The following is a 144,179-nucleotide window of genomic DNA, read 5'->3' as shown; positions in this document are numbered from 1 at the left end:
TCTAGTGCAATAATCCCATCCTCCTCTTTACTGTCAGCTTCTCCTGCACAGTGTGGCCGACAATGGTGTTCTAAAAGTGCTCCCAGAATGGATTATCTGAGCCTTGATGTACTGATCCTAAAACAGAGGTATTTTACACTGCCATGCTCATCTCATGGGGTTGAGATTTAAAATAAGGGGGACAAAGTGACAGAGCTTGTCACTCCTGAATGTGTGGCCCTGTAGTGTGTCTCTAAACTTTGCATACGATGCTCTCTCTGGCCTGAAAACTCCTCCCAAATCCCTTTCCCTTGACCCACTCTGCTCTTCCTCACAATTTAGCTCCTGGGAAGCCCTCCGGGCACCTCTGTGTTGAATCTGGAGTCCATCCTTCATGCCATTCCTTCTGGCCTCTTGACCACATTGTTTGTGCTTATGTGTCCTTACTGTCTCCTGAGATCCACCAACACATTCTGCAGTGCTGTTTGTTGAAAAAAGTGGGAAGAGAAAGGAATGTAACAGTCCTTTATAAATGGCCATGAGAATTTACCAATGTGAGGCTGGTATTGATGAGGGAGCAGGAGGCTGGCTGAGGACAAAGCAAAAGCTGGCACCTTGCACCCCTCTCCACCCGCTCCCCTCAGTAATACGTGTCACATTCCTCAGGCACCCCTGACTACCCTAGAAGGAAAACAAATAGTTAACTTGCAGAGATCACAATCCTGCAAGGCAGGAGTCTCCCTTGGTTTACAAATGTCCTTGAGATTTACAACAAAGAAGTTACCTTATCAATAGCCCAATTTCCAAAGGCACATAACTCAGTTCCTCAAGCCCTAATGTCACCCTCCCCTCCATAAATAAATAAATAAATTTCTTCTAAACCTAAATCTCACTAACAAGGATGCTTGATAGCAGGAGTGTAACATTCCACCAGGAGACTCCCAATTGTCTTTATGTTAGTGCCTCATTAGAGGGAAAGTGGCCTTGGCTTGATAGTAACCAGGTCTTCAATATCCTGACAGTCTTTTTTACCCCAATAGCCCTTCTGAACACCCCCTTGTCCTCACCTACCCAACTCCTATGTATATAACTAGCCACTCCTCACATGCCTGGCGCAGTAGCATCTCCATCTGCCCACGGGTCCTGTCCCCGTGCTCTAATAAACCACCTTTTTGCACCAAAGACGTCTAGAGAATTCTTTCTTAGGTGTCGGCTCTGAACCTAACCCCATTGAACCTCACCTAGGTTCAAGAACTTCATTGTTTGGTGACCACAAAGGGACTGTGAGTCTTTACATTTGGACTCTGAGCTTCGGTGCAAAATTGGTGAGTTCTTCCTCTTTTCTTCCTTTACTCTCATTTCAGGGGCTTTTCAAGGAGTATGGTCTTATTGGAACACTTGCATGTCAATTGCTCAGGCTGAAATCCTCTAGCCCAGTGGCTACTCTACGGGGAGGAGAGCACCTGTCTCTTGGCTGTAAGTTAGTACCCTGGCCGGAATGGCAATAAACCCAGAAACTTGATACCCTCTCCTTATTCCTGTTCTTATATAAAATTGTCTCTCTTGGGCACAGGACAGCCACCTAAGTCACCAGGACGGCTGCCAATCTTAAGACTCCCTGTGAGGTTTCCTCCTGATTGATCTAATGTGATCCCCTCCACATCCCTGGTCTAGCCACTTCTGGCCGAGGGACCTCCACTGGGAGCCGGCCGAAACCGGTACCCGATTGAATTAAAATGCAACCGGGGACCGTTTCCTAGGGAAGTTGGCTGTAAGGCCCGCATGTGTTGGAATGTCACATAGACTATGATGGATTTCAGTCTTTACTGTTTCTTGTCAGTGTCTTCTGCTAACTACTTAAAGCTACGAAATTGGGTAGTTTCCCCTTGCCAAACTTTTCTAGTATTTCCATGGGTTAAAACGGCAAAACAGTATGCAGTCTTCAGGACAGAAGATGGCATGGCATGGTAGAGTGTTTCGGTCTATTCACCAGGCACCCATCAGCAGCCTAGGATGTGATGGGGAAGTGGAGGGACGCTGGCACCCCTCCAGGGCCTTTTATGGCAGGAATGCCTTCTAAGGGAAGGCAGGATGGTGATCAGTAGCGATTTTTGTTGAGGGACGCCTCTGGTCACTTTTGACACATGGGAACCTCTGACATATCCTGTGTGGGATGCCACCCAGGAGTCGGGGGGGATTTTGGTAATGGACTTTTCTGGGAGCATGGCCTCAGTAGGCTTCATCGGTTCCCAAGGACTCTACCTTAGGGTGCCTTTTAACCCACTGGAAATAATTTGGATTGCAAAACTTAGAGAAGGACTGAGCATGGCAGTGGGATCTCTCAGTTAGATCTCCTCTGCAGGAAACAGGGCAAATGGACCTAGGATACCTGCATTGCTCATACCTAGGCCTTCATTGCTCTACACCAGGACCCCAAACTAAGGGGCTTTTGCAGAATGTGTTTGCCTGAATGAGTCAGCTAGTAAACTTCCTCCTGACATACTGGGTGATAATTATGTAAATAAGCCTTCTAGTAAACCCAGGTTGCTGGGCCATCCCTGGCAAGGGGGACTCTGACTTTATTTTTCTCTGTTTTCTCCTAATAGATGTGGGGGCTTCTCCCTCACTCACTTCCTGTGTTAATGGCTATAACTGGAGCCAACGGGGGTTAGTCTAACTTGAGACGGAGACTGTAAGGAATATTCCCAAGCAGCTGCCGAAACTCTCTTTGTTTCGGGGAAGTTTCCCTGTCTTCTCTGGCCTGACATGGACTGCTTAACCCCTCCCCCCATTGCTGGTGGGAAAGCTTGGCGTCTGCTCCTTTGTTGGGGCTTATGAGCTCTAAAACCGGGAATCCTTTCTCTGCCTCCTGGCAGCACTTTGTTTCCTCTGTTTCCCCCTTCTCCTGTTTCTGCACCAACGTGTGTGCAGCCTGCATGACTAGCCTCTAGATCATGCACCATGGCTCCTTCTCTCTTCGCTGTCAAGGAGCAAGAAGAGCAGCCCCTGGACCTAACACCCCCCACTCCAGATCTTTGCACCCATGTCTCAGGTAAACATTCAAAGTGGAGTGGCCCAGGTGGAAAGTAAATCAGTATTGGAATTAAGTTAAGTTTGTTGGTTTAATTAAGATAGACATGTCTTTTAAGTTATCAGCAGTAAATGTGAAACTTCAAAATTTACTGAAGGTCAAATAAGCTCGTGTTATTTTTAAAATCTGTGAGCAAAGAGATGACTAAACTGATGGTTAATTATCTGTCTCAAAGTTTTAATGTATAATTGTTAAAATAGCTTTCAAAGTCTTTGGTAACCTGAAATTTTAAAGTTTTGGTTGGATGACAAATGGAATTAAATTATGGACATCTAGGTCTTAACCAAGCAGGATAAAATGCTAGATCATTAATTACTGGGTGTAGGTTTGTGCTTTTGACTTCTTACTGCAAAGAAACTAAGAGTATTTAAATCTGTTGGTAAACATGTTTTACGCTTAACTGATTCATAAATTGGCATCTAAAGAATTCTGTTGTAACAGTTCACAATTGGTTAATAACTGATTAAGGTGTTTCTAAGAGTACAAATTCTGCTAAATGTAACTAAGACTGATGGAAATAAGGGAAACAACTCTGTATGTAGGAAAGTAGATAATATGTAAGAAAGATTTAAGGAATGGAAATGCATTTTATTAAAGATAAAAGAAGGTAATTTTGTCCTAAATGAGATGGTGGTTTGGAAGGAAATGACTTGGGATAAAACCTGAATGCAAAGGAAAGTTGCAAAAGATTTGTGAAGGAAAATCTTCATAACAGGAATTTTAGATATGGTCAGGACAGACTAAAAAAGAAAGAAAAACAGCCTCCAAGGTGATTTAGCACTCTCCTGACCTGCCTCCACATAGATTATACTTCCAAGTATAAGGGCCATTTGGCCTTGAGAGATTAAGGAAGCAGCCCAACCTTGAGGGACTGCGAAACACCCTGTTACCATCCTCCATTGCCTGTAACCATAGACACTCTAATCTGTAAAGAGTGAAAGGGGAGACTGATCACCTCCCATTAGCCAGAGATGCCCAGAAGGGGAGGGTATCCAACCTGTTTGAATCTGAAGAGTGCCTGACTGTGTGAATGTGTCTGTATGGCTCCAACGCTTTGGCTACGGAGTCTGAGTGGGCTGCACCCTGAGTCTTGCGGGGCGTCATATAGCATAACGGTCATCTACTCCACGGAGTAGCCTGGTCCGGGGTTTATATGGATAGGCCTTAGCTAAGATGCTCCTAAGTTCCCGTGAGGGACGCGAACAGGACAGCAGGGGAAAGATCCCCCTCCCTTGTCTGCGACATCATTCATGATGGGAGGGAAACCCAGAAAACTCCTATCTTAAGATTGCGCACTTAGAAACAAAATAAAAAAGGGAAAGACACTGGTATAAAAAGCTGGTTTTCTTTCTGTTTAAAAGGGCGAAGTTTTCTTAGCTAATTGATCTGTTAAAAAGTGTAAATGGTTTTCTCTTTGCCTGCCCGGAAAATTCAGTTCCTATGTTTTGTTTTATCAGGTGTTTAATCCCTAATTATATTTAGGCATGTGTTTTAAAACTTTCTAAGGTTTTAGCAATTGTTGACAAGATTTAAACCAATGATAAACCTTGGGTTACATTTGGGAAAATGCTATAATTATTCTAGAGATTCTATGCATTTCCTAAAGTTTTAATGTTTTGAGAGATCATCACTTGATATTGTAATTATGAAAATGTTGTGTGTCACAGAAAAAACCTGATTTCCTTGCCAGCTAAATTATAAACTCTTGTCTCATCAGCTCTAACCATATCCATTCCGAGTTTTGTCATTTGTAATTGTTTTAATTCTCTTGTAAAATGAGTTTTATCTTAAAGAAGATTCATATAAAGGACTTTCAGGACAAATAGATATTTGATATACTTGAAAATCCTAAAACTGAAATGGGTAAGAATTTCCAGAACTAACTAAAGCTGCATTCACCAGATTTAGTAACACGGGACTAAATGAACTACAAGATTATAGTGTTGTGTCTCTTAATGTTTTGTCTTGTTGTAGACATTGCTGGTTCTCTAATGTTTGCTCTTCCAGACGAGGGATACTTTTTCTTAAGTTATCTGTAACTTACAGAGATGTAAAAGTGCTCAAGGCATTCAAATTTTCTCTCTATCTGAACCATCTGAAACCAAAAGGTCTCAGTAAGTATTCTTTCTTCCATGGCAATCAGTCATTTGCATAAGTTCAATAAGAATCTGTTCTCCTTGCAACAGGACACCATTGGAAACATGGGTTAGTTTACCAAGGCTTTGACTGGAATGTCATATTTGAGAAAGACATGCATAGACTCAGATATGACCAGACAGCTTTAAGGAACTAAGGTTGACTTTATGAAACCTGAAGCCATAAAGCCCCTTGGGACTGTTGGCCTGATACCTTGCTTACAGAGTTCCCAGCAGCCTCACCATGTGAGTAAAGAATGTCACCCCTTGGTAGGTGCAGAGTCTCATGAAGAGGCATTCGCCCAAATCGACAGGTATTGCAGGCATGCCTGATGGCAAGTACGTGGCTTGGCTTCTGGCCTGGAGAGGCTACTAAACGTTCAACCTAGAGATTCCTTATAAAAAGTTCCAGCAGAGCAGATTCTAAAAGATCTATATGATTATGCACTGTTCTTGCTGAGCTTATGTAAATAATTAGGCCAAGTTTGTTAAAACTGGACTTGTTTTTCAAATAAATTAGTCCTAAATTGGCTATCTCTAGAAATTAGGGTTATTTTAGAGAGAAAAATTATGTTTAGTAACACACCGCTACGGATATTAAATTCTAGATTTGATTGTCTTTAAATGTTTGTTTACCTAAGCTAAACAATTTGAGGTAAACTTCAGAAAAGTTACACAATAGCTCATTTAGACGATCTTCTTGCTTTTTATTTCATGGGGATAATAACAAGACCCCATGGCACGTGATTAAACAACTGGAAAATAGGATTGATTCCCCTATGGTTAGATTGGATGATGCATGTAGGACTCCCCTTATCTCTTGACAAGCTTTCTCCCACTTGCCAGTGATCCTCTGTATTCAGGATATTGTTAAGGCTGGACCACTCAAAGAGCTACTTAATGGTTTCATCCCTTAGTCATATATATATATCCTAGAAGCTACCTCTGTTGAGGTGCAATTGCAAACAGATGCTTTAGCTAAGCATAAAACAGCCCTCCTCATAAAAAGAGCCTCAAAGCTCACCACGGAACAGTCCCTGACTTTAATGACTTCACATCAGGTCCAGATTTGTCTTAGAAACCAAAGGCCACCAATGGATAATGGAGGCCGACTTATTAAATACTAGGCTACACTTACAGATATGCCAGAAATAATACTTAAAAGTTGTCAAACTTTAAACCTAGTTACCTGTATGCCTAAACCTGACCACTGTACTTCTTTCTCTATAGAGCAAAACTGTTCAGAGGTTATTGATCTTGCTTACTCTATTTGGCCAGATTTAAGATGCCTCTGTTAAAAATACAAATGACAGTTGGTTTACTGATGACAGTAGTTTTTATTTAAAAAAAAATAAGAAAAGCTAGGTATACTGTAGTGCTCACTAGCACCTTGCAGTTGCCAAAGCCTAAAAATAAACATTAACACTGACTCCAAATATGCCTTCCCCGTACTACATGCCCATGGAGCTATTTGGAAGGAAAGGGATTGCTGTCAAGCCATAACTTCCTAATCAAATATGGGTCTAAGTTCCAAAACCCTCTTTATCGCTATACTAAGGATGGCATATATCAAATCTGGGATACGTATTTGTGACTCACACCCATGATTGGACAGCTCAGTCAAAAGGCAGTTTTATGCTGGGAACAAAGAAATCATATGTATGATACTTGGGCAAATAACACATGATCTCTAGGATGGCTATCACTAGAAATGTGTTCCCAAGTAATAGTACTCCAGGCTACTGATGGGTTTGCTACTGACTAGGTAAGACGACCTGGCATTAGAAGGTCAGCTCCAAACGGAACCTACTGGATATGTGGAACTTAACCTATGGCCCTGCCTTCCTCCAGGGTGCTTAGGTCGCTATACCTTAGGATTTGCCTGGATTCATGGACATTACTAAAACCATCACCACCCCAACTAATCTCCCTAACTTAAAGCAAAATTGGACACAATCTGTTTTTAAATGTTATAATCACTTAGCATCCATTTTTGTTCCATCTGTGGGAGTAGAGGATGTCATGTGGCATGTAGAAGCCCTTAATAAATATACTACAAAGGCACTCAATGATTCACTAAATAGCATCTCCCTACTTAATATTGAAATCTCACAGATACTCAAGGCCGTCCTACAAAATGGAATGGCCTTAGATGTCCTCACAGCAGCACAGGGTGACACATGCGCAATTATCAAAACAGAATGTTGTGTGTACATCCCAGACTATTGCAAAAATGTCACAGGACTAATAAAAGATATGAATACCCAGATTAAGGTTCTACAAGATTCCTCTCTCTCTCTCAGTGAATGGTTAAGTTCCTGGTTTGGAGGAGGACTATGGTCAACAATTAAAAATCTCTTTCTTGGGGTTCTCATTTTTATCACCTTATTAAACTTAATGTGTTGCTCTGTTCAATGTTTCTCTACTTGGTGCCGAGACTCCATTGCTGCAATGACTTCGCAATGACAGATGATGCTTACCACGCGCAAAGACACCTCTACACTGTCAGCGCTGGATTCAGCAGCCTCTGCCTTTCCTAACTCCCCTATACATTCCTCAACTGATCAATGTTGACCCGAGTAGGTAAGGACAACTCTACGCCCCTATTCAGCAGGAAGACGTTACAGAAGATGAGACTGTCCATCTTCAACTACCTTAAAGATTTAAGGATCAAAATTGTTCAGGGGGGAATGATGAGGGAGCAGGAGGCTGGCTGAGGAAAAAGCAAAAGCTGGCACCTTGCACCCCTCTCCCACCCGCTCCCCTCAGTAATAGTGTCACATTCCTCAGGCACCCCTGACTACCCTAGAAGGAAAACAAATAGTTAACTTGCAGAGATCACAATCCTTCAAGGCAGGAGTCTCCCTTGGTTTACAAATGTCCTTGAGATTTACAACAAAGAAGTTACCTTATCAATAGCCCAATTTCCAAAGGCACATAACTCAATTCCTCAAGCCCTAATGTCACCCTCCCCTCCATAAATAAATAAATAAATAAATTTCTTGTAAACCTAAATCTCACTAACAAGGATGCTTGATAGCAGGAATGTAACATTCCACCAGGAGACTCCCAATTGTCTTTATGTTAGTGCCTCATTAGAGGGACAGTGGCCTTGGCTCGATAGTAACCAGGCCTTCAATATCCTGACAGTCTTTTTTACCCCAATAGCTCTTCTGAACACCCCCTTGTCCTCACCTACCCAACTCCTGTTATATAACCAGCCACTTTTCACATGCCTGGCGCAGTAGCATCTCCATCTGCCCACGGGTCCTGTCCCCGTGCTCTAATAAACCACCTTTTTGCACCAAAGGCGTCTAAAGAATTCTTTCTTAGCTGTTGGCTTCGAACCTCACCCCATTGAACCTCACCTAGGTTCAAGAACTTCATCAGCATTATCTGCAGTAATTAAGAGAGGGGAAAGGCAAGGAATGCAAGTGGGAAATGGAAGAGGTGGGGTGGGAAAGAGAGGGAGAGTGGAGCCTGGAGACAGAGCAGGTGTGTGGAGGACAGAAGGTAAAGGGCAAGCTCCCCAGATCCATAACCATCCCAAGAGCAAATGCAAAGGAGAGTGGCTGAGGGGCTGCGGCTTCCCGGGCCTCCTACTGACAGTAGGAAGAAAAAAGAGGGAGTAGGGTTAGAAGGCTGCTCAGTTTCTCTTTCTCTACTCCTCAGTCTTCCTCTTGGACACTGTGGCCCCAGTCCTTCTAGTGCTGGCCTGTAGGCAAGTGGGTTAGGATTCTGAATAAGATTATCTCCAAAGAAGCTCTCTCAAATGCTTTCTTCCTTTTTCTTCCCTCATATTCTTGAAATGGAACACTCCCTACACATTTTCTTTATAAACTCTTCATTCCTCGTTTTGCTAGGAATCTGTCTACCACAGCAATGATTTGCTCAAATGAGCAAGAGGAGCCTCATTTTAACACTGACCACACTAGTTTAAAAATGGCAAAAGGAAGTAAAAATCACAGCACTAATAAGCATGGGAGAGGGGGCCACCATAAGAGTTTGAATAAAATCAGATGGAACTATCCTGATGGGCCAAGAGGAACAGAGGAAGTAGCCATGGAAGTAGATGCCTAGGAGGTGAGAGCCACTGCTTATGGGGGGTCTGGGGAGACTTTGTGATTGGAAGGTACAGGCACAGAGGGCAAGAGATGGTAGAGAGCAGAAATGAGGGAGAGTCCTAGGTCTTTCTAGAAAGAGCTGTGTCCAAGAGCACAACTACCATATGCTTGCCTGCTTTGTATAAATAGGCTAAGATGGTTTCTACCCAAGGCTAGATCAGAGGGTACTCTCGGAAAGAAATTAGACAGGATCTCTGGGAAGGCTGAGACTCCTAGTGCCTTTGCTGGCATCACAAGAAAAGGCTTTCTCATTTTACCAGGACAAGGGGTAGATGGTATCCCGGCCATGACCCCTAAATGGCATCCTGCCTAAGGCTCCCACTTGGGAGAGAGAGTTGAATAAACAGAGCCACAAGATGGTACTGAAGACTAGCACCAACTATTTATGTTAAACTACAAATACTTCACAGATATAAATAGGTAGCCAATGATTCCTAGATCTTTAAGTAAAACAGCACACAAAGGAATCAAGATAAACAGAACAATAAACCCAGAAGAGAGAGTTTCAAGAGTAGGAAATAACTTAGAAAAAAAAAAAATCTACTTAGTATCCTCAGAGAGATTCTAGGAAGTTTTTCTTCTATAGACAAAAAAAAAAAAAAAAAAAAAAAAAAAAAAAAAAAAGTCACTAGAAAGGAGAAAATAGAAAATGTTAAGAAATGTAAATGTCAAGCAAAAAAGATGCATACAAATGAAAGAAATAGCTGAGAACTCAAAATGTAATCCCCAACCAGCAACATTAGCATTCCTGGGAACTTTTTAAAGTGAGAATTTCTGGGTTCCAGCCTGAAATTACTAAATCTTAAATTGGGGATGGGGCCCAGCAACCTGCATTTTCATGAGCCTTTGATTTGGATGCACCTCAAGTGTGAGAACCACTGACTTAAACTAAAACAGAAATACAAAGAGGTAAGAAACGTGAGAGAAAAATGTAAGGACCTAGAGAACCAGCTGAGGAAGAGTGATGAAAAAGGAAGACAGAGACTTCTGGGGAGTACACAATCAAATATGTCATTTCCGAAAAATGTCCTTCAACTTAAGAAAACTTTAGATTGAGGAGCCTGTTTTATCCTCTCGGAATTGCCAGGCAGACTCAAGTTAATAGATGTAAAAAAAATCTGTAACCTTTCATAGCCCAAGGCAAATACACAGTAACTGTTATTACCCTCATCACTGTTCTGTGCTTGGCATGTATCCTTCCAGAACTTTCTCTACACCTGGATCAACATAATCTTGTGTTTTGTTTTGTTTTCACAAAGTTCATCTAACTGTACACAGTATTATGCAACTTAGTTTTTGTATTTAACAGGAAGTTCTCATCATTTCCTCTAGATTTGCTTTAATTACTACATAGTATCTGTACTTCACCTGCTTCTTGTTCATAGTTTTAAAATTATAAATAATGCTATACTAAGTTGCAGTCCTACCAAGAATGTGTGAAGTTACCAGTTTCCCTCATCAACATTTGATATTGTAATGAGTTTAATTCTCAATAAATGTTAATAAAAATAAAAGAGACTTTTTGCTACATTTCACTGCATCTGACTTCAGATGGGGCAACTTCTTTCTTGTGTTTGTTGACCATTTATATGTTCTCTTCTGTAAGTTTTCTGTTTATAACTTTGGACATTTTGGTTATTTAGCTTATTGGAAGGCTAGTGATTTTGGTGTTTTTCTGTACTAGTTCTCTTTCCTTTGTTTTTTGCTTGTTTTTGCTTTTTTATTAATTCTAAGTTTGTCTATGAGTTTTATTATGTCATTGAATCTCCTGTACTTTTTAGGTATGTTATGATATCATCTGTAAACAATTATAATCTTGACCCCCAATATTATTTCTTGTTCATGTCTTACTGTCCCATGGGATTTTGACAAAGAAGGCCAAGCAGAACATGAGGTCACAACTCAAACTTACAGACCATATGAAAATAGAAGACATGGTAAATGAGTCAGTAAAGGACCAGCAGCTTTAGACTGCCACGAACTTCAAGAAATGGAGCTAATGGTCTAGATTACTAAAAAGACATGTGTACAATGGCTAAAGAAACAAAAGATACAATAAAAAATATAAGCAACTGCTTAGGTTAAAAGAGATATATTCTTTTTATAAAAAAATTTTTTTAGAAATAAAAAAATACATCCATTTAACTTTAAAACCCAAATCCATTAAACAGCAGAACCACAACTTAAAAAAGGGTTAGTGAATCAGAAGGGAGGTTAAAAAAATTACCCAGAATGCAGTACAGAAAATTAAAATAAGTGAAAAAAGTAAAAGAGATTAAGAGACATGGAAGAGGCAACATTAGCCTTCAAAAAGACCATTTTTCAGCATGCCTGGTGGTGCAGTTGGCTAAGTGTCTGACTCTTGATTTTGGCTCAGGTCATGATCTCAGGGTTATGAGACCAAGCTCTGTGTCAGGCTTCATGCTCAGTAGAGTCTGCTTAGGACTCTCTCCCTTTCCCTCTGTGCTCCCTCACCTCACACACTCTCTCTCAAATAAATAAATAAATCTTAACAAAAAAAAAAAAAAAGGACTTTTTCTCCCTCTTATCTTAGAGTTTAATTAATCCAACTACAAACCCTAGTCCTATACCTATCACTTGGCATTTTTCTCCCAGACAACAGGAAGCTAATCAAATACTTACTATATAGCAGGTATACTTTTTATAAAAAATACATTTTTCCTTAGATTTTCAAAAATAATTTCAAGGCCACTTGCGAGTATCCTGTGCCTAAATGAGAAAGTATATTTGTAACAAAAGTACTGTGTACTTTCTAATTCCACTGCATAACAATGTAAAAAACAGACCGAGGAACTTAATTCCTGGGGCAGGAGGGAGTGAGGGAAGGCCGTTTGTCAGGGCAGTTGTCAGGGCCTCCCTTTCATGGTAGGTTGGCCAACAGCGTCAGCTCTTCAGAATGAGGTTCTAGGTGATGTTTGTGCTGGTGAATTAGAGCAGAGAGTTGGTGATGTCTAGGTCATAGGGCATTTCCTCAGTGGCTCATAGGCACAGATTACAGCTCAACCCCAGTCGGCACCCTATGGTCTCAGGACTGGGTCTAGTGGTCAGGTCTATTGGGCCAAAGTTGTTACCACTGCTGAAAGCAACTCCAGGGACTTTAGCTGAATCATGTACATGCATAAATTTATGCTGACTGTATAGAGGAACATATGAGCTAGACACTAAGTAATATCATGGGGACATAGCTGTGGAAAAGGCAGCCCATCAGTGAGGTCCATGTAAAAACTCCCTACACGTGGCCATTTTACCCTAAAGACCGACATGAACAATTAAGTCCACCTCTCTCTGTTTCTTTCAGGAATGTCTGTCTTAGAAAGTAACCTTGTTTTTGACATAACTTTCTCCAACCCTTTTTCTGAATATATTTAGGTTTTTTCTGCCAGGAGGAACTCTTAGAATAATGAATTCCATATGTGTACATTTTTCAGTGGGAAATGGAAGGATTACCTTTTTCAGTAAAATTATTCTTTGCTCTAAGAAATCATTATATTTAATAAACCCTAAGTGCTATAAGAAGTTGCAAAAGAAGGGGTGGACGGTCCTTTTTTTGCTTGGGGGGCTTAAAATGGAACAGATAAAAAAAATATGCATCTTTCATATTCACATGATTCTGTGCTTCCAAACATGTTGAAGGAAAGAATTTCTCCTAACAATTCTTCAGTGTCTGGCAATAAAAACTTGAGTGATTTTCAAAAAACGTATTTCTGGCAGTCAGGGTTATCACTGGGAAGAAAATGGGGGCAGGAGGCCCAAACAGGATGTTATTGCCAAAGTCTGAGGGACAGCATAGAGGGGATAGAAGTCTGGTCCAGGGGGTGCCTGGGTGGCTCAGTGGGTTAAAGCCTCTGCCTTCGGCTCAGGTCATGATCCCAGGGTCCTGGGATCGAGCCCCACACCGGGCTCTCTGCTCTGTAGGGAACCTGCTTCCTCCTCCCTCTCTGCCTGCCTCTCTGCCTACTTGTGATCTCTGTCTGTCAAATAGATAAATAAAATATTTAAAAAAAAAAAAAAGAAGAAGAAGAAGAAGAAGAAGTCTGATCCAGGCTACCCTGCAGACATTCTCAGGATAGGAGACTGGAGAAGCCTTATCAGACAACCAAATTTCTTCCCCTAGATAACTCAGTAAGAATCACAACAGGAGGAGAGAAGGTGGCTCTCTGGGGAGGCCCTGGAAGAAGGCTGAGAAGTGATGAGTTTTGTGTTGGTTATGTTGGGGTTGAGATGGCTATAAGATATGTTGGTGGGGATATCCAGAAATTATTCAAAAAGGCCTGGACCAGAGATCTAGGTGTGTGGGTGCTGGGCACAGATCAGTTATCTGAGCATAGTTTGAAGGTCCTCATTTTACTCTCAGTGAGTCGAAACCACAATTTTGGGGCATCATCACAGCACTCTGAGCATAGTTTGAATCACTGAGGGGCAAGATGGAGAAAAAAGACTGGGAATAGGAACCTTAGGAGCCCCCCATACTTGGGGGAATGGGAGAGAGATGTACACCTGTGTACAAGGTAAGAGCAAGAAAAGGCCCAGGAGAGAAGTGTTGGTAGTAGAGTCTTTCAAGCAGGGTGATGTGACTGGTATGGTCAGGAGAATAAGGGCTCAGAAAAGGCCACTGAATCTGGCAGCCATGGGAGTCTTAGAACCTGCAGAGGGAGCAGCCCCAGAAAGTAAACACATGAAGTACAGAAAGGACACTGGTCTGGGGCTGGGGGTTGCTAACACCCTGGGCAAGCCAAGAGATGGACCAGGGGAGGTCGAACCATCAGCTCTTCCAGACAGTATGATGGCACCAGGCAGGGGAGAAAGTGAATGGAGAGAAAAGGGAAGTCATGGTCCAGTTCACATAGACAGAGGAGGAAGCCACCAAAGATGGGAAAATCAGGGAGAGGGCCATAAATAGAACACAGCCTAGGGGATCCAGGGTGGGAAGGGACAGTAGTGTTGGCAAAAGGGCAAGTAAGATGAGAAAGCTCCTCTGAAAGAGGGGAGGATTGTTCCAAGAGCCCAGAATGCACTTGAGAAAGAAAGAAGAGCTGCTGAATAGGGCTGAATCAGGAGAGGGCTAAAGACAAAGATGAAGGGGACAGGAGGGTCAGAGTGAGAGCAAGGACAGTGAAGACAGTCTGTGGGATACCAACTGGCCAGGCCACAGCACAGAGTGAACCTGGGACAAGCAAACCGTGTTGCTTCTGAGAGGGTGCCTGGCCTAGTCTGCTGCAGAAAAAATAAGCCCAAGTTATGTTGGGTCAGCCCTCCTTTTTCCTGAGCTCCAGGGACCTCAAGGTCTATAGGTGATCACCCCAGAGCGATGGCTTCTCTTCTGGGAACATTTTCCACACCCCTAGCCTAGGAAGTCCTTCCGTTAGTATAACCATCATGGCCTTGGTCTGTTTCTAGAGGTTCTTCCCCTCACCCACATCTTCCATGGGAGGAAAGTGATGTTTCCTGTGTAATTCCTTCTGAAATTCCTGTCCAGGATTATAGGGTTTCCAGCTGTTCTGGAGAATCAATCCGTGCCATACCTGCCACTATGAGGATGCAGACAGGCCCTTGGTTGGGAGGATTTCCCCATCACAGGATGGCTCAGGCAGCTGTGAGAATGGACTGGGAAGGCTAGAAGGAAGCCCCATTAGGAAGGGGTCACAGTTATCCAGGAGGAATGATGGGGGCCTGGACGAGAGGGGCAGTGATGGAGGAAAGTGAAGTTGGGGGGGATGAAGGGACACATTTAGAAGGAGTGGGTGGAGGATGGGGGTGAGGAACAGAGGAACCAAGGCTGGTCTCATATTGAGCAGCACTGAATGTTCTCATCTGAACAGCAGGCTTCCAAGTATACCACTTCCTGAGAAGTGTACCATTTTCCTGAGAGGGGGTGGAGGGTGGGCAGAGCCTCTGGATGGGGAGCATGAGGGCCACTTCTCATGGCCTGCATCTACAATGACTTCCTTAAAAGATCCAGGGCCAAAGACTCTGAACTAGATCTGGGAAGGAGTGGGAGGTCCAGTCTGGTAGGACCACCTCAGATCTGAACCCCCAACCTCTCTCACCTCCTAGCCTGGGTACAATCATGGCAGTCTGGGCTGGTACAATCATGGCAGTCTCTGGCCAGACTCTTCAAAAACCTGAGAAGAGGAACTGGTGCTTGGATATACAATGATGTAGCTTTCCACAAGATGGGCACTTTTGGTTTTTACCTCTGGGAAATGGAGTATTTGTTTTACAAAAAACAGATTATTGGGTAGAAAGAAGGTGTGTAGGGGAGAGAGACCTAGGGTCCAGATGGTAAAGGGTACCATGTGCTAAGATGGGAAGTCTGAGTACTGTGCAGGGACATACTCTGTGAACCCTCCATCTCACTCTGTCAATCTCCCAAACCCCTGGCTCTACCACAGGTCCTATCATCTCCAAGAACTAAGTCACCTTTAGACCGAAACCCAGATCCCATTCTAACCAGACCACGAACTCCTATTTTCTAGTTTCACTCTTTTAGTTTCACATCTATCCTGCAACCTCCTAGACTCAAGGACTCCAGGCCCTCAATATACTGGTCTAACTACAACCTCGTCAGAGCTCAAATGACCACCCGAACTACATCTCATCAACACCCTAAAGTCTCTTGTACTGCTGTTCTCCCACCTATCCAGAAAAACTCCAATTCTCTTATCAAATTCCCATTCAGCCATCTCTTATCAGGGCCCCTAAATCTGTCCTTTTCTTCCATAGTAACTGAGTTTTAGTTGGGAACATGGCTACCCAGCTAGACCCACTTCTCTTTCACTTACCTAAAAAGAAATTACTGCTTTCCACTTCTGCTCTTAACCCCTTTCAGGTGCTGGAACACTAAAGTGACAAAGACCTAGCCTTGGCCGTATACCATATGAGCACAGCCTATTGAATGGCAGAACAAGGGCACCTGGGTGGCTCAGTTGGTGAAGCGACTGCCTTCGGCTCACTGGGATCAAGTCCTGCATCAGCTCCCAGCTTTGCAGGGAGTCTGTTTCTCCTTCTGATCTCCTCCCTCTCATGTGCTCTTTCAAATAAATAAATAAAATCTTAAAAAAAAAAAAAAAGGAATGTCATAACAAGGGGCACCTGGGTGGCTCAGCTGGTTAAGCATCCACCTTCGGCTTAGGTCAAGATCCTAAGATCCTGGGTGCCTGGGTGGCTCAGTGGGTTAAGCCGCTGCCTTCGGCTCAGGTCATGATCTCAGAGTCCTGGGATCGAGTCCCACATTGGGCTCTCTGCTCAGCGGGGTGCCTGCTTCCTCCTCTCTCTCTGCCTGCCTCTCTGCCTACTTGTGATCTCTCTCGGTCAAATAAATAAATAAAATCTTTAATAAAAAAAAAAAAAAAAAAAAAAAAAAAAAAAAAAAAAAAAAAAAGATCCTAAGATCCTGGGATCAAGTCCCACATCCGGCTCCTTGCTCATCAGGGAGCCTGCTTCTCCCTCTGCCTGCTGCTCCTCCTGCTTGTGCTCTCTCTCTCCCTCTGATTAAAAAAAAAAAAAAGAATGGCGGAATAAGATAGAAGGATCTAGAACACTGAGTGGATCAAGAAGATGAGCCACCACTCCACTAGCCTAGGCCACTTCCCTCCCTTTGGACTGTAATATAAGAGAGAAACAAACATTTATTTAATCGATTCCTTGTTACAGCAGATTCTTTTTTTTTTTTTAAAGATTTTATTTATTTATTTGACAGACAGAGATCACAAGTAGGCAGAGAGGCAGGCAGAGAGAGAGGGGGAAGCAGGCTCCCCGCTGAGCAGAGAGCCCGATGTGGGACTCAATCCCAGGACCCTGAGATCATGACCTGAGCCGGAAGGCAGCAGCTTAACCCACTGAGCCACCCAGGCATCCCTACAGCAGATTCTATTACAGTCAAATACGTGGAGAAAAATGCCATCACCAATCAGGACAGTACCACCATAAATCCTTTGTCTCCCAACCTCAGCGGAGTTCTACTTTCACTTGTTATTGGTCAGCAATCTTGCAAATTCACCCACTGAAGGCTACAAACTCTCGGGATATTTACCAGGGCTCTGTCCAACCTCTCACTTTATCAATAATACTGTCTCTTAGGGCACTATAGACACTAAGACCACCAAACAGGGTCTCCCACTATCTCCCAGCCATCCCTGCAATCCTCTACTGTTCCCCAGTGGTAAAGGTGTCCTCTCTATGCTCTGGTCAGACTCCCTGGATTAAAATCACAGCTCCATTATATACTATCTCAGTTTCCCTTTCCTCAGCAGTAAAATGGAGATGATGACAACACTACCTGACAGGATGGTGAAGAGCAAATTAAATAATGCACATAAAGGAACCAGTACAATACCTGGTATACAGTAAGCAATGGCCACCTGCTCCTAATCCTGCTAAAAAAAGGTGATCACATCACTACCTCAGGGAAGCCATTCACTCAAAACAAAATCCAAACCTCTCAATGTGAGGCCCTTCATGCAACATCAGCCATTTACCCCTTGAATATTCTCTTGCCTCTCTTTTTTGTTTTTTAGAGAGTGAGCGAGCAGGGGGTGGGGGAGTGGCTGAAAGAGAGAATCTCAAGCAGATGTCACATTCAGCATGAAGCCCAATGCAGGGTTCGACCTCAAGACCCAGAGATCATGACCTGAGCTGAAATCAAGACCCAGACCCTCAACCAACTGAGCCACCCAGGTGCCCCTACTCTGTCTTGAACACTGTGCTCCAATACCAAACTGCCCAGAGGTCTAAAAAATAAGTAAAATAAAATAAATGTTTACTGTTTGACAGATATCTAAATTAAAATGCCCACCTTTGCATTTAATGACTACTCTAATTAAAGTAAATCCCCTTCCTGAAAAAGAACACTCACCTCCCTAAAAATCACTAACATGAAAAAGAGTCTATTTTTCATCTTGTGGCTGGGAAATGATACTGAATTCAGTTTTCTTCCTTGTAAAATAATATAGTTAGGTTACCCTCTTTTTAGCTCTAAAATGTGATGCTATCCTAAAATGGCTGTGGTGAAAAAAGCAATCTTTGTATCTATTTTTAAATCTTATATTGTTTAAATGCACTTGAAATGTTGCATCCTGTGGAAAGGGAATGAGGCTCTTTTGAGAGGGACAAATGATACATGAGCCAGATGGTGAGGCTGGCAACAAAGGGATGCTGAAAATGGAAAAGGTCCAAACTGGCCAGAAAGGACAGTGGAGACGGGGAAGGTCCTCAGGGAGGAGCCAATCCCAGGTTTGCACAAAGCCTGGCAGCACCAGGTTGCAGCCTCCTGTCTTTTCCTTTTCCTGCCTTCCCAGAAGAACAAGAAGAACTCTAGGGAATCCTTATCACAAGACAGGAGTCTGCTTAGCTGACCAAGAATGCTTGTTAGGTCAAATAAAGCTGCCCTTCCTTCAGCTAAGTCATCTGTAGGTATTTCTGGGGGAATAGGAAGAGCAAAGGCCAGAGGGGCACTGCCTGGAGATTCCAACACAAAACCTAAAACACAGCTCTATCAAGACACTGCATTTCCTCGTGAAGAGATTATGGTCAAGTCAAGCCCATTCCGAGCAAAGTCAGAGTTAAAGGAACTTTATTCAGAATACTAATTCTGGAGCTCTTCTGCAGCCAGGACCCAAGACCAATTTCTTAAGTCCATCAGAGTATACAGAGTATCCTGTTCCCGGACTTATACAGACAACTTCTAAGGCATTCTTTAGGTGTGTACTAAGTAATGCCGTGGCCAAATAGTTTAACTTCAAAAATTAATAAGCCTTATATGGATGCAAATGCGCTAAATAAAGTTCAATAGATTCAGGTGATATAGCATTAAATAAATAAATGCTTATTTAAGCTCTTTTAGTGAGATTTTTTGGGAAACATATAGCTAATCTCTGGCTTATTTCCAAAGGCCCTAGGTAATCAGACCATGAAACTAGAGGAAAGGCACTTGGTAGGAGATACTGCAGGCCAAATACTGAGAAGAAATAAATATCCTTGCAAGCTCAAATCTATAAAGCGGTGGCAGAATTATGGACTGGTGGAAAACAGCAGGGCCAGAGACCAAAGTAACAGCAAACACCAGGGAACAGTAGGTTTTCGGGACAAAGTCTTAGAGGCTGAAAGTTTAGGTAAGAAGTCCTATGAGGCTTTCTCCTCAAACACGGTGGTCCTCGCCAATCTTAAAAGAAGCTGACTGGGCATTCCCTCCATTCATTAAAACTTCACAATCACTGCACTTCCTCTCATACTTGAAAACTTCTGAAGCATTAACTATATTGCTACTGGAGACCAGATTGCAGTCCATTACTCCATTTCTGTGCAGAGAGAGACACTGCTAGCTGCCCATCAACAAACAGCTAGATGATACTTCCTTAGTAACGCAAACCCAGTTTTACTCAGGGTAAGAAAATGCTCAACTAAAAAAAAATGCCCTCAAATATGCATATACTCACAAGTGAATAGTATATATCCATACAATGATGAATAGAAAATATCCATACAATGGAATATTATTTGGCAATAAAAAGGAATGAAGTACTGATACATGCTGAGACATGAATCTCAAAAACACTATGTTAAGTTAAAGCTGCTATACACAAAAGGCCACATATTTTAAGATTCCATTTAGATAAGAGGTGAGACTAGGCAAATGTAGAGAAAAAAGTAAATTAGTAGTTGCCTAGGGCTGAGAGTGGGAAATGCTAATGGAAACGGGTTTCTGTTTGGAATGGTAAAAAATAGATGACACGTGAATTATATCTCAATAAAGCCGTTGATAAAAAACCCAATAAAATCTAATTTCCCACAATGCCCTAACAGCTGTCCATGTGCTCTGGCCAGTAAAATGTTGGTGGAAATACACTATGGGAAAGTTAAGAGTCTCATAAAAAGGACTCAGTTAACTCATGCCTTGTCTTTCATCCTTTTCCCCTATTCCTAGGTCTAGGCCTTGGGGTCAGGGATGAGGGGAGGGGGGTGACGGTCGCTGAGAGCAAAAAGGTGCTAAAAATGGCAGAGCAGCAAAAATGAAGGAAGCCAGGTAATGGATGATACCCTGGAATCACTGTATGAGCCCCAGTTTACCTCTCTCTGGATTTGTAATGGGAAAGAAATAAACCTGTTATTTGGTTAAGTGATTAAAACTAGATTTCTATCAGTTCTATCCAAATGCTATCCCTCATGACGCATGCCCATCTAATATTATTAGCCTGTGCTTATCTGGAAGCCAAGAAGGCAAAAGGCAAAAAAGTAGACTCAGAAAGATGCAAAAAAAGTTGATTCCAAATATAACATTCAGGCACCAGGAAGTCAGCTTTCTTTCTTTCTTTCTTTTTTTAAAAGGTAAATAGTTAGTTATTTTAGAACTATACATGGTTTCCTCAAGCTTGATATATCCCCGCAGGAGTACTTACCCCTCTCTAAAAAGAAATCATTAAGAAATGCTTTAGTTTTGAAATGTGGGATAAACCAAGTATGAACAAATGGCATACTATTATTTGTTCAAAGAATAATTTCAAATATCAGTTCTCATTTCTTTTTTTAAAAAATAAGTTTCTAACAAGAGGTGTTGGTGAGGATGCAGAGAAAGGGGAACCCTCCTACATTGTTGGTGGGAATGCAAGCTGGTGCAGCCATTCTGGAAAAACAGTATGGAGGCTCCTCAGAAAGATGAAAATAGAGCTATCCTCTGACCCACCTAGCAATTGCACTACTGGGTATTTACCCCCAAAATACAAATGTAGTGATCTGAAGGGGCACATGCACACAAATGTTTATAGCAGCAATGTCCACAATAGCCAAACTATGGAAAGAGCCTAGATGTCCATTAATAGATGAATGGATAAAGAAGATGTGGTAAATATATACAAAGACATACTCTGCGGCCATCAAAACCACCCCCCCCCAAAAAAACCCCAACAAAATCTTGCCATTTGCAATGACGTGGATGGAAATAGAGGGTATTATGCTAAGCAAAATAAGTCAATCAGAGCATGACAATTATCATATGATCTCACTGTTACGAAGAATTTGAGAAACAAGACAGAAGATCATAGGAGAAGGGAGGGAAAAAAGAAACAAGATGTAACTGGTGAGGGAGACAGACTATAAGAGACTCTTAATCTCAGGACACAAATTGAGGGTTGCTGGAGGGGAGGGGGGTAAGGGATGGTGTGGTTGGGTGATGGACACTGGGGAGGGTATGTGCTATGTATGGTGACTGCTGTAAATTGTGTAACACTGATGATTCACAGACCTGTATCCCTGAAGCAAATAATACATTATATGTTAATAAAAATAGAGTTTGGGGGAAATTTTTTTTTCTAACATCTGTTCTTTGAAGGGTTGAGACATTTCCCATTAGGCCCTTAAAGAATAGCACTCAGAGAGCAAAGGGGCCTGTAGATTCAGTTTACTTATATATAAAATGTATATATTCAATACATTAATGTAGGATGTTCTTGTGTCCCAAAAAATAAAGTTCAATATTACTCTAAAATGTTATTCTAAGCTTAAAAATGAATGTAGAAAAAAAATGATTAACTTAATAAGCAACTGTATTTTTCCTTTCTAGCCCCATAAATAATATCACCTCCTTTGTACTGTATGAGGTGGTAAGGGACACACCTGGAAAACATTCTCCCACTAAACTCAACGAATTACTTCACTTGGGGTAATTATTCATATACAACTCCAAATAAAGCTGACCTTATGGAAGCATGAAACAATATGCCATTGGGCTAATTATCCCTGTGACCAAAGAAAAAGCAGGGAAAATGAAAAGGTGGCCAAGGGATTGGGGAGGACGATGCTTTTAAGCAACCACTGGGGTGGGATATGGTCTTCCCTACTAATCTGCTTCTTGATTTTATGCTGTATTGGTTTATATTATACAAAACTTGATCTCTTCAAAGTTGAATATAAACATCACATTGATAACATAACAATATTTTAAATAAGAGATAATGCTTTTTAAGAACTAGCAGACTTTTTTTTAAGCCAAATCGCTCTCATGCAAATAGATCATTTTTACTTAATTCATTCAATATTCAACCCTGCCATGTGTCAAGCACTAAGCAAACGAGATTCAGATGTGCGTGACATACAAATTGCTATCCTCAAGAATGCACAGCCAAGTGGTAAAAATTAGCCTGCAACTTACCTCTATCAGAGTGCAAATCTGCGAACAAGGCTGAAAAGCAACTACAAAGCCTGAAGGAACAGGTTTAAGGTGTCAGAGCCGTCTCCTGGGTGCCTGGGTGATTTGAAATGAAGTGTGGCACTCTAAGAGGAGCAGCATATGCAAAGGAAAGGCCGCATGAAATGACAAAATGCATTTAGACTGGAAGCAGTGAGTTGGTGAAGAAGCAAGAGGTGAGCTGCCGAGAAGAGTGGTTGACTTTGTGTACCTGGGACTTGGGAACTCTATCCCGAAGGCTTTGGGGAAGTGCTGAAGGGTTTAAGCAGGGACAGCAGCTCTATGCTAGAAGTACTACTCTAGCAGAGACTGACTGGCTGGGTGGGTTAAGGGCCAAGGCCTGTCCAGAAGTTATGGAGGCGATGGGGCAAAAGATGATGGCAACAAGCAAGATGACCAAGTTGGGTCTGAAGTCCTAAGGAAGTGAACTCAACAGAAGCTGATTTTCATATAATGAAAACATTTCAAGTTCTGTTTTCAAGTTCATTTCAAGTGCTACTTCACCATCCCTTCACATTTTTTCCCCACTAAAACCACAGCCTTTACCACAACCAAAGGGATTGGGGGCTGGACTAGATAGTCTTTCATGCTTGTAGACCAAATGACAAAAAAAAAGAGTGTCCCATACCGCAGAGGGATTTCTTCCCTTTATTGGATCATTCCCATTAGCCTATGGAACATCTCGCAGTACTGTATCTTCACCTGGAAAAAACATGCTCTCCTCCCAGTCCTCCAACCTGCACCCCAAACACTTCTTTGGTCTCCTGTAGTTAACTGTTCCATTTTCCTTCACAGCAGACCTCTCCAAGAGTGTTGACTACAGCAGGGTCTCCACCTTCCCACACTGTATTCATACTTCAGCTTGCTCTAATCCCTACTGCTTTTGTCAATAGCCTCCATGATGCCAAATCCCATAGAGGCTTCTTTCTCCATTTTGAAATACTGACTTTCCTGGGCTTCCATGACACCTCATTTTCCTGTTATTGTTGTTGCTGTTTTCAACTACAGTGGCTTCTGGTTAGTCCTTTTTTTGATATCTCTTCTTCCTTCACTAGAGTGTTAAATGTTGAGAGAGTGTAAGAGTTAGTCCTAAAACCTCCTCCCATCTAAACTCTCTCCAGAGGTTAAGTTTATCCAGTACCATGACTCTAAATATAGTCTACATGTCACACTCCTAAATTAGTATGTTCAATGAGAACTCTTCCTTGAGCAGCAGACTCTCATCTGTCTACTTAGATAGACAATTGGCACCTTAAACATGGCCTACAACAGATAACTGATTCATTCCATCTGCCAAAACAAAATCCTGTTCCTTCTAAAGGTTTTCCATCTCAGTATATAGTCTGGCCACACAACCAGATGCCCAAGCCCCAAACCAAAAAGTCATCCCTGATTACTCTCTTTCATTCTCTACCTGACCCTCCAACATGCAAAGGATGTAGGTTCTGTTACCTTCAAAACATGTCTCCAATCTGCCCCTTCCAAACACCCATACTACCCAAATTGCTCCAAAACCTGAACTATGGAGCAGTTTCTTAAAGACTCTTAATACTTTTCCCCTTTGCCTCCCTACAATTTAATCTTTACAAAAGACCTGGCATAATATTTTTTAAATGACAAGTCAAATCATGTCACTCCCTTATTTAAAAAAAATCCTTGAATGAAAAATTCCATTTTATTTAGAATAAAATATGTGCCCCATGGCTTACAAGGCCCTGCTACTCTCTGTTACTGTATCTCCCAGACCTCATCTGATACCCTCCCATCCCTAACTACATTCTAGTCACATGGGCCTCTGTCCACTTCTTCCAGCAGTAGCATCTGGAAGATGAACAGTAGGGCCAAATCTAGAGGGCAGCTTGTTCCTGCTTTTGGGCCTCTTCAATTATGTCACTTCAGCCTGGATCTTTTCATAGCTGGTGTTCTGTCATTCAGATCTCAGCTCAAATGCTACCTGCTCAGAGAAGCCTGGCTAAATATTATACCTCAAGTTCTTCTCTATGATACTGTTCTTTTTATTTTTCATAAACACTTACCAAAATCTTACTTATGTTCATTATCTGCTTCTCCCAACCAGAATGTAAAATCTAGAAAAGGAGGAACCTCATCTGTCCTATTCCCTGCATAGCTTGAGAGCCAGACATACAGTGGGCACTCAATAAATACACATGTATTGAATGAATAACCCAATCCTCCTTGATTCTACAAATAAAATTTTCTTACAATGGGGTGTTATAAGAAAGGAGCTCTAGGTCATTAGAGCCAGCTTATAATATCACATCAGCACTTTGTTAATTTGCTGCTTTCCTAAAAAAAGTATATTTTCTGCAAAATGTCTTCAATAAATATTCACATCCCAGAACAAAAAACAATTGGAAAATGACCAGCCACAGAAATCTTGTAACTGCTCTTTTCATCAAAGTCAAGTAGCTCAGCAAGAAAAATCTATTTGAAGTCTTAAACCACCTACCAAAAAAAATGCACATACATAAAATAAAACAGCTTACAAACACAAAAAGATAAGGTTAAAGGCATCACACATCCCAGCAAACTGAGAGCACCTCTGAGAGCACCTGCTAATTTGGGATAAAAGTCAGATGTCGGCACTTTTTCTTTTGGACCAATCTTGTATAAAGAACTGTGATTGCTAAACAATGCAATAATCTGAACACAAAACGCACTGAATGCTGAGAGGGATGCTAAAGCTGAACCATTCTGTGTGCATAATACATATAAGAACTAAAAAAGTATTTGTTGACTGAATGCTCTCTAAGATTACAGGTTGTGAACAAAAACATTTGTAACTTTGAAGACTTCAAAGAGCTTTCAGAAAACTGGACTTTCAGGGGGCTGAGTATTTCCTAACACAAAAGAAACAGTGTTATTAATAAATGGTACTCAGAAAAATCATGCTCTTAGGTTGCTTTTGGCAGAGCATGTGTTGTGCGAGCTATTTTTCCAGATGTGCTGATTCATAAAACTTCAACAATGGCAAGAACCTCCAACTGCTATACATTCTTCCTAATATACCTATGAGGACAGGAGTAGAGGCAGGCACCCATAGGCCTAACTATTTAGGACTCTCGTTCAACTCTGCCTTAGGTCAACTACAACCAAGCATAAATACATATATATCCCTCATTTAATGGCTCTGGAGAAAAGTGTCAATGTTGTAATACTTCCTTGTGATAATGATCCCAAGTTATTAGAACTAGGAGATTGAGTACAGTCAGCTGTTAGGGCTTAGGAGCCTGATTATGTGGGTTTTATCTATCTAGTTGGTAGATGTTCAAAGACTTACCAAACACAACCAATCATTCATTAGGAACAATATTTTCAATACTATTATAATATAAAACAAATCTTTTTAATTTTTCAAGTGTTTTAAGAAACAACTTTATACTTAAACCAGCCTTGAAGCACAAAATTCACCAGTTTACTTTCTTGTTTTTTACACTATCCAGAACAACTGAAACACCCCCTCTGTGCACAGCACTAGTCTAGGTGCAATAAAAGGGATTCTTAACCTTAGAAACACGATTTCACTTTCTGGAATAGTATCATCTCCTTTTCCAGAGAGTAAAAAAATAAATAAAATCACCATTGTTTACTACTGACTGACCTGCCCCCAGCCTACTTCTGGCTGATGGAAATTTAAGTGTTTCAATGAATTCACCTTCTACTTTCCCCAAAATAAGAAAGCAGAAATAATTTTCATTAAAACAATAAAAAAGAAACAGTTTCCCACAAAAGGACAATTTCTAAGGTTTTTTTTTTTATTTTTTTTACCCTAGCTTTTAAGTTTTCTTCCTCCAATATTGCCTTTTCCTATACAAGGCAAACCAGACATCTTTTTGTGTTGTTTTCCTTTTCCTAAGAAAAAGTAATATATCTTGAAGACAAACCATTCCCAGGACTAGTGATAAATATTGAAAAAGAAAAACCAAACTTTAAAGGTGAATCACCTACATTACCTTGATGAAGTAAAAAAGTGAAAAAGCAGTTGGCACTAAGACAGCTATTCCAAGTATCTGTGTTTAAACAATTTTAAAAACTGTTTATTTATTTTGTAAGAATGTACCCCTAGTCCAAAGTAACTATGTTTTAAAAAATTGGGGGCCAAAAAATTTATAAAAAACCCTTTCAGTTCAACCTAATAAAAATGATATCTAGAAAATATTCCACATTATTAAGTCTGTCTTTCAAAGTTCCGATCCTAAAGCATTCCTAAGGCACAGTGTTCCGGAAGGCATATGTGCTTCTGCTGGTGGTGCATGACGTACAAAGCATCCATGACTGGTTCCAAGGGAGTCCCAAAAGGCACCATGCTCCTGATGCCGTGGGACTGTGAGAGGAGAGTCAGACATAGGCCCCCAGGGCTGCGTGGAACTCCGTGAGACACTGTACCAGCTGCTGGAACTTGGGCCTCTCCTCTGGATCTAAGGCCCAGCAACAAGCCATCACAGCAAATCTGCAATGACAAAAATGGAAAATTGGGCTAATGATGCAACAGTACTCCTAATCTTTTGGTCAATTTGATGCCAGTTGTTTTCTGTCTAAAGGTGGGCATGGGAAGAATGACATACTAAACATCAATGAATATTACTCAATGTTAGCAGTTCTAAAATGAAAAGAAACTAAAATGAGTTATCTGGATTTTATGTGTGGATTTCAACTCTTCATAACATTATAGCAAAATACATCAGCAAATATAGAGAGTTCATGTAAATCCCTAAAACACAGACAAAATAATAACCTATATTTTCTGAGAGAAAGAACTTGGAAGAAGAGGAAGATGAAACTCTAAGCACCCTGGATCTACAGTAAAATCAGTACAAAAGCTGCCACCTCACCATGGTATAGAAACTTTCAGGGTATTCAGGAAGCAAGACCACAGTCATCTGTGCACTCAGTCACCCCTGAATAGCCTCCTACCTACCCTACTCCCTTTATATGGGAACATCACCTACATGACGAAGGCAATAAACAGGAATATCGCAGGCTGGGACATTTTCCTTAAGTATCAGTTGACACCAAATGGCAAGCAAGATGACAATGAGAGAGGTTTTCTGTAACTAAGGCTGTATAAATAAAACTCGGATACTCACTCTACACAAAATAACTGACACAGTATTTCCTTACCATGTACATTATTGGTCTCTCAGATTAGACCAAGCACTACAAGTAAAAGAACTATAAAACGTTCTAATGTCCAAGGCTGACTGTGGTTTTCTATGAGTCTAATTCAAGTCCAAAGAGTCATTACTCTCCAGAGGGAAGTCTCTGTATGAAAATGGACACCTGCTCTTCTTCTTTTATCCCAGTATCATAAATGGAATGAAACCCACGTCTTCAAGCTCAGAGAAACTCACAGCTCATCAGGACAGTTGATTGGCTGGGCTATTCGATAACCATCTTTCAGGTATGCGGCCATCTCAAAGGGATCAATGTCCACATAGGGCGTCTGGCCCAGAGTCATGAGCTCCCACAGTGTCACTCCGAAGGCCCACTGAGGAAAGAAGGAGAAACACAATGAAGGAAATGTAAAACACTTGTCAGAGTGCTGTTGCCTGTGACCAGGTATGGACCAAAAATAGCACCTGATTCATAAGGAAAGCAAAATATTATCTACAAAAAGAAGTCTACCATAGCTAGTTTCTCCTACTGGGAGAAAAAAGCATTTTAATGAATGCACCCTTTAATAGGAATATTATTATTACATATTATAATATATTATATATTCTAAGGTGATTAGATCCCTTGGAAAGAACGGTTTTTACTGCTAATTACAAAACCAACCACCCCAAACTGTTAATTATGTCTAAAATTTTCTTAATATGAAAAATGTTACATTGAATAAGTATAGTTAATCTATATAATTGAGAAGTGGAAAATAAATTTAACTTTAGCCTAACTGGAGGGAAGAGAATTCTGAATAAGTTAACTATGTAAACTATGTAAAAATATAAAATGTCATGGATTTTCACTATACTTAAATGATTGAAATTAACAGATGAAGGTATCCTGAAAAAAGATTTTCTAATCTTGCCTGAGTAAAAGATCAGATTTATTTAAAATCAACATGTGAACTACTGGTAAAAACAGAAATCAAAAGCAGTGACAAGCATGGTCCAACCAGAGCTCCCCATTTTGGCTCAGCTATGGTTACAGTGGCTCATAGAGATTATGCAGAGGGCAGGTAACATGTCTACACAGAGTTACTGCCATACAGCCAGAAAGGACTCAGAGCAGGGACTCCTGCTATCTGCTGCCACCTACGAACCCTGAGATGAGAACAGCTAAACTGGATGAGGAGGAAGATAACATTTTTATGAGTCCCTTCTGTTCTAGACATTTTGAATCCTTTATCTCCATCTAATTTTCACAACAAACTTGTGAGAAGAACTGGTAACCCAATTTTACAGGTAAGAAAACTGAGGATCAGAGAAGTAATTGGTCCCCAAACCAAATTTTTTTAATGAGTGAAGGGGAAAGAAATAGAGAAAAGGAAAAAACACAAGTTAAAAACAAGTCTGTTTGCAAGATCTGAGCATAGTGCATTACATTTTAAGTAATTATTTTTCAATAGTAACAAAATCCAGAAATACTTCCTAAAATATACAGGTTTTTAAAAAACCCTGTATTAGGGAACAATAATTTTATTTCTTATTATAATCTATGAAAACAAAACAAAACAAAAACCCAGTGGACAGATATCTTTTAGGGTATTTAAAAAATATCAGTGGAGAATTCTATAGCAAACCAAAATATACTTCAAAAATGAAGGCAAAGGGGCGCCTGGGTGGCTCAGTGGGTTAAAGCCGCTGCCTTCGGCTCAGGTCATGATCCCAGGGTCCTGGGATCGAGCCCCGCATCGGGCTGTCTGCTCTGCAGGGAGCCTGCTTCCTCTCCTCCTCTCTCTCTACCTGCCTCTCTGCCTACTTGTGATCTCTGTCTGTCAAATAAATAAATAAAATCTTTAAAAAAAGAAAATGAAGGCAAAAATACACTTTTTAGACAAACAGAAGCTGAGATGGAAATGTGGATCTACAAAGAAAATGCACAGTATTAAAAATATGAGTAACAATTAGATTTTTTTTCTTATTTTCAAGTTTAGTGGGTTGTTTAAAGCAAAAACAGTAACAATGTATTGTGCGGTTTATAATGTGTACAGTAGCAAAATGTATGCCCACAGTAGCATAATGGGTAGAAGAAGGTGACAAATGGAAATATTAAGTGCTTGTTAAACACAAATGATACAATATTATTTGAATGTAGAGGGGTACATCATAAATTCTAGGACAGGTTTCTCAACCTCAGCACTATGTATACTGTGGGCTGCACAGTTCTTTGTTGTACCTTGTGGGATGTTTAGCAATATCCCTGATCTCTACTCACTTGATGCCCCAAGTGTGATAACTGAAAATACTTCCAAATGTCCCCTGATGGGGACGACAAAACTGCCCCTGTTGAGAACAACAAAACTGTCCCAAGTTGAGAACCACTAAGCTATACTAATCAAAGAAAATAAAGAACACAAATTACTGATAATCAGAAATGAAAGAGGGAGCATCATTATATCAAAAAATATAAACACAACAACAGTTAAGTTCAGTAACTTAGATGAAACGAACAAATTCCTCAAAAGACACAAATTACCAATAGATGTAAGAATAAACAGAAAACCTGGGTGCCTGGGTGGCTCAGTGGGTTAAGCCACTGCCTTCGGCTCAGGTCATGATCTCAGGGTCCTGGGATCGAGTCCCACATCGGGCTCTCTGCTCAGCAGGGAGCCTGCTTCCCTCTCTCTGCCTGCCTCTCTGTCTACTTGTGATCTCGCTCTCTCTTTCTGTAAAATAAATAAATAAATAAAATCTTAAAAAAAAAAAAAAAGAATAAACAGAAAACTTATGTAGCTTATATCTATTAAAGAATTGAATTTGGGTTGCCTGGCTCAGAGGATTGAGCGACTGCCTTTGGTTCAGGTCATGATTTCGGGGTCCTGGGATGGAGCCCTGCTCAGCATGGGAGCCTGTTTTTCCTTTCTCTCTTTTCCTCTGCCCCTCCACTGGTTCTCTCTCTCTCTCTCAAATTAATAAATAAAGTCTTAGGGAAAAAAAGGAAAGAAAAAAAAAGAAATTGAACCGTAGTTAAAAATCTTTTCACGAAGAAAACTGCATCTCATTTCACTGGGTGAATCCCATCAAAGTTGAAAGAAGAAAACAGGACGAATTTGTTCGTTCCCTACAGATGCCATAATGAAGTACCATAAACTAGATGGCTTAAACAACTCTATGTGCTATTCCACAGTTCTGGAGTCTAGAAGTTCAAAATCAAGATGTACCAGGGCTTTGCTCCCTCTAAAACTCATGGGGATCTTTCCCTGCTCACGCCCAGCATCAGGTGGTGGCCACAAGTCCTTGGTGCTCCTTGGCTTACAGACACAGCCCTTCACGGACATTCTCTCCTCACATGTCTGTATCTCTTCTTACATGGATACTAGTCATGCTGGATTAAGGTCCACCCTAATTGGGTAGGACCTCATCTTAATATGATTATCTGCAATGACCTTATTTCCAAATAATGTCACATTCTAAGGTGAATTCAAACTTCTACAGAGGAGCACAATTCAACCTACATCACAATCCTATGCAAACCCTCTCAAAAAACAGAGGAAGGTGAGTATTTCCCAATTCATTTTGAAGCCAGCATTCCCTTAAATACCATAACCATAAAGTTAAGTCTTTGGAACTTAGTATCATTTTCACTGACAGATCATCAGGGTGGAGCAATGCCCATCCCAGAAGTCTGTGTTCTTGAAGGGGGTAAGGGGAGAGGAAGGGAGGAACAGATGCAAATGCATGTGTAGTTTTAAAATCTCTATAGAGGGGTGCCCAAGTTGTTTAAGCATCTGACTCTTCATTTTGGCTCAGGCAGTGCTCTCAAGGTCATGGGAGGCCCACAGTGGGCTCTGCATTCTGCATGGAATCTGCTTAAGGTTCTCTCTTCCTATGCCCCTCCTGCTTATACACTCTCTCTGAAATAAATCAATCTTAAAAAAAAAAAAAAATCTCCATAGAGACAGAACCTACTAGAACGTTCCTTAAAATTACTAGCTTAAGGAATGCCTGGGTGCCTCAGTCGGTTAAGCGTCTGCCTTTAGCTTAGATCATGATCCCAGGGTCCTGGGATGGAGCCCCGTGTTGGGCTCCCTGCTCAGCGGGGAGTCTGTTTCTCCCTTTTCCTCTGCGGCAACCCCTGCTTCTGCTCTCTCTGTCAAATAAATTAAAACAAAAACAAAAAACTAATGCTTTAAAAATGGAAAAATGATTTCAAATTAATAAAAGTTAAAGGAAGGTGCCTACATACAATCAGGTATCTGTCTATCTTAAATCTGTCTATCTTAAAAGTGTACTCTAGGTAAACTTTTTAAAATAATGACGATGATTAGTAATGCTTATTTCGCATTTTAGTAATTTTTAGTAACTAGTAATTAAAATGATTTTAAAAATCATGTCTCATTTCCATATGGAAGGTAGTTCACTACTCTGATGGAACAGAGCCCAAAGAAGTAAAACTGGTTGGGTGTTCCCATCCCTTCTTCATGAAATGAGATGGATCTGTTCTTATTCACCAATTGTGGCAGCAGCTGTAGAAAAGGAATAATCAATCCAAACTAGACTTAGGAGGAAGAAACAATGGGAATGAGTAATAAGTGATACTCCCATTTTGTACACAGGGACTAACCCATCCAATGACAAGGGAGGTACACTCTAACAACTTCGACTGTAAGAGGGCTTCACAGTAATGCTGCTGATATGTGAGGTATGGAAGGTACCCAGGTATGAAAACAGTATAATCTGTGTAAGCTGACTTTAAAAAACTACTTCTTTCACATAATTTTATCTACATTATTAACAATAAGCATCCAAATAAGGTTCTCATATTACATATTGGAACACTAAAAAACACCAAAACGAAGAACAATAAAGCCAAAGGGTACACTGCTGTTTCATTTCCTTAAAAGTCAACAAAAGTGATTAATTACATGTTGGCTCACCAACTCTTTAAAAAAAAAATCAAGACCAAATAGTATGAGGATGATTTGTGGAAAAATTGCCCTCTAAAGTCTTCTGATAAATAAGCCATTTAAAATTTCGACAGACTTATTCTATAATTTCCTTTTGTTTGACGTTGTTGAAAAGGGGGCAATAAGGTTAAGCTGTTTTTTCCAGAGTTTTATGAAAGGCTGCTGTTACATCCGTTTAAAGAACATTTCGAGAATAACAAGGTTCTTTTATTAATCTTACTTTTTCTTCCAATTTGTGTTATTTTATAGGTTCTAAATATATAGGATATGAAACTTTTTTCACTAACAACAAACACTGATGTCAGCTGTCAAAGTATATAAATAAGATTCTTTTCTACTCTTTAATGTAATATTAACTAATGCTGGGGTTGTAAGAGATTTCCATTCTGTTTCTTCAGGAATTTATCAGGCAAGGCTGACCTCAGTGTACTTACTACACACTGCTGAGAAAAGAATTCTGTCCATTTCTAAAAGGTCTCATCTGACCACAATAAAAGCAGCACAATCAGATGTTTTATGATTGGCCTTTCTGTTAATACTAGAAACCTAACATCCCCTACTCACATATGAAATGGGATTCAGATGACCAAAGTACAGTTAATTTAATCTGGGTCAAGTGTTTTCCAAGCTTGAAAGATGAGAAGAATCATCTAGAGTATCTGTTACAAGTATAGATTCCTCAGTCCTATCCTAGTAATTCTGAAGCCTGGAACTCAATATTTAAACAAAGTCTTTGTTTAGTCTTAAGAGCTAGCAAATTTAGAAATTAATCTTAGATATGTTAGCAGTACTGGTCAGAAAACAAAGATAGTTTTTATTTCTATTTTAGTATGGCTGATACTCAATAAAATGCCATAAAGTGCTCAATTTGATAAGACCTGATATATATATATCAAATATATATATTTGATAAGACCTGCAACCACTGCCACAATCAAAATAATGAACATATCCATCACCTCCAAAAGATTTTCCTATTCTAGAATAATTTCCTCCAGCTCCTCCCCACTGCCATCTCTACCATCCCCAAGTAACCATGAATCTGCTTTCTGTTACTAGTTGGCATTTTCTAGAATTTTATATAACTGGACTCACTCAAACAGTACACTTCTTTGCCTAGCTTCTTTCAACTGAGAATAATGATTCTGTCATTCATCTATGACACAGCACGCATTGAGAGTTCGTCCCTTTCATTGTTGAATAGTAGTCCATTATATGAATACAGCAGCTCGTTTATCCATTTACCGGTTGATGGACATTTGATTATCTCCAGGTTTAGTTACTGAAAGCTGTTATAAACACCTGTGTACAAGTATTGGTAAGAGTATATACTTTCATTTATCTAGGAGCAAAATAACTGGATATGGCAGATATAACTTCTGGGGGGAGGAAGGGCTGAGGAGAAGGGAGAGAGAAAATCTTAAGTAGGCTCCATGCTGGGCCTCACAACCCTGAGATCATGACCCTAGCAGAAATCAAGAGTTGGATGCTTGACTGTCTGAGTCACCCAGGTGCTCCAGATATGCTTAACTTTTTAAGAAACTGTCAAACTGTTTTTCCAAAGTGAACATACCATATATATTACCCAGAAGCAGCGTAGGAAAGCTACAGTTCCTCCATATCCTTGGGAATGTCAGTCTTTAATTTTAGCCAAAAAAATGGGTGTATATTTTCTCACCGTGGTTTTACTTTGCATTCTCCTAATGACTAATGAACTTGGTATTTTCATATGCTTATTTGCCACCTGTATATCCTCACTGGTGAAGATCTTTTCAAATATGTTGTCCATTTTTGTTACTGAGTTTTAAAAATTCCTTATATATTTTGCATGTTATTTCCTTTATCGGATGTATATGATTTGCAGATATTTTCCTGAATGTGACTTGTCTTTTCATTCTCTGAATACTATATTTCAAAGAGCACAAGTTTTAAATTTTGATAGCCTGATTTGTTCTTCCAGGGATCTTGACTAGATGGCCCAAGAAATCTTTGCTTAACACAAACTTCCAAAGGATTTTCTTCTTTGTTATCTTCTAAAAGTGCTATAGTTTTAGATTTTATATTCGAATCTCTGATCTATTTTGAGTTAATTTTTGTATATATGGAGCAAGGTTTGGATCAAAGGTCATTTTTTTGTAGCTGGATATTGAAGTGCTCCAGGGCTGTTTAAAAGATAATCCTTTCTCCACCAAACTGCCTTTGCACTTTTTTGCAAATTAACTGTCCATACATATGTGGGTCAACCTTTAGGTATTCTGTTCTGTTTAACTGATCTACCTTCATGCCAACATTACACTGTCTTGATTAGTGGAATTTTAAATCAGACCTCCAACTTTTTTCCTCAAAGCTCTTCTGGCTATTACAGGTCCTCTGTATTTCCATATCAATTTTAGAATCAATCTGTCAATCAATTTCTACCTCCAAAATTAAAAGCCTGCAAAACTATTCTTTGGGACTGTGTTAAAAACTATAGATCAACTTGGAGAAAACTAACATCTTAATATTGAGATTTCTGACCAATAAATAATGGTATAGTTCTCCATTTATACAGATTTTTAATTTCTCTCAATAATGCTTTATAGTTTTGTATAGATACTTCATATTTTTGTCAAATATATTCCTAAGAAATAGTTTTAGATACTTTAATGTTTTTAAAAAACTTAGGGAAAGAAAACAATATGGAGAGTCCTCAAAAAATTAAAAATAGATCTATGTATGATCTGGTAATTTCACGACTAGGAATACCTAAAAGAAATAAAAATAGTATTTTGAAGATATAAATGCACCCCTATGTTGACTGCAGCATTAGTCACAACCGTCAAGATATGGAAATAACCTAAATGCCCTTCGACTGATAAATGCATACAAAGATGTGGTATATACACAACAGAATATTATTCAGCCATGAGGAAGGATATCCTGCCATTTACAACAGTAAGGATGAATCCTGAATATATTATGCTAAGTGAGATGTCAGACAGAGGAAGACAAGTAATATATGATATCACTTGCATGTGGAATCTAAAAAAGTCAAACTCATGAAAAATAGAGAGTAAAATGGTTGCTACTGGGGGATGAGGAATACGAGGATAAAACTGATGTTGTTTAAGGGTACAAACTTGCAATGAGTTGTAAATAAGCCACAGTGATCTAATGCATAATATAATATACACAAAAATACTGTACTATAATTATAGTGTGTATCACTACAACAAGCATTATAATATTTAAATGTATCCAACATGCTGTAACCTTAAATTTAGTGTTATATGTCAAATATATGCAATAAGAATGATCTAAAAAAACCTTTTAATTTCTGACTCTTCATTATTTGTATATAGAAATAAAACTGATTTTTAAAAATTGATCTTGTATCCTATAATCTTTTTAAACACTATTAGTTTTAGTAACTATTTTGTATATCACACTGGATTTTCTTCATAGATGATCCTGTTGTCCACAAATACTTTTTCCTATCTAATCTTTTCTGTTGGGTTCCCCCCCGCCCTTTTCTTGCCTTAGCATACTGCCTAGAACTGCAATACAACACTGAAGAGAAGTGATAGAGAGTGGGCATTCTTGTCTTGTTCCTGTTATTAGGTAAAATAATTCAGTCTTCCAGCATTAAGTATAATGTTAGCAATAGGTGGTTTTGGTTTTGGTAGATGCCCTTTATCAGACTGAGAAAGCTCTCTTCTATTCCTACACTGCTGAGAATTTCTATCAGGAATGAACTGAGGATTTTTTCCCAATACTTCTTCTGCATCTCCTGAGATGATCATATAGCTTTTCTTTTTTAGTATATTAATGCGGTAAACTGCACTGCTTGATTTTCAAAAGGTAAAACAAACTTGCATTCTCAGGATAAAGCCTACGTGGCCAAAATACAATTTTAAAAATAAACTTTGGATTCTATTTGCTAAATTTTTGTTTGAATTTTTGCATCTATGATCATAAGTTATGATGATATATAGTTTTCTTCTTCTCTCTGTCTGGTGCTATTTCAAAGTAGTGGTGACCTCACAGAATCAATCAGAAAGTATTCTCTCCTCAGTTTTCTGAAGGAGAGTGTACAGAATTTATATTATTTCTTCCTTAAATGTTTGGAATGCCAGTGCCCTAAAAGTTTTCTCTTTCAGGAAGGTTTTTAACTAAACATTCCATTTCTTTAATAAAGGGCTATTCAGATCATCTACTTCTTAAATGAGCTCTGAAAGTTATTTTCTAAAGAATTTGTCCATTTCAGCTAAGTGTGTGAATTTACTGGGAAAAAGTTGTTCATAATCTTCTTACTACCAAATACCTGTGAAGATCTGTAATGCTATCAACTATCTCATTTACTACACTGTTAATTTGCAATGTATTTTTCTCCTGCTTAGTCTGGTGAGAGATTTATCATCAATAGTACTCTCACAAGCACTGGTTTCATTGATTTTCTCTACTGTTTTTCTATTTCATATTTCACTGACTTCTATCTATATTATTTCTTTTCATCTACCTACTTGTGGATTAATTTGCTTTTTCCAGTTTCTTAAGGTAAAAATTAAGGTCACTGATTTGAGACTTTTCTAATATTGGATGTTTAATAGTATATTTCCCTTTGAGCAACATTCCCCCAAACTTTGAAATATAGTATTTTTTTCATTCAAGTCTAAATACTTGGTAATTTCTCTTTTGATTTCTTCTTTGATACACGGGTTATTTGGAAGTGTATTATTTAGTTTCTAAATATTTGGGTATTTTCTAGATTCCTATTTTTATTTCTAATTTAATTCTACTGTGTTCACAAAACCCTATTTGTATGAATTGAATCTTTTTATATTCACTGACTAGTTTTATGGCCCAGAATACGATCTTAGTAAATATTCCATGTACCCTTGAAAAGAATACGGATTCCCTTGTTGTTGGGTGTTCTGTAGTTGTCATTTAGATTAAGTTGGTTGATACTATCAACCAACTCCAAATCTAAATCCTTAAGTATTTTCTATTTTATTAATGGGGGGACACTGAAATGTATTCAATTATCTTTTCAAGAGATTTAAACAATAAGACATATATTTATGCATATAGTTAACATTTCTGGTGCTCTCTGTTCCTTTGTGTAGATCTGTATTTCCATCTGGTATCATTGGTTCCTAAAGGACTTTTTAAACATTTTTTGTAATATGGGTTTGCTGATGGCAATTATTTCAGCTTTGGTATTTCTAAGAAGTCTTTATTTCCCCCTCACTTTTGAAAGATATTTTCACTGGATACAGAATTCTATGTTCGTAGGGTTTTTTCTGAAAAGTACTTTTAAAATGTTTAACTGTCTTCTCCCTTGCACTGCTTCCAATTTTCTTGGTTCCTTTGCCATCCTTTTCTTGGTTCCTTTGTGTAGTAACTTGTTTTGGTTTTGGGGTTTTTTTTCTGGCTGCTTTTAAGATTTTCTCTTTATCACTAGTTTTGAGCAATTTGATTATAATGCACTATGGTTTAGTTTCTTCTCGCGTCTTGGATTTGGGGTTTGTTCAGTTCTTAGATCTGTGTGGATTTATAGTTTTCACCAAATGTGGAAACTTTTCAGTCCTTCTTACTCTTTCTGTCCCTAGTGAAGTTACCCCAATGAGAGATCCTTCTTCAAGAATTTCCTGTATCTTTTCTCTCCTTCTATTTCTTGCTTTACTCCCATCCCAGAAGAAAGGTACTCCCCTTCCCATGCCGAGACCTGTATACCTCTAACTGGGGCCTCCTGAGCCCATTCACCAATCATCTCTTGGACCTCCCCCAAAAAACCACATGTCCAATCTTTCTCCCTGGCCTAAAATGAACCAAAAAAAGCCTCTCTTTATCCTGCCATCCCATCAAATCAAGATCATTTCACTCTCTTTCATAGCTGTACTCCTTCTATGTATAATCTACATATTGCCCCCGCTTTAACATCTCCCACAGAGCCCAAAGCAATCACATCTATCTTTAATGATTTACTAAACCCACTCATTCAAATGCCCTCAATGATTTCCTAATCCTTTCTGACCACTGCAGGTATATTTATAAATGAAAGTCTCCCTGAAACTATTTCTTTCCTTGGCTTCTATGACACAGCATTCAATTACTGTTTTAATTCTTTGTTCATCTTTCTTTTCTCGCTAACTGAAACTACATATTCCCTATATTCTTCCTTTGGCTTTCTACTATCTATTCACTACCTCTGGGATCAAACCCTCCTGTTCATTCAATCTTCACTTTAATGAAGCTCATGTCCAATTTCTAATATCCTGCTTCTATGTTTTTCAGAATTCCAGACCCATATCCCATCCATTAGCATCCTGAATTCAACATGACTCATAGCAAATCAATCATGTTTTCCCCAAACCAGATATTCTACTTGTCGTCTTCAACTGTGTTGTATCTTCACATTGACTTAAGATTTACTCCAACAGCAGAACTAAAGAAAAGTACAGATCAAAGATTGCACTGAAGCTTTCAGAAACATGGGCCCCAGGTAGGCAAGGAGAGTAGACATATATGGAATGTATCTGACAGTTAAGAGCGGAGTCTCTGTGCACAAAGGTCAATTAATAAATGTACTCATAAATAACAACTGTAGTCAAAAGAGATGAAATCTTTGAAGCAAAGTCTTTGAGAGTGAGACAAGGAGAAATGTGAGATTCAGCATGAAAATAAAGATGGTAAGAAGTCTGTATGAGCCATTCAGGATTCTTTAACACATTCAAGTACACAGCTCTCCGGAGATAAGATTAACATAGCCGGCCATGAATGTTCTTAAAATAAGTGACCCAAAAGGTACACATATGTACATCAATTTCAATTCTATAACTATGGAACACCTGCTAAAGGAAAATAAGTAAAGCAAAATTTCCATTGCCCATTTTGGGAAGAATGACTTATGCATAAAAATATAAGGCAGCAGTGGTAGGTGCCATCAGGTAAGTACAAAATTCTCTGGGGATCCAAAGAAGACCACATCAAAGGGCATTAAAATACCTTATGTCTTTGGACCCAAGAGGAATTCCAGATTGGATGAAATGCAGGACATTAGGAAACGTACAATGGAAAATATAAAACTAAGAAGGGAAGATAAGGCAGGAAACAGAAGGCTCTGAAAACCAGGGGAAGGAGTGTGGATCTTTCTTTACCAATTCCCTGTGATTAAGAGTTGATTTTGGGGCACCTGGGTGGCTCAGTGGGTTAAAGCCTCTGCCTTCGGCTCAGGTCATGATCCCAGGGTCCTGGGATCAAGTCCCACATCAGTCTCTCTGCTCAGCAGGGAGCCTGCTCCCCCCCCCCCTCTGCCTGTCTCTCTGCCTACTTGTAATAGCTGTCAAACAAATAAATAAAATCTTAAAAAAAAAAAAAAGAGTTGGTTTTAAAAATTAACAACTTAGGAAACAACAGATGTCGGCGAGGATGCAGAGAAAGGGGAACGCTCTTACACTGTTGGTGGGAATGCAAGCTGGTACAGCCACTCTGGAAAACAGTATGGTGGTTCCTCAAAAAGTTAAAAATAGAGCTACCCTATGACCCAGCAGTTGTACTACTAGGTATTTTTATCCAAAGGATACAAACATAGTGATTTGAAGGGGCACATGCACCCAATGTTTATAGCAACAATGTCCACAATAGCAAAATATGGAGAGAACCCAGATGTCCACTGACAGATGAATGGATAAAGAAGATGTGGTATGTACACACACACACACACACACACAATGGGATATTATTCAGCCATCAAAAGGAATGAAATCTTGCCATTTGCAATAATATGGATATAACTACAGAGTACTATGCTAAATGAAATAAATCAGCCAGAGAAAGAAAAATATCATATGATTTCATTCTTATGTGAATTTAAGAAAAAAAAAAACAGATGAACTAGGAGAAGGGAAGAATAAAATAAGATGAAAACAGAGAAAAAGACAAGTCATAAGAGACTCTTAACTACAGAAACAAACTGAGAGTTGCTGGAAGTGGGTAGGTGAGGGGATAGGGTAACTGGGTGATGGGCATTAAGGAAGGCACGTGATATAATGAGCACTGGGTATTGTATGTATTTAATGATCACTGAACTCTACCTCTGAGCCTAATAATACAGCATATGTTAATTAAATTGAAAATTTTTTAAAGATTTTATTTGAGAGAGACAGTGAGCAAGCAAGCGAGTGGGAGCATGCACTTCTGCTATGAATCTGCCCTAGAATCCATAAGCAGGAATACTGGATACCTACCAGGCTATCACACATATCTGCTATTGATGAGACTTTCCTCTAGTGTACTAGATGCTTAGATACTTCTCCATCAGAACACAGGCTATGTAAAGGTAAATGTTAAACTGAATGGTAAGGACAAGGAAGGAAAGGGAAAAGGATGTTCACAAGATCTCTTGAGGAAAATATCTATTCTTAGGTAGAGCCTAATACAGAAAATACATTAAGGGCAATACTTGATCACAAGACAACAACCGGTCACCTCTGAAAATACAACTGTTCCTAAAGTAAATCCATTTATTATTCCTCTTTTTCAGAAAATACCAGGACTATTAATATATTATTAAATACAACTAAATAATATATTCTTAATGTTAATAATATTAAACTTTAAATCTTTATTTCCTAAAATATGAATGATCCTTTCACCTCTCCAGCTTTTCCTTAATGTCTTTATATCTGTCTTATATCAATTCCACTTAATGCTAGTTTTTATTTATTTAGGTTTTTCTTACTTAAGTATAGTTGCCACACAAAATTACATTCCTTTCAGGTATACAACACAGTGATTCAACAAGTTTATACGTTATGCTAACAAGTGTTAGCTACAATCTGTCAACCTGTAATGCTATTCCTCTTAAATTGTGAATTTCATGTTTGAATAATAAGTCTAAGGTTGTTGATGTATAAAATCTGCAACCATAATGGAAATGAATAAATACTGGGAATCTAAGCATTATTCTAAAATTAGCAGTAAAAAAATATAAAACAGAAAGTTTTCCATACTTCTAAAAATGGTAAGCATTCTCTGAAAACTGTAGCTTTCTATTCGATACCACAGTAGTTCAGAAGGCCACTCTTCATGGGTATATTATGAATTTGAGTTTCTCCTGCTCAAACCTGCTCAGGGTGTGGCAATGACTTTCCCTTACACTGGGCAAACAAGAGCAGTAAGAAGCACTCTGCTGTAGATACAGTATCTAGATAACTCTGCAGATTTCTCTCCTTCTTCTAGGTCATCTTTAAAGTTCACAAAATAAATACTGTAAAGGCACAGGAACTCATTTTAATTTACTCTACACCCTAAAAACTGTTCAGATACCTTAAAGAGTCTCCTCATTGCTATAAGTCACACTGATAAGATTAGCATGGAAGTCATTTCCTTGACTTGTTTTTCCTCTAGAAAATGTTTTTTAAACACAATGTAATACTGTAAAGACAAAAAAAGCACCAAGAAAGAAACTTAATTGTGCACTTCTGATTGCATTTAGTCTCTTAGTAGGATGTAGTATCTTAACAGCAAAATTATGTTAGCTATTATAATTACCTAAATAATTGAAAGAAGATATAAATCAAGAAATCTACTTTCAAATAAAGGAAAAGAAAGTTACAGAAAAAAAAATCTATGGTGATATCTACATCTGATGAAAACAGAATAAAAACAATATCCAGAAATTCTTAAGAATGCCTAAGATGATGTCATATCTTGAAAATAATAAAAGAGATTTATAACTAGTCAAAATCTATTTGTGCATATTTCCTAAGTTTAACAGTTAAAGGCTGACATTAACATTATAAGAATCCTGACATACTGAAGTATTGAATCCTTCCAGTAAAAACTGAAAACACAAGCAAGAGATGCAATGTATTATTTTTAAGATAAAAACATTAATGTATTTCCAAACAAATCACATAGAACTTTAAGCTATAAGAAAAATGCAAAATGTTAAGGATCTTTTAAAGGACAAAGAGAATGCCCTCTCCAAGGCAGAAATAGGTGTTAACATTTATACCTGAAATATGTATTTTACATGTTCAGAGACTCTGGTGAGAGTGGGGTTACATTACTTATTCTGTATATGACTATGTATAAAGTTTCTCAGCCCCAAAGTACCATATTAAATGTAGCTTTTGAACCCCCAACTCCATCTATAAAGGAAAAACAGGAACAGAGGATGATTATATGTACATATTTTCAATACAAATATTAAAAAGCACTCTTTAACATTTGTGTTTTAATATAAGAATTAAAAAAGCAGGGGCGCCCCTATATTGTATAAATACATTAAATTAAGCAAAGTGTGTTCTGGGGGCGTCCATGTGCAAGCAAACCGCACTACTGGCCATCTTGTACAACCCCTTGAAGTATTACCTGTCAATTAATTAATAGCTATCAATCAATACTCCTTTTTCTAAGAGAATAATCAAACAATCCCCAATCTCTTGAAGATACATGGCGTATCTGTCATTTAAGAAACATCCATTTCCTGCCCATTAGACTAGTTTTATCACCACCACTGCCCCTTCATTTCTGCTAAGGCAATTATGCTATATTTCAATGAGTAACAAAATCATAAATTCCAAAAATCAACCATTGGAAAAATAAAAAGATCTCAAACAGATGGGTGACTTAATACTTCAAATTAACAACAGAGTAAGATTTTTTTTTAATTTTTTATTTTATTATTCTTATTTTTAAAGATTTTATTTGACAGACAGAGATCACAAGTAGGCAGAGAGGCAGGCAGAGAAAGAGGAGAAAGCAGGCTCCCTGCCAAGCAGAGAGCCCGATGTGGGGCTCAATCCCAGGACCCCGGGATCATGACCTGAGCCGAAGGCAGAGGCTTTAACCCACTGAGCCACCCAGGCGCCCCCAGAGTAAGATTTTCAAAGAAAATATTCAACAAAGTTTCTTTTACTTTTTTGCTTTCAAAAATGTTCAGATACAAGCTTTTCTATTAAAGGGGTAGATTTGAAAACCATACAGTACTAAGTTTAACTGATACTATGTTTTAAAGCTATGTGCTAAAACCAAAGTTAAACTCATCTATACCCTTGTGAAAACAATTTTGCTTAATGTAAAAGCTGTTAAAGAATTCCAGCTATAATTCAGAACTTCTAAATAAATATCTAGCAACCCCCCAAAACTAATACCATATCAGTAAGAATATAATTGGTCCCTAATGATATTCAATACAGCAGCAGTGGGCTAGCTTAAAATCAAACTCTGCTTTCTCTTTTCATATTATTTGAGAAAAAGCAAAATCAAAAACAAAAATGCAACCCTTCCCTCCCCTCAAAAGTTTATCCTGAATTATACGGGCAGGTCCTAAATGCAAGCATATGTATCTCCATAAGAGAGAGGCAGGAGTTTTAAGAGACAGACATACACAGAGGAGAAGATGATACGAACATGAAGCAGAGTGATCCAGCCAAGAAGGATGCCAACAGCCACCTGAAGCCGAAGAAGCAAGGAAAGTTTCTCCTTTAGCGCCTCTGGAGGGAGCATGGTCTGTCTATACCTTGACATCAGACCTTTGGCCTCCAGAACTCAATTGTGAGAATAAATCTCTGTTGCTTTATCACCAAGGCTGCAATAATTTGTTATAGCATCCAGAGGATACTAATACACTGAGGAAATGACTGTATTAAGAGAGTGATCCTTAGAGCATCCAAACTTAGAAGTAAAAGGGTAACCCCATACTGTAAGTAAAATATATTGATGAGACACAAAATACAATGATACAGTAAGCCCAATTTTTACAGTTGAAACTTTGAAGCAGACAATTCTATAAGATTTTATGTGATGACGCTAACATTGTTGAGTGGCCACAGAGGGGGACCGTATAAGCAGAAATTTTTTTATTTTTTTCGTATTTCTTTTTTTTATAATTTTTAATTTTTTAAAAATTTCTTTTCAGTGTACCAGAATTGTTTATGCACCACACCCAGTGCTCCATGCAAAATACGTGCCCTCCATAATACCCACCACCAGGCTCACCCAACTTCCCAACCCCCACCCCTTTAAAACCCTCAGATTGTTTTTCAGAGTCCATACTCTATCATCTCTCATCTTCCCCTCCAATTTCCTCAACTCCCTCTTCTCCCCATCTCCCCATGTCCTCCATGTTATTTCTTATGCTCCACAAATAAGTGAAACCATATGATAACTGACTCTGATAAGCAGAAATTTTACCTAATCTCTACCTGTTCAGCTACAATAATAAACTGCAATAAGCAAGAGAAAGGAAAATAATCCATCTTTCAAATCAGACTAAAGAGTGAGAAGTTAAAAGAAACTTAAAATATCTGCAAATTACCTACAAGTAAACATTGCTTCTGAAACTATTCATCACTAAGTATAAAGGATCCAGTCTATGATGTGCTTTGGTGGGCAGAACTACTCAGAAACTGACTAAAGGGAAGAGAGTGACATCTGCGGAATTATAAATAACACAGGTCATAATGTTGAAAAAGGCTGTTTGAAAAGAAGAAAACAATAAATCTTTATCATCTGGCAACAAGTTGGTCATTCTGAGACTTAAATAAGAAAAGAAAAATAATCAGCTCTGGAAACCTCTCTAAGCCTTAGTAGCCACCTTTCAAACTGGGGTAGTAGTACCCAGCTACTTCTTAGTGTTCACAGCTCCTCACACGGCCGTTCTGAGGATGAACTGTGATTACACACAGTAAAAGATCATGGTACGGGTCACAGCTTCTTTCCATAAACTGGCTGAATGGAGCTAATGACATTAGCTTTCTCAATGAAACGTGTCAGGGAACAATTACCAGATTAAAAAAAAAAAATTAAAACATAAAACCTGTTGATGTCCAGGAGTCCCAGCACTTACCACATCACTAGCACTGGAGAACTCATTATTAACCAGACTTTCCAGAGCCATCCACCGAACTGGCCTGTTTTCGTTGTCCCCCAGACAGTGATAATCCATGGGAAACAAGTCTCTGGAGAGGGCATTGTCTGTGATCTTAACTTGGAGTGTGTCATCAATGCTGAAAATTAAAGACATGAACATTAAATACAATTGGCGTATTTAAAACATATGGATCACAGTTACTCTAAAATACCATATAATGCCCACTGTGGCTCCTGGACAGAACCCCAAATCCAGAGAAAACTAAACATGAAATGATAGTGACAAGCTCATGGCACCCACACACAGTTCCTGGCAGCCAGGTCTTTGTGGATAACTTCCCGTCTGGCCAGATAGCTCATTCCACAGGCAATCTGAATAGCCATGTGTACCAGGTCTTGTTGAGAAATTGCCTGTTGGGGGGGAAAAAAAAGATGTTTGGAGGTAGCACAAAAATGATGATGGCAGTCAGCTACTTATTTTATCCCAAAATCCTTCTTTATCCCAAAAGACAGAATACTTCTTAATCCCAAAATACTTCTTTATGCCTATACTGGAGTTTTAAAAAGCTACTTCTTGACCAAGAATATGTTCCCATAGCTCTCTAATATCTGTATCTACTACAGTCTTACCATTCTGTAATGTAACTTACCATTTACTTCACTGCCCCTCTCATCTGTCAGGTATAGCTCCCCAACATCCAGCACATAAAGAACTGCTCAATAAATATCTGTTTCATGAATGCCGGACTCTCAAGGTAAAATTTCAAATGCTTATCACTCAATAGCCTGTTCTTTTCTTAAAAACTCAAAAAAAAAATAGTTTTTATTAGATGTCCTCTGAGGAGCATTTTCAAGCTAATGGAAGTCTACAGCTCTTGCTACTGATGTGCTCCTGTAGAGCCAGGATGCCAGTCTTGTGAGCTGAGGAATGAAATTCTTCCTCAGGTGATACTGATGGGCTACAGCCTCCAACAACTTGTTGGAACCCTGGCTTTAATCCTGACATATTAAGTAAAACACCCAATGCAGCCTTTGAATCCACTTTCTCCTGGCAACTGTAGTAAGTACATTATTATAAACCCTAAAACAGGGCACCTGGGTGCCTCAGTGGGTTAAAGCCTCTGCCTTCGGCTCAGGTCATGGTCTCAGGGTCCTGGGATCGAGCCCCACATCGGGCTCTCTGCTCAGCGGGGAGCCTGCTTCCCCTTCTCTCTCTCCCTGCCTTTCTGCCTACTTGTGATCTCTGTCTATTAAATAAATAAATAGAATCTTTAAAAAAAACAACAACCCTAAAACAAACTTAATGTGGCTACAATTTACAGTAAAACAAAACACCAGCTAGACTTTAGGACAACTACCATCATGCATCTGGAATGTAGCCAAATGCTTCACAGCTATGTACACAAGCAGTGAAGAGAAGGAAACTCTTAAGTGACTGACATCTTAAGCCAAGCATATTAAAAATAAGTGAATTATCTCCAAAATCCAGACTTCCAGTCACCACCAGGTTTTGATACAATATGGACCAAATGACTCAGTTAAATCTGTTTCCATTCCTAGAAGGGAGATCTAGTACTGGTACCTTCAAAGAGTTATCAGGAAAATGACTGAGATGGTGTTAGAGTTGAGGTGATTATAAATAAACACACAATGGATGAAAAGGAAGAACTTTAGCATCAGTAAAGTGCAATCTTCAAGACTGGAATCATAAACCATCTTCCTCTAAATCAACAGATTATAAATATCTTCTGGTACATTTTGAGTTTCTTTTTGCAGGCTTTTACACAGTTTATATTAAGAAGGTTAACATCTACTTTCAAAAATACAATCAGAAGTTCCTGGTAAATAATTGGTATAAGGGAAAATTTTTCTCACCTGTGGATTATTGGCCTCTACTAATTTACACTGACGTAAAAACAATTTAAGATTCCCCCAATTCATGTAAGGCAATATCACCATGGGCTTTTCTCCTTCTTCTATACACACATGCGTAATAGGAAGAAGATTTCTACAAAATAATAAGAAATCAGGAGAACAAGTGAAATCTAAATCCTCAAGGGCTTATTTTTAATAAAAAGTAATAAAGATAACCTAAAACAAGAAAATCTCAAACATACTTAAAAACATGATTACCATTAAAAATGTAGTAAAATTAACAAATGCCCTTTGAAACTAGACATAAGTATTTTCCACATACGCACTTTCTTGATAGGAAAAGCAGTAAATTCGAAGTTGCTTCCTGTGAACTGGATTCTCTGAAGACACACTCTAACATTACATACATACACTAAATCTTTACTCTTAAGGGGTAATCAGAGACATTTAAAAAATGACTTGATGCATTATGAGTGTATTATGAGATCCCCTTAAGTCCATCAAAACATTAAAAAAAAAAAGGCAGATTATGAACGAGAATATGATAATCAAGAAGACCTCAAAGAGGATGGAACTGCCACAACAGCCAAGATGTCCTTAGCTGGTCACATGGGACTTAGAACTGATTTCTAAATACTAAATTTGCCATTTATGGATAGTCTGTGCAACTCTCTCTCCTGACCTTAGTTTCCATATCTCTAACATGGCATCACACCAACCACAAAATGCTGTTATAAATAAAGCCAAAGCACATAGTAACAGTCTTGTTTCTCTTTAAATTTCCATGGCACACATAAATACTTTTATCCTATTGCCTAATGATACCTCTTTCCACTGGTATCTGGTATCTGGAAATTATTTTTCTTCAAGGTTATGTAACTTTTTACTTAATTATCTCATTGATAAAATCGTTAAAATCTCTCCAGAAGAGGTAACAAGCTGCATGGACACGTTTTAAAGTACAAACGGCTGGTTTTCATTCTGCCCTTTTATAAAGGAAAGGATAAAGAGGAAGATCTGGGACCTAGAGGAAGAGTGGATGAGAGAAGAAACTGGTTCTGTAGACAAGAAAAAGGCAGACGAAGGGAAGGTTTTGTGGGGACCTAAGACAAGAACGCATCCAATTCTCAGTCTTGCCCAGTGTGCTCGCAGAGTGAGAGCTCGGAGTACTCAGTGTTTAGACGGTCGCCAACGGGCAACTTGGGCCAATGGAAAGCCAAACTACAAGCAAAAGAAGAATTCAAGAGCACTCTGTCAGGAAGTACTTCTGATATAATTAAAGTAAGTTGTTATTAAAATAAATAAATTTTATTTCTACAGCTATTTTAACCTACAGTAAAAATTATTCTCACAAAGTCCAGTGGAAAAAATAATAAAAAGACTTTCAAAATGTTTAAAAATATTTCAATGCTTTATAATTCTTACTCAAGGAATGTTAAGACATAAAGAAAACAACATGTTTTGCATGTGGAATTATACACCACAACCAGTTTAACTTTTAGAAAAAGTTAAATTCTGGCTAAAAGAAACAAGTCAGGAAATGACAGATGCTGGCGAGGATGTGGAGAAAGGGGAACCCTCCTACACTGTTGGTGGGAATGCAAGCTGGTGCAGCCACTCTGGAAAACAGCATGGAGGTTCCTCAAAATGTTGAAAATAGAACTGCCCTATGACCCAGCAATTGCACTATTGGGTATTTACCCTAAAGATACAAACGTAGTGATCCAAAGGGGCACATGCACCCGAATGTTTATAGCAGCAATGTCCACAATAGCCAAACTATGGAAAGAACCTAGATGTCCATCAACAGATGAATGGATCAAGAAGATGTGGTATATATACACAATGGAATACTATGCAGCCATCAAAAGAAATGAAATCTTGCCATTTGCAACAACATGGATGGAACTAGAGCGTATCATGCTTAGTGAAATAAGTCAAGCAGAGAAAGACAACTATCATATGATCTCCCTGATATGAGGAAGTGGTGATGCAACATGGGGGCTTAAGTGGGTAGGAGAAGATGGGATTGGGAGGGAGACAAACCATAAGTGACTATTAATCTCAAAAAACAAACTAAGGGTTGCTGGGGGGAGGGGGTTTGGGAGAAGGGGGTGGGATTATGGACATTGGGGAGGGTATGTGCTTTGGTGAGTGCTGTGAAGTGTGTAAACCTGGTGATTCACAGACCTGTACCCCTGGGGATAAAAATATGTTTATAAAAAATAAAAAATTAAAAAAAAAAAAAAGAAAAAGTTAAATTCTAAAACAAGGCATCATTTCTTACTGAGTGTATTTTGTTTGCTTGATAAGTTCTGTAATATGAATACTGAAACTCATTAGTTCATTTTTATTCCTCAGGCCTAGCAGAGTTGCAAATGCAAAACTGGCACTTCATGAATGAGAATAAGAGAATGAACAAAGAAACGCAGAGACACCCATGACACCAGGGATCAAAAAAAAAAAGCATGGTGGGCCCTAATCCCCTTAAAAATGAAACAAACTGGGACGCCTCGGTGGCTCAGTTGGTTAAGCCGCTGCTTTTGGCTCAGGTCATGATCCCAGAGTCCTGGGATGGAATCCCACATCAGGCTCCTTGCTCAGCAGGGAGTCTGTTTCTCCCTCTGCCTCTGCCTGCCACTCTGCCTGCTTGTGCTCTCTTTCTCTAACAAATAAATAAATAAAATAAAATAAAAAATCTTAAAAAAAAAATGAAACAAACTGCTACAATGAGTGGAAAGAACAATAATGTACTTTCTACATATTAACAATGTGTTTTGCTCATTAAAAATTAGGAGTCCTGGGGCTCCTAGGTGGCTCATCGGTTAAGCATACAACTCTTGATTTCAGTTCCTGTCTTGATCTCAGGGCTGTGAGTTCAAGCCCAGCACTGGGCTCCATGCTGGCTGTGGCACCTACCTAAAAACAAACAAACAAACAAACAAGAACACAAAAACACAAAAAACCAAGGAGTCCTAGTATTACTGTATAGCCAGAAAGAACAATTAACTATGACCAAACTGTACAATCTGCTTCTAGAAGACTTTCCCCAAACACTGAGTGTCCAGTATCAACCCTATTCAGCATGTGGAATTCTATCACCTAAGGGTGTCCTGGGGCTGCTAATTCATCCTGACAGGATGCTTGCTGGAAAACCCTATAGCTGAAAGCCACATGGGAAATACTGCAAATACTTGCTCTGAACATTTTTCTGCAAAAGCATATTTGGGCTACACAGGATATAAAAGTACTTCTTAGAAAATCCTAGCTTTGTCTCCCACTTCTGTGCTGAAGTGGTGCAGATCTTCTACCTAAGAATACAAGGTAGGCACCAAAGTACTAGATTAACATTACATACTAGTATTAAACACTTTTGACTCTTCCCTCTAGAGTCAGCATAAGAGAACATCAAGCACTTCCAATACTGCCAAGAAGGACATTTCCAAATGACCATTACCCAATTCTTGTTTTATTACTCAGAGGAAACACAATGTGTTTCTTAGAAAATACAGTCTCAGGAATGAGTTATCCATCCATTCCTCTGTAAGTAAGTAAGTTTTACACTTGGACTCAATTAGGTCGATGGAAAATAACATTCTTCAACCACTTGACTTTAACCCTTCAGTCCCTCAGTATTGTATGTCAAAGGTCCCTGGGATTTTTTTATACTTAGTGAAACTAAACAGTTTATCTGTTCATTATATTAATCAATGCCCCAAGTATATGATAAGCTTAATGAGGCAGCTGCCTCAGAATTTGAAACTAGAAAATATTTTTTCTCCCCCAAGGAACATTTATGTTTCTTTCTCTTCTAACATTGAGATTTATGAACTTTTAATGGTTCCTTAGCTTGGCTGCCCAGAAGCTAAGAGATGTTTTAGGTTCATTCACAGCAAAAATATTTATATCTTTATTGTGGGATTATTTGTTTTTTCTTCCACCATTACAATGCCATAAAACTCAGTTTGATTTTCATCATTTTCTTGATCTTACTACTGAGGCCTTATTTTTAGGTTCTCAAATTTTTTCCAATATGAACCAAAGTATAAATGATATTTAAAAATAAAACTATGCATAGTCATCTTATTTTATGGCAGAACCCAAGTAACTGCTTGAAGTACCCAGAAATTAAAATGCATGCTGCCTTTTGCATGCATCACTTTCATGTGTTTTTTCCCCCAGAAGTTCATAAATATCTTCCAACAGGGATGGTCACTGTCCCATTTTGGTAAACATACACAACCAAATCTGCAAGAGGCATACAAATGAAGTTGACCTTACATGCTGTTAAAAAAAAAAAAAAAAAATCCTTCAACCCAATATTGATACTACAGCACAGTGCAATACAATATAGAAGCTCTTTTTGTCTGAGAACGTAGAAGCTTTCCTTATAGCTCTGTGAAAAAGACTGATAATCGGGTTTTTAAGAAAGAGTTCTTTATACAGAACTCTAAGTATTTTTTTAAAACCATACTATGACCTAACAACAAGATACTGGTTAGATAAAACACAGTACATCCATTCAATGAACTGCTACATATCCTTTTAAAATATGGAAATAAATTCATGGTTACTTATACGAAGAGTTAGGTACATTTTGTTATCTTAAAAAACCTGTTAACCTTATCAAAGATAGTAATAGTGTTACGATTATTTAAGAAAACATCCTCTTGTTGGGGGCGGTGGAACTGCATGCTGGAAATGAACTGGAAGTGCTGAGGTATCTAGTTTACTTTAAAATATTTCTACACTCATAAATATCTACTTATCATCTGGATAGATAACAGACATAAACAAAAAAGGCAAAATGTTCACTGGTGTTAATTACGCTTGTCTTTGGTATTCTTTGTTTAAAAATTTCTTAGCAAATATTTTTTAGCACATATATATATAGAGAGAGAGAATAGTGATATGGAATAGTGATATATATATATATAGAATAGTGATATAGAATAGAATAGTGATATTTATATATCACTATTTTTTAAAGGAAAATATGCATAAAAGTATGTAAAGCCTCTTGAAAGCTTAGCTATGTTTATCCAGATGTGGACTTACATGCTCTGCTTCATTTTCTTTATACTTTACTGCATTTTAAAATTTTGTACACTAAGCATGCATTTCACTTCGATATTCTAAAAAAAATAAACTATTCCAAAAAGCTTTCAGTTCAGAACATATCACAACATTCTTAAAATAAAAATGTAGCATACAATATTACTATGCTTAACCCTTAAATGCTGGGTGGTTTCTTCTCTCACCTGTGATGAAGACCTCGTAGCTTACAACTTTCAGTGAGCATCATTGTCACCTGAATTTCAGAAGCTTGATCTATATAAAGAAAAAGACTAATTTGTATATCAACAATAAAAATAGTCATAATAACTTATAAAGCTTCTAATCAATGCAACAAGAGAGAGAAAGAGAAAGATTGGTAAAGCCAAGATCCCACATCTGAGCTCTACCCAGTAAAATACTGAACCAAGAGCAAAATCCAGAACACTGAAGTCAGGCACTATGAGTCTGTGTCACATTCGCTCCTTAAAAGTAGAGCTGTCGAAGCAAAACCAAGCAGAATCACTCCCTCTTCCACCCTTGCTAGTTGTGTCCATATTTCCAGACAGCTTCATGTAGTTTAAAACCTTTGTAGGCATGTAAAATGGGTAGACAAAGAGAGCCAAAAACTTGAAACACTTCGTATTTCTTTGGAAAAAGGTGCTTCACACCAATGGAATAAACTCCTTGTCTAAAAACTGCTCAAAATTTAGGATCATTTAGGAATGGCAGACTGTGCCTTTATTTCTTTCTGTAATCTAAATAAATTTTAATTAAATTATGGCCAGGATGATTTGGGGACCAGTAGTGTATTTTTCAGACTGCGAACTAGTAACAGTTGGAGTTCTGCACCGAGTTAATAACTGTTTACTTTCCTGTCAAGGGTATGAAGATCTAAGTAAAAATATTTAAGGCGTGTCATTTTATGCATAATTTTTCAAATTCTTAACTTTAATAAGCATACTCTATTAAGCAAGGGACACTTGAACTGGATAATGATTTAAGAAAACTTTGAGTTGGGGAAAAAATAATTTTATCCATTTAGTAAGAAAAAATCATTTTCCTGGAAAAAAAATCTTTTAAAATACTTACATTCCAAAAAATTACAAGAAAAAAAGATAAAAAATATTTATTTCAAAATTACAAAATATTAGCAGCTATAAAACAAGACCCTAACACCAGTAACCTCAAAATAATTAATTCTATGAAATTCAATTTTATAATGTTCATTGTGTGAAATTCAGATTCCTAATTTTAATTTCTGTAAATTTATATCAGAATATCCATTAAGTCTCTGTGCAAATTTATGAAATTTTTAAGAAGCCAAACTGCAATTTCTTGCTTACGCCTAAAGGCAAAGGACAAAATCTTTTAAAAACTTACTTCTTGCAGTTTAAGAAGTACTTCTAATTGTGTGGCATGTAACAAAGCATATGGATTTGTGAAAGAATTTGGTTAGCCCTACATATCTTCAATTTAAAAAATCATAACATTCCAAAAGAGTAAATCTCAGAGATACCCAATCGTGTGGAGTTATCTAATAATTTAGAGGCAAGGACTGTGGTCAGTGGATTTCCTCTTCGTTTCTCATGCAAACCATGACCACATCTTGGCTAAGGACTCACTGTGCTTTCACTTATTTCCGGCTAGCGCAGAAGGAACATTATAATTACAGTGGTAAGGCATAGAAACAACCAAGTGCCTACAACTTCAAGTGTGTCCGGAAGGAGAAATCTTATCTTGTGAAACAGCCCCAGTATCCACATTGTGTTTTCTTATCACTATTATTTCCCTTCCCCCTGCTTCCAACCCCTAAATCAATCCAATTCTGTATAGAAAGCTCTTTTGCTAATTAAAGATTCATTCAGAATAAATTAGTAACAACCCAGTTGTAAACTGCCCACAGATTATGTATAAACCTCAGAAAAATATGAAAATTAGAGAAATATTTCCTTAAAAATGGGGGAAATGGAGGTGGCTGGCTAGCTCAGTGGGTTTAGCCTCTGCCTTCAGCTCAGGTATGACCTCAGGGTCTTCAGATAGAGCCTCCCTGCATCAGGTTACCTGCTCAGCTGGGGGCCTGCTTCCCCCAACTCCCCACCGCCTGCCTCTGCCTGCATGTGATCTCTGTCCGTCAAATAAATAAATAAATCTTTTAAAAAAAAATGGGGAAAATGTAACAAATCTCAATAGTTACCAAACTTAGGGTTCAAATTTTACATTTACAAAGAGTAATATGTAAAATATCCTTCAAAACTAGTCAGGAAATCTAATGGACCTAACGTAAATATTACCCTTTAAAAGTGCTTTGGGGGGGCGCCTGGGTGGCTCAGTGGGTTAAGCTGCTGCCTTCAGCTCAGGTCATGATCTCAGGGTCCTGGGATCGAGTCCCGCATCGGGCTCTCTGCTCAGCAGGGAGCCTGCTTCCCTCTCTCTCTCTGCCTGCCTCTCCGTCTACTTGTGATTTCTCTCTGTCACATAAATAAAATCTTTAAAAAAAAAAAAAAGTGCTTTGGGGCTAGCAGAGGTAGGTAGATAAAATACATACTGAACAATAGAGTAAGTTAAAGCACTTTTTTAGAAAACATAAAATGTGTATGTATGTCTGTGTGTGTGCATGTATTTGAAGGATCCTTAAGCAAGCAATCTTGCTAAATTAAGAGAAATCAAATTCTACATTTTTTTGTTAGGTTAGTACAGCTTTTTAGAAAAATAAACATAAATCCTTCATACTCTCTACGAATTCACTTAAGAAGACTGAGAAACATAAGTTCTTATAACTTCAACAACTTCATAAAACTGCCACCTCCTACCTATAAAACTGAATTTAATTTTCCCCTCTATTTCTGCATCAAAATGCTAACTTTGTTTTTTTCAAAATTAACACCCTGTCATCTCAGTCTATATCAGACACTGTCAGATATTAGGTACCCTATAAATTACCACTTTTTTCTTTCTCTTAAAATGAGCAAATAGATTTAACATATAAGCTTTTATATATATGAACTATAAACTAAAAAATTCAGCATTAAATTTCTCCAAAATATTATGTGAATATAGGTATTCTGTTCATGATAACATAAACTTAGTGCTACTCTTTAGCAAACAATCAGACAATATCTATCAAAATTTTAAATGTAAACACTTCTTATGGCAGCAATGCCAACTACAGCTGTACCTACAAAACTAAGCCAAGAAGTAGACACACACACATGGATATTTTCTGCAGCATTATAGCAAGGGGAGTGTGAGGAAAGTGACTAAGGCTATTCACATAAAGTACTTTGAGTCTGGGGGTCAATTTTTTATTCATTATAGACTGCAGAACTGGGAGTGGGAAGGAGGAAAGGAGGGAAAACTAGTAACAATGTTTTTAAGAGGAAAACCCCAAAATTTTTACCTAGGAAAAACACAGTATTAGATATAGCAACAATGAAGTTAAATGGATGTAGTTTAACTACAAACCTGGGTAATACCTAGTGTTTTAATATCTTAAACTATTAAATCTCTATTTTCTATACCTTATGAGAACAAACACATATTTCCTCAGAAGTTAGTTTCATATGAGCTAAATTAACATGGACTGACTGAAAGGTCTGGCACAGACTAAGAATTTGAGACAGAATTTCACTGGCATGATCCACCTTAGGAAAGCATTCTGAAAATAGTATGGAAAAAAAAAATCCTACCTTTAACTGTTTTTACAAATGCTTGCTTTTCTTTATTTGGGTCTTTTTCATCTACTAAAATCCCATGGAAAATACGCCCAAAAGTACCTAAAAGAAAAACAGTAATTAAGGAGATCACTAATCATCCCCTGAAGTGGGCTCCCTGCTCAGCAGTGAGTCTACTTGTCTCCTTCCCTCTGCTCCTCCCTCCTGCTCATGCTTTGCCCTCTCTCTTCTGCTCTCTCTCAAATAAATAAAAATCCTTAAAAAAATAATATATTTTTAAAAGCAAAGAAATTTTTAAACAGCTTTTAGAAATGCCATATTTAAAATAAGTACATGAGAATTCTTTCTGAATTATCCTAAGTAAACTAATGATATAGCCTGGAATACTAGAACTCCATAATGAGGCATTTATGAATTTCTAGGCTTAGCTCTGGAATAATAACAAAGGAGAAAAATGGACTCCCCGCATACACTCAAAAACAGACCTAAAATACTTGCTTCTTCTCATTACTATTTGTCACTGGGGGCAGTTCAAGCCCCTCTCTTAGCTGTGATTAACCTATAAGCACCTCAACCAAGAGATGAATTCAGAATGACTCATATGTATTTAAAACATTCCAAGCTAGGGGCGCCTGGGTGGCTCAGTGGGTTAAGCCGCTGCCTTCGGCTCAGGTCATGATCTCAGGGTCCTGGAATCGAGTCCCGCATCGGGCTCTCTGCTCAGCAGGGAGCCTGCTTCCTCCTCTCTCTCTCTCTGCCTACTTGTAATCTCTCTCTGTCAAATAAATAAATAAAATCTTAAAAAAAATAAATAAATAAATAAATAAATAAATAAAACATTCCAAGCTAGACTGTGGAAAGGGGGAAGAAAAACATAATTCTCTTTTGAACAACTTGAGGGGCTCAATGAAGTACTACTTTATTATTAATTTCTATACTCCTCCATCAGCATTTCCCCAATTAATATCCTATAACTCAAGAAAGAGAATAAGGACCAACAAGCAGGGAAGGCATGGGTAATAACATCTATAAAATATCTATTTTGTGTCAGTTCACTTAATGTACATCATTTTATTTGATCTCCACAGCTAGTTCAAGAACAGACAATGTAGTCCCAATTTACAGAAGAGGCAATTGGACGTGGAAGACAGTAAATGACTTCTCCAAGGTCACACAGGTGATGTGAGACTGGGATTAGAAGTTGGGTGTATCTCCAAAGCCCATGCTTGCTCTGTCTGCTGGAGTCCCTATACTATCTGTCACAGCAAACTGGCTTGCTAGGTGAGGATATCATCTTTAAACAAAAACGAAAATATATTTAAAGGTAACAAATGCTAATATAAAATATATGCTTTAGTATATTTGAAAATTAATAATTACACCAAAGCTGTATCAAGGCAAATTAAAGACCTAAAGAAAGAGAAAATAAAAATCAGTTTTATAAAGGAAATAAATTGTGCACTTCTATCTATCCTTAGACACAAAGAGATGAAATTTTTAAAATTTGAATTAAAAAAAATTTTTTTATAGTGCTAAAATACTAAATCTCCTTTGAGAAACTGGTTTTGAGATAATAAATACCTTCTTGGAGTACATCTTTTAAAGTTATCCTCTCCCTGGATATTGCTATATCCTTCACCTTAGCTTTGGCCTCCAAAAGAGTGACACTTCTCAGGTCGTTCTTCTCTATCCGCAAGGTAGGATAACCTGAGGAGCCAACAAAGCCAAACCAAGAAATATAAATACCCTTATTATGCCATCAGGGCCAACTAATTCAGTCAAAACCTCAGGACTCAAGTCACAGGAATACATAAATGGAAGAATCATACAAGGAAAAAGGCACACACATGAACAGGGAAAATTACTTGTAAAAGACACACTAAATTTGAAAGAAAACACTTTTCATCTACCCTAAAATCTTAAAATGAGTAATTAAAATAGGAAACACTAAAATGAGTATTCCCATTACCACCACTTCAATTGCCTTTCAGCCAAATGAAACAAGCTTTAACTCACAGTGTTTAATTTAATCCCTTCTATGGACTGGTTTTTTCCCCCAAATTTTCTAATGCAGTCTCCTAACAAAAAAACTTTCCAAATGAAGAGATGTCATAAAACTACCTTTTCTAACAAAATATCTAATCAATGTCATTTTATACAGCCTAGTCCTATCACTGTGAGACACATGTTATTCAGTTCCCATATTTACCATTCTTATGATGGCAGCAAAAACAAAATTTAGCCATAACTTAAACTTTCATTCCAAGAAAAAAATGTTAGAATAAAAGAAGGATTCAGTGTCAGCAAGTAAAAATTAGAATGGTATCTCTAAGATTTATGCACTTTGATAAACACATGGAAGAAAACTCCCTGAAGACAGTTAGCAGATCTGGATGGCAGTCACCAAAGGCTGCTGTAAGATCTAGATGATAGGCCTGGGAGCTTTGTGACCAACGGATTAGGCTGACATCTGATCCCACTCATCAGCAGTCCAAACAGGATATATGCAGGTGTGTGTCTATGTTTGTATATGCTTAATCCTACCTGGAGTTCTTGGGAATTTCTTGGATCTGTTGTGTTTCATTATTTTAGAAAATTCTTGGCCATTATGTCTTCAAATATTTTTTACTCCTCTCTGTCTTCTTTTATTTATACTCAAATGAATTCCCATTGTTTTAAAAAGTGTTTGTTTTTGCCATACATAATAATCCATCTATTTCCTTAAGATAATGTCCATAAAAATAAATACATTTCTTATCGATAGTAACTAAAAATATTTTTAATACATAATTTCAATGAACTTTTAAAAAGTATTTTCCTTTTGACATATAATAATCGAATCTCTACTTCTTCAAGGTTACAATCACAATAAAAAATTGATAATGAGCAAAGCTTGTCATCTAAACATTAAAAGCTATGATGTGTTTCTTCTGAATAGTCTGAACTACTTTCATAATTGTCATCATATCTTCTGAAGGACATATAATCCTTTCTTTTATTGGTAGTGATGATAACTACTGTCATTTCCTTTAAATTTCACTTAATCTTGAGAATTCCCTCTTCCTCCTTTTCTTTCTCTTGCCATTCTTGTTAAAGAAACAAGTTCAGGGGGTGCCTGGGTGGCTGAGTGGGTTAAAGCCACTGCCTTCGGCTCATGTCATGATCCCAGGCTCCTGGGATCGAACCCAGCATCGGGCTCTCTGCTCCACGGGGAGCCTGCTTCCTCCTCTCTCTCTCTCTCTGCCTGCCTCTCTGCCTACTTGTGATCTCCGTCTGTCAAATAAATAAATAAAATCTTTAAAAATAAATAAATAAATAAACTTAAAAAAAAAAAAAAAGAGGAACCAGTTCAGTTATCCTAGAGAATGTCCAGCATCTGCTATTTCCAGTATCATTTAACTTGTTCCTCTATCCCTATATTTCTTGTAAACCTCCAGTCAGTTCCACAGCTGTAATTAGATCCAGGTTAACTCTTGGGGTAGGGAGAGGAGACAAAAATACAGCATGGGTGGTGTATCACATGTGGGAGTACAAAATATCTAGCTGTCCTACAGTTAGTGATGTAAAGTTTCATTAATGGAGTCAGGCTGTGACAGTCTGATCCCTCAAATGATCCCATTTCCCTTTGTTGACAACATTTTATGCACTGATGATCTTTTCCTGAATCAAGTATTTTAATTGAGGTTGCAAATATGATTTTCTAATTCCATCACTCCTTTCACATTTATTAGTCAGGATTCTTCTGTAAAGAAGCATTTTCTCTCACCAACCAATACTACCTGGTTACTCTGGAACTGCTGAAATATGAAATACATTTCATACAGCCAGTGATCAGAATGAGGCATTATTGGTACCTCACAAGTACCTAACGCCTAATGAGGCATTATTGGTACCATCATGAGAGAGTTACCTCTTGTGATGATCAACTTTTTCAAACATATTAAAACCCATAAATTTTTACATATTCAATGCCTCAGTTCACTAAAGTCATTCTTTTTGAAGCTCAATGCCCCATCTCAACCTGTCCATCCTGACAGTCCTGAAATCAGCCACTTCCCTAAAGAATTCTACTTCTTTTGAATGGGAAACAGTAGTGAAAGACTGCAGCAAGAATGTAAGAACCTAATTAATCAATAGCACTACTGAATTGAACCCTGATTTTGGTCCACTGTTTATGCTGATGATTATGTTGGTTTTTTATTTGTGTGGAGACTGATTTTTCATTATGTTTAAATTATATTCTAAGAATGATTATTTTCCCCAACATCAACATGTTACGGTATAAAAACTTTCATCAAAATCCTATTTGAAGAAAAAGGAAATCAGATTCCATGTTCTCGATTCTAATGGCAGCTATTATGATTAAAAACCTATTATGATTAAAAAACAATGTGCCTGGCTGGCTCAGCTGGTTAAGCATTGGACTTTTGGTTTCAGCTCAGGTCATGATCTCGGGGTCCTGGGATAGGCTCCGCACTCAGCACAGAGTGACAGAGTCTGTTTGTCCCTCTCCCGCACCCTCTGCCCCTCCATTCCCACCAAGTGTTCTCTCTCTTGAAAATAAATAAAATCTTTAAAAAAAAAAGGTAAAATCTACAGCCCTTAAGATTATCAAACAATTCATTAAAATCTAAGACTCTGTTTCCATACAGCTCAATAGCTTATTCTAACTAACTACCTGAAAATATTCCCTTTGAATTTCTACAGAAGTAATTCTGTATCCTTTTTGATGTAATTAATCTATGGAAATCTCCCCCAAAATTAATTCTAGCAATTAAACTGAAATTTTTTAAAAATAATTTTTACCACTCCAATTTTAGAATGTTTCACTCAATGCTCTAGAAAGCAAAAGTTGAAGGTCCAACCCAATTCTGTACATGTTAGATACTATGTACATAGGATGGTACACAAATAACAAAGCACACAGGTACCACTGGCAGAGAGACCACAGAAAACTTCAGTAAATCATCTTTACAATTAAATTAACTCTTACTGGTGATAGGAGTTGCATTGTTGGGTGTGTCGGCTCTCAGATACTGAGTCGTCTGGGTAGATGGCTGAGACAGCCCTTGGGAACTACTGCTGGCACTGATACTGCAAACAATTTTTAAAAGAGAAATAACTGGTAAGTCATCTTCAATGATAAATTTCCTTTTTCTATATACACAAAAAAGCATGCAGCCTTTATAACCAGCTCAAAATCCTGATGGCAATCTCAATAATGTATGGATGTCCATCACAAACATTCCATGTTGAAATTTTAGTCTCAAAATGAAGAGCTATTTCTCTTTTCTGTCTCCACAGTCTCAAGCAGGTTCATCTTATCAGTCATTCAGAAATGCATGTATGAATCCTCAGACACCAGAGACAGCAGTCCTGAACCTCACAGAAAGACATGTTAGGGACCTATGGGTCATCTCTCAGGAAAAGAGCCCATGCTGTTCAGTTAGATTTCTTTTTTTTTTTTTTAAGAGTGGAATGAAAGGCCTCTTTCACTAATGGTCCAAAATCAAATGGACTATATCAAATAAGGAATATCAAAGCAAATCAAATATACCAACATGCTCAAGGCTTGGGAAGGGTATCGTATCATTTACTGAATCACATACATTTCCCTTTTCCCTCAATCCTACCTTTTTAGAATTTATGGAACTTACCAAAATTTCCTAGTACCTGAGGCATTCCATTACACCATATTATTCTTAAATAATATGGGAGATCCAGAAGATCATAGGCTCAAGTAAATGCTAACTCTGTACTCAAGATCACTACAAATTAATACCTCTTAAGCATTTATTCCTGCCTTTTCAGTAGGTAACCACAGAACACCTGTTTTTGGAGTTCTAAGTACTACTCAAAGATCAGACTGAAAATCAATGTTGTTAAAAGTCCAGAGGAAGGAAGATAAACATCACCAACCCCAAAAAGGGAAGATAAAGGACCTCAATTTACTTACCCATAAAATGGAATTAAGAAAACCTACCTCCCAGGATTTTTGTGAGGCTCCAGTTGTATAATGTATGTGAAACTACAACTTAAATAATACCAGCAACCAACATACCCTGATAGCTAAATAAAGGGCCAGCCTCAAAATTATTTACTGGTTGTTTCTCTCCAGTAACTGAACAGTAGGTGGCACTCTTGTACCACCTCAGAATTCTTGAAAAGCCTACAAAGATGCTAAGTACATTATTAGCCGCAAAGCTAATTAAGTAGAACTGCCAGAATTCAGAGATGCTTTGGCTCCAGAGTCCATGGTCTTAACCACTAGGTTAAACTCTGAAAACAAGAAATAATTTAAGTTGCTTTTATTCAATGTCTGGAAACCTTTGCCTGAAAATAGAAAGAAGCGGAACACCCAAAGCATGAGTGGTAACTGATTATTTTAGCAGACTAACATATACGTTCTATATAATCTGACAGTTTCTGCACAACTCTATCCAATGTGTGTTCAAAGCCCTAGTATACATGTAACCATTCAAGGAAAGTGTGTGGATCAAGACTCTTAAATGCCACGCTCCTCAATGACTCCTTTAACTCTACTCAAAGTCTTATCTAAATGTTCCTGTTACTTTATTCCTACTCAGAATCTTCTAAACACCATTATTTCTTCCTCTGTAAACTGTAATTCTAACTTCAACATCACCATATACACAAAATCTGAAACATATCACCCATGTATTTCTCTTCTCATTCTTACCTCCTTCCTCTTCCTTTTCTACTCAGATAAAGCAAGTACAACAGAGGGGACAGAGAACCTTAGGGGCAGATATCAAACTCAGCCAGTTCCCTGTCCCCTTGTGTTTTTGTTTATGCCACAAATATGCCTATCCACTGTGTGTATGACAACATGTAGGCCTGCAGATTCAGCAATGAGTAAGACATACTGCTCCCTAATTGGACAAAGCTTACAGTCTAGTGGGAGAGACAAGTACACAAAAAATTATTATAGGAGAAAAAAGTACAGTAACTGCTACCAAAGAGAAAGAGAGGGAAGGAGGGAGAGGAGAGGCATAGGGCAGGAGAGAGAGAGAAACGGAGAAGGGAGAAATGGGCAGTTGGGAGGCTTAGAAAAGACTTCATGAAAGAAAAGGCAATGGGGAGGTGAGAGTTGAAGAAGGAACAGGTTTGGACTGGTGGAAAATGCAGGGACCCCTGTGGGCAAAAGGATAGCAAGAACTAAACTCCCAACGGGCAAAACATAGGGCCAAAGTGCGGAACACATAATCATGTGACTGCAGCATAAGTAGGGGTACAGTAATAAAGCAAGAAAAATTCAACGAATATGGGAGATACCTCTCCACAAAAAGGAGAAAGCCAAGTCACGAAGCTGGAAATCTTTTAATCATCAAGTGGGAATCACTGAGGAGGAAAGTGAGAATTACGTACTGGGAAAATAAACCTGTCACTCCATCTTTACGTGTCACCCTATCTTGGCTATCAAGTTCTCCCTGTCATCTCTGATCCACCTAGGCTGGGACAAGCACCTTTTCTATTCTCACAGTATACTACACAAATCATTATCATCAAATTTATAAACTTTTATAATTACAGGTTAATGTCAAAGATGAATATTCGAAGCTATAAAGTATATCACCAATTTTTTAATATTCCCAGCACTGGGCAATCCAACCCAGCATATCTCCAAAGCTACACATCAGAACTATCCAGGAAGCTTTAAGAAAAATAGTGATGCCCATACACCACCCCAGACCAATTACATCAGAATCTCTAGAAGGTGGGACCCATGTTTCAAAAGCTTACCCACGACAATAATGTGCAACCATGTTGAGAACCAATGGTTTAAATCACAGTGGGTTCTCAATAAATGTTTTTGGATGGATGGATGGGCAGAAGATGGATGGATAATGATGGAGGGATGAACTAGGAGGAAGAAACAGGGCTATTTTAAAAAGGTACAAGGAATCTGGAATAGAGTCATGTTAAAGGGGGACAGGAACAAAAGTGTGATCCTCACTTCTTAGTAATTTCTGTCTTCAAAAAATGTTTTAAATAGACTCAGAAAAACACAATGACAATAATCACAAGGACAACAGTTTTTCTTTTGGCAAGACCTGATCATCCTCCCTCCTTTCCCTGTGAACCGCAATGCATGGGTGTGTGCGGGCTCTCATGTAAATGCAGATAAACACTTTAATTTTTTTCCTTTCCCAAAATAGGTTTAATACCTGTCATCCAGTTCAATTCTTTTCATACTGTGAAGGTGCAAAACAGCTAATATTATTGCTACAAGAAATATCACTGCACAGCAAACGCCCACGCTGATATAAAACACACGTGTAGAAGTGGTTGGAGCTGCATGCACAGGATCATCTAAAATAAAAATGAAAGGCATATTAAGCTTTTTAAACCAATATTATCAATTGCTTTATGATCCAATATAAAAAATGAGTATCCTGTTCTTTGTAAAAAAAAAATATATTTTCATTTCATTTGCCCCTCTTTGGTAAGATCAGTCACCAGTGGTATGTTGGTATAAGTCCTTACAATTTTTAAAATTCCCTAAATGTTGTTTAAGTTTTTAAAACGGGTTTTAAACAAAAATTTCCATTGATGAGTACAAAAGTCCCAGTTTTACATGTATGTATGGCTGTGCTGTCCAACAGAACTCTCTGCAGTGAAGGAAATGTTCTATAGTATGCTGTCCAATACAGTAGCCACTGGTCACCTGTGATGTCTAGAGTGGAAAGATCAGATATCTTTTTGCCAACCACAGACTCACAGAGGAATATACAACAGAGTGACCCACACATTTAAAAAAAAAAAAAAAAACTTTTAGTCTTTTTCTCTTGTAAAAGTAACAGATTGTTTTGCTTATTTATTTTCAAAGGTAAGGGCAGGATATCAAGACCCCACTAATAATATAGTGTTCAATTCTGTATTATTCAAAACACAGGGGGAGAGAGAAAGCAAACCTTGGCAATGGGGGAAATAACTCAAAGACAAAGAGACAGACACACACACACAAACTAGGAGAAGATGCACAGAGATATACATGTGATCTCAGGAGAAGAAAGAGAAATAGAAGCAGAACTGGTGTAACCAAGGAGAAGACACAGAAAGCACAGGAGAAGACAGAGAAATAGAAGCAGAACTGGTGTAACCAAGGCATCAAGTAAGTTTTAATAATGAGTACTCACATAATTCTATTGAATAAAACCTGAGGAATCTGGGTTTTATCCTACGTAAGACAGGAAATCATTATTAAGCAAAGGAATGATACACATGATGAGACTTGAAAAAAAAAAAAAACCAAGCTGACTGCACACTGTGTACAGAATGCTTTGAGAAATGAGCCAGGACAGGGGCAGGGAACAAGTTAGAAAGTTACTACAGTAGTCCAAAAAAGAGACAGCAGTGGTGTGGGCAAGAGTGTTACTGAAGGTAAATTAATGGACTGGAAGCACTGTCAACAGACTTTGCTAACTTTGGCTTAAAGAATTAGGTGGATAAGGGTACCTTTACACAGATCGGGGAAAAAAGGCAGGTTGGGGGAAGAAAGTGAGATGATTAAGAGTTTTGTTGTATCTACGAGTACCCAGTACACATCCACATGGTTGGCAGAAATACAAATGTAGAGTTCTGGGGATAGCTAAGGACAAAAAAGAACAGCTAAAGCTTTCAAAAACTTTTAAAATTACTTTCTAAAATTTAAACTGAATCAACAAACAATAAACCAGAACAAATTAAAGCAAAGAGACCAAATAGCTTCTAGGGCAGCTAGACTTTACACAGCCTGAATGAAGGCCTGACTTTCCTCAAGGATAACACGGGCTGTTCAATGTTGGGAGGGACAGAAAAGGGAGGTCCCAAAGGTCGGGGCTGGCAGTATCAACCCAAGCACACACCAGGGCAGAAAAGAGGACACTGCTTTGCTGGGAAGATCCCCCTATTTGTATCCTGCTTGTTTACCTCCAACTTCCAGGCCTGTGAATGCACTGCTCCTACTCCTTCACTTGGACACCTCACCTGCCACTGCTTGGTCACCCTTAGAGTCTCAGATGAGATACACTTTTCTTCAGGAAACTGTCCCTCACTCCCTCAGAGATTATATGGCCCTCTGCAGGGTTCCCAAAGCACCTTGCAATTGCCTTATCTTAGCTTGCCATACTACGTTATTATCACTGCATTAGTGCCTTGTCCATATCATCCACTACAGTACAAGCCCTTAAAGGCAGGGTCTGCTTGGCTCAGTTTAACCCTCTGCTTTAATCTTACCATCTGACACATCTCAGACTCTCAACAGATGTTAAATGGATGGACAGAAAGGGAGGGAAGGAGAGAGGTACTGAGGAAACGACAGCCGGAGACCAAGAATATGCAGTATTCTAGTCTCTTTGTGTGAAATAACAACCTACTAGCATAAAAGAAATGGGTAAAATTACCAGAATTTTCAAAGTAAATTTGGGGAGCAGTGATTTTTTAAAAAAATAGTTTTCTTTCTTCTCAGAGATAAATCCAAATGAAATATTCTAAAAAAGTTGACAATATATAAAATTAGCTGAGGGTTAACCGGTCCAAGTCACAAGTCAGATTTTCTTAACTTCTCCTACTGAAATGAGAATCTGACATGTTTTTATGTTCATACTTTAATTATAACCATTCAAAATGACATAATATAAAGTCTTGCTTTAGATCACTTATTATAAAATATGTATGAATTTTGCTTCACAAAAATGTCAATATTCTAATCATTTCCCCTGACTATACACCAATCTACAAAACATCAGTGAATAGCAACGCCTCACATATCTTTGACAAACTGGACACTACAAGGCCTCAGAGCCCCATATAATTCCATGCATTTGCAATCAGCCATTTTTCTTCCCTCTGATGGAGAAAGGTAACACAGTAACACTTACAAATAGTTCTGCTAGAGTTTTTGTCCAAGGCTGAAGTTTTTACTTCTTCAAGTTCTGAATTTTAAAAAAAGATAAAAGATGCTTTAGAAATTCTTCCTTTCCATGAAAACTCTTAAATACTTTAATTACATTTTCTGAGTTTTTCTCTAACGTAGTTTTGTGTTCTATTAGAATACTGCCTGAAGTAAGTCATAAGGTACTTGTTACAAGATAATGAATGCTACATTAACTATTCTGATAATCATCACTATAATCACCAATCTCTAGTTTATGGGTGTTGCTTATAGATGCTCAATGAAAAAGGGTTTCTGTGGTCAAGAAGTTTGGGGGAAAACATATATTTTCATCTCTATGGAGGTGCATAATTCACCCTAGCAGAGTATAAAGACTCTAAGGAGTTCTTAAGTTATGAAACTTACCTGATCAAGCAGTCCCCACTCTCACACAAAAAAGGAACATTTTTGGGGTGTCTGGGTGGCTCAGTTAAGCAACTGCCTTTGGCTCAGGTCATGATCCTGGAATCCCAGGATCGAGTCCTGAATCAGGCTCCCTCTAACCCTCCCCCCACTCATGTACTCTCTTGCTCTCATTCTCTCCCAAATAAATAAAATCTTTAAAAAAAAAAAAGGGGGGGGGACATTTTCTTGCCAGTAACACTCATTAACATTGATAAAAGTACAGACATATTTTCTGTTGTAACTTTCTAAACATAATAGGACAGAAAATCATTAGGATCACATTCTCAAGTAAGAGTCATAAATTGGATGACTGGGGTGGCCAGAAGTATGACAACCAAATGAAAAGGGGGCACTATATTAAACTTAAGTCTAAAACAGCAGAAAATTACACCAACTGTATTTTAATGTTAATTTCCAGGTACACATAAAGAAAATGGAGAAAGTATGGGATCATTCTGAATGTCAGCTGATTCTTAACCTCAGTGGCTACCAAGAAGTGGGCTCCATCAATCACATCACCTTTGCCATCATCCTGCCTTAGGCATTAGGCGAAGCACCACATTACAGTTATATCCCCTCCGTAGGGATCAGGAACCAGGTCTTCTATAGTCCTCACTGACTGGCTGTGCAAACTTAGGCCCAGTCTCCTCCTATCAACTATATAATGACTAGACTGAACCAGAGAGACTCTAAAGTCCACTTTGGCTTTAAAGTCACATGAAAGTAGGTACATAACTGAATATATTAGAACTGAAAAATGTATCAAAACACTGAAGCTAGAGGCGCCTGGGTGGCTCAGTCAGCTAAGCCTTTGGCTCAGGTCATGATGCCAGGGTCCTAGCATCGAGCCCCACTTCGGGCTCCCTGCTCAGTGGGGAACCTGCTTCTCCTTCTCCTTCAGCCTACTGCTCCCCGTTTGTGCGTGCGCTCTGTCAAATAAATAAATAAAATTGTAAAAAAAACAAACAGTGAAGCTAAACGGTGCTTGCTCAGTTCCCATTTAAAAAAATGTCCATTCTAATGCAGTAGAGCTTTTTTATTGGCATGTATCTGGATAGCACCCACTGTAACTCACTTGTTGGCCTTAAGTACTTCGATAATACTCAGCACTAACTTCAATTAGGAAATGTATTAAGAGAGAGGTTAACAATGGAGCCAAGAGCTCAAGTTTGCATCCAGCTGCACCACTTAGCTGTCTGACCTTGGCAAGTGGCTCAGATGCTCTGAGCCTCAGTTGACTCCTAAGAAAATGAAGGTAATGAGAGAACTACTGCCTAGGGTCATTGTAAGGATTAACTAGGTTCAAAAGAAGTAAAGTGCCCATCAGATAGTAGGCCGTCAATAAGTTTAGAGAGCTTTATTTTCCCTATCTTAGATAGTAACCTCAGTGACCGTGCAAACTCTGTGCAACTTAAAGTGAGTGGGCTGGACTAGATGACCTTTAAGGAGAAACTCTAAAATTCTTTCCCCCACAGCCTATGTGCTGGGAATTCTCATAGCCACTATAATTTCTTGAGTAACCAATTATTCAAAACCAAAGCTACTAACATCTATTAAGTACCCACACATGGTATTCTAAGATTTAGGTTTGATTCAATTAATCTAAAACAAAATAAGAAAGCACAACTTCTGAAATAGGTTATTATACCCAGTTTACAAATGCAAAAACTAAGACTTAAGTTAAGTGACTTCCGCCCCCCCGCCCCCCCACCCCCCCACCCCCGTCTCAGGCCCAGTCCATCGGGCCCCAGGGAATGCTTCTGCACAAGAGCACCTCTATAAGGAAAACACAGTGAACACTCTAGTTATTCAGGGGCCCCCTACCACAATTATGTGACCAGCTACTTGAGTACAATTTCACATCCCTAATGGAAAATTAGCAATTCTGGTAAAAGATTTTGAGAATGAGGAGCCCAAAGGAGATTCCTGGCAACAAGCTACCTGGCGATTATCTCAGTATTTCCTGCTAGTGCTCTTTGTTTTCTCACTTGGCAACTAACATCAAGATTTAGTCACAAATCTGTAGAAAGATGACAAAACGTATTTTTTACCTCATCACATCTATATAAAACACACACTGGTAAATAAATGCCTTACTTTTGTAGCACATTTTCCTTCGTTTGAAGTTTAAGACTGTAAAGTTTTTTGAAGAATTTACTGTCAAGTTGAGCTGCATTAGTATCATAACCTCAGAATCTACTTTGCCAGTACAGGAAAGCTCGACTCGAAACACTGTTTAAAAAACAAAAAAGAAAAGGTATTTTACTTTTCTAAAAATCAACATTAATACCTACTAAGTATTTCAGAACTCTCTATTTTTGTTGCATAAAACTAAAAATAGTTCATTTACATAATACTAAACAGAAATTTTCAGAGTATAAACTTTAAACTTTCAGACTATACAGCTTTAGACATTATTTCTTCATTTATTATAGATATACAAGTTATCATTAAAGAAGCCAAGACATAAAGGAAGAGATTATTTTCAACTTTTGCTCATGATTTTTAATAGATTACTTTGTCTCATAAGTCCTATTATAATATAGCAAAGCTACAGAGTAGGGCAAACCCTGCTACCTTACCAGTTACATCAGCAACAGAAACAACAATTACTTTAAAAAAAAAAAGGAGAGACAATTTAAGATCAAAATGCAATTATGTATTGCTCTTAATTAAGAGATTAAATATAAACCTGTAAACTGATAAACCTGATAAATTAATCAACTATGAAGTAAAAAAAACCCAAAAAACAAAAACCTCTTTAAACAGAAACTGGCTTTAATAATCTACATAGAAATTGACCAGTAAATATGAGCAAGCCTCCCTATACTTCCCTAAAGCTTAGTGTATGTCACTAATAACAGATGACAGCTTATACTTTTAAGTTTGAAGAATTTCAGTTGGCTTTCCTTAAAATCTCACATCTTCAGGAGCCTTTCTCAAAAGTAGTTAAATTGGGGTATATGTGACACTTAAATTGTTTCGTCAGACATGTATTATATGACCATCCTGTGCAGAGGCAGTACTGGGCACCAAGGGCAGATGACTGAAAAAGACAGCTCCTGCCCTCAGGGTAGCCAACCGCAGCAAGGAGAGACAAGCACAAAGAATTACAAGATAATGGGATCAGTTCAAAATCAGTCAAATTACAAGATCCTACAGGGTAGGAAGAACAGAAGAGTTAAGAACTGGAGGGAGAGAAGGAAGCAAGAAAAGGACAGCACAGATTTTGAGTCTTGAAGAATATTTAGTATGAATGAGAGTTTAATAAGCAGAAAAGAGGAACGGGTGGTTCCAAATACACAGACCGGCACATGCAAAGGCAAGGATGTCAAAACTGCATGTAGTACGGTGTCCCTGGAATGCTGGGGCAAATGCAACAACAGGGCCAGAGGATAAACATACAGCACAATGGCCGGACAGAGAGTCTGCAATGTACTCAGTTGATAGGGGGCCCTCATGGGCCTGATGTCATTAGGTCAGACATGAGTGTTCAGTGATGATCCATGCCATGTGTGGCAATCAGTCAAAGAGGAACAAGACCAGACACAGAACCATGTGGAGGCCAAGGCCAGCAATGCAGAAAAGGAGACAAGGAAGAAGTGAGCACAGACAGCTCTGGAAGGGATGGAAAAGACAAAATGGTTTAAAACACACTGCAAATAATCAGGATTTTCAAAAATTACTTTCCAAAGTATTTACACATCTTAAACCTACCAAGTAAGATGCACTACACATCAATTATTAAACTGTTATTTTTGGGATATGGGGGGGACGCAATTGAAGACAGTATGTTAACTCTTACAGACTCACCTGATAAAGTACGTGGAACTTCCCCCTGAGCAGAAATGTTGACCTGGGGCATGTCCATAGCCACAAAATTGTCTACTTGGAATCCCAGCTTATATTCAACCTGTAAAATGTGGAAATAAACAAACTGAATCTGTGATAATAGAAAGGACACTAACAGTTTGACTTCACTTATTAGCTCATGAACTAGTATATGCATGAGTCTTTCATATGTACAAATAATCTAGCTATAATAAAATTCAAATTGTCAGGAGCAGTCCTAGGAATTTTCAACTGGATCAAAACTCAACCCAGTAAGTCACCCTCTATTTCACGTCCAGAACAGTACTATCACTCTCTTTTAGAATCTGCATTCTAGGTAGGATTCAGAAATCTTGCTGACGACTACACAGCCACTGACAGAGCGGCCCTGGAGAGATAGATGTGAAGAGCCAAGTTGCTGAGATGTGTCTTTTACAGACCACTGACAAGTCACCAACACAGTCTCTGATTGATAAATGCCAGGCTCTGAGGGCTTCCACGTGGCTGGCAGAGGAAGCTCTACTCTGCAGATCTACCCACTCCACAGATTACAAAACAGAAATTTCTCATAGAATATCTCTAGTCTAGCTCTCACCATAAAGAAAGTTTATGTTTGGATACCCATCTAATTTCTGCATCTATTTCTCAAGTAATTCAGAATCCGGAAAGGAAAAGAAATAATTACAAAGATATAACTGGAACACCAGTATTAACTATCAATACCTGGCCTACGTAGTGGCTGGGTGGCTCAGTCGGTTAAGTGTCTGCCTTCAGCTAAGGTCATGATCCCAGGGTCCTAGGATTGGGTCCCATATCGGGCTCCTTGTTCAGAAGAGAGTCTGTTTCTCCCTTTCCTTCTGCCCACAGCTACCTCTATTTGTGCTCGCTCTCTCTCACTAACTCTCTGTGTCAAATTAATAAATAAAATCTTAAAAAAATAATAACTTAATCAGCATCAACAAATACTGTCCTATTGCTAGACTGATGGTCACGGAAGAAACAGCTCAGACTGTAAAACAATAGCTGAAATCTGGAACAGCTGCCACCTTCACGGCCTTCAATGAGAACTTTTATTTCACACTATTCTTTGTACAACCTGCTGGGGTCTTGATAAGAACAGTACCCCTCTCCCACTCAGTGGTCACAAGGCTGGTTTTGGTGAAGAGCTAGAATTGGCAGAAGCCAAGGAGCAATGAGTGGGTTGGGAAAAGAGTGGTAGGAAGGAGGTTTACGAAATCATTCTTTAATAAACTTAACTAGGAAAAACCACCAGTTTTGGGGTGGAGGATAGGTGAGGACAGATTCTGAGCCTTTTGTTTCTTTCTTTCTTTAATAGGAGGTATTAAAATGTGTTGGGTGCCTGGGTGGCTCAGTTGGTTTAAGCGACTGCCTTCGGCTCAGGTCATGATCCTGGAGTCCCAGGATCAAGTCCAGCATCGGGCTCCCTGCTCAGCAGGGAGTCTGCTTCTCCCTCTGACCCTCTCCCCTCTCATGCTCTCTCTCTTATTCTCTCTCTCTCTCTCTCAAATAAATAAATTTAGTAAGTAAATAAATAAATGTGTTTATATGCTAATGAAAAAAGCCAAAGAAATAGGATATAACAAAGATGAAAAGAAACAAGAAAAGAGTATCATCCTAGTTTACAGAGAAAGGGATAGGCTGGGGCAAAGGGTGTCCACCCATGGATAAGAAGCATTCGTGCCAACGAACTTAACTCCCCCTATAAGTGGGTCTCTTTTCACACTTTCATACTTGAATGTCCCTGAACATTGTAGGGTTATACAAATATCATATTACTACTTTGCAGTAAGATATACAAACAATTGTTCAAGTGCCACATTCACAACAAAGAAAAATGTTCTTGGCGCTGCATATCACTGACTTAGTGGTACCTTGAGCTAGAAAGTGTTCACGCTTACCTTAGAATGTCGCAACACTATGACTGCCACCAGGGGGTGCAAGAGAGCTGGCTACACCGTGGTTGAGTTTGGGCCAAGAAGGAGCAGGCTTTCCAGCAATACCCAAACCACTAAGAAAATGGACTCGCTATATTCCTAAATCCATGCTATCTTTGAATAGGGCATCACATGAAGGGTAAGTACACAAAAGAAATTAGGCAAGAATTGGACTGGACCCATGACACTATGTGACCCTTACATAAATGAACTTTTCTGAGCTTCAGTTTTTATAAAATGGGGCTACTACAATGCATTAGGAGGATCAAGTAGGATAATTAATACAACACGCCCATCAGTCTGGCACAGGTCCCTCTGATAACTACAGACCCCAGTGGCATCAGTCGTTCCAGAATAGCTACCCTACGGCCCCAATGCATTCCCCATAAGCACCAGCTTACTACTGATCCAACATTCTGACACAAGCCTCCTGTGCTCTGCCAAGAACACTGCTGTAGCCGTTCTGTTCTGTCTTCCATCCCAGGGCCCTCACTATTCTAAAACTGCCTCCTACACTGTTAGGCTTTTCAAAAATTGTCTTCCCCACCTTCTCCTGCAACCTGGCTGAGTTCTCAGAAGTCTTCTTTTCCCCTATCATTCAATTCTTTTTTTTTTTTTTTAAAGATTTTTTATTTTTATTTATTTGACAGAGAGAGATCACAAGTAGGCAGAGAGGCAGGCAGAGAGAAAGAGAGAGAGGAGGAAGCAGGCTCCCTGCTGAGCAGAGAGCCTGATGCGGGACTCGATCCCAGGACCCTGAGATCATGACCTGAGCCGAAGGCAGCGGCTTAACCCACTGAGCCACCCAGGCGCCCTCCCCTATCATTCAATTCTTAAAACACCTGACCCTCAGGGCCCAGACAGTAGGGTCAGCATTCTTTTAGGATCATTAGGTCTAGACAAAATCCCCTATATCCTGAAGCTCATGAATTCTACTCAAGATGGCTATTTCTCATAGCATCAACTTCAACAACAGACAAAAACTTTTTTAGAGGTCTTGGCCCTGGTTCACTTTGTCTCCTGGCATCTTCCTGGTGGCTTCAATATTAAGTACTCACTCAGTATTGCTACATAGTAAAGAATTACTCCAGAACCAGAAAAAATGCACAAATCCCACCCAATCAAAGATCCTATCACTATTTCTGACCCCTACAAAACCAGTCCTTTGTCTCCACCACTCTGATTCAGCCAACATTTATGAAGCACATCTGTAAGCCAAGGGCTGTGCTCAGAGCTGGAATGCAATGGCCAATTCAGCTATTCCCCTCCTCTCCAGCTCAGCCAGTGACTTGGTTTCACCCTCCCAGGGTTTGGGCTCCAAAAGTGACTATGTTACTGACACACTCATACTGGCACCCTCATACCTCAAAGGGGTGCACCAGCACCCTAACAATCTCTAACTCTACTCCTGCCCAGCACTGCTGGAGGATCATATCTCCCATTGCTGAAGGATTTCACTTCCCTGGAGAGAAGGGTGCTTCTATACAAAGATGACCTCCAGGCTCAGGGTTGGCCCTTAAACCTGTCAGCAAGCCCTTCTTCACAGACTCCTCTCCCTCCCTAGTCAACTCATTTCAAATATCACAGGACCTCACCACTTCACCACCTGCTGCCCTCACCACTTCCTCACTCTTCAGACAATGTCCTCATCTCCTTTAGCTAGCCCACAGGAACCTCCTTTCTGTCATTCTTTTCAGCACCAGAGGTCTGTGAGAGCACTCAACCTCTGCACTCCAGTCCCATGGAAAGATATATCCTCTTCTCCAAATAAGCTCTCTTCTCCGAGTATAATATGTTCTAGTCTATTTCATCACTGATGGGATCTCGTATCACCCACTGGTCTCTCACTCTCTTATACCTTCAATCTCTCCAATATGCCCAATTATCTACTAGACGCATATATTTTATAATCTTATAGCTCTCAAACTTAACAGATTCAAGGCCAAATGCATGTTTCCCTACATTTATTCTTTTATTCTAGGTCTCAGTTATTATAAGCAGAGGTACAGCTAACCAGGGACCAAAACTTCTAGGAAAGCAGAGACTGGCAAACAGGGTCAAAGGCCCTAATGGCAATGCAGAGGGCAGGGGACAAGATTAGCAACCGAGTATCTCAGAGAGGCAAGGGGGAGAGAAATAAGCTTGTGAATGGAGCTGGATAGGAGGTCTGAGAAGGCTGGCCCTCTGGCTAGAAAAGAAGCCTGGAGGAATAAGGAGTATGAAAGCACAGAAGACTACTCTTCACTGGCTCCCTTTCTGAGGGACTACCTAAACATGTGAGGCATTCACAAGGTGAATCTCCTCTCTCTGAAATCCTTAGGATATTAATTTTTAATTGCAGTTTCTGGGGGCAGAGAACAAACTGCCAGTTATCACTGTCCAATTTTCTTTATTTTGCCATATATCGATCTGTATGGAATCTCACTTGCCAGTGATCCTTTGAAGAACAGATCCATTCTAAAGCTAACATTCATAATACACTGGAACAAAGGAAATCTGAACAGCAATTGTTTATCAGAAAAAAGAGTGAGCCAAAATATTTCAGAAAAGAAGTCGGAGAAAATGTAAATATTTGAAAAAGCTAAAAAATAAACATTTTTGGTAATCTTCCCTTACTTGGAAACAAATGGCAATTGCGAATAGGCAGCTGATAAAGTAAAGCAATTTCCTTCTGGAACGAGGTACAGATTTAAAGTGAAAACATTTGCCTATAGCCATATAGCTTTTTTAATTTCTCTGAATTCACCACAAGTGCTACCTTTTTCACAGAAATCCCACTCTGCAGGAGATAATGCTTTCTGGCCCCCGGAGCTGCTATAGGAACTCTGGACAAGTTCCCTGCAAACCATCCTAACAAGGATTAAGAACTCCTGAAACCAGAGAACAGTTATAGAGTGGATATGAGTTGGGGGAATATTCTGCTATATTTTGGTATATTTTTGCCTTCCAGATACCTAAAATATCTACTGACCCTTAACAGATACGGTGGCATGCTTCTTTCCCAGATATCAGAGAATGTTCTGGACCATACAAGAAACTAATTATTTGTTAAAACCACCTAGTAGTCTTGGATTTTTTTTATCATGTGGTCTTGTGAAAGAGAAGAAATACCAGAGTTCTCATCCCACCTGCAAATGCAATTAACCAATAGTATTTAACAACTACTCTCTAAGGCTATGTGACACAAATGTCAAGAATAAGACAGCTTCAGCCTCTCAGACGACCACAGTCTATTTGGCAAGACAAAACCACCAGGTAAACACTGAAAAACAACACTATTGGCAAAATCTTTGATGTGTGAAAACTAGTATTAAAATATCAACAGTGTGAATGGACATATCAAGGAGAGCCTAGAGATCTTTGGAAGCAAATATTTTACTTCTCAGCATACCTTAAAAAGTAAGAACTGAGAATTTCTGATAACATGTTAGCACTTATGAGCTGTGGCCTTCCTCCAGAAAGTTCATGATTGCATCCCAGGGCCAACGGAATCAGGTGAAGAACTTTGTGTCTTCTCAGGTGAAAAAGCCATGTCTCTCTTGCCCCTTGTGTGACTTTCCCATTTCAAGACACCTCTACCTCCTCTGTCTTTTGCTTCTACTACCTTAAGCAAGTCCCTTCCCAAATCTGGGTCTTATTTTTTTTTTCTCTCATAATAACTGATCGATAAACTAAATTATAACCACATGAATGTATTTTTAAGTGATTTGAAAGAAAAAAAATTCAACTCTATCTCCAGTAACAGAGAAACTTTACCAGGATATGTTGTTCAGTGCTCTGCAAACTGCAGAAAGTATGCAGTATGTTACTTGTTAAAACACACACACACACACACACATACACACACAGATGCTTATCTGTGTACAGACTATCTTTAGAATTGGAGACAGGAATCAGGTAACAGTGGTTGCCAATGGAAGGGCAACTCAGTGTCTAGATTGGCTAGGGATGGTACCAGCAAAGTTAAGAGGACCTATTTTTCACTGTATACGTCTTGTGCCTTTTGAATTTTGTACCATACATATACATCATTACCCAAAAGATCAATTTTTAAAACAAATGAAGTTCAATTACTCAACTGTGCTAAAATTACCAAAGAGATTATGATTTAAAGTCGGGATTAGGAGTTGCAATGGTGGCCAAAGCCTGAAACTGGATTAACACAAACATATTCCTTGGATTTTTATTATAAAATATTTTTTTAAAGATTTTATTTATTCATTTGACAGAGAGAAATCACAAGTAGATAGAGAGGCAGGCAGAGAGAGAGAGAGGGAAGCAGGCTCCCTGCTGAGCAGAGAGCCCGATGCGGGACTCGATCCCAGGACCCTGAGATCATGACCTGAGCCGAAGGCAGCAGCTTAACCCACTGAGCCACCCAGGCGCCCTATTATAAAATATTTTAAGATAAAAGATGATTACTTTCCCCTAAGTTGTAAATCCTGTTACAGATGAACTTGTGAAATTAGTTTAGCTATATACTCAATCTGTGAATTCCCTTCATGTCTCCAAATTTATAACTTTATTCACAGTAAAATACCTGACAAATCGCAGCTGGACAACTGGTGTCAAGTGTACCCAGCCTATGTTTTACACATCTAGAAACGGGAAATTCCCCATTCCTAATACATTCCAACTTTAAAAAGCTCTAACTACTCAGAAGACCCTCGTTTGTTGAGCTGTGCCCTGTGGCTTCTACCTATGCATCTCTTCTGCAGTCAGTAGAACACCTGTATCCAAGTGCCAGGTGCTATACACCAGGCACAGGGAACACAGAGACAGATGAAAAGAAGATCCTCCCTCTGAAGTGATTTGCATCTAGAAGGGAGATAGAAAAGATCAACCATTACAATACTCTTAGAGTATGACAAGGGCTATGAGGGAGGAAAGACAAGGGTGCCGTGGGTACAGAAAGGAGCACCTGACACAGCCAAATGAGAGGTGACACCAGGTCTGAGATTTAGGAGATGAACAGGAGTTCATGAGGTAAAGAATAGGGAAAGGGCATTTCTAGCAGTGCAAACAGCAGCAATGTAACTTCCGGGACATTCAAAAAATTACCAAACAAAATGACCCTAGTCAACTAGCTGAAAAGGAAGTAGAAAAGAAAGGCAGAATCAAGATCATAAAGGCTTCCTAAGAAATCAGAACTTTATTCTGGTGGCAACTGAGAGCCCTAAAGTAGTTTGGGTGGGTAGGGCATGTGGGGTGAGGTGGAGCAGCAGCACAGCAAGAAGTCAATCCAGAGGCAAGACGACTGGTTAGAAAACCATTTCCATCTCTTGTTAAGAAACAATGAAGTCCCAAACTACAGATGGGGCATCAGGTCCAGAAAGAAGATGAACTTAAGGTATAATTATCACAGACATTCAAATGGACTTGGCAGATATAGAGGAACTGTATGACCCCTTCTAGGATTCTGGCTAGATGTGTAAATAGATGGTGATGCCCTCCAGCAAGTCAGGGAACATCTTTCTGCCTTACCAGGAAGATCATACCAGCAACAGTAGTTCAATGTGCACTAATGATGATATGTAAAACCTGACACAGAAGTAGTTTAGAAATTATTCATGAAGAATTTGAAAAGACCACAGACTATACCAGGGCACCTCCTGACCCAACCTGTGCCCAGGGCAGTATAAATATGTGTGTGTGTGTGTGTACACACATCATATATATACATATACAAATGTATATGTGTGTGTATATATGTGTCTATGTGTGTATATATACACAAAGACATATACATACATGAATATATATATTTATTCATCTGAACCCTTTCCTCTCTCCTCTCTTCCACTCCAACTTCCTCCTGTGACAGGCTCTTAAAACTCCTCAGACATCCACTATCAGCAATATCAGATCCCTGAAACTCACTCTAAATAAAAACATCCAATGTATGTGTATATCTGAAAAGGAATGATTAAGAGGTTTAAATCTGTTCAATTCTTTTTTTTTTAATTTTTTTTTTTAAGATTTCATTTATTTATTTGACAGAGAGATAGCACAAGTAGGCAGAATGGCAGGCAGAGGAAGAGGGAGAAGCAGGCTCCTTGCTGAGCAGGGAGCCCAATGTGGGACTTGATCCTAGGATGCCGGGATCATGACCTGAACTGAAGGCAGGCGCTTAACCAACTGAGCCACCCAGGCACCCTAAATCTGTTCAATTCTAACTGCCACATGCCACACTGCCTTTTTCTTCACAAGTTACTACCCATATACTTACCCAGGAACCATTCTCATGATGTATCATTATTTTTCCTTAAGTGGGCCCAGAAATAATCACACCCTAGTCAAGGTTAGTAGAATAGTAGATTTTCTATTTCATTAGATTTTTCAGTACTTCAAAATATACGTATCATTTGTTTTTATATTCATCAATGTTATAAGTAGGAAAAGTAACAAAGGATTAAATATCAATTTTTTGGAGACTATAAGAAGCTTCTCTGAATGAAAGATGTTCACAGAACACAGAATCTCAGAGCAGCAAGGGAACTTAAAATTCAAGACCAGCTACTCCACAAATGTTTGAATTTCCATTCCCTCTACAACATTCCCACCAAATATTTACCAAATGTGGATCGGACTCTTCCAGAGAGAAGGAACATACACTGGCTAAAAAGTGAAAACTAATTCTAAACACAGATGTAGAAACTAGTAGTTGAAAGCATTAATAAGGAATGGAATTTTTAAAATATAGTATCACAAAATTTCCCTACAATTACTTATTCATTATTAAGGAGAAAACTTTACTGTGGAGAAATCCATGAATTGAGTGATCAGAGATCACCAATAATGGGACAAGTTGACATCATGTGCATTGTGAAGGACAGCATTTTTGTGGTGTTACTAACGAAGAGATGTTCCTGAATCTAATCACAAGAAAACCTCAGACAACTCAAACTGAGGGACATTCTACAAAATAACTGGATTGTGTGTTTCAAAAATGTCAAGGTCAAGGTACACAAAGGCCAAGGAAATGTTCCAAATTAATAGAGGACTAAAGATACATCAACTGCCTGCATGATCCTGAATCAGATAGAAAAAAGAACTATAAAGAACAACATCAGAATAACTGATGAAATGTGAATACTGTACATTAGATAACAGTACTATATTAATATTAATAAGTTTCCTGATTTTGATCACTGTCCTCTGGTTATATAAAGAATGCCCTTATTCCTAGAAAATATACATTGATTATTTAAGGCGAAAGGGACAGGATGCTTGCAATTCATTTTCATACAGATCAAGAAAAAAACTGTGTGTACGTGAGCGTGGGGAGAAGAATGAATGATAGAGTAAGCAAATGAAGCAAACTAGTAACAATCAGTGAATCTGGATAAAGGATATAGGAGAATTATTTCTATTATTCTTGTAATTTTTATGTTGGAAATTATATCAAAACCAAAAGTCACCCCACCCCTAAATAATAAGGTCACATAATGTTATATAAGAACACTGGAAAATGTGTTAGCACAGTTTCTTTGAAGATTTCAGGTGCCTCTCATTGAAATCAACATATCTCAGATTAAAATGTCTCGTGAACTTTTTCTGAATTATCTGTACCTTTTGGCACTTCAGCATATCCAGGTTTCCATTTACTAAATGTAATTGTTTCACATGAATTTTCACTCTTGATTTCTGTTTTGCAGTTTTTACCATAAAGATATCAACCCACCACTAAGAAAGTAGGCCCATATTTGGATACCCCAAGGCAACAATGTTGGATGGTTCAGGTGCTCCAGACGACGAGGCATATATGTTTTACTAAGAATCCAAGCTAAGTCAACTTTAATCGCATTACTGCAGCTATATTTTCATGCCTATATATATATGCATATAATGTTTCTGTAATGTATGCTTCAATCTATATATATATAGTTGATACTTAAGTAACACCAGTTTGAACTGCACAGGTCCATTTACATGGATTTTTTTTTTATACTGTAATACCCTAAATGGATTTTTAATTCCTTATAATTTTCTTAACATTTTCTTTTCTCTAGCTTACTTTATTGCAAGAATTACAAATATATATAACATATAAAATATGCGTTAACTGACCATTAGTAATTAAGTTTGGGAGGAGTCAAAAGTTATACATGAATTTTCGACTATGGGGGGGCATTGGTACCCTAACAGTACCTAATATACCCTCATGTTATTCAAGGGTCAACTGTAATAATAATAATAGTTATATAACCATTTTTACTCATCTGATTACCAAACAACTATACTTCAGATATTTAGTGTTAATAAGTGAATTAAAGAAGTAAGCACCCCTACACATTTGATAAGGCATGCTGGTTCACTGGTACCATCTTGAGAGAGAGAAGAGATATATAACTTGGCAATGTCTACCAAAATTTTGAAAACTCACACTCTGACCCTGCAATTTCACTACTTGGTGACAAATTACTACTCGAAAATAACTACAAGTGCACAAAAATTTCTCAATGTATGTATACATACACACCTATATATACATACATACATACACCCAAGTACACATTCGCACACATATATTTTGTTTCTATATTCATCAATAACAAGTAGAAACAGCAACAAAAGATGAACCCAACCCCAACCCCATACCATGAATTTTGCCTGCCAGATGAAGTGAAGTAAACTATCTCTAACAGTGAAAGGAAGCATTGTTTGAAATAATGAAGTGCTATCAAAAATCTATGTGTCAATGAGGCACTTAAGAAATACTCATATATCCATACAACATCGTGCTATCAAGCCATTAAAGACAAGTTAAATAGTAGAGAAATGGAAAGATGCCAAAATATAGTGTAAGTAAGAGGAAAAAGAGTCTAGTGTAAGTAAGAGGAAAAATATCATACAATATAGGTATGATAATATCCCCTTTTTGTTTAAAAAAAATTTTTTTAATGATTTTTGAAGTAAACCAAACTATAAACAATGATTACTTTGGGGTGTAGATCTACAAAGTCTCAACAGTTCTAAAAATAATTCTACTAATACTTGAATTTTCCTAATACTCATTACTATTTTCTAAGTATTAGATAAAAAGATCTATATTAAAGTCATCAAATGTAAACGACTTTGCAACAGATATCGGGAGAGACACCACTTTATAATTCTTTAAAAAAATAAAACTCAAAGAGATTTTAGTAGCAAAACTATTTTTATTTCCCAAATAAAATTCTATTATTTATTATAATGTTAATAAAAGAAATTAAGGGGCGCCTGGGTGGCTCAGTGGGTTAAGCCGCTGCCTTCGGCTCAGGTCATGATCCCAGGGTCCTGGGATCGAGCCCCGCATCGGGCTCTCTGCTCAGCAGGGAGCCTGCTTCCTCCTCTCTCTCCGCCTGCCTCTCTGCCTGCTTGTGATCTCTCTCTGTCAAATAAATAAATAAAATCTAAAAAAAAAAAATAATAATAAAATAAAAGAAATTAAAGTTGATTAGAGGAGGGGGGCTCTACCGTCAGCCCCCACTCTTTGACCTATGAGAAAATTTATCATGTTCAGGGAGTCTAGTCAGTCAGAGAAAATGTGAAGAATTTAGCAACAATAAGCCAAGCAAAAAGTCCCTTACCGTTAAAGGAGCTTAGCCACAGCTCATATGGGTGCCTGTGTCTGCTATATTCCATTTTTACTATTTCTTCATAGATGGCAGAACTTTAGCCATTACATCAAACATGTCCAAAGCACCTATCTCATCAATTTCCCCATCCTACACTCCTATCAGTTCACAGAAACAGCAGTCATTAGCAGGTCCAAATGTTCCCTCTTCAAACTAGATTTGCATCCCTGCTTAAAAAGCCTGAAAGGATATAAATGTTCTATCATTAGCTAGTCACATAAATGATGGCTACCTTCATTTTAAAAGGACTTGAGAAAGTCTAACAGAACAGAATACAGAGGGGTGCCTGAGTAGCTCAGTTGGTTAAGCATCTGCATTCAGCTCAGGTCAGGATCCCAGAGTCCTAGGATCAAGTCCCACAACAGGCTCCTTGCTCAATGGGGAGTCTGTTTCTCCCTCTCCTGCCATTCCTCCTGCTGTGCTCTCACTCTGTCAAATAAATTTTAAAAATCTTAAAAAAAAAAGAATAGGCTAAAGATTTAAAACATTAATTTGAAAAGGGGACCCAGTGCTGCTAGAGCCAACCACCCACAGACCCTTTTATACAGGTGGTAGCCCATCCCTAAGATATAGATAGCCCTTAGATGGTAGCCCATCCCTAAGATATAGCCCATACATGGGCCTCTGGGCCCAAGTGGTCCTGTCTTGGCATCTCTGGTTGACCACTCTCTTACCTTGGACTTTGCATGCCAAGTGAAGTGCAGGAAATTTGTCTCACTGGGTACTAACAGGTTAAAGGATAGAGCATAGTGACTAATAAGGTCATTTCTCACATAATAAAGTTCTGCATCGAGACCTAGAAAAAAAGAGAAAAAAGAATTAAACACCTAAAATGCACTCAAAATCATTAACCATCAGTATTTCAAATACTAGTAAGAGTGGAAATAATATGGAAGTACAAATGTACATCATAAATGTCTCTCACATATGCTGTCTAATGAAGCAGGTAAGACACTGGGCTACACTGTCATCAATAAAAAAGAAGAACCTGGGACTCAAAACAATTAAGTAGTTATCCAACTAAACACAGGTGTGCTAGATCCAGAACTCTGGGAGCCACTCGGTCTTCAACGTGACTTTCTTTTGGACACAGTCCTTCTCAGAGTCTTTCCTACAAACAAGAGCCCCTTCTCCCCTCAAAATTGATGAAGATTTAGGAAAAGAGATTCAAAATAGAAGGAAGAAAGACATGTAATTTTGCGAAAACATTAGTTTGAGCCATGGCCTCAAGACCCCAGCTAGAGATGATCTCCCCTTCTTCACAGGCAAAGACATCCTGGCCACTCACTCTGACAACATTTACCATCATACACTCACCCTAGTTGCCACACCAACACATGCCCTCTCCCCTACCTAGACGACAAGATGGAGAACAGCAGATTTCTCCTCATATTCTCAGGACACTTCTCTGCACAAAGCAGATGCTCAGAAAACACCAGTTAAACAAGTCATTTCCACAGATTAAAGCTGAAATAACCAAGACACCTGAGAAATGCTGGAGAAGCAACTTCCAAATTTCACTCACTCCCATATTATCTTTTCCATCAGGGCCACATCCAAACTCCAACATATACCATGTTCTTCAATTCTTTCATTCCCCTTCATCCTACCTGTATTTAACATTTTCCTTTAACACTGATTCTTTTTTTTTTAAACAAAATATTTTATTTTTTTTTAATAGATCTTATTTATTTATTTGACAGAGAGAGATCACAAGTAGGCAGAGAGGCAGGCAGAGAGAGAAGGGAAGCAGGCTCCCTGCTGAGCAGAGAGCCCGAGGCGGTCTAGATCCCAAGACCCTGGGATCATGACCTGAGCCAAAGGCAGAAGCTTTAACCCACTGAGCCACCGAAGTGCCCCTTAAAACAAAAATTTTAAAGGCAAAGTTTAATTACTATCTTGAGTGGGAAATTAGTAATTATTGTGAAAAAATAAGGTAGCAAAAAGAATTACCTAAAGGGAAAACTATTACTAAATTCTAGCTAAATAAAATACTGGTGCCTAGCAACGCAGTGAGCAGGCTTGAGTCCAGTTCACTACTTACAAAAAGCAAGTATTTGATATACGTAAAGAACCAAATAGAAGCTTTCTCCACGATAATCCAAAAGAACTGAATAAATAAAAACAGAGTTACTTGATCTCAACCGATTTGCTGTTATATAAAGTTGTGTCTAGGTGTCCCTCTAGTAATGCATGACATATATATTCCACACATTGGAGGGAAAGGGTACAGGGGAGATCAAGCGATTAGTGAGTCTATACTGTGAGCCTGAAACCTTATGGTATGAAGAGGTCAAGACGGAGATCTCACAATCATAGTTGGAGACCAATATTATTTCAGTAAACAAAAGATCAAAAGAGAAACTTAGTGTGGATATTCTGTCACCAGCTGGACTCTGAAACTTGACCTTTACTGCTCACCTACATGTACTCACTGACCTTCTTCCACATTTTTAAGCTCTTCTTTCCAGCTTATCTTTTAACTCAAGCCAGGAACCCACGGGCACAGCATCCCATGATGGAAACCAAAACTACCTCTTAAGCAAAAATGACAGCCCAGTCAAAGCTCTGGCAGGTCCAGACCAGTTTGAGCTCAAACCCCAACTCATATCTGCACAGACGGAACACTGAGTGACAGTTACTTTTACCTCACTAGAATGCTGAAACCTTCCCCCCAGGAGGAGCATAAGCCTCATTAACATAACATGTAATGTTAGGCCTTTTTCCTTAAGGCACTTGCACAACTTTATGCTCACCTCTACTTACAGTGACAAAGCTCCCCTTTCTTAATATTCATCCTAACCCTAAATAAAAGGAAGCCATTCACCCTTGCTTGGGGAATCGACTTTGGAAGTTATTTCTGGTGATCTCCTTCTTTGCTGCAAATAGTTTCCTTTGTGTGACAACTCCACCTGGTGTAGTCTCTCCCTCACCATGGTGCCAACTCAAGTTATTGTGGTTACAATATTCTTTAAACAATGTAATTATGGGACATAAAACAAAGGGGTTGTAGAGGCTCTTTTAAGCAACAGGTTTGGGCAATGGAAACTTGAGCAAGGCAAAAGGGCCCACAGAGACCACTGGGCTGAGAGCAGACAGGTTCATTAAGTGACCCACCCTGAAATAGCCATAGGCCCTAACTGACCAACTGCAAACAGGCACAGTTCCTCAGATTACCAAAAATGGAAAATTCCATTTGCCCCCACTCTCCCTCACTCTGCCCTCACCACTGTGGCTCCTTACCACTGCCAAGCGGCAGTTTCTCTTCTGCAGTCCTGCCTGGCCATTCCCTTGCAGTGTACTCAGTAAACTTCTATCTCTTTTGTTCTGCCTTGGGTTAATTTTTTCACTGCCCCCACTGCCAGCCCCCACCCAATTGAGACACCCCACAGTTAGTGCCCCTCATCTGATTAACACTCATGGGGGTGTTTTGTTAGTCATGAGTTAGACCATACACATTTTTAAAAAATGGGTTCTAACTAGACATAATACAGGCTACCTTCTTAAATATTATAATAAAGAAATTAACTAAAGATAAGGATAAAGCCAAAAGATAACTATTCAAAAAGACTGATGAAAGTTAAACCCTTTGCAAAACTGATTAAGAAAAAAAAAAGAAAACACTATCAATATTAAGAATGAAGAGGAAACATTGCTACAAATCCTACAGATGTTAAAAAAATAGAATCTTAGTATGAACAACTTTATGATAATAAATTCAGTAACTTAGATAAAACAGAAGAATTCTTGTAAAACACAATTTAGCAAAATTGACAAGTTCTTAAAAATCCAAATAATAAAAATATCCCCGCCAAGAGGCACCAAAGTGGCTCAGTGGGTTACAGCTCACTGCGTTGCTAAGCACCAGTATTTAGCTAGAATTTAGTAATAGTTTGGTTTCCCTTTAAGTAATTCTTTTTGCTACCTTATTTTTTCACAATAATTACTAATTTCCCACTCAAGATAGTAATTAAACTTTGCCTTTAAAATTTTTGTTTTAAGGGGCACCTGGGTGGCTCAGTGGGTTAAAGCTTCTGCCTTTGGCTCAGGTCAAGATCTCAGGGTCCTGGGATCCAGCCCAGCATCTGGCTCTCTGCTCAGCGGGGAGCCTGCTTCCTCCTCTCTCTCTGCCTGCCTCTCTGCCTACTTGTGATCTCTGCCTGTCAAATAAATAAAATCTTAAAAAACAACAACAACAACAACAAAAAACCCAAAGCTCTGGGTCCAGATGAATTCCATAAAATATTTAAGGAAGATATAATACCAATCTTGCATAAACTTTCAGAAAATAGTCAAAGAAAACACTTCCTAACTTATTTTATTAGGCCAGCATCACAGATAATAAACCTGACAGAAACATGATAAGAAAACTACAGATTGACATCCCTCATGAACAGAGACATAAAATTCCCCATAAAACATTAGTAAACCGAATCCAGCAATATACAAAAAGGATAATTACATATGATTAAATGTATATGAGAAGTTAACCTTGAAAAATCACTAATTCAAAAAAATTAACTAACTCACTACATTAAAGGAATAAAAGATAAAAACCCAGATCACCCCAGTAGGTGCAGAAAAAGCATCTGGTAAAATTAATAACAAAAACTGTCCAAAAACTAAGAACAGACATAAACTTTCTCAGTCTGGTAAAAAGCATCCATAGCAAACCCTACAGCTGACATCATACTCAATGGTAAATTATTAAATTTTTATTTCTAAGATCAGAAACAAGGCAAAGATGTCTACTTCTACCACCTTTATTCAACCTTGAACTGGAGGTCCTAACCAATGTATAGGAACAAGACAAAAGCATAAAAGTTGGAGTGGATGTACTAATAAAACACAGATCATGGGATTATGTGTGTAAAAAATACTCTAAAGTCTACTTATATACTACTAAAACCAATCCGTGAATCTAGCAAAGTCTCAGACTACAAGGCCAATATTAAAAAATAAATTGTATTTCTATATATTAACTGGAAAGTATAATTTAAAATCAATACTGTAACAAAAAACATCAGAACCTAGAAATAAATCTAACTAAAGATATGTAAGACCTCTACACTAAAAACTAACAAACACAGCTAAGAAAAATTAAAGATGACCTAAGTAAGTAGAGATAATCATTCTTTTAGATAAGCCTCAAAAGTCAAGATGTCAAGTTTCTCAAATTGACCTATAGATTTAAAGTAATCCTAGTGAAAATCCCAACAGACCTTTTTGAAAAAACAAATTAATTCTAAAATGAAACTAAAATGCCAAAACAACCTTGAAAAAGAAAAAACAATGTTAGAAGACTTGCATGACCTGATTTCAGAACATGATCAGAACTATAGTAATCAAGAGATTGTGGTTACTGATAAAAAGACAGACATATCAGTGGAGCAGAACAGAATCCAAAAATAAACCTACAGATATAGGTCCAATGGAATTTCAACAAGTATTAAGGCAATTCAATTAAAGTGATGCTAAGGCAACTGATAAAAGTAAAGGGGAAAAAATCTACCAATTCAAACTCTAGACAGAAACCAAGGTTCTAACTAGAAAACATTTTCTTTGAAGACACCAGAACAATTTTTACACAACACTCCAATAGAAGGTTGAAAAAAGACTAGAGTCTGCTAACTTTCTCAAGCTTCAAAAACCTATTTGGACCTCAACCTGTGCTGGCATGCTTATTACCCTATTCATCCATCCATGACCCTCCCCCAGTCCCCATGACTCCTTCCTATACCATCAACCCCTAAAACCACTGGGACTTTGACCAACTTCCTCCCCTTGAGGCATAGCTGACCCTGGAGAGCCTTAAGGACTCATTCTCCCACCCTCAGTGGGCATTGCCCTGAATCTCTAAAACCACTTCAGATGTTTATTTAAGTACCCTTATCAGAAGTCCTGTTACCTTTCAGATATACACCACCAAACTATGCCACCTTCTAGTCTTCCTAGCATTTTAGCAATCTCATTCATTGAGGACTCCGGAACCAGTTTATAAAATTTCTATGCATCCTTATTCTCTGACTTGTTATGGCAGGTTCCACTGTCCTTGAGACAAATGCACTCTTCAACCTGACCTTCAAATGTTCCTTTTGTTCCTCAACTCCCAACAACCTTCTCTTATAACAAAGCAACCCATTTCTATATAGGGGCAGTAGCAATATGTAAATTGCTCTATCTCTAAAATCTTGAACCGTAACATCTCAATAACTAGTGGCTCTTCAGCTCTTTCCCTTCATTGTTACAACTGCTGTTTTCTGGGCTCATAAGTTCTCCAGTATTCAAAATCCTCTTCTTTCTCTTAATGGCCTCAACCCCAATTACCATAATTACTTCCTTACTAGTATTCTCAATTTTCCCCCACCAACCTATGTAAGACATGCATACCCAACCCTAAAAAACAGCCATTCTTGAACTGACCTGACTTCCCTACCCTCTTTCTTCTCTGTTGCTATAACTGAGGGCTGCATAATCCCGGATGAAGGCATTCCATACATGAGAATCACCACAAAACCCTATCTTCTCCCCTCAACAAATAATATCCATAAGCTGCTGACAGTCTGGAGTTCTGAGATCCATATCTATAAACACTTAATGGCCACCAAAATAAATTTTGAAATTTACTACTCTAGATTAAGGTATTTAAATTGTAATGTGATCGTTAAATAGAGTTGATGTTTTCCGACTACAGATATTTGAAAACATTTCTTTATCAAATTAACAAAAATAGTCTGTTTTGTCATAAGATAGGTTCCTATAACACCAATTAGCTTGTAAGTGGTTATTAAATAAAATAACAATGCCAGTATAACACAAAAATTATGATGGTTCATTTGAATTTTCCCTGGCAAGGGGAACGGAGTTAGGAGGTAAAAGTTTTAACTTCCTGTGGAAAACTAAAAGACCCTCAATCAGGCTCAGCTACTGCCAAGCAGGAGCCCTCTCTGCCCTATTTTAAGAAAACTAAAAATGAGCACCTGCACCCAGGGCTTCCTGCTCAGAGGAGCACAGCCAGCCTACACAGTTCCTGGAACACAGCAAGCTGTACTTTCTCTTGTGCCCACCTCTATGGCAGCTCCACTGGCTTAGAAATCTAACACATCTGCACTATCTCAAGACCATACAGACCAGCAATTTCCAACCTATTACATTTTAATATCTTTTAACTCTCCTCTGAGGCAGCCTCAGCTGTGTGAAGTGGTTTGACTGGGCTGTCCAAGTTATCTCATAAGGTACCAATTATACTTTTGTTAGTACTTGGTTTGAAAATTGCAGAGGTCTTGAATGGTCTGCCTTTAACCTTATTTTTCCCATAAGTCCTATTATTTTTAGTGAACAGGCAATCCTCAAGGGTTTGGTTTTTTTTTTAGGAATGCATTTGATGTTGTAACAAAAACATTTATATTCTTTAACTATAATTCTGAATGTTAGCATACAGCAAGCAAACAATTTGTGAATATATATCAAAGTTTTATGAATATTTATGCTCTTTGACCCAGTCATTCCACTTCTAAGAATCTACCCTAAGGAAACCAAATATAGATACAAATATTTATGTACAAAATTATTAATCAAAACAATATTTAAAATTGAAGAAAAGATGGGGCGCCTGGGTGGCTCAGTGGGTTAAGCCTCTGCCTTCGGTTCAGATTATGATCTCAGGGTCCTGGGATTAAGACCCACATTGGGCTCTCTGCTCAGCAGGGAGCCTGTCCGCCCCCCCCCCCCCGCCTGCCTCTCTGCTACTTGTGATCCCTGTCTGTCAAATAAATAAATAAAATCTAAAAAAAGTAAAAAGAAAAAGAACAAAATAAAATTGAAGAAACAAAAATAAATGACCAGCAACAGAGCAGCCATCAATAAACTTTAATGCTATACACCCATAACAGAAAATAGTTTTCAAGAGTTTCTTTTCCTTTCTTTTTTTTTTTAAAGTTTTTTTTTTTTTAAAGATTTTATTTATTTATTTATTTGTCAGAGAGAGAGAGAGAGAGCGAGCACAGGCAGGCAGAGTGGCAGCAGAGGCAGAGGGAGAAGCAGGCTCCCCGCTGAGCAAGGAGCCCGATGAGGGACTCAATCCCAGGATGCTGGGATCATGACCCGAGCAGAAGGCAGCTGCCCAACCAACTGAGCCATTCAGGTGTCTCGAGTCTCTCTTTCTTTGGAGGAGGAAAGAGGTGGTACCCCAAGCCATTACACTCCTTTAATCAAATCTCTCCCTGTTCATCTATGTGATATATTAGGCTTCCCCTTTAAAGACAGGTTTTAGTGGCTAAAAAACAGAGAAGTCATGAACAGGACTGTTACAAACACATTTTAATAAATTGGGTTTTGCTTAGACTACAACATAAAATAAAAACAGTTAAGATACAAATCATATACAGCACATTTTTAACAATCTGGCACCTAGAATACATCATCCATATAATAAGCGTTAAATAAATGTTCAGTGAACTAAAGGTAAATGTATATGTATACAAATGATGTGTCACTCCATTTCTCAGAGAAGAATATTAATAAATATATAATAAATATTAATAAATATTAATAGTGATTGATTATAAATGGTGGATTATGGATTATTTTTTATTGTATGCTTTCATTCTTTTTCTTTTTCTTTTCTTAAATTTCCTGCAAAAGTTAAAATGGGAAAAAACTGGTTTTTAAAAACATGTTTAAAGAAATACACATATATCTGTAGCAATTCATTGAACAAAAATCCAGTTACTGACTAAAGTAATACATGAAGGTCAGTAAGAACTAGAGAGAAAGCCTTCAAGAAATGAAATTCAACAAAAAATTGGCAAAGATTGTATCTTTGATATAGTAATATTAACACTAGTAATGATAAATTATTAGTGACGAAAACACCTTCCTCTTTCCCTTAAAATACCCAGGTATACCAAAAGGTAAAATCTGGTAAAGCACTAAGAACTGGAAAGAGAAGATCAAAGAATTTTCACATGCAACACTAACAAAGGGGCTGAAATGAGAAGAAAATCCTTGGAATACCCATGCTCACTATCTGAATGACAATTAATACAGGAAACTCTGAACATGACAGAGAACGCAATAAAGCATTATCTTTCAGGGGAATAACAAGCAGGCTGGAAATTCTATTCCAAAACAAATTTTCATCAGATGTAAAGGCAACAGATTATAAGAAGCCCTCAGAAAATAGACCAATTATACATTCTTCCCCCCCCCAAAAAAGTTACTCTAAAACATTAAGATATTAATAACAGTTTTATTTTAAACAGGATGATAAAGAAGCACTGTATACTGATAAGAGGTATAGTCTACGGCTATACCACCCTGAACGCGCCCGATCTCGTCTGATAAGAGGTATAATTCACGGCAAAAGTATTATAATCCTGAATCTTTACAGCTCTAAACCACAATTTCAAGCATCCAAAAATCCTGGGGCACCTGGGTGGCTCAGCTGTTAAGCATCTGCCTTCAGCTCAGGTCATGATGCCAGTCCTGGGATCGAGCCCTGCATCGGGCTCCCTGTTCAGCAGGAAGCCTGATTCTCCCTCTCACACTCCCCCTGCTTGTGTTCCCTTTCTCACTGTCTCTCTACTGCTGTCAATTAAATAAAAAAATAAAATCTTAAAAAAGGAAAAAAAGAAGAGTCCAAAAATCCCCAAATATTAGAAAGACAAAGAGAACCTAATGGAAGTAAAACCTTCCCCAAATATTAGAAATATGGAGAGAACCCAATTTAAGTATAATCATGGTACAAAACTCTTAGTCTATGACTGATACTAGCATATAGGGTATATAATTTATAATATATATGTATATATATATATACACACAGCTATAATTAATATGATAGATATATAGACACACCAAGAAAACACATTATAGGAAATTCAATTCTTTCAAAGGATCTGTAAAAGACTCAGAAAAAGTGATCAGCCATAAGGAAAGCACAATCAGTTTTTTAAAGCAGAAAATGTACAGGCCATAACCTGACCACAGGGCATTAAGAAGGAGGCAGGGAGGAAAGGAAAACTTAACACTACAAATTTTGAAGTATTCTCTACCTCAAAAAGTTACCTATATTCTTAGCCATTACATGAAAGTTCAACAACATTTAAAAAAATGAGAACATGGAAAAAATATTGAAAAGATATTTACCAAAGATTACCAAGGCATGGTAAAATAATGTATATTTTTCTTCTTTATGGTTTTATACACTTTCAAAATAACAAAGTATGTTTTTACCTTGATAATCAGAAAATATAATTAATGAAATAGAAGAATTTTCAACAAACTGATTTTTGGAAAAGATAAAATCTGTGGAGAACATCATGCTTTGTTTTTTAATATACTCTTTCTCTTTCCTTCCCCATCATATGTTCGCAAATTTTTTTTAATATTTTAGTTTTTTTATTTGAGAGAGAGCAAGAGCAAGAATAGAGGGAGAGGATAAGCAGACTCTCCACGGGAGCAGAAAACCTGATGCAGGGTCCATCCCAGGACCCTGAGATCACGACCAGAAACAAAGGCAGATGCTTAACTGACTGAGCCAACCAGGCACCCCTTACAAAAAGACTTTTTAAAGAAAAAGTGAAAGAGGGTGGAGCCTGGGTGGTTCAATTGGTTAAGGGGCTGCCTTTAGCTCAGGTCATGTCCCAGGATCCTGGGACTAAGCACCGCATCCGGCTCCCTGCTCCATGGGCAACCTGCTTCTCTCTCTTTACTGCTTGTGCTCTCTCTTGTGCACACTCTCTCTCTCTCTCAAATAAGTAATAAAATCTTAAAAAAAAAAAAAAAACGAAAGAAAAAGTAAAAGACAAATGAACATGGGACCTAGAAAATTAACTCTTTTCTAACTGCTGCCCATTATTAGTTTGTCAAATATCACAAAAGCAATTAAATTCAGTCTCAAAGCAAAAGTAGCAGATGACAGGATTATAATTATCTGCAAGTGATGTGGTAGGCTCCACAGAGGTGAAGTGGGCAATGGGGAATAGTTAAATGGGCAACAAGGGAAACAATCTATTCAGTAACGCTTTGAGCGAGTCAGCAGCAAGCCAGGAAATATGTAACTCTAGGAGACCAGGACACAGAACCTGGTTTCAGTAGAAGGGAGTGATGGAGAAAGAAGGTTGGTGTGCCCTGGTGAGAAAAAGGAAGTTCCAAGGGCAAAGAAGTGGACTTGGACCAAGTCTAAAGTGGCCATATTTCAGTGTCTTATTTGGAAAATAGACCTGGGAATTAGAACACCAACATGGTCAAAGGAATAATAGCTAAGAAAAAAATCTGGGCAGGTTTTAATATCCTTTGGGATAAAGAGAGAAATAAGAACAACTCAGGGTATGAAGTTATGAAGGAACATCTTATAGAAGTCAGATGATTCCAACAACCCTAACAGGTCAAAGATCATATAAGTAAATATCACTGACCTCAACAAGGAAAAGTATGCAGAGTCACATCAGGGTCTTTGGGCAAAACAATCAAAACAGGAAAGGAAGGATGTAATGCATGATAAAAACTGGTCCCTTAATAACAATCCAAAAAGGAAATTAAGAAAACAATTCCATTTATAATAGCATCCAAAAGAATGAAGTACCTTACAATAAATATGAACAAAGGTTTAACAAAGAAAACTATGAAACACTGCTGAAAGAAATTAGACCTAAATAAATGGAAAGGCATCCCATCTTCATGAACTGGAAGACTCGCTATTGTTAAGGTGGCAATACTACCTTAAGGGATCTATCTACTGGTACAAATTCTATCAAAATTCTAATTATCTTTTTTTTTTCCTTCAGAAACGGAAAAGCAGATTCTCAAATTAATATGGAATTGCACATAGCTCCCAACAGCCAAAACAATTGAAAAAGAACATAGCTGAAGAATTCATAATTTCTGATTTCAAAACTCACCACAAAGCCACAGAAACCCAAACAGTATGGAATCAACATAACAACAGACATGTAGACCCATGCAATAGAACTGAGAATCCAAAAATAAACCTACATATTTCTAGCTTACTGATTTTTTACAAGGATGCCAAAAACACTTAATGAGTCAAGAATAGCCTCTTCAATAAATTATGCTGGTACAACTAGATGACCACACACAACAGAATGAAATTGGACCCCTACCTCATACCATATATAAAAACAATTCAAAATAGATCAGCAACCTAAATACAAACCCTAAAACTAAAACTCTTAGAAGAAAACATAGGGGTAAATCTTTATGATCTTGAATTTGTCAATGGGTATGTCAGTAAAAGCATGAGCAACAGAAGTAGATAAACTAGACTTCATAAAAATTTAGAACTTCTGTACATCAAAAGACATTATCAAGAAGGTAAAGATAATTTACAGAATGGAGGGAAATACTGCAAATTATGTGTCTGATAAAGGTCTGGTATCTACAATATACAAAGGACTTACTCATCAACAACAACAACAACAACAAAACCTCAAAAATTAGGCAAGGGACTTGAGTAAACATTTCTTCAAAGATACACAAATGGCCAACAAAGATATAAAATGATGCCCCAAATCATTAGTCATTAGGAAAATGCAAATCAAAACCACAACATGGTATCATTTCAGACCCACTAGGACAGCTTTAATTAAAACAAACAAACAAACAAAAAACCAGAAATAGGAAGTGTTAGCAAAGATGTGGAGAACTGAAACCTCTATACACTGGTAGAAAGGCAAAATGGTTCAGCCACTGTGAAAAACAGCTTGATGGTTCTTCAAAAAGTTAAACATTGGGGCAGTGGGCTGACTCAGTCAGCTGAGTATGCAACTCTTGATCTCAGGGTTGTTAATTCAAGACCCAGGTTGGATGTAGAGTTTACTTAAAAAAAAAAAAAAAAGAAAGAAAGAAAGAAAGGAAGGAAGGAAGAAAAGGTTCAACATAGAACTACCATATAGCCCACAATACCACTTCTAGGTATATATCCAAAATTGAAGACAGTCAAGTACATTTATACACATTCATACCAGCATTACTCATAACAGTAAAAATGTGAAAACTGCCCAAAAGTCCATCAACAGACAAATGGATAAATGAATTTTATATATATATATATATATATATATATATATATATATATATATATATATATGTATTATTCAGCCACATAAAGAATGAAGTACTGGTACATGCTATATGTGGATAAAACTCCAAAACATTAGGCTACTAAATAAAAGAAGCCAGACAAAAATCTCTCACATTGTATAAGATACAATATATAAAACCCAGAATAAATAAATCCATAGATACAAAATGCAAATTGGTGGTTGCCAGGGGCTAGGGGAAGGGGGAGGAGAAGAGTGCTTTATGGGTAAGGCGTTTTTACTTTGGAGTAATGGAAATGTTTTGGAATAAGAAGTGGTGGCTGTACATGGCACAAGTACTAAATGTCACTGAATTGTTCACTTTAAAATGGTTAGTTTTATGTTATGTGAATTTCACCTCAATAAACTGTTATTTTTAAAAAAGGAAAGAAAAAGAGCTGGCCTCTTCCTGCCCACATGGGGAGAGAGTATAATAAAATTGGCTTTCAGTGACTGGAAAGAATTATGAGGAAACTATCACTTACAAGAGAAAATCAGGTCTCAGTTAAGCTGAAGAGATAAGAGAGATTATGAAAAGAATCAGAAAGGACCTCAAAACTGAACTAGAGCTCTGCAAGATTAAGGGAAAGGACCAGCAGAAAAGAGAACACAGCAGGCAAAGTAGAGTGGGTTGAAGGATATAGTGGCTGCTGGAAGATGGACAGGAGTAAGAATGGACAGCCACAGACTGAAGAGGTAGCATTTTGTTATTTTACTAAGTGTAATTTTTCTGTTCTAATAAAGAACAAAGAACATTTCAACTGTTCGATTACAATAACCAGACTTAAATTTTTCACTGCCAATTCCAACAAAGTAGAAACGTTGCTCTTATTAGAAATGATGGCATTTGTTCATAAATTTTATTTTTAAACAACCCCAATTCCAAGCAAAGAAACCAAAGTTTTCCCAAAACTCTCAACTCTCATTAAGAAAATTTCATTTTCCCCATACAATCTTAAGTCCAAACTTTTTTTTTTTTAAAGATTTTACATATTTATCAGAGAGAGAGCACAGGCTGGAGGAGCAGCAGGCAGAGAGAGAGGGAGAAGCAGGCTCCCTGCTGAGCAAGGAGCCCAGTGCAGGACTGGATCCCAGAACCTTGGAATCATGACCTGAGCCAAAGCAGGTGCTTAAGTGACTGAGCCACCCAGGTAACCCTTAAGTCCAAACTCTAATGCAAGTCCTGTGTCCTACATGATCTGGCCTGTCTAGCTCAAGTTCAAATAACTCAACAGTTCAAAAAATTTTCCAAATGATTTTAACTATTGGTTTCTCAAGGCCACAACAACAACTGAATAGTGCCAATGAGGAACCCATCTCCCTTTATAAAAAGAGCTACCTTTAATAGCACTTAATAAAATACATTCCAAGGAGCTGTTCACGCATCTGTCTTCCCTATTACCCTGTACACCTCACAAGCAGGGTTGGGGTCTTAGAATATTTGTAGCCATTCAAATGTTAGATGCACAAATGGCAGCCTGTTGATAAAAATCAACTACATCAAAGATGAACTTTAAGGGAAATGATATTTTAAAGAAAACATCCGGAATCAGTTAAGGCAGGAAAACAAAAGTGATGTAGTGGAAACAGAGCTAAAGCAGACAGTTTACAAATAAGTAACTGAGTGAACTTTGGCAATCAATTATTTAACCACTTTCTCTAGGCATCAATTTTCTCAACTATAAAACAAGAGAGTTAAACCAGATGAGGTTAATGTCCCTCTCCAGCCACAAAATTCTATTATTCTATGATATCATCTATGATTTCCAAATGTCAGCAAAACCTCTATTAAATTCTATGATATCATCCAGTTTCTAAATGCTAGTCAAAACCCAAGTAAAAAATTTATTTAGTCAAGTTAATCTAAGTTCTGAGTATAGTGTAGAACATGAGCCAGAGGAAAAAAAGCCAACATCACTTACTATGTATGAGACCACTAAATACTCTGTATTTTAATCAATGCTGGAAGAAAATAAATATAGCGATCTTATTTCAAATATTCCTGGTTTATGGAAACTAATAAGCTGAAATAGATACAATAAAATAATCTGCCCATTAGAATCTAATAAATCTAGCTATAGTCAAATTATAACTAGGAAATTGGTTGAGACCCAATGTTTAACTATACCATAAGACAAGGAATTTACAAATATTAGACTAAAGGAAAAGAGCATCCTTTCCTCATAATTTAAAAAGAAAAAGCACATAAATCTTCAATCTCTGTAACTGTTTATACCATAATCTCTTATAGATTAAATAAAATTTTTCATGTAATCCTCTACCATTTCACCATTTTCCTCCAATCTTTCTCCTACAACCTTAAGCATCTCCACAGAACTCAACTGAGAGCATATACATGTACACAGAGAGAGTAGAAAAAGAATAAAAGTGAGCTTCGAAGAGAAAAAATGGTATGCCCGATTAACAATAGGAGCCAATAGTAAATATGCTCCTTCCCTTTCTCCAGACTACCTCCTCATCTCCTGCCTAAAACTGGCCTCCTGGGAGGAAAGGCAAGCAGGCCTGCCCTCTTGGTCCCTGAGGTATCGCTAAGGAGTAAACTTCACAAAAGGGAATCTCTTGGTGCTCCCAAGGAAAAGCCAAGCATCTGCAATCACAGAGCACCTTTCCTTACTTTGCCGCTTCAGAAAATAAACATGATAACACGGTCAAAACCAACAGTCTACTGAAAAACAATCCACTGAAGTGGCTATTTGTTGCCACTGATTTAACAGATCAGGAAGCTACAGGGTGCAAAGATGTATTTTACTAAGCACCTCTCTTCCCCTCTCCTCTAGAGATTACATTTCAGAAAGTAGCTTTCGATATAATTCCATGATCCCTGAAAATGGAAGCCCAAAGCTATCCATCATAAATACCGTGCTCAGGTTTATTTCTCCCATACATGTGATGATATCACCTGTGTGGAATCAAAGGTAGAGTAAGGTCACTTTTGATTTCAAATGGATGACTCAAATGATGAATGTCACCTTCCCCATCTGAAAATACTATAGTAGATGAAATATTATAAGAAATTATAAAAAGAGGTAGACACTAAAATAGAAGATAAAGGACAAGATTTTGGGTCTAATCAACGTATTTGTCATCTTAAAAAAAAAAAATCCATAAAAGAATGCCTCCAAAGATGTGATTTGTGCCACAACTGCAAAGGTGATAAAAGTGCTTCCCAAATCCTATCCCAGGAAAACAAAAGATAAAAACAACCCATAATCTCTAGCACTAGAGCATAACATATGAAGCATGCCCTGCCATAACACTGCAATGTTCCAGTATCTGGTCAAAAGATACTCTAGAAAATAATTTATCATTGGTTCCTGTCTTATTTAAAAAAGAAAATAATCTGACCAGCTCAAACATGCACTGCAGGTACGGCTCTGCAATAGAGATGGAATAAATTAGCATTTGATGTGACCATCAAACTTACTTCAACTTACTTCATAGCCAACCCCTATTAATAACTCAGAGTCAAAGGGCTCAAAGCACAATGGAGAACTCACAAGAGTCACTTCTCCCTGCCAGCAACTTGCACTGCAAAGTGCTAACTTGAAGTCCAGTTACAAAGCTACACAAATTCTCTTCTCAGGCAAGTCACTTAGCTCTCTGCTAGAAGTCAGTTCCATGAGGGATATTTATCTGTTTTATTAAAATATTATCTATTTATTAAAATATATTAAGCCCCTAAAATAGGGCCTAGTAAATTGACATCAGTAAATAATTGTTTGGAGCCTGAGTTTTAAGTGTTGCTAATAAAGATAATCAATCAACCAAGTTAATGTCTAAGTGACCTCTCTTTCAAACATTCTATGATTTTAGTTTTCAGCCAGAACCATGCAAATCTCTCACCAATAACTAAAATAAATAGTTTTGATCATTATGTAGCATTTTCACATACATTATACCAACTGTGATAAAAGACATCCTGTTGTGGTTGAAAAGCATCTCATCTTATAAAGAAACCAACACTCACATTAATTAAATACATATGCCACAAAATGAAATTAAAACTTAAAAATGCAGAATTCAGTATTGTCCCACACCACATTATCTACTATATTCCCATATTTGTGCACATGTGCATACACACATATACAAACCATAAAATGTTTTTCTTTAATTTGGACTAAATTCTCTTTTGACAAATAATTTGTTAGAAAAGAAGCAAACAATCATAAAGATAATCCTTGGGGTGCCTGGGTGGCTCAGTGGGTTAAAGCCTCTGCCTTCGGCTCAGGTCATGATCCCAGGCTCTCTGCTCTGCAAGGAGCCTGCTTCCTCCCCCCTCTCTCTCTGCCTGCCTCTCTGCCTACTTGTGATCTCTCTCTCTCTCTGTCAAATAAATAAAATCTTAAAAAAAAAAAAAAAGATAATCCTTGACTATTTCCACTTATAGATAAGAGAGAATATCAGGACCAGATTAACTCCCTTTCTGAGATAGCCAAGAACCATAGAAAATATGAGAGTTCAGAAAGACAAAGACAGCTAGAGAATGCAGGATGAAGTACCACAGAAGAGAAAGCAGAAGAATACTTTAACGATCTGCAGACAGTTGTCCTCCAGTCTTCAGCTAAGTACTATCAGAGGATGGATAAGGAAGCTATACAAGGTCAGAGAAAGGATAAAATGTACAAACCTACTTACACAGGATCTGGAATATCACTGTTCCCACCAGTGAGACTGGAAAACCTCATGATTCACACAGGTTACCAGAGAAAGTACACAAAGGGGTCTTAACTCAGTAGTGGGGAATAACTAGCCTACACAGCATTACTCCTGTCCTATCTAACAAATCCAAAAAGCAAGATCAGAAGGATCAAACTGCTGCCAAGTAACTCAACTGAGTTCCGGAACAAAACCCAAGAATATTTATAGGAATACAAAAATATTCAGCACGTACCAGACTAATAATCACAATGCCTGTCATTTGCTCAAAAGCTATCAGGCATGCCCCTCCCCCCAAAGGAAAAGACATAAATGGATAGATAGATGATAGATAAATTAATTGAAACTAATCCAGAACTGGCACAGACATTAGAATAAGCAGACAAGAACATTTAAACAACTATTGCAACTGTACTTCAAGTGGTCAAAAGTAGAGACATGAAAGATATAAAAGGACACAAATCAATCTTCTACAGGTAAAAACTGCAATGTGTATGATGAAAAAATGCACTGGACAGAATTAAGAGTAGCTTAAGCATTTCAGAAGAGAAGATGAGAAACTACACTTCCCAGCTTTTAATAATTGGAAAAGGCTTTCGCCAGAATCTCTCTTGAATACTTTCCATCCTTCAAATGTCCTACAGACCAGAAGCCTGCTGGGAGTTGCTAGTCAAGCTTTGGAGTGGCAGTATATGGGAAAGACAACGTGGTAGGTATAGTGATACTGATTTGTTTATACAGAGTATAAAGCTATGGAAGGCAAGATGGGGGACACCGTACCCAGAGAGAGGGCTACAAAGAACAGAGATGGGAAGATTAGGCAACCTCAAAGAAAATAAGGTATTAAAAACTAACTTACTTAAACTCCCATTCATAAATACAAGTAAGTCCAGCCCAATTTCCCTCTTGGATAATAACTCAGAAGGCAATGGAAAATGGTAAAGAGAATGAAGACCCCATAAGGCATAAGACAGTGGATCTCCCCTAAAAAAAGTATGATTTATTCATTCACTGAACTTTTACTGGACATCTACTATATGCCAGGTATTGCTTTAAGTGCTGGGGATATAGAGTGGAAAATATAAAAGGTCTTTACTCAAACAGAACTAATTTTTGTATAGGGAGAGACAGAAACAACAAAAGTATCACATGCTTAAAATAAAACACGGTGATAAGAACACAATGGCACTGGGGGTCAACCCTAGAAAGGTAGGGCTCTCTGAGGCAGTGACATTTCAAGTTGAGATCGTAAGGCTCCAGGCCTATAAAGATCAGGAGAAAGTGTGTGAGGCAAAGCAACCATCAAATGCAGAACCTAGGGTGAAAAAGAGCTTGGCACCAGAGGAATTAAACACACGGGAGATGAAGGGGGATAAAAGAGAAAAGAGGTGGCAGGCAAGAGTCTCCATATAAACATTTATCTATAAATCAGAAAGATCTGGGGGCACCTGGGTGGCACAGTGGATTAAGCCTCTGCCTTTGGCTCAGGTCATAATCTCAGAGTCCTGGGATCGAGGCCCCCCATTGGTCTCTCTGCTCAGCGGGGAACCTGCTTTCCCCTCTCTCTCTGCCTGCCTCTCTGCCTACTTGTGATCTGTCAAATAAATTAATAAATTAAAAAAAATCTTTAATCAGAAAGATCTGAACAGCATACATACTTGATGTTTATGAACTGTTAATTTCTTAGGTGTGATAATGATTATTATAAATTTTTAAGTCCCTATCTTTTAGAGATACACACTAAAAAGTGTTCATGAAATTATGCGTCTGAGTTTACTTCAAATAATCCAAGTGAGGAATCAGGGCAGTGAGGGCAAAGGAGTAGATTAGGAAGTGGAGAGATACAGGCCAAAAAAAAAAAAAAAATGGCCGCTAGTTGATAATTGTTGAAGCTAGATGATGGGTGCACATAGGTTCATTCTATTACTCTATTTTTGAATGTATGAACTTTTTTGAATGTATGAACTTTTCCATAATAAATATATTTTTAAAAGCAAATTTATTTCAAATAAATCGGGATTTGGGGGGTGGTAAATTTATTCTATATGATACAATGATGGGTACATGATACTATACATCTGTTAAAACACATACAACACAATTATGTGAATCTTAATGTATGCAAATCTTTAAAATTTTGTGGAGGACATCAAGGAATACCAGGATGAAATACAGGATGTAATGTGCCCACTTCCAAAATCAGCTTTTGTGGGACACAAGATACAACCATAAGCTTTCATCAGAGGTCCCTACAAAGCCCCAAAGTCTAAGTCAGCACAGTACACAAAACTTAATACAGCTGGGTATCCATGCCTTTGTCTAGAGAAAGGCCAGAAGACTTTGACAAAATGAGGTTGAGAACCACTGATATTTCTTTTACCAGCAACTTCCTAGCTGATAACTGAGTTACTATTGCTTGTAAACTAAATGGTAGTTATTTCACTGCCATAGTCTGCTTTCCTTGCAAGGACATTATTACACAGCCATTCGCACAAGTAAGTAATAAATACCCTCAGTGAATTTTACAACTCTGAAAGAGTTCTGAGAGGTATCTACCCTACATCCCCCAAAACAGGAAGGTGGCAATCCTTTTACAACACCATATTTCATTTAATTGAAATTGCACCATTATTTTTTGTGCCACTAAGAAAGATTAAAAAGATTAACTCATGACTTACCATTGATTGGAAAATGGTTCCAATTTCAGAGATGTTCAAACATGGGAAAACTGGACACCTTATAATCAGTGAAACATGACATTCAAAAAAGGTCATGAGTTGGGCCCCATCTCTGATCTCCTAAATAAATTGCTCAGGAAAGGTCTAGGAATCCATATTTTATTTAAGCCCCTTAGATGATTCCAGAGATAAGGACTAAGTAAACTGCTAACCTTCAGAGGCAGCACAGAGAAAGTATGCACTTTGGAGTCACAAAGCCCCAGACATCTCTGTGACCTCCTGTGAATTCTGTAATTTCCCAGAACCTCAGCTTTATCTATTAAAAAAAAAAAGTCAATGCCACCTACTTTGTATGGTTGATATAACAAAAAGAGAACACATGTGAAGTACTTGGCATATAGCAAGAGGTATACTAAAACACACATATTTATATAAGAATGTATTTCTTTTTTTTTTTTTAAGATTTTATTTATTTGACAGAGAGAGATTACAAGTAGGCATATTTATCTCATGAACAAGCATGAGACCTATGAAATTACTTTTCAGAAATATTCTACCACTCAGCAGTAACACTTGCTGGGCACAGTAAAAGAATTGTTCACTAAGTATTTATTATGTAACTCAGCAATATACACACACTTGTTTTGGCACATCACATCTTAAGAGGTCACACATGAATGAGAGTTAATAACATTTTGATCAGAAAATATTATACCTGATTTGCATTAACAAGGGTGACACAAAAAAAGCACTTTTAAGTATAATATAATTTCAGGGTAGCTAAAGGCTGTGTTTCATATCTAAGTATTTGCTTTGTTTTGTTTCAGTAGGTACAGCTGGCAAGTTTTTCCACAACACTGGCATAACTGCATTAGGCCACAAAACTAATGCCATACAACTTCTCAATTCAGGATGCTCAAAAAAATTTCCCTCAGATTTCATTTGTTTCTAAAGTGACCCTTAAAATCCAAACAGTGTTTTAGGCAGCACCTTCAGAAATGACTAGTCAACTCAGGATGTGACTCATAGGGGACAGGTTTAACCATAATTGGACAGAGTTCTCCCACATGTGTAGCATGAAGAAGGGGAAAAAAAAACTCAAAACCCACAATTGCACAATGTCTCAGACTTGCTCTTCCAATGAAGAACACATGGACTCAAATTAATGCTGCATTAATGCCACCAATCCCACCCAAAATGCCCAGGGCTGAGAGTCTGCTGCGGGGTGCTAACCGACTCCACCAGCAAGCACCCCATACCTCTTAGGTTATGCCAGACACATCAGTAGAGAGAACACTCTCACTGCTCTCCCCCATCAAGCACTTGGCCTGAGGTTTAAGAGGAAAGAGAGGTGCTTTGAGGAGAGGAACACATGGCTCACTTTATTTTTCTTTTCCTCAACCTCCTCCCAAATGGAAAGAGTCCCTCAGTTCAGCAATCCAAATCTGAACCCTGGCGTTCTAACTCCTCTCTTTGCTTTAACGTCAGGTCTCCTCCACTAAGTCTTTCCCAAACTCCCTGCACATTCCTCACAAATCCATCCCACTCCTTCACTACCCTAGTTGATCCCTCTTATCAGCCCAAGGCTGATTTTGTCCCATTCCCAAATCCAGCTTGTCTTTTTCCAACCCCCTTTCCACTGGGGCCAAAAGTCATCTTTTCTGAAACCCAGTCCTGTTTGTACATTCTCCTTTCCTAAATTCTTCCAACAGCTCCTCGTTACCTACGAGATGAAATTCAAACTCCTAATCCAATCTCAACCTACCTCCCAGCTTTACATTCTGCCATGCCCTGGCTTTGCCAATTTTTCTCATTTTAGCCACATTAGATTTTTCCTACTTCCTGATTTCACACCCATCTACTTTCATACATCTGTAGCTTTTTCATGCTGCTTTCCCACTCGGAAAGAACTGCTCTTCTTTTCTACTTATCAAACTCATCCCCAGGAGGCTCAAATGTCTCCGTTCCTGGAACACTTTCCCTAAACGCTCTAAGGCTCTTTCCCCTTCCCCTTTCTAGAGTCAAAAGTCATCACTCCTACAATAACTTACTTATGTAGGTCAGCAGTGTGACTCTTATCTCATTGTTACAGTCCTCATCATAACTGTCTCCCCTCCGAAATTTTGAGTTCCTCAAGAAAAGGAGTTTAATAATTTTGAGTCATCATTTTCTACAACAAAATATGATTGGGCTTCAAAGATTTTTACTAGACTGATCTGAAGAGCATTGATCTCAACTTGTATTTAACTGACTTTAAATAAGATGTGAACAATGCTTAACTCTTCCAAAGGGTATTTACTTTAATAGAAAAGCAAGTTACCCCAAGTGAGTATCTAATGGGCGGGAGGCATAGTCTATTCTTAGAAGACCCCTGATCCTTACGGAGTCCCTATCACTACCACCACTGATGCCATTTCCAGTTTATACAATAGCCCTCATCCCTCGGCATCTCGCTAGGAGCAAACTCCTAGCACTGCCCCAGCCACATACAAGTTTCACAAGCCCTGGATTCCAGGGAACTCAATACTATTAAAACTATTATTAGGATACATGGAATTACTTATTATTATATAATACAATTAGAGCGGGAACATGGGAAGATGCAGATTATGGTCAAGAGCACGAACATGTAGCCACGGGCTTTCAGATTCTACTTCTCGAGTGTTTTGGTTAATCACGGCTCCCCCAGAGCTGACAAAGAGGCAAGATGGATTCTGGATTCTGGATTCAAGCAGGACTGAGTCAAGAGGGGACCATTTACTCACTGCCCAAAGGCTCCCAAATCAACATCCTCACCAGTAAAAATGGGGAAATGCATGACTACATTGCAGCCTGTTAAGAAGAGTAAATGAGAGCAGTGAAACTGGGCTTGGGGACACAGTAATGCCACATGGAGAGTAAAAGCCCCTGTGGCTTTTGGAGCCCCTGTACGGATAGACTTCCATCAGGACTATATGCCCCACAACCAAGGAACTGGGTTAGCTACATACTTCCTCCAAGTCTGTTTCCTCATCTATAAAATGAAAATAACAGTACATACTTAAAACAGGAATTACCTTTGTGCCTGACAAAGAAAGGCAAAAGACTGCTACCTGCCAGCAGCATTCTAAAAAGTTATCAACTACTACTCTTCTAAATATTATTACAAAAAAACAAAAAAAGCTATCACACATCAACAGCTCTTCAATACTCAAAGCCCAGGGGCGCCTGCGTGGCTCTGTGGGTTGAGCGTCTGCCTTCAGCTCAGGTCATGATCTCAGGGTCCTGGGATGGAGCCCCGCACTGGGCTTTCTGCTCAGCAAGAAGCCCACTTCCGCCTCCTCTCTGCCTACTTGTGAACTCTCTCTGTGTTAAATAAATAAATAAAATATTTTTTTAAAAAATACTCAAAGCCCTACCTAAACTGTCATTTATATATTGCAGAATGACCACTGACCTTTATCCTGGTTTCATCCCCAAACTCCTCTGAATGATACTAATGAAATCACAAAGATATTAAACCACAAAGAGAAACAGAAAGGGAAAGAAGACCACATAATATACACTTCAACAAACTTTTCTAAGAGGGGAGTCACTGCACCTCAGGACACCTGAGGCACCAAAGGCCAGCCTGACGCTCAGGCTTGACAAAAGGGAGCATCTAAAAGGCGTGGGCCACCAGATCCAACAGAAGACCCTAAGTTTTTTCTGAAGAAACTGAACCACAGAGGCAGAACTGTAAAGGGAAGTCAAAGTCTACAGCTTGAATGGTGGCATCCCTCCTCAACCAGATAACCCAAACCCAGGCAGCCAGTGTATTACCAAACACATCAGAGGCAGGCTATTCAAAGTATCTTCTCTGCAGACGCTGACTGTTCTCAGGTAAGATGTGAAAGTGCGGATCTATGGGGTAGAAGCACAATGAAAAGTCTACCTGTACTTGAAAGGAAGTCACTAGACCACCACCAGCACACACTCTCTCTCCTAATCAGCTTTTCAGCATCTCACTCTTAATTGCAGACAGCCAAGGATGATCAGATGTTTGTGATCTAAACAACCACAAGAACCCTGAAATGAACAAGCACTGGAGGAAGCAGAAGAAATATTAAAAACATATTAAGCACACAGAAAAAATGAAAAATACTTATACACACACCTCAAAGCCAATATATCCATGAAGAATAAAATGGAAACAGAAAATGAAATTAAGTGAAAATGAAAACAGAAAAAAAGAGCTCCTGAAACTTAAAAACATCATCATTAAACTTTAAAAATAAAAGTTTAGAAGACAAAATTGAGATCATTCTTACCCACATACTTTCTATCTCCAAATACAAAGATATAAACAAGAGGCAACACAGGTTAAGAGTATTTGAAGATCAATTCCAGGAGATTCAGTAATCAAACCAGTATGTCTCAGAAAGAAAAAACAAAAAATGAAGGGTAGGAAATTATCAAAGTAAGAGACATTTTGGAAAACTTAAGAATATGAGTCTCTAGATCCAAAGGGCCTACTAAAACAAGACAGACAACAAGCGAACAGAAGGAAGGACCCACACAAAAGTTTATAAAATTTCAGAATGCCAGGGGTGCCTGGGTGGCTCAGTCAGTTAAGCATCTGCCTTCGGCTCAGGTCATGATCTTAGGATCCTGAGATTGAGCCCTATCTCGTTCTCTGATGAGTGGGGAGTCTGCTACTCCCTCTCCCTCTGTGCTCTCTCTCTTTCAAATAAATAAATAAAATCTTTTTAAGAATAAATTTCAGAATGCCAGAGAAAAAGACCCTGAGCCTTAATAAAAACAGAAAAATAAAAACAATCAGATGGCTTTGAGTTTCTCTTTAGAAACCCTTAAATCCAAAAATAGTGTGAAAATGCCATCAAAATTATGGGAAAAAATACACTTTTTGCCTACTATTCTAAATGTAGCCAAATTATCTATAAAGGACCTATAAATCATCTATAAAGCAGCTAGGGTAGATACCTTCAGACATGCAAAGCCTCAAATAATTTACCTCCCATGCATACCTTCTTAGGAAGCTACTGAGGATACCTGTTAGCAAAATGAAGCAAACCAAGAAAAAGAAAACAAGTGATTCAGGAAACAGGCTCTAAGGCAGGAGAGAAGGGAAGAGATACCACAAGAAAAACAATCCTACTGTCCATACTGGAGTAAGAGGATGGAAGGCTCCCAAGCAGGGAGTCTCTAAGATGAAACCAAAGAGAACTGAGAGATGATTTGTGCTACCTGGAAAAAAAAAAAAAAAAAAACATCAAAAGGCATTGAACATATTTCTTGGGGTATCTGCGGAATGTAGCCATAGATATATGAAAAACTAATCAAAAAGTTGGAGGCAATTATTTGCTCCAGGGAAAACATAAAAGTATAGGGAAAAAAAAACCCATAACCTGGTATCACTATTTAACTCAGAAGTGAGCAATAAGGATATACGCAACAATGTAAATACTGATTGTTGGTTTTACCAAAAATTATTATGTAGCTATACCAAGAGCCTAGAGAAAAGGGCAAGTGCTCAATTATGATATTAGGCAATCAAATGCTTATTCTACATTAATTTCAAAATATGAAAGTAAAATACAGGAAAATAAATAAATAAACAGAACTAGTATGAGATGGTCACTTCCAGTAGCACCTGAAGGATAAAAGGGCCATGGGTACGATACTGCTGTGTTTTATGTTAAGCTTTTTAGCACTATTTGATATTTAAACTGTGTACACGTATTAACTGGATTAAAACAAGTTATTCTCATATCAAGGGCAATTAGTTCAATTTATAAAGCTGTCACTATCAAGTTCATTTATAAGTTTCTTCTATTTTTTTTAAAGAATATTTATTTATTTATTTATTATTCAGATTATTTATTTATTTATTTATTTGACAGAGAGAGAGAGAGATCACAAGTAGGCAGAGGCAGGCAGAGAGAGAGACGGGGAAGCAAGCTCCCTGCTGAGCAGAGAGCCCAATGCAGGCCTCCATCCCAGGAACCCCAGACCATGACCGGAGCTGAAGGCAGGGGCTTAATCACTGAGCCACCCATAAGCCCCTATTTATAAGTTTCTTACTTGGAATTCCAAACTCATAGTCTTAGAAATGTTATAAAATGATGATTAGTTTCCCAGACCAGCTTTCAGAGGCATTTAACCTATAATGATGCAAACACACAGTACGAACTATTATATCAAGTAGTCTTAAACACTTTATTAGAAACTGCAGTCTGAGAACTCAAGATGCCTGGTACAAGGGCACCTGGGTGGCTCAGTGGGTTAATAAGCATCTGCCTTCGGCTCAGGTCATGATCCCAGGGTCCTGGGATCCAGCCCAGCATCGGGCTCCCTGCTCAGTGGGAAGCCTGCTTCTCCCTCTCCCACTCCCCCTGCTTATGTTCCCTCGCTCACTGTGTGTCTCTCTCTGTAAAATTAATAAATAAATAAAATCTTAAAAAAAAAAAAAAAGAGATGCCTGGTACATATCTGAGTCTTACCCACTTGTTCTTCCCCACCCAGGAGCAGCCAAGGAATACTACAAAGGTAGAGTGGATAAAGGAGATGGGCTTAGATCTGGCAAGGAGAATCAGAATTTAACAGGTCAGCTCTATTTGTATTAGGAAAAATACCACTGGAATTCCCTCTTGTCCCAGAAGTTGATCAGTGAAGGGCTCGTCCCTCCCTGCCTCCCAATTGCCCATTCCTGGGCAAAAGGTGGATGCTCATCAGTCAGGTGACAAATACATATACATTATTTCAAATATTAATTAGCAATGACAAAACTTCTATATAAACAAAGTCTTCATTAAATTTAATAAAACTTTGTGGCCTTTGTCAACACTATGTTTAATTTTTTTAAATGATTATAAATTGTGTGACCTTGAAAAGGCTAAAGCCTCACTTTCTTCAACTCTAAAATGGGAGTAATGGTATCTACTTAACGGGGTCACAAGAAAATTAGAGGAAATGATGTGTATAAAACATGCAGGGGCCAGTAAATGGCAGGCACTCCATCACTGTCAGCCTCTGGTTGTTCCCTATCCCCTACTCCCACCTGGCTGGTTTTTAATATGCACTCTTTTATATAAACAAAGTCACAAATTATATACAAGCTTTTAACCAAAAAAACCTTTTAAAACCATGCAGAATGCATTAATATTTTTAAAATAATTATGTGACAGGAGTCTATTTGTAAGCATTATTTTTCCTTAACTTTAGTCTTGTGCTCCAAGTATCAACATAATTTTCAGTTTTAATTCATTTCAACTAAATTTAGCTAATTCAACTAGACTAAAAAGAGGATTAAGAAGGGCAGAACATTACAAAAACACAGCATTCTTCTTTGATTAAAGACTACAAACCATATATGTAACAATGTCTAAACAAGACTGCTAAAAGCAATACGATTCCAACATTGAATCGACTTCAAAAAAAAAATCTTATAAACTTAAAAAACTAAAACTAAAACTGACAGATAATGGATGATTTAAAAAAAAAATCACTCAGATGTACCACAAACTGAGATTAAATAAATGTTATTTTGTGCCACAACACACATAGGAAAGCCTAACACACAAAGAATATCTAGGTATCTTTAACTACCAAAGACTTCCCATTTGGGGCCATTTTTATCAGACCTTTCTCTAAGGGCTCATTTCCAGAATCCACGGTCTCAGCACAAAAACACCATTATTTTTCAAATTAATTCCCCAAACGACAAAGCTAATTAGGTGGAACAGAACAACCAACTGACCCAAAGCTAGTTCTCCTTTCCTTACAAGGTATTCAGAGTAGGAGAGTGGCCCTGAAATACAAATCGGTCCACAGTCCCGCACATCCAAGACAAGAACCGAAAAGATACTGTGGAAGTTAGCAGATCTGCAACCCAGAGATTCATTCTCCATTTAAAAATATGCTTATCCGTCACAAGACTTGGAGACTACCACGAACATGCAGTGCCCCTCTAACCTCTCCCCTCCCCTCCCCTCAATTTTAAAAACAAGTATGATAACCAGAAAGTGAGAGTACAGAATTGTGGCCTCTACTGGGGCATCAAAACCACAGCCAGAGGTTAGCAGGCTTGGTCTAAATAAAACGTGGACTTCGAGATATCCAAAATCCAGGACCCTACAATGACACGCCTAGGAAGGGTCAAAGGAACTTGATGCATCACCGAAGAAAAGTTTGGGCGCTTTGAATAGGGAATAGAGCGAAAAGCCTAAGAGGCTGCGGGGAAGACGGAACCCGGTGGATTCCCAGTTTGTCGCGGCGGGACAGCGAGGACGTAGGGGGTGGGCGGGAAGGCTGACCCCGTCCGGGGGCCGGGCAGGGACCACACCTCCTGGCCAGCCAGGCAGGCAAAGGCCGGGGCCCCGAGACAATCCCGGGTGCTGGGACAGGGCAAAGGCTGGGGCCCCGAGACGACCCCGGGGGCTGGGACGCTACCTGGCCGCGGTCCCCGCTCTCGCGCCGGGCCGCGGACGGCCGGAAACAGCCGGGGTCGGGCCCGACCTGCCTACCCCGACGCAGACGGCCCCACTCACCGATGAGCCGGCGCACCTCGTCCTCGCTCAGGTAGAGGCTCACGCTGGGCCCCGCGGCCGCGGGCGACAGTGCGGGAGGCCGCGGGGCCGGGGCGGCGGCGGCGCCCGGCGCGGGCAGCAGCGGCAGCAGTGCGAACAGGAGGAGCAGCGGCGGCGGCGGGGCCCTGAGGCCGCGGGTCCCAGGGAGGCGGCCCCGGCCCCGCGGCCCCGGCCGCGCCGCCCCGCGCATGGCCGCCGCCGCCGCCGAGGAGTGTTGGCCGCCCGCCGCGCCGCCACCACCCACCCCCGGCCCCGAGCCCCTCACAGCCCCGAGCCGGGGGCGGCCGCCCAGGTCATCGCGCCGCCGGCCCGTGGCAGCCGGACGCCGCTTCAGGCCGCCGGAGCGCGCCGGCGCCGCCGCCTGTTCGGCGGCATCGTCTAGGGCCGGGGACTGGCCGCGGAGGCGCGCCCGTGCGCGCTGCCGCAGCCCCGAGATCGCGCACGCACGCACCGTCAGCTCCCTGCTGGCCGCGGCGGGGCTGGGAGCGCTTTGGATTTCAAGTGCTGCGGTCGGCCGAGGGCTCCCTGGGCACCCTTTAAAAAGGAGCCCGTCCCCGTCCCATGCTGTCACCAGCCTGAAGTTTGTTCGCCTTTTGTCTGTAACACACGCCTCTCCCCGCGCGCGACACAAAGTCCAGGCAGTTAGGCCCGGGCCGCGGCTGCCACTGTGTGGGCTCCCCAGATCGAGGATAATGACTGGATGCAGACGCTCTGGTAGCAACAGAGAAACCTGATTTTTTTACTGAGAAAATGGTGAAAAATTGAAAGCATCTTTTATCCCACCATCGGATGTCACCATTAAGATTTCTGTGTCACTTCCCATGGGTAAATACTGTATGCATTTATTCTCCAAAAAGATCCTGCTCAGCGAACTTTAGTAAACTTACCCTTACACGTTACGAATTCTTACTTTTTATAGTCGTTCTGCGTCCCCATTATCAACCCTCATCTGGGGTTGTTAACCTGTGGTGTGCAGTAGTGTGTGTCTGTGTTTCTCTAGGTACGTTTCATCATTTGTTCTACCGAGTCCTGGCCCCCTAAAGAGGGTAAGAATCGCGGATACACCTCGGCTTTTCGAAACGCTGCCGAATGAGCGAGCCCATGCCCGGACCTCCAGGTCTCGGGGTGCACTTATGTGAGCACCCACCGTCGCGCTCACACTTGCTCCAGGTGCTCCCCCTCTTGGTTGGGACTGCGGAGCATCCCTTCCTGGTCGGCTCACCTCGCCCCTGCGGGCAGGTCCGCGCCCTGACCCCCTGTCACCCCCCGGCCCCGCGCCTCACTGCGCAGCTGCTCCCGGAGCAGGCCCAGTTTCCCAGCGCAGTTGCTGCTCCCGCAGGGAGGCCCTGGGAGGCGGCCTTTTTTTTTTTTTTTTTTTTTTGAGGCGGCTTTTTTTTATCCTCTCGGGAGGGTGGGGGGAAGACTGATGAGGCGGGAAAGTCCTGGAACTTTCTTTTCTCCTTCTCTAGTGAGAGCGTTGGATTCCATTTAGAGATCGGCAAACCTTGATTTGCCAAGCTTCATCCCCGGAGTTGTGTCCATCATCCTACAGGAGGAGGCTGAGACGAAAGTGAGGAAAGTGAGAGCTGAGGAAACGTGCTGCCCCAGAGAACGGTAAAAAATCACAAAGATCAGGAAAAAGCCTTATGTTGGGGCAGCCGCTGCTACCTATTGGGGGACCAGCGCTGTTAAGAAGAGCTTGGGGCTGGAAATGTGCTGTGTGAATAAGGATGTCAATTCAGACAGGAGGCATTGTTTTAAAGGATGGCATATTCCCTGCATTTTTCAAAATGGCTCACCGTCCGCCAGGGAGGAAGCTCCTGTCTTGAAGGCAATCTCCTCGTATCAGTGACTTCTTGACTGTAGTCTGCGATGTAAACACAGCAGAGTGGTCAGTCAGGCCTGGCTGGGCTGTGGTACTTGTAAATCGTGTGACCTTGGGAAAACTAAACCCCAAGCCTCGTTCTCTTCATTCATAAAAGAGGGATGATAATGCCAGACTCACAGGGCTTTCCGTGGGATTTGATTGGAGAATATGTGAGTAAAACCCCCAGGCAAAGTGTCACACCCATTGTTATTGTTATTATAATGAATCCCTTCCCTATAATGACCGTTTCCTGAAAAGTTTAATCACCAGTTACCAGCAAACCTTTGAAACCAGAGATGCTGAAGAACTTCATTTCATACATCACCATGCCTGGCCTAGAGCTGAGCTCAGTGCATCACGCCTGGTACCCAGACACAGGGGTAAGGAAGATGCTTCCTTTAGGACGTGTGATAAACACATGTTCATTGCACATTTTCGTCAGGGATGTGAAGAAAAAGTTGATGGTTCTCAAAGTATGGTTCCCAGACCAGAGGTACTATCACCAGGCAACATGTAGAAATGCAAACTCCGGGGCGCCTGAGTGGCTCAGTGGGTTAAAGCCTCTGCTTTCTGCTCAGGTCATGATCCCAGGGTCCTGGGATCAAGCCCCACATTGGGCTCTCTGCTCAGCAGGGAGCCTGCTTCCTCCTCTCTCTCTCTCTGCCTCTCTGCCTACTTGTGATCTCTGACTGTCAAATAAATAAATAAATCCTTAAAAAAAAAAAAAAAAAGAAATGCAAACTCCTTGGCCGCACCCCTGACTAATAAAAGTATCAATCTCAGAGGGTAGAAACATAGAGAGGTGGTATATAAATTTCATTATTTGTTCTAAAGAGTTCCTGTCCCCCCAGAGAGTATCCCAGGCCCTTCAGGTGATACTAGCCACTCTGTCAAGAAAATCTCAACTCTACGGGCTCTTCTTTGGGTTGTTGTAGGCCTCACTGGCCTCCCTGCTTTCCCCTTAATCCTTAACTAATCTAGTCCATTCTCAACATAGCAACCACAACTATCCTATTATACACAACCAAATCATTTTGTTACTTGGCTCGTAAGATTGCTGAGGGCTCCCTAATTCATCTAGAATAAACGCCCAAGTCCTTACAAGCTGTCAAGGCAGTTCTCATTCTCCATCTTCTTCCCTTCCCTTCTGATCTTCTCTCTTACTCTCCCTCCCACAAGGACTTTGCTGTGCAAGGCAACAGACTTCAGGGCCTTTGCCCTTCTGGCTCTGTACCTGGAGTACTAGTTCTGACTTTCACAAGGCTGCATCTCTTACCTCTTCAAAATTGTATTCAGATGTTAACTTCTAAATAAGTTTAAAATTGTAAACGTCCCAACTCTTTTAACTTCCCCAGAGAACAAACCAATTCCCAGTCTCTCCTGTCTCTACAGTGTATTTGGTCTCACACAAAGTTCTCCCTACAATCCCCATCCCATCCCTGGATAAGGAATCATCTGCCCCCAACTGACCCCAACAAGGTGTGGGGCTAAACTTTTGAAATTTCCCAGTAAGTCTCAGGTAAAAATGCTGGGAAGCCCTGACTTCAGCCTCCTGAGGTTTCTCTGTCTAGAGGAAATGAAAACCGCAATCATCACCATACTCTACACACTACCTCGTTCTTGGTTTTGTTTATCACTGCGGTTGACCTTATTCTACCCCACGAGACAAATTTGAGAAGGCTGGAAAACACTATCATTGGGGCTTCTTTCGCTGTTCCTAAAAAAGAGTAGGCTTGGCCTTGAAATGCAGCAGGGTGGGTGAATGGGAGCCCTGGGCCAGTGCTGGGAAGATGGGGCATGCTGGGATGAGGCATCCCAGGTAATGGAAATGACTGGGCTGTTCCACACATGGAGTCTGATACTCCACTCAGAGTCCCAGCTCATGTCCAGGAGGATAGATGCCTGCTCACAGAACCCTGAGAACAATACTTCTCCCTGTGCCTTGAGTTCACTCAGCTAGGGAAGGGCTCCAGAAAGGGATGGCTCTAAGTTTTGAAGACATCCCCTTTCTTTGCAAGGAGCTGTTGGGAATGCTGCTCTTTCTCCTTTAGAGCAGTTTACTTTTAAATGTTCTCCATCCACAAGTCATATATTAACCCATTGTGTTGTGAAAGACTCAAGCATCACAGAAGTACGCGAAGTTGGGGCACCTGGGTGGCTCAGTTGGTTAAAGCCTCTGCCTTCTGCTCAGGTCATGATCTCAGGGTCCTGGGATCGAGCCCCACATCGGGCTCTCTGCTCAGCAGGGAGCCTGCTTCCTCCTCTCTCTCTGCCTGCTTCTCTGCCTACTTGTGATCTCTGTCTGTCAAATAAATAAATAAAACCTTAAAAAAAAAAGAACTATATGAAGTAAGATAACATCCTCCTTGATACAAATCATCATGTCTCTTCCCCACCTCCCAGTCTGGTGTATGTTCTTATAAGCCTTTCTCTCAGTATTTACACACACAGACACACACAGACACACACACACACACGTATCTGTATATGTGTTTAGACATACAACTATGTGTTTATGCATGCTTTCAGTTTTACAGAAATGATATTACACAAAAGGTAATGGTCTGCATGGTTTGCTATTTTCACTGACCAAAATAAGTTGAGTTCTTAAGGATGCTTGCATAATAGTATAGAGAGGTATATCCACGGTATTCTTTTGGTTGGGATCGACCGTGATAGATTTCATGGTTCTGGAGATGGACCACACATCCTTGCACAGGCATCTTTGCGCATATTGTATATATTTGGAAGGGTAGATTCTCAGAAGTGGAACTGCTGAGTCAAAGGGAGTTACTTTATAGTGTTGATAGATTCTTGAATTGCCCTCCTAAAAGCCAATATACACTTTTCACAACTGGTCCTACCTAGTTCTTTTTTTTTTTTTTTTAAGATTTTATTTATTTATTTGACAGAGATCACAAGTAGGCAGAGAGGCAGGCAAAGAGAGAGAGAAGGAAGCAGGCTCCCTGCTGAGCAGAGAGCCCGATGTGGGACTCGATCCCAGGACCCTGAGATCATGACCTGAGCCGAAGGCAGCAGCTTAACCCACTGAGCCACCCAGGCGCCCTGGTCCTACCTAGTTCTTTACCTGGTGGACGTGACCCAAATCTTCTTTCCTAAAGGGTCTGGCCATTACTGATCCTACCTGGATTGAATTGTCATAGTTTGCCATTAACCTTAATTAATAGGGCATGATAAACTAAGAGACCCCTTAAGGGATCTCATGTCATCCAGACATACTCTTCCTTACCTGTCTTCTGGTTTCCATTATTTCAGTTGGAAATTCAATTTTAAGGCTAACTGCCACTTTGACACATTATCTCTCTGCTTATTCTCTTTGGCTATTTCAAGCTTTTTTTTTTTTTTCTTTCAAATACTATTCTGCAGTTTTATCAGGATCTATATGAATGTGGCTATCTTTCCATTTACTTGCTTGAAATTTATTGAGATTCCTGGGTCTGGTGTCTTCTGAAAATTCCAGGAAATTCTCAGTTCCATTTCCTTTATCATTAATAGTTAGTTAGATGGGTAGATAGACAGATATGGAATTTTCTGAACTATTTGAGAATAGGTTGGAGACCCATACCTACCTCACATAGGTTAATGCCCCCTTCCCCCAAATGCTTCACTGTGCATTTTCTAAGAAAAAAAGACTTTCTTTTTCATAACCACAGTACAATTTTTAAAATACAGACATTTCACATTGATACAATACAATTTTCTAATCCATGGTCCATATTCAAATGTCATCAGTTGTCTCAATAAAGTCTTTTATAACTATTTTTTCCTGGTCCAGGATCCAATCTAGAATCAGACATTGCATTTATTTGTCATGTCTTTTTAGGTATTTTTTTTCATCCCTTTTTGGGGGGCGGTTAATTAACATATAATGTATTATTTGCCCCAGGGGGACAGGTCTGTGAATCATCAGTCTTACACATTTCACAGCACTCACCATAGCACATACCCTCTCCAATGTGCAGCACCCAGCCACCCTATCCCCCCTACTCACCCCTCAGCAACTTTAAGTTTATTTTGTGAAATAAAGAGTATCTTATGGTTTGTCTCCCTCCCCAGTCCCATCTTGTTTCATTTTTTCCCTCCCTACCCCCACGATCCCCCACCCTGCCTTTCAAATTTCTTATATCGGTGAGATCATATGACAGTTGTCTTTCTCTGATTGACTTATTTCGCTTAGCATAATACCCTCTAGTTCTATCCAGTCATTGCAAATGGCAAGATTTCATTTTTGATGGCTGCATAGTATTCCACTGTGTGTGGGTGTGTGTGTGTGTGCTACATCTTCTTTACCCATTCATCTGTCAATGGACATCTAGTTTCTTTCCATAGTTTTCTTTCTTTTCCCCCATCTCTTTTAAAAGTTCCTCAACCCTTCTTTTGCTGAAGTTCTTGACTTTAACAAGTTATTTTGTAAAATGTCCCTTAGTTGATGTTGCCAAATGTTTCCTCATGATTAGATTCAGGTTATGCATTTTCAACAGGAATATCACTGAAATGATGTATTCTCAGTATATCATGTCAGAACATGATGTTGGGGTACGTGGGTAGTGTAGCTGGTTAAGCATCTGACTCTTATTTTCAGCTCAGGTCCTAATCTCAGGGGCATGATCTCAGGTTCATGAGATTGAACCCTGCATTGGGCTCCACACTTGGCATGGAGTTTTCTTAAGATTATGTCTCCCTCTGCCCCTCCTTCCCTTCTCTCAAATAAATAAATAAAATCTTTTTAAAAAAAAAATAAAAAGAAGGCAGCACATGATTTCACTCTGGCCATTACCAGTGATATTATCTTTGACCACTTCGTTAATATGTTGTCTGATACATTTCTTGCTGTAAAGTTACTATTTTCCCCTTTGTAATTAATAAGAAATTTGGGGGGAGATACTTTGAGATTATGTACATTTCTGCTTCCTCCTCAAACTTTTATCCACTAGTTTGATCACCCACTGATGATTTCCTAACTTAACTATTCCTTTCATATTTATTTGGCATTTAACCATAGGAAGACCTTTTTCTTTTCTCTTATTTAGTTTTTCATTTATTTATATCAGTATGGATTCTTATTTTATTCAGTGGATTATAAACTGTTACTGTCATTATATGTGTTCATCCTCAAGATGAATTTGGGGATATTTCAGATTTGGCCAGTGAGAACTCCTTCAGCTCATTCCTGTGTTCTTTTGCCAGGTCTCTAGCATTCATTGAAATTTTCTTTCTTTACAAAACAATAAAATATTCCCGTCTTCTCTTATACATTTCTCTCCCAGCCTGGAATCATTGCTTTTTCTTAGGTGCCCCAGTTCCCTTTAGTGGAGAATGGTATTTAGCAACCAAGATTTGGGAGCTAGGTGTGATTAAATTGCTACTGTGATATAATTGATTCTAAGCCCTCTTAGGAGACAGAGTATGGAAATAAACATATTTATGCATGTATATTCTGTGTACTTATATGCCTACATACACATATAGATCTATAAAATCCACAAGTTCATATCAGTACTCCTGATTCCAATCCCACACCCTTCCTTCCTCATTACCTATTTGCAACTCTTCTCCAACAGAAAGAAACCTGACTCCCATTATCCGCACATATCTGCTTATTTGCTCAATCCTTCCATTGTTAATTAAACTCTTGGCCCCGGTTGCTGAAAACTCAGCCCCAGACACACCAATCTCCACCCCAACTCCCCATTCCCAGGCGTTCCAGTCAAAACTTTGCCTCCAGGGAGACTAAAGGGCAGTGGGGTTGAGGGCAGAATGGGAGGGGTTCTAGAGCAGCCCAGAACCATCCATATCTTGAGAGGATATATTCAACACCTCTAATCTTTATGTGGCAGCCCCACTTCAGCACAGCCCAGTTCTCTCCAGCCACGCACTGAGTTAGTGAGCTGGGATCTCCCCATCCACAAGGCTTTCCTCAGATTTCTTTCCCTTCTAGTTGCCTTCCAAATCCCTAATTCCAGTCTATTTCCTCTGAAGAGATCAGCTATCTCTTTGTGTTACATTCTCAACTGTTCACCTTCTGCACCCACTCAGGTGTTTTACCAGAGCCCTGTGTTCAGGAGAAATGCATGCCTTAGGAGACGATGCAGGTATGGTCAGTTACAATTTTAAATATTTAGCTTCCCTCCCTCTTTGCTATGATTATAAGTATTACTAAAACATGCTTGGGAGAGATGTGACAGGCAGGCAGTCATGTTAGGTGTATAATTTTGGTGAAGATTTAGAGGATGGACTGGAGGGAAAATGGTTAAGATCAGAGGCTGGGAAACTAGGCAGCAAGACTTTTCAATACATAGGTGAGAGAGGATTAGGACTGAACAGGGAGGGCAGGGCAGTGAGGATGGGAACAAGGCACCTGGTATGAGAGATATTTATGGGATAGCATCAGTAGGCTTGATGATAGATTGAGTAAGGTTGTCAGGAGGCAGTGAGGTGGAGGTGTGGGTGAGGGGTAGGGGCCGGGGGTGAGTCCCAGGTGTGTGGACTGGGAACAGGTAATGGCGGTGCCTAACCCTCCTCACCATCTCCTTCTCCTTCTGCTACTACTAATGATGGGGCCATTTGTTGAGCAAGGACAGTATGTCAATGATTCTCATAACTGCTAGACATACATCATAGATATAATGAGACCATTTAATCCTATAGGGAATGTATTATCATCCAGTTTCCCAGATGAGAATGCAGTAACTTCCTCCAAGATTTCACAGATTGCAAAAAGCACTTCGTGCAAGTTTAGATTCTGAAATATTAGTTTTGTCTTGGGGTATGCTGAGTTTGGGGTTCCCATGGACTATCCTGGCACAAATGTCCTGCCCGCAGATGGAAATCCATGTCTGAGCTCTGCAGAAAAACTAAGGTAGAGAGACAGCCATCCACACAGAGGTGCTAAGAGAGACCAGGTGATTAGTGTGGGATGAATGCAGGAAGCTTATGGAGAAGGAGAGGGAAAGAGGACTGAGACAGAACACTGGGCACATGAACATCAAGCACAGGAGAGGAAGAATGTCTACAGCAGAGGAGGAGTGGCCAGAGAGTGAGGAGAACCAGGAGAGAAGTAGTGCAGTCTAGGAAGACTGGTGGGTCAGGGAGGCGTTGGCCCAGCCTGCTAAATAGTGCCAAGTAAGCCAAGAACTGCGGGATGCCCAACACATGTGTCCACCAAGGGGGCATCGGCGAGGGAGACTGAAGGCTGAGTGCAAAGGTCTAAGCAATAGGGAAAGATAAGGAAATGGAGATAATGAGCACCAATGTTTCCAAGAAGCCCAGTGAAGGGGTAAGGAGAGAAAGAGAGCCAAGTATCTAAATGGGGATTTACAGAGATTCTTCTAAAGTGGAAACATTTAAGTTGTTTCTAAGCTGAAAGGAATGTCCAAAACAGGGAGAGAAGTCAAAGATGCAAAGAACAGGGGGCGGTAAGTCCCAAAGATGCAGGCGGAGCTGGTTTTTGAAAGCCACTGTGTGGTCTACATGGTGGGACGAGCGCCTCAGGCAGTTTTGGAAGCAGAGTCTGTACAGTATTGGCCCTAAGTGTATTGAAGAGAGGGCTGTGGATGGGTTCAGACGCAGATTCCTTCATGGGGTAGACAAATAGGGGAAAGAAGTTAAGGAAATCGACATTTGGTTGCTTCCATTTTTTCCTGAAATATGAAGGAAAGTCATTTTTGGATTAAAGCACAGAGGAGGAATACCTGGGTGGCTCAGTCATTCAAGTGTCTGCCTTCAGCTCATGTCATGATCCCCAGGGTCCTGGGACCGAGTTCCACACCTAGCTCCTTGATTAGCGGGAAGCTTGATTTTCCCTCTGCCTGCCGCTCTCCCTGCTTGTGCTCTCTCGCTCTCTTTCTCTCTCCCTGACAAATTAATAAAATCTTAAAAAAAAATAAATAAAGCACAGAGAAGTAGGATAGAATTGGGGGGTTGGTAGAAGGGTTGAATGTCTGCAATTGCTGTTAAGGGGGATGGAAGATGGTACTGACCAGGGATCTTTAAGCTCTTCTGGGCAACTGTGGAGAGCGAGGCTGAAACTGACAAGTGTGGTGTCTGAGCTCATTTTGATCTGTGTGTTGAGCAGTCTGTTTGTAAGAGGAAAGAAGAAGGCCTGTGGGATAATCCCCATTTGGGTGCAGATCCAGAGCAGTGGAAGGAAAATGGAGTCGGGTTATAGAGGATGTTTAAAATGCTACATCATAGCATCTAACTTGGATGGTTCCCAAGTGAAAGCAGAAAGGACTCAAATAGAATGAGACACTTCTGCTTAAAGATGGCAGATTGTACACAGTTTTTATCTTTCCACTCTCCCCAAACCCTACTAAAATGGCAGGAAAGGGATTTTTTTTTCTTAAGGGTGTAAACAAATGACAAAGGAAAGCGGGAGTAGGGACAACACTCACTACATTCTGGAAGCTGACAGCAGATGATCAGTGGCAATTGACTTCACTAAAACCTAAGTCAGGAGTTGAGGCATCAGGTAGCTCAGGAAGGGGGAAATGCAGGGGGGGCCAAGAACAGGAGGACTGATGGAGGAGTGTATAGATCCTGGGGTCTTAGCCCCAGTCTGAGCACAAAACTAAAAGTTTGTATCTGGGAAGGATAAAACAGAGGTCTTTGAACTAGAAGACGTGAAGCACTGATGAGAGGAGATACAGTACTAAAAACAGGAAGATCAAGTCCAAGTCTGTATACTGACCAGAAAAGATGGCCCTCTCCCCACTCTGCTCTCTTCTCCAGCCCTCTTCCTACACTCAGCTCCCTCGACGTTGACTGGAGATTGGAGATCATTCCACAGGGAATCTGAGCAGTCCAGGAAAATCCAACAAAAGATACTGACACCTACTGCTCCCTCTACCTTTATTACTCCAGGTCAAGACCACCAGTCAACAATCAGATTTTTAGCACGGCACTCCCAAACATGAAAGGTTAAGGTGAGGACCACTAGACATTTGAGGTAGTCCTTCAACATGAAAGGCAAAGACCAAAACAAGCAGGAAAAAAAAAAAAAAAAAAAAAAGGACTCTGTCTTAATAGAGACGATGCCAAGAATAAATATTCTAAATATGATAATTAATCATATTCCAGAGAAATTAAAGATAACATAGAATCTGTGAAATAGGAATGGTTGCTTTAAAAAAAAAAAAGTCAAAAAGCAAAGAGCACACAGAAAATAAACCATAACAGTAAAAAACTTATAGGCCAATAGCAAAGTTGAAATAAAAGGTCAAAGAAATATCCCAGAAAGTAGAACAAACATGTAGAGGTAGCCAATAAGAGAAGATGAGAGAATAAATAAGAAATGGGAGCTGTGCTATAGGCCAAGAAGGCTGTGGTCCAGAGGGTTGGGTGGAAGTATCTGGGAGCCAAGTCCTCAAGGAGAGGACAGGAATTTAGATGTAAGAAAACTACACAGAAAACTAAGCAAAGAGGAAAAGGGCATTTATGAGCTCCAGGGAAAACAAACCGCTGTTTGAGAAGGGAAAGGCAATTAACTCTACCATCTGGCTCACCAGTGACTAGCATTTATATCCTCGAAACAAAGTAAACCTTAAGTATTGATAGAAGGAGGGCAAATTAGTATGTGTGGGAGTCTTTAAAAGAAGTGCTATCTTCATCTCCCTACTTTGAAATCCGTAAATGCCTTTACGTCGAGCAGCGCCATATGATCCCAATTTTAGGAACATAGAGGCAAATATAAAAAGAACCAGCTAAAGGACTGAAGGGAGAATGGAATGGAGGACAGGAGAGGGGCCCAGAAGACTGCCGCTTTTCTAATGGTCTAGAAGATTATTTGACTTCTAAAATTATATGTATAATTTCGATTTGATAAAAGTTAAATGAAAAGATTGGAATGGGAAATGGAAGGGTCAAGGGGCGCACCATGAAGGGGCTTCAGCCCGCTCCGAGAACTGAGCAGGCCGGTAGCGCTCCTTTGCAACTGTAGTAACCTGGTAAAAACCCGTGTAACTCACGAGACAGGATAAGACATGAAGTACTCATTTGTGACAGACTGATAGCTGAGACATCAAATGGCGTGTTCATTCCTCCCAGCAGCCACAAAACAAAACAAAACAAAAAAACCCTGCTAACAGGAATGGCAGACTCCTTGGCTCATCATTTCAAAGAACTTCTGTTCTCTGGTGGATGGGAGATAGTCTGAAAAGTATGCACAAACTCAGAGAACTGGTTTCTACTGTGTGTGCACGTGCGTAAGTGTGTGTGTGTATGTGCGTTTGTGCGCATGTACAAGTCCCTTGTACATTCTGGGGAGGACAGAGATGGAGAAGCAGAGCTATATAGGAAGAACAAGATTATGAGGTGAGACCCTCCTCTCAGCATGAGTTCTCATGAGAGAGAAAGAGAAGGAAAGAAGGAGCACTGTCCTCAAGGGCAGCGAGATAGAACAGGAAGGAAAATGTAGGGGTTCAGGTTCCCAGCTGCAGTTGCTCGAATGGGTCTTGCACCTCTGATTAGAGGAAGCAAGAGGGATAATGGCATTGTCCGTCTGGACAATGAGAGGGACCCGGTTTTTCATAGGACCAAGTACAGCTTAGAGAGCTTCTATGAGCTTCTATGAGATACAGGTTAGCGAGGAATGAGAGACAGCTAGCCTGGCAGGGTGTGGAGAGTGAACTCAGCTTGTCCCAGGAGGTAAGAGGGACAGGCCTGGTCCATGGGATGAAACCAAATGTGCCAGCGACTAGAGCTGCCACCTCTCTCAGAGTATCATCTCTGAGGGAGCACCACAACCACAGGACATCAGTAGCCAACAAAAAGCATGGGTCCCAGAAGCATAGAAGACCAAAGAGTTCCCTGTTTTCCCTTTACATGGTGACTATGCTAAGGAGTAAGGCTGTCAGATTATGCTGCACCAGGGAGGAGTGTAAAATGTAAAAAATAAAAATAAAAATGGAATTCTGAGCTCCAATTTGATAATCATCCCAAATGTGGCCAAGAAATCTTGGGTTGGGACAGCATGCACCAGGATCAGATTGTCCTCTAGAGGCTAGGACAGAGCCACGGAATCAGAAATTAGGGCTGGGTCAAGAAATTACTAAGGTTCCAATTTGCACCCTTGAGTTTTGTGCACAGCCATAACCGGCTATTATTTTTGTTACACCTGTTTATAGCCTTTGATGTGAGAAGCCACGGAGGCCTGAAGACCTACTTGTCATACTAGTAGAAGAGCTATTGTTTATTGAGTGCAATACTAAGGACCAAGTTCTTTATACCCAGAACCCTATTAAATCCTCACACACCCAGTGACATGGCCCCATTCCAATCCCCATTTTACAGGTGAAGGAGCTGGGATTTAAACAGATGAAGTAACTTGAACCTACTACCAATGTTAAGTAGTAAAGGGCAGAGCCAGAATTTAGACTCAGTCTGTACTGATTCTAAGACCTGGGCTGACATTGAAGAATAACATGTTTAGACTGCCCTCAGCCACAGAGCCTGGGTTTCTAGAAAGGAGAAAGTGTTCGGACATCCGTGAATGAGCACACACATTCACTTTCTGGGGATCTGTGAGCCCCCCAGAGAGGTGGTGTCGGAGCAGGAAGGTAGGGTTGATGGCATGGAAAGGTTGCCAGGTAAAAACCCTGCTGTGTGGTTAGACGCTCGAACCCAGTCACTGTAACAGAAGCTAGTATTGAGAAAGAACCCTGAAAGTCTTCAAGCTCGAGGCACACTTCTTCCTAAAGGGATTTTGAAAGAGTTGAGGAATTTCTTAAATTTGGAATGGGTTCAATAAATGTCTGTTAAGTGAGGTATTCAGTTCAAGCTCTTTAAACCTGTGCCAAAGAGCTGTCAACTCAGATCACAAAAGATCATAACATTAAAAGCTCTCTGTGCTGGCAAGCTCCATCAGGCCCTGTGCATTTCTGTATTAAATACTTCCACATCTGTCCTCTCTTTTGCAGGTCCCCATGCCGCTGCACCTCTATCACATCCAGCCAAGGCCATTCACAGTGATAGCTTTCTCCTTTCAGCAGGTATGGATTGAATACTACTGGGGGTTAGCCAGGAGGCTCAGCGAGGGGACCCGAGTTGAGGAATAGACTCAGAGAACGAGGAGCACCTGTGGCATGGACTGCTACTGCCCACCTCGATCCCTTCCTTCCCTAGTGATAGAATTACTGTCCCATGTGGCTGTCCAGCTGGGCCCCACTTCCCCAGCCTCCCTTGGGCTTAGGTGAGGCCATGTGACCAAGTTCTTGACAAAAGCATGTGAAGGAAGTAATATACACCAGTAGTGGGTTAGGAATGTCAGGCCTACCGCCTCTTTACCTCTCTTCCCACTTCCAGACTGTCCGGAGCCTGGATGTGCTTGTGACCAAGTCTTGACTGCGGTAACTAGTGACATTGCCCAAGGGAATAGCAGAGCAAAGACTTAGAAGGGTTGTGTCCTTGAATGACCACAAGGGGCAGGTCTCCTCTGAAAACTGTTATATGGGAGAGAAAAAGAACTATTCTCATGACTTAAGCCACTATACTGGGGAACTCTGTTAAAGACACTTAACCTTTAGCCTAATCATAATAGGAGTGTTTAAAAAAAAAAAAAAAAGTGGAGCCCAGAATATTCCTGGTGCTATGACAAAAGCAGAAAAATCAGTTCAAATGAGGCCGAAGGCAAGAAAGTTAGAGGAAGCAGAGGAGGATGCCTGGGAGGGAGCACCCTTGCCCTGAATCTTGAAAGACGAATGTTTTTAGCAAATCTGCTTGGGTTTCTCATCTACTCTTAATTCTTTTGATTGGCTGTTTTCATCCACATTACTTCTTTCAGGAATATATTCTCTCTTATCCCTTCTCTCTACCTGTTAAAGCCTACCCAGGATTCAAGACTTGGATTAAATCCCATTTCTGCAGGGAACCTCTTTGATCAGCTCCCCACAAGTGATATCTTCCTCTTCCAAAATCCTATGGCACTTTGTCTTTATTATTTACTGACCACACATTTTATATCTTCTCTATAAGTATCTGGCATTTTTCAACAGCTTTTCCAGCATCACACTACCTAGATTTGTTCTGGGTTCCCCCAAGGGTATACATGTACCCTGAATGTCCATTGCTTTGTAACAAACCCACCTCAAAACTTAGTGGATTATAGTAACTATTTTTATTGCTCGCAGTTCTAAGAGTTGGCTGGTCTCAGTTGGATGGTTCACACTGAAGGCCTAGAACGCTCTTGCATTCAGACAACAAGTGGGGCTGAAGTCAGCTGAAGGCCTGGCTGGGCTAGATGCTCAAGACTGCTCACTCTTGTGGCTTGTGGTTGAGGCTGCTCTCAGCTAGGAGGTCAGCAGGTCCTATTACCAGAGATCCTACATTTGCTGTCTCCGTGTGACATGGGCTCTCACATAATTATAGCTGGATTCCAAGATGATCAAGCGAAGCCCTTGTAACTTAGCCATGAGAGACCCAGAATATCACTCTCATCACATTCTGTTGGTCAAGGAAGTCACTAAGGCCAGCCCAGGGAGGGAAATTTGACTTCACATCTTGATGTGAGAAGCAGCAGGTGCATTCAGTGAGATAAAGAATTAATGACACCCGTACTGGGAGACTATCTTCTCATACTGTGTAAACCTGGAATCTGGAGTGATGTGGCCAGATCAGAACATGTGGCCATCCTATATTTCATCTGCAAATCAGAGCCCCAGGGATACATTGCTTCCCCTCCTCCCTGAGACAATAAGAAGAATTTAATGTTAGTCTGGCATTAACCTGGGATGGGCTAGATGTTCAAATGCCAGGATGTCCACCAAAATCTGGATGATTCAGTGTTCGTGAGCCAAGAGGTTTCCAGGAGAGAATGGAAGCTGTCATGGAGAGAAAATGTCTCTGGACTAGAGCTCAAGTGTTTGCTGATCTGTGTTTCTTCTGAAGATCACTTGCCACCCATCGTTGCCCAACCACCCTTAACATGGGGGTAAAGGACAGGGATTGCAGCAGAGCTAAAACTGAGAAAGGGTTACATGATGCTCAGCTTGGAGGAAGACTTCAGCTAAGCCCTTAGCCACTCATTTGAGCACAACATCTCACCTGTGTAGCCTTTGGCTACAGGAAGGAGAGACAATTACCCCACAAACTACCACCAACCACACTGGCCTTTGAACTTTGTGGTAGACAGATAATGGCTTCCCCAAAGTGTCCATATCATTAATCCCCCAAAACTGTGAATATATTCTATTAAAGGGCAAAGGGGAAATACGTTTGCAGATGGCATTAAGTTTGCTCATCAGCTGAAGATAGGGGGAATATCCAGGATTATAAGGGCAGGGCCAAAGTTCTTAGAAGCTTCCTTAAATGTGAAAAAGGGGGATAGCAGAACAACCAGAGTCAGATAAGGAGATATAGGGAAGAAAGCAGAGATCAAGTGATGTGGTTGCTGGCTCTGAAGATGGCAGTGGACCAAGAACCAAGGATGTGGCAGCCTCTAGAAGCTGGAAAAGGCAAAACCCAGATTCTTCTCTAGAGCCTCTAGAAAGGGTCACAGCCTTGCTAACACCTTGAAACCCATTTAGGAGTGATGAATTGTGGAACTGAAGATCATAAATTTGTGTTGTTTCAAGCCACTAAATTTGTGGCAACAATAGGAAAGTAATCCAAACTCCAAGGGCCTGGGTGATTAGAATGAGAGTCCTATCACAAGGGACGGTATACCCATACCCCTGTTTTGACTGATAATATTCAAGAGCAGGAAATCTCTGGTCAGGAACCATCAGGACTGCTGGGGTGAGGGGTGGAGAGGAAGGTGGCAAAAGCTGATAGCAGGCCTTCCTGAGAAAGCGAGGAAGAAGAGAGGGCAGTGAGGAGCCAGTGGCCAGAGGAAGAAGTGAGGGCATTTTATGGAAGAGATAAATAACTTCTCAAGAGAAGGGACTGGGACAGATTGCTGTGTTGGGTGACATAATTCTCCTTTCACTGCCCCTTTGGGGAGAACAATCAGTAAAAGCTGTCTTGTTCTACAAGATTTATTTATTTATTTTTAAAGATTTTATTTATTTGACAGAGACACAGTGAGAGAGGGAACACAAGCAGTGGGAGAGGGAGAGGGAGAAGCAGGCTCTCCGGGCAGGGAGCTCAATGTGGGGCTCGATCTCAGGACCCCGGGATCATGACCTGAGCTGAAGCCAGACACTTAACGACTGAGCCACCCAGGCAACCCTCTATAAGCTTTTAGAGATGGATTTGTGTGTTTCTGGATGTCGCTCTGGGCAAAGTGTGGCCAGAGAGTGCCAAAGTTGCTGACTACATGAATGTTGCATTTCCTTGTCTAAAATACAGAAATGTATGCCCTTTTGAGAAATCGCCCCAAGTCTGAGAAGGAAATGTGAAAAGAGCCACAGACAGAGGCACGACAAGCAGGACTCAGAGAGGCTGTCATATTTTATGGTTCAGTTTGCTTGAAATGAGGTGTGACTATATCAAGGAGAGCACACTACCTGGTGTCTTGGGTTTAGAATTCAAAACCCACAATAAGTTTCTTTACCTCTCAAAGCAGGCAATTTGTCCCTCTGAGCTTAATGAAAAAGAAGTGGATCAGAGAGGTGAGGTCTGTGGCTTGTTTACTGTTCTCCTCTCTCTGCCTGTCTTCCCTGGAGAACAAGGGAATTGGGGGGAGGGAGAGAAGACATGCCACCTTTGGTGCTTCTGTTGGTGAGGTAAGGACCACCCCCCACCCACCCACCATAGGTGACTGGAACCATCAGGGATAGTTCTGGCTTTACTCTTGTGGGAAAGGCAAGGGACAATGGCACACTGCTTACAAATTCTGACGTCCAAAGTGTCACTGAGACTACTCCCTCTCAAAGCTATTTTAAGGGTTTATCCACTCAATTAGGGCACTCACTTTGTAGGTGGTGGTAGGCAAACCCCCATCTCAGCCATCAGATGCACTGCTCAGAAATGGGGCTCAATTTCCCTCATCCCTTTCTTACCTGTACCCGAGATCCCTGCCTTAAGAAATGATTTCGTTTTCTTTAAGGTGAACATGTTGGGGGATGGGAGAGCAGAGGAAGAGGAAGAGAAAGAATCTTAAGCAGGGCAGCCCAGTGCAGCCTGACATGGAACTTGATCTCATGACCCTGAAATCATGACCTGAGCCAAAAGCAAGTCAGACACTTAACTGACGGAGCCACCTGGAGCCCCAAGAAATGATTCTTGCTTTTAAAAACTCAACCCCTGATTTAGACCTAACATTTTTAGCAAATGTCCTTCTCTGCCATTGTCATAGCTGGTTAAAAGACAATATATAAAAAATACGTGCAAAATGTAAAACAAATTACTTCCTTTTTGATAATCTTCTCACAAAGTACTCTATACTCATGAAATCAATCTCCACAGCTTCCTGAACCAGAACTGTACTCAATACAAAATACTGTAGGTAGGGAGTAGAGCTGAGGGTTGTAGATTATGCCCCAACTTGATTCTTCCAAGCCGCCTCTCTGTTCTCTCCTTGAAGAATTGCTTAAATGCATTATCAGGTTCATGTCTTCATTTCCTTGCCTCTCTCAAATTCATTTGTCAGTTCATTCCGATTCCATCTCCCTACTCAATGGAAACCGTCCATATCGTGGTGGCCTGTTACCACACCCAATGGTTAGTTCTTTTTTTTTTTTTTTTTTTTTTTTCAGTTTATTTCACTCCTCAGCAGTATATCACACCATTCTTTAGGAAATCTTTTCCTTGGTTGCTTCCTACCTCAGTGACAGGCTCCTTCTCAGCCTCATTTCCTGACTCCCCCTTCTTACCTGACCATTAAGTGTGGGTGGCCCCAGAGCTCAGCTGTCTGCCTGGTCCATTTTTCTTTTTCCCATAAATGATCTCATCAAAATTTGTATCTCTTGCTCACCTCTTCTTACCTGTCTTTGTGAGTGGCTTTTCCAGCTCTATGTGTGTCTTTATATAAGCAGCTCATACTTAATATGGTTCAAAATCAAACCTGGTTTCCCTTGAATGCTATTCCTCCCCAGAATCGCTCACCTCAGTTAAAGGTATCCCCCCTGTTCACCATTACTGAAGCTGAATCCAATCTCCTACTTTTCGCTCCCCTCCTCTAAGTCATTAGCAAGTCCCATCTTTCCATCCTGAAAACATATCCTGAATTCCCTCTACTTCTCTCTAGTTTCAACCACTCATTGAAAAGATCCCTCTTTCCCCAACCTGCCTCCACCATCCATCGCTATCCACATGCCGACACACACAGACACGCATTCTCCCCGTCTTTCTCTCTTCATTCCCCAGAGATTCTCTACCACAGTTGCCTTTGTGGTGTTTATCCCATTCTGCTATTCCATTGCTTACCTCTTGACCTTTGTGTTTACATTTGGTCTCTTCAGGCCCAGGTCTAGCGTGAGTTGAGTGAGACACTTGCCTTGGGCCCAAAACTAAAGGAAAACTCCATAATCAAGATAAGTAATATTTAATATTACTTATTAAATATTAATATACTATTAATCATAATATAATAAATTAATATTATATTATATTAATATTTAATGTTCATATTGTAAAATATATTATATTATAGATAAAATATAAATTATAAACTTATATTATAAATTTAAATAGTTTATAACTGATTTTTATATTATTATATTATATATTATATTATGTTAAATTATAAATTTAAATATGCATTATAAATAAAATACATTATAATAATATAAAATATTAATATTATATTTAATGTTACTTATAAAATATTAATATAATATTTTAGAAAGTAAAAATACAAAACAATCATGATGAGCAAAGCAAATTCCAGCATCATACAGCGTAATTTTATCCATAAATTCTCCAATATGTATCCTTATAGATAAGAACAACGATGAAAAAAACAACAGAATTCCATTATCACACCTTATGAAATCTAATAATTCCTTAATATCCTTTTATATCTAGTTCATGTTCTCTTTTCCTTGATTGTCTCACAATGTCTTTTACAGATGGCTTGTTTGAATTGACTTCTGAATAGTGTTCATGTGATGGTTTATGTTGGGTATCAACTTGGCTGGGTTAGTGGATACCCAGATGGCTGGTGAAACGTTATTTTTGGGTGTGTCTGCGAGGTTGTTTACAGAAGAGATTAGCATTTAAATTAGTAGACTGAGTAAGACAGTCACCCTCACCAGTTGGAGTAGGAATCATCCAATCCACTAAGGACATGCACTGAACAAAAATATAGAGGAAAGGCAAATTTGCTCTCTCTGCTTGGATGAAAACGTCCATCTTCTGCCATCAGACGTTGTCACTCATGACTCCAGAGCATTCATACTCAGACTGGGACTTATGCCATTGGCATCCCCAATTCTTAGGCCTCTAGACTCAGACTGAATTATACCACCAGTTCTCCTGGGTCTGTAGATGTTAGACACAGATCATGGGACTTGTCTGTCTCTATAATGTGTGAACCAATACCTATAATAAAGCTCCTCTTATATACATCTTATTGGTTCTGTTTCTCTGATGAACCCTGACTAATATAGTCCACATATCATGGGGGTTGATATATCTCAGAATTTTATTTTTGCACTTTTTCAAGCCATTTGAATTTTGAAGAAATTAGGTCACTTAAGAGAGAGTCCATGGGCGCCTGGGTGGCTCAGTGGGTTAAGCCGCTGCCTTCGGCTCAGGTCATGATCTCGGGGTCCTGGGATCAAGTCCCACATCGGGCTCTCTCTCTGCTCAGCAGGGAGCCTGCTTCCTCCTCTCTCTCTCTCTCTCTCTCTCTCTCTGCCTGCCTCTCTGCCTACTTGTAATCTCTGTCTGTCAAATAAAAAATAAATAAAATCTTAAAAAAAAAAGAGAGAGAGTTCATTATCATATGGTTTCACTTATTTGTGGAGCATAACAAGTAGCATGGAGGGCATGGGGAGTTAGGAGAAGGGAGTTGGGGGAAATTGGAAAGGGAAGTGAACCATGAGAGACTATGGACTCTGAAAAACAATCTGAGAGGTTTTAAGTGGTGGGGGCGGTGGGAGGTTGGGGGAACCAGATGGTGGGTGTTAGAGAGGGCACTAGATTGCATGGAGCACTGGGTGTGGTGCAAAAATAATGAATACTGTTATGCTGAAAATAAATAAAAAATAAATTTAAAAAAAAAAAGAAAAGAAATTAGGTCACTTATATGTAGAGTTTCCTACATATCCTTTGTATTTCTGGTAAATATGTAGCTGGCGCTTGATTTCAAATTCAGGTCTTTTCCTTTCCTTTCCTTTCCTTTCTTTCTTTCTTTCTTTTTTTTTTCTTTAGCAATAATACTTCAGACATTTAATTATGTCACACCAGAAGATGAGTAATGTCTATTTGTCTCTCTTTTTGTAATGTTAAGATTGATCGGTGGCTGAAGTGATGTGGTGTCTGGGATTTACTTTAAGGTACCTGGTACCATGATGGAGTGAGGGGAGCTGGATGCTGTTATGGATGAAACAGGATTGGCCATGAGTTGGTAATTGTTAATGCATTAGTGATGGGTGTATAGAATCCAGCCAATTAATGTCTATACTTTTTATATCTTTGAAATTGTACATAATAAAAAATTCTTAAACAAAAAAATTTTTTAAACAAAAATTTAATGAGTTGTTTTAAAAAATTTGATCACTCATACTGTACCAGTTAGTGAGGATATTTTGTAAAAACAGTTTCTTTCTCAGGGTCTGGAACTCCAGTGATACATTTGGTCACATAGGAACTATAAGTTTCAGTAATTGACCCTAGACTACTAGATTCAATCCAGTTTTCCTGACTGGCAACACTGCAGGGGTTGTCACAATTTGTTCCTGGTCAAATTGTGTTTTGGGTGACTCCAGTGAGAGAGACTCTTGGAAGTTTGTGCTCGGTTTCCTCTGGATTTCATCCTTTGTGGAATTTGCTCTGTACTCTTTACCATAATAAACTGTACTTGTGAGTATGAAAATAAATATTTTTTAAATTTCATTCCTTAGTTCAGATACTGAGAGCCTATAGACCCATCGTTATAAAGTTCTCCTTTAGTATGTGCCTTATGGTTTTAGCAGTCAGTGATGAGCATTGCTAACATCCAATTATGAGGCAGTACAAATCTATGATATTCTAACTCTGTCATCCCTTTTATTAGTTAGCAGTTTCTGCATAACAACTTACTTCAAAATTTAGTAGCTTAAAACAGTGAGCATTATCTCATAACTTCTGTGGGTCAGGAATCCAAGAGTGGCTTAGCTGGGTGATTCTGCCTCAGAGTCTCTCATGACATTGCAGTCAGTCTGCTAACTGGGACTCCAATCTTTGTGGGCTGGAGGACCTACCTCCAAGTTCACTCACATGGTTGTTGGCAGACCTTAGTTTCTACTGGCTTTTAACTGAATAACTCAGTTCCTCACCTAGTGAGGTTCTCCATAGACTACTTAAATGTCTCACAATATGACAGCTGCCCCATAATGAGTAATGAGAGAGAGAGAGACGGAGAGAGAGAAGAGAATGAGAGAACCAGAGGGAAGCCAAAATCTTTTATAATCTTATCTCAGAGGTGACATATCATTATCTCTATGTGCTGTTGGTCAAACAGGTCAGCCCTGGTACAGTGTGGGAGGGGACTACACAGGGTGTGAATACCCAAAGTCAGGATCGTTGGGGGCCATCTTGGAGACTGGCTACCACATTCCTTTGCATGTATTAGCTGGAAATCTATAATGGAAATCTCATCTTCATCAACTACTCGGTTACTCTGGAATACAGTTCATGTAGAAGAAGCAAAATAAATTATTCTTTTCTTTATTACTTTTCAAAATAACGAGTTGATGTCCTAGCATCCACTTACCTGGCCCGTGAATTATTTTTTAATATCATTATGAACTCATGATCTTAAAATGTTTATTATGTTTTAATCAAGTACATACATATGTCATTATTTTCTCAGACTTTTTTGTTTGTTTATTTTTAATATTCAAATTACTCCATTTTTGATTAGTGAAAAGTCCTTACTGTTGGCTATTGCGTGCTTTTGGCACAAACCCAACAATCTTTGACAGTTTCCTTATTTTCTGGTACACAAGATATTTCAGACTTGTCTTATAATTTCCTGCCCTAGCCATTTCTCCAAAGTGCCCTGGTTCCTTTTAGTTTTGGGTTTTATTATTCCATTTTTTCCTTTTTAAAAAATAACATACAACCAAATCTCTCTATCTAAGTAGATAGATAGATATAGTTATCTATCTCCATATTTCTCTTGCCCTTTTCTTAAAGTAAAAGTAGCAAACTATACACACTGTTCTACACATTGCTTTTTTCACTTAACAATATACCCCAATATAAAAAAGCAAAATATATTGATATTTCTGATTACTTTTTATCTAGTCCCCTATTGACGGGCAGGTAATATATTTGCAAGCTTTGAAATGAAAACAAAACAAAATCAATAAAATGAAAACAAAAAAGAAAGGAAAGAAAGAAAGAAGTAACCACAAAGGAAGAGACTGAAAACTTTGAATTAAAAAAAAAAAAAAAAGCTTAAACATCTGTACCACAACAAAAACAGTGAAAATAAAATAACGAAAATAAAAAGGCAAATAGACCAGAACAGGGGTTGTAGGGTGGAGTAGAGGCTCGAAGATGCAACCACCATGGCCAGAGACTAACATCTTTGTTATATAAAGAACTTATAAAAAATGTTTTGAATCAATAAATAAACTAACATCTGTGCTAATAAATCATATAAGTAAAAACATTCCTTGAAACACATATGGCAAAAGATTAAAGCCTGTGGTAATCACAGAAATGCAAATTAAAACAAGGAAAGAGTATGATTTTCGTCCATCACAGTGATAAAATTTACAACAATGGTTATTCCTCATCCTGGTGGCAGTGCAAGAAACTGATATTACTACACAGTGTGCTTATCCACCATCCAAATTGTGGAAAACAATTTGTCAACTTGAATTAAGAGCCATAAAAATTTTTTAATCCTTTGACCCAATTATCCCGCTCCTGGGAATAAATACTCTAAAAGAAGATAGAAACTTTTCTTGGTGATGTCCACTGAGTGCTCCTGACCTCTGATGGGGTTCTGGATGACCTGGAGACCATGAGTCTACAATGGTCCCAGTGGGCGGTATTAGGGGATGTGCCTCTCCACGATGTATCAGTCGATGTACATGGCAGCTTTGGCATTTGGTGGAAGAATGAGTGAGTGTTCTCTAGGGAGGATATCGATGAGGACCATGGGCAATAAGAGAATTTGAATCTCCACCACCAGAAAACAGAGAAATGGAAGGAGAAGAATTAACGAAGGACTATGTGAGACTCCACATCCACGCAGAGCAGCTTCAGGGTGTAAATGGTTGAGTGCGTGTGGTGCAAGGACAGGAGTATTCTCCGACCCTTTCCCCTCTGCTGTAGACCAGTAGATGGTCAGGAAACAGTTCTTGACAGTACACAGCTGGCACAGCTCTGGGCAGCAGAGGTAGAATGTCCCCATATGTGTGTCAGACATAGTGCCTCACACTCAGTGTATAATTCCCTAATGAGTAGAGGAATTGGAGTATCTGTCACCTACCTGAGGACTCTGAGAAGGAGCTGAGGCTGATCTGATTGGGTGGGGGTGAGAGCTGAGGCAGTGAATGGGTGAATGAGTAGGTGGAGGCCTGAACCTGAGAATATGGCAGATCAGTGCCAGTGTGGCTGCAACTAAAAGCATAGTGAAATTGGGAAGTAAGTTCTGCTTGTATTTATAATATTGAAATACTGGAAACAATCTAAATGTCTAACCATAAATTATGGAGTGTGCAATCAATGAAAAGTTTCACAAACATAAAGTTGCATGAAAGATGATGCAACAGTACTTTCAATTTTCTTCTTCCTGGACACATGAAAGACTCCATTTCCCAGGCCTCCCCACACTCTGCTTTGCTGTAAGATATGGCCTCATGACTACAAAGTGATAAATATTCTTCTGGGCTCGAGCATTTAAGAGCTCATGCATGATTCTCTATCACAGTCAAGGAGAAGACTGTGTGTTGAGATGGAAGTGCCATAAAGTTCAAGGTGCCTTCAATCTCTAAGTCACCACATGGCAGATAGCTGCACGAGGTCACTAAGGTCCATAGGGGGAATTGGTAAATAAGGAAAAAAACCCTTATTATGTTAAGTTTCTGAGATATGCTTCTGATACTGAAGCATAACCTGTCCCATTCCAAAGAGGCAACACAGAAAATGTTTCAAAACACAATATTTAGAGAATGCAAACTGACTCTTAAGTATGGACAAAGCGAGATGTTTCAGTTACCATACTAAGGTTATAAGTGTTTCCTTTGCATTTTTCTTCTTTACTCCTAAGCTTTTTTTTTTTTTTTTCATTTTTGCTCTACCGTCTTTATAACTAAAAATAAAGTAACGTGACAGAAGGAGGAGGAGAGGAAGAAAGGAAAAGAAATTGGGAAGGCCCTGTTCTCATTTCTTGCGCTCTCATCTCTGAGCCTCAGGGTCCCATTGGCTTCCTCTGAACCATCCAGCACCTTATACAGACAACTTCTATTTTTTATTTTTTTAAGATTATATCTATTTAAGAGAGAGAGAGAAAGAGAGCACAAAGCTGGGGGAGGGGAAGAGGGAGAGCGAGAGGCTGGCTCCCACTGAGCAGCAAGCCAGATGTGGGGCCCGATCCCAGGACCCTGAGTTTACAACCCAAGCTGAAGGCAGATGCTCAACCTACTGAGCCACCCCAGCACCCCCCACAGACAACATTTTTATGATAACAGCTATGTGTGAGCACCATAAAAGCTTATATACATTATGTCCACACAGAAGTCTATAAAGTGGGGCACCTAAGTGGTACCATCAGTTGTGTGTATCAGCTCAGGTCTCGGTCTTGGAGTTGTGAAATTGAGCCCCATGTTGAGCTCCATGTTCAGCATGGAGTCTACTTGAGATTCTCTCTCCTTCTCCCTCTGCAGTCCTGCTTGTGCTTTCTCTGTCTCTAAAAATAAGTAAATTTTAAAAATAAATATATTAAATATAAATATAAATATAAATAAATAAATCTATTTTTATGGTTATGTAGCAAGTTAGTGGTGGACCCAGGATTCAAATAAATCTATTTTTATGGTTATGTAGCAAGTTAGTGGTGGACCCAGGATTCAAATCCAGGACAACCTTCCTCGTAACCAGCCTGTTCAGCTCTACAGCTTAGCTGACTAGTAGATGGGGAAAGAGTACGATGTTGAAAGATAAGCTGCCCTTATCTTTCTGCTTCGAAAATCCACTTTGTTCCCTACCTCCCACCAGAGAGCCGACTTTCTGTTTCCTGAGCAGAGCTAACTTTTACCTAATGTTTGTATCTTAACTCGTTAATGAACAGCAAAGAGGCAGCAGTAATGGTTTCCTATGTATGTGATGTGGCTGCAGAGATGTGGAAGCAGTTGTGTTCTTCCTCTCCCCAAGGCCCTGTCAAAGGAATTGTGATGTGATGATGAGCTCTGCACTCAGTAGAGGCAAACAGAGCTGCTGAAGTCCCAGTTATGCCTCCTATGAGCTCTATGACCTTAGGCAATTCTCTTCACATTTCTGAGCCTCTGGTTTCTCCTTTATAAAAGTGTCATAATCTCTGCCTACTTCTTGTGAAAACCACATGGAGGGAAAAGCTCTGTCAGTGTCAGAGAAACAAAAGATAATGTTATTATTTTCCATAGAGATATGGGATCAGGACATGAAAAAGAAGGCACAGTTGGTACCTGCGTTAACTAGAAAAGTTATCTTATTTCCCTCGCTGCTATCTGGTCTGGCTCTGGTGCTCAGAGCTGACTCCCATTTGATCTCTTCCTCTTGTATAGCCAGGCCTCATTTGAGCTCCCTGAGCTCTGAGAGGAGAAATGGATGAGATGAATATTTATGTTTGAGCAGACCCCTCATGCACTGTGTTTCTCCTCCCCTTCCCCAAGGTTGTCCCTAGGAAGAGACATCTACTTCTTTTTTTTTTTAATTTATTTATTTATTTGATAGAGAGATAAAGCAAGAGATGGAACATAAGCAGTGGGAGTGGGAGAAGCAGGCTTCTCGCTGAGCAGGAAGCCTGATGCGGGGCTCGATCCCAGGACTCCAGGATCATGACCTGAGCCGAAGGCAGACACTTAAAACCTGAGCCATCCACGTGCTCCGAGACATCTACTTCTTATCAAATAACTCTGTGCTCTCCTAGCCCTCCTGAAATTATGTGGGGCCATGTGACTGAGATCAGACAAAGGGTTGTAGGTGGGAGTGATGCCCCCTCTTCTAGCCTGATGCACTTAAGAACCAGCATGCATCCTCTTTCTCTCTCCTGCCCTGCACTGAAGAAAATGACCAGATGGCTCAGCTACAATTCAGAAGACTCCATTGGTCTGGCTCTCTGAGACTCAGTAAATAGACCCTGCCAGTTGAGTTAGGACATGTATCATGAGCAAGAGGTAAATTCTATTTCATGTTGACTAAGATTTTGTGGCTGTTTGTTACCAAAGGAAAGCCTCTCTTCTCCTGGCTACTGTAGACTAGGGCATGGGTGATTGGTTCTCCGCAGAGAATCTGTGTGTGGGAAAGAACACAAGGAAGACGTCCCGTGACATTTGCTCTTGGCTGTGAGAGCCTCCAAATCACTCCTCTTTGGCATACAAAGAACATAAAGTGTTTTAAGAAATATAACTCCTTCGTTAAAAATATTAAAAACACAAGTGACACAGAGAGATAGAGAAGGAGGGAGGGGGGAAGGAAGGAAGCAGGGATAGAGAGAAAGAGAGAGGAAGGGAGAGCAAGCTGAGCCGATCAGATCATTCCAGTCTTTTGATGGTGCCCCTGAAAAGTCTTGGTGATGTGTGGGAAGGCAGCCAAAGGGGGCGTTGAGCAAGATGAATAAGTGGGGAAAGATTAGAGCAAGCCTGCAGAGAAAGAAAAACAAAACAAAACCTCCTTGTTTCTGGGCTTTCTTTGGCTGTGCTTCTTGCCCTTGGTTTCATCATTGGTTCAACAAATATTTACTGATGTGCCAAGCAGCGTTCTGGGGTTGGATATCCAGCTTGAACAAAACACAATGTCTGTCCTTGTGGACCATACATTTCATCAGGGAGCTGGAGAACCAACCAACAAATATGTGTAAATGTGGTATGTTAAAGATGACACATGATGGAGGAAAAGCAGGGGGAGGTGATAGAGGATAGGATGGCTCTGGTTTCGAAAGGGTGGTTGGAGAAGGCTTCGCTGAGAAGGTAATCCCATCTGAACAAAAACCAAAAGAAAGTAAAGGAGCTAGCAATGCAGCTGTCTGAGAGAAGTATGAAGCACGACAAGGAAGACAGTGTGGTTGGGTTGAGTGGCAGAGGAAGAGAGTAGGAGTGGATGAAATTCAGGAAGAACTGGGGACTTTGCTCAGAGATGAGAAGCTATTGGAGCAAATGAATGTTATGACTTAATTTATATTTTATTTCACTTTAATTCCAGTTAGTTAACATACAGTGTAGTATTAGTTTCAGGTGTACAAATTAGTAGTTCAACGCTTCCATGCAACACCCGGTGCTCATCAGGACAAGCACACTCCTTAATCCCCATCACCTGTTCCCCACCCACCTTCCTTCTGGTAACCGTCAGATTGTTTTCTATAGTTAGGAGTCTGTTTCTTACTTTGTCTCACTCTCTCGTTTTCCCCTTTGCTCATTTGTTTGGTTTCTTCAATTCCACATATGAGTGAGATCACTTGGTATTTGTTTTTCTCTGACTGACTTTGCTTAGCACTATACGCTCTAGATCCATCCTTACAGCAAGATTTCATTTCTTATGACTGAATAATATTCCATTATGGATAATGCTATTGATACATGCACACACAACCACCACTTCTTTATCCATCCTTTTATTGATGGACACTTGGGCTGCTTCCGTATCTTCGCCATTGTAGGTTATGCTGCTATAAACATAGGAGTGCTTGTATCCCTTTGAATTAGTGTTTTTGTATTTTTTGGGTAAATATCCAGTGGAGCAATTCCTGGATCATAGGGTAGTTCTATTTTTAATTTTTTGTTTTCCACAGTGGCTGCACCAGGTGCTTTCCCACCAACAGTGCCTAAGGGTTCCATTTTAGTTTTGACTTGCATTTCCCTGATGTTGAGTGATATTGAGCATCTTTCCATGTGTCTGTTGGGCATCTGTATGTCTTCTTTAAAGAAATATCTGTTCATATTTTCTGTCCATTTTTAATTGGCTTATTTGTTTTTTGGATGTTCAGTTTTTATCAGTTCTTTATATATTTTGGATGCTAGAACTTTATCAGATATGGCATTTGCAAATATCTTCTATTCGGTAAGTTGCCTTTTAGCTTTGTTGATTGTTTCCTTCACAGTGCAGAAGCTTTTTATTTTGATAGAGTCCTAGAGTCCCAATGGTTAATTTTTACTTTTATTTCCCTGACCTGAGAAGACCTATCTAGAAAAATGTTGCTATGGCCGATGTCAGAGAAATTACTGTCTGTGCTCTCTTCTAGAATTGAGCTAATTTACATTTTAAAAGGACGACTGTGGTTGCTACATGGGTAGGATTGCCAGATTTAGCAAATAAAATTTAATCATGTCCAGTTAAATTTGCATTTCAGATCATTTTGAATTATAATGAATAATTATAATTAAATAATAATGAATAATTTCTAAGTAGAAATAGATACCATAGATATATGGGATATCTTATATCTGTGACATATCTGTGATATATCTGTAACGTCTTTATACTAAAAGAATGATTTGTTGTTTATCTGAAATGTGAATTTAACAGTGTCCTGTATTTTATCTGGCAATCCTATACCTGGAGAAAGATTAGGACAAGAGGTGAAAGCTGGGATCAGCTTGGGTATTGCAATAAACCGGCAAGAGATGAGGATTATTCAGACCAAGGGGGTGGTGATGGTGAGAAGTTGTTGGTTGGATTCTAGTATATAGGGTCCCCCATGTATTCTCTCACTCTTTCTCAGGCCTTTTCTATGAACTAGTTTGATTCATTTTGCAACCCAAACTTGGGAGGATGTGGGTGGGGGCCATTTGGCATAGGGGAAGGATGTGGGTTTAACCGCAAGTTTCATATAGTTTTAGAGAATGCATGAAAATAGAATTAGTCACTCAAAGGTAGAAGGGAGCCAAAGGCCAGGGACAGTCCTGAAAGAGCTCCCTCTCTTCCTGCTCAGGGACAGTGATCAGCCCCTGCGGAGATGGGAAAACGCATTGACATGACACTTCCTTTTTGGTTTCTTCTTAGCTTGGCTCTAGCAGACACATCCTGGCTTCAAAAAGAGTAGAAGATGGCCTATGGAGGAATGGTGACAGTAAATGGATCTTTGTATTTAGTATTTTTGTTCTGTACTCAGATCTTTTGTTCTGAGCCAATATGCTGAGGATATTCTTAGAGAACAAGCCAACCTCTTCTGGATTGTTGGAGTTGTGGGCAGGGAGGGCCCCTATAATGTGTGCTAAGTGCTAGGTGTGTCACTCACAACAAGCCAGAGCCAGACATTATCACTTTCTTTCATGGTAAGGAACTGGCACAGAAAGGTTCAGCAGCCTTCCCAGGAGCACTTTGCAGGACCCACCAATTTTCCATCGTCATTACTGAATCCAACAAAAATCACTTCAGTGCTAATGAACTGAGAACTTGAGAGGAGACGATATGGCAGCTGTACAGTTTCTATTCCACAAAGAGTTTCAGACCAAGTGTTTGGTCAATAAGAGACCCTCATAAACATAATCCTTACCAGCTGGCTTCCCTCCCTGCCTGCCTCCTGCTTCATTCCTTCCATTGTTCAGCAAAAGTATATTGAGCATCTTCTATACGCCAGTTCTATGCGAGGCCCGAGGATTCACTGGTAAACAAAAACCAAGTTGTGAAGCTGAGGTTTGAAGATAAGGGTAATTCATCAGGTCAGAGGTGAGTGATGGGGAAATTGTTTCATGAGGAAAGCTAGTGCCAATGGGCTGTGGCAGGAGGGGGTGTGGCTAATAGTAGTGGGCGGAAGAAGGCTGGAAGGGAGACAGGCAGTTGAAGGATGCTGTGTGAGGGTGTCCAGCAGGTCATGATTAAAGACCCCAGTTTTTATCCCAAGAGCCAGAAGATGCCATGGAAGTACTTTACACCGAACTGTGACATAATCAGCTTTGCATTTTGAAAAGATAAAATCCCAAAGTCTGTCACTAGAGAACTGGTTTAGGTCAGTTAGGATACATCCATGTGGGGAACTCCAGGCATCTGCTCAAAAGAATGAATATAATAGCATGATCTCTAAAAACATTGTTTAGATGTAAGAGGTACAGAACACTGCATTGTCTACTATCATTTGTATAGGAAACATGTACATATAAACAGTTGGTTCTTGTTATTCATGGTACTTATATTCTATAAATTTGCCACAAACACTAAATTAGTTTAATATCTGCTAATACAAAGTTATGTTCCTGCCAGCCATGGTCACAACATTTTCAGTGACTGATCCATACATATATAACCTGATTTTATGTGTGTTTCTGTTTGCAAACATCTTATTTCATATATATTACTGATTATAAACAGAGAACTCACGGCCAACAGCGCCACGACTCATGCCTGAGAGAAGCTTATCCAACATGTGTATTTTCTCCAGGAGACATAGCACAGCCTTCCTGCTCATAGGAGCACAAGACAACACTTTAGTGCTGTGATTGGAGGCCATTTTGAACAGCAAAATCATCAACAAAAAGCACAATAATGTGAAAAACCCGGGACCAAATAGACAGGGAAAAGGACAGTTATTTATAGTACGAGAGCAGAAACCAGAAGGCTGAATGCCACCTCGTGTGATCTCAGCTGGGAACATGTGTGTTAGGCAATCCAGATCTCTCGTGTCTCTGTAGAAGTCTGCAGACAACTGTGGACATGCTTGAGTGTTGCTGCTGGGGTTAAAGGTTAGCAAGTAGATGAACTTGCAAATAGGGAAACTGCGAATATGGACGTCAGCTTTTTAGAGGAAAGAAGCTCAAACTTAGACATACATTGCGAAAACAAAAATAATATAAGAATGCTCATCAATATTTTACCCAGATTTACCTATTGTTAACATTTTACCCCGTTTGATTTATGCCCTCTGTCTCCCTCTCATGTACAAACACACCCACCCATACAAACGCACACACACATTTTTTTTTTCTGAATCATATGGGAGTCAGTTATATACATAATGGTATATAAACATAACCCTTTACCCCTGAATATGGAAGTATTTGTTATCTAATAAAGGATTCTCTTATATAGCCACAGTACATTTATACCAACTTTGATAGCTTTAACATGAATGTAATGCTTTTATCTAATCTACCAGCCTTCTTAATTCTGGAACACATTTACAGCCTTTCTTTGTGTTTTGTGATACTGATGTTTTGTAAGCATCACTTTTTATTTTATTTATTTAAAGCTTTTATGTATTTACTTGA

The 144,179-nt window shown here is 39.5% G+C and overlaps 1 protein-coding gene and 1 long non-coding RNA gene across 4 annotated transcripts; one reads left to right on the top strand and one right to left on the bottom strand.

Moving 5' to 3' along the window:
- Positions 1 to 25,872: 25,872 nt before the first annotated feature.
- RYK (receptor like tyrosine kinase) lies at positions 25,873 to 112,238 on the bottom strand. Of its 2 annotated transcripts, none has more exons than XM_082718846.1 (15): positions 111,819 to 112,238; positions 83,504 to 83,625; positions 71,237 to 71,336; positions 69,521 to 69,655; positions 66,966 to 67,019; positions 64,272 to 64,416; positions 61,076 to 61,176; positions 57,664 to 57,798; positions 56,098 to 56,184; positions 52,615 to 52,684; positions 47,354 to 47,486; positions 45,780 to 45,889; positions 45,456 to 45,615; positions 27,900 to 28,036; positions 25,873 to 26,998 (listed from the first exon to the last, which is right to left on the bottom strand). In XM_082718846.1, exons 1-15 carry the CDS (start codon positions 112,045 to 112,047, stop codon positions 26,887 to 26,889), a joined length of 1,830 nt encoding a protein of 609 aa, XP_082574972.1. In that variant the 5' UTR covers positions 112,048 to 112,238; the 3' UTR covers positions 25,873 to 26,886. The 2 variants fall into 2 exon arrangements, with proteins under 2 accessions (XP_082574972.1, XP_082574973.1); XM_082718847.1 differs by having other exon boundaries at positions 57,664 to 57,789.
- On the top strand, positions 111,415 to 114,429 carry LOC309858689. 2 transcript variants are annotated; one of them, XR_014308304.1, is made up of 3 exons: positions 111,415 to 111,849; positions 112,858 to 112,903; positions 113,327 to 114,429. It is a non-coding gene; the product is annotated as an uncharacterized lncRNA (long non-coding RNA). The 2 variants fall into 2 exon arrangements; XR_014308305.1 differs by lacking the exon at positions 111,415 to 111,849 and adding an exon at positions 112,303 to 112,682.
- Positions 114,430 to 144,179: the final 29,750 nt, after the last annotated feature.

This window comes from Mustela nivalis (genome assembly GCF_964662115.1).
Source record: "Mustela nivalis genome assembly, chromosome: 1".
In the NCBI taxonomy this organism is placed as follows: domain Eukaryota; kingdom Metazoa; phylum Chordata; class Mammalia; order Carnivora; family Mustelidae; genus Mustela; species Mustela nivalis.
This window is presented reverse-complemented; position numbering and strand designations above follow the sequence as displayed.

Excerpts from the sequence above, each read along its gene's own strand:
- RYK (XM_082718846.1), bottom strand. The coding sequence starts at position 112,047 with ATGCGCGGGGCGGCGCGGCCGGGGCCGCGGGGCCGGGGCCGCCTCCCT. Across the intron at positions 71,337-83,503 it reads CTTGGCATGCAAAGTCCAAG|GTTGAATATAAGCTGGGATT; the intron begins GTAAGAGAGTGG and ends CACATTTTACAG. Across the intron at positions 28,037-45,455 it reads TCTCCAGTGCTAGTGATGTG|TGGGCCTTCGGAGTGACACT; the intron begins GTAAGTGCTGGG and ends TTCTTTCCTCAG.